The following is a 144,179-nucleotide window of genomic DNA, read 5'->3' as shown; positions in this document are numbered from 1 at the left end:
GCAACAGAACAAAGGCTAACTTTGTGAAATTTCAAAATTGCACTCAACACCCGACACATCATTAGTTCTGGTGTCTGCGAGGCTGGACTGTCTCATTTAGAGAGAGATGCATAAGTTCACAAAATATCCCAAGGATCAGTGTAGCTCTGGAATAGCAACAGCTAGGAGAAACTTCTAAAAGAAATGGGTACAAATGCCAACCTTTAACCTAAGGCAACATTCAAGCACTAAAAGAATCAGAAATAAGTTACAGATATTCCAGACAACTCCCGAATCACCAAAAACAAAGCATTATTAGTCTGTACAACTTTCTATACACAGATGTTTGTTTGTTTTTTTTACTTAAAAATCCTGTCTTTCAAGTTGTTGTAGTGTATCTCTGCCTTGTAACATTTTAAATTGTGACTCTGTGTCTAACATAGATGTATATTGTATTGTATTTTATTCAAAATGTGTGTTTTTAATAACACACTCTTGAGACCATTGAAGTCAGTACAGTACAGTATAATGCTAAAATGTTGCTCTGTAATGGATGGATATCAGTCTAAGTATATCTGTGCATTTAGAAAATAACGGACAAATGTAGGGAGTGTCACTTTACTTTATATGTTTGAAAACACACACACACCAACCCAAACACATACACAAAGACACACACATACCCTGAAAGTGCAAGACAAACAGTCAGAGTCACTCTCCAACCAACACTGACAATAAATCCACTTTCAGCACAGCCCCACATGGAAATTTCAGAAGCGATCAACGTTTTGCTGCCTGGCTGAAATAAATGAGGAAGACCATAAATAGTAATGCAGTTCCATCTGAAAGGGTAATTGTTAAGTAATGGTATGCGTTGTGAGCACCACTGTGCTTCTTCACAGAAAAAGAGGGCTGAAGAGAGAGGGGGGGGTAAAGTACAGATGACAACATTTCTGATAACTATTGAAAAGAAAAGACTTGGGAGACATATTTAGTAGATTCATGGTTACATTAATAAATACTTATATACAGTTTGAAGGTGGAACAGAGGACTGAGATTCTTAACAGATATTTATATTCTATCCTGAGCAAGAGTTACACATGATTTGAGTGCAGGAATACAAAATATACAGTATATCAAGCGGTCTCAAAAGATTTGAGGGTAAACATAATTATTTTATAATTCTTGTATTTCAAGTGTCATAATCATGTCATTAAATCTGACTTTTTTCATTCTCCTGTTTAGCTCATTTTCAAATGGCTGCAGATTACATTTAAAGCCGAGTCACACAAGCAGAAAGTTAACGGCAAAATTGGTCCTCCTGTCTTACCTCTTAGCTGCATGCTTGGTAAACACTACCTACAGGGTTTGTTTGACAACTTTTAGAGAACAAATTGCCATGTTAGAGTTTTTCACAGCTAGGGTTCTTAGGATATTTTTGTAATGGATTTACTTGCTTCTTATACAAATTAAATGATTGCTATAATCCTGTGTTAATTAACTTATTTAGCCACAAAGGCTGCATTTTGTATGACAAAGTCTCCGGCTGGGAATAAAAATTAACTGACACAGAAGGGCAGGAACACGGCGGCCCTTTCCGAAAAGCCACAGTACAGTATGGAGTGCAGACTTTTCAGTAGGGGGTTTCAGTAGACTGAACCCCTCATGGTCATTCAGTGGGCATTTTTTGGGTCCACCTCAGTAGACTGAACATTTCAGCGTGGATGCTAACTTCCACGTTTTGTGCAGTATGGTTTGGTTGCATCTTTTCAGGAAATTAATCGAATTTTAACACCCACAATGCTGAGTGAAATGAAATCAAGCGCCTCCACATCAAAACAAACGACGGATGAATAAAAAATGGATGCGGCCAGTTCAGGTAACACGCCTTCCAAATGTCAAGTTGTCAAATTGTTTTCATGCAATGTGAAGCTTTGTATTATTTCCTGAGCCATCGTGCATATCACATCTGAGTTGGAGTGTCAATAACCACAATGGGAGGAAGTAATACTGGACATGATACACAGGGACAGAACTACAAAATAAAACAGGAAACACTTCAAACTAAACCCAGGAATATCAAGAGGAAAATGCACCCAGGAAACAGAAAGAAAACTGAGGAATAAAAACAAAGAATCACCAAAAACAAAAAAGATCACTGTGCTCCTAGTGGTCTTGGGATGCTTGAAAAGTTCAAATTTAACTTTGGCTAAAGTTTGGGCCACAGTCAATCAGTGTGCTTTTGCTGAAAGATAAAAGAGGCAATGGCGTTTGTATTATATGTAAACATCCACAACTGTTGTACTCAACAGGGACATATTATGAAAATCCACTTTGACAATGTTTTTGAACACATATTTTGGTAAGCTGAGTGGCTACTGACCCACAAAATGTGAAATAAATCCATCCACTCCTTTGTTTGTAGTATGCATACTGTAAGTCTTACGACACAGAGAAAAGTGCTCCGTTTTAAAATTGCTTAGCTTGTGATGTCACAAGTTGGATTCTGGTAAAAAAAAAAAATCCCCTCCCCTCCCCTGGTATCTCCATGGACTCCACCCCCAGCCTAGAACAAAACTTTTGCACAGGTCTGCCATTTTAAGCTACAGAGGAGTGATGTCTACCAGGAAAACTCGGGGGGGGGGGGGGGGGGGGGGGCTCATTGCATTTAAAGAGACACACACACCAAAACGCAAAACGGTTCTGGGAGAGCTGGTTCATACAGGGTCACAAACCTCCTCTGGTGCTTGATTTATGTTATATTTTGCCCAAAGCACAGCACAGATGTTTCATTTAGACCACAGGGGACTGTTTGAAAAGGTAGAAACGTGGGATAATTATGTCCTCTTTAAGCTGGTCTCACAATGAGACGAGAAATAAAATATACTCAATGACAGTTACAGACACTTGATATTATAATGTAACATGACTTTGCCTTAACTCTCTATAAAAATATCTTTCGTAGTCTTTGTTGTGTACGCCGTTATTTCCTGAACTCTTTTTTTTTTGGCTTTCAATTCATCACAAACACAAACATACTCTCAGGCTCACCAACAAGAACTGCTTACCTTTTTTTTTGTAAATATATTGCTGAAAAGGTTTTCATGGCAATATTTCCTCCAGCCTTTTCCCTCCAAATCCTTAGAACCTGGTTAAAAAGTCATCCAATGTTCTTATAGCTGACTTATCTGTCATTTCCTATGGCAGACTAACTCTGGTCCACACAGATGGCAATTGCTTCAGGCCATCCATCTACAGAAAACGAATGGTTGATGCTGGATGATAACGCTTAGCGGCAATCATGTCTGGAAGTTCAGACAGTGAAAATCATACATTTATGACCACTTCTATTACCACATTGTCTGTGTCAAATACCAGTAACAGTGATCTTGCCTGCAGAGGCTTCTTCCTATTTTGGGAATTTAATGCATTTTAAACTGAAACTGATAAGAGATGACATTAATTTGGGAAATTCTAGGATTTCAGTCTTTGAGATCCCTCTGGTTATTCCCACCAGAGTCACCTGATCACCATGTCCCCCCTCTCCCTCCATCCTGAACCCTTCTCTTGTTATATTCTATGTTTCCCTTAATCTCCCTTTCTCTTCTCCCCCCAATCTACTTCCCCCCCTTCACCTTGTTCCATTTCTTGGTTCCTTTTTCCTCTGGCACCTGTCATGTCCTTGCGTGTGACTCATGCAGGGCCACGCTCTTCCTTCCGTCAGCAGTTCTGGAGGTAAATAAAGAAACACACGTAGATACCAGAATGTATATTCCTGAGCAAGCACTGAAACCCACATGACGAGCTGTAACTCTAGCATATCCCATGAGCTTCCAAGCATTTCGCTTACTGTACATTCACACTGTACAATGGATCCAAATTAATGTGGGCGTGTGAGCCTGAAAAATAAGTTCAACCAATTTAAAATTCTTTACATGATACAGTTAATAAACAGAGATATAAAAAAGACTGTCAAGTTTTGCATTGTTAGATGCAGTTCTGCAGTAAGATCCTTTGTGCCATTACTTGCCAATAAGTGTTTTTCAATTTCCTTTTAGCAAAGCGCTCACCTTGCGAGGAAACCTAAAAGTGATCCCACCAACTTGAAATGCCACTAAAGAGGTCATTTGTAATTTGACACAGAGTGTACAACTTCAACTTGAATTAAATTACAACCTGGGGTCAACACTTCTTAAGATATAGTCCTTCTATTGTTCTACCCTAAAGGCTCCTCACTATCAGTGTCAGTCTGTCACGACTAATTATAGCCATCCTTGGAATTGTGGAAAAAAAGGAAAATAAGCTAGCAGCTGCACTCTGCGGAATTTTTTTTTTTTTTTAGCTGCAAATGTAATGATATGGAATCCGGACTGATAAATATGGAAAATTGCAGCGACAATAAATATCTAGACGTGACATAAAAAGCAGAACATCTTGGCAAACCGACAATCAGTTATGTCAGAGACAAAGTAGAACAGAGAGTTCAACTTAAGTCAAGGGAATGGAATAATACTTTGTTATAACTTAAATGACTGTGTGATCAACAGGAGGTAATGCAGAACTCAAGAATGTGTATTTTTTGTGAATAAATGAAGTTGAGCTTATACAGCGCTTTTTTTTACGCTGCAGGTCACACCTACCCATTCACACTACAGTACATTCACACACTGACTGCAGAGTAATGGGACCAACTTGGGGTTATGTGTCTTGCACAAGGACACGTGGCTGAAGGAGGTGGGGATGGAGTCCCCGACCTTTGAGTAAAGAGACAACCAACTCTATCAACTAAGTCACAGGGTTTAGGCTATTCAGAATCCAAAGAAATGTTGTTTTTTTGTTTGGTCTTCATCGTTCTTCATTAGCTACAAATGTGGCATAAATGTATTGAGATTAGCTTTTGCTTCGATGCTTAAAGGGGGAAGCTACAATTTATGTTTTCTGACTATTTGACTATTTTATTATATCATTCTTTTAATGGGGCATACAGAAGCTTTTGTAAATATATATTTTAAAATGTTGCACATAATATGATGATAGGCTTAATATTCTATGAACATGTAAATTGCACATTTTGCCCATTAAATCTCTGTGTTTTGGTTGGATGCTTCAGGCCTTGATCTGGTGATTAGGGTGCTATATCTCTGGTCTTTTGCAGGGCTCATTAATATGGTCATACAAACACAGAATACATATATGTTCATGAATGTAAATATACTGTATATATATATTCATATACAAATGCATGAACTGACCTGAATGCAAACATATTGGAAGTAGCATTCACATTGTTTCTTTTTATGGAATAAGGCTGATCCAGCTTGCAAAAAAAAAAATCACATGGAACGCATCTTATAACATCCTGAAATGTCCTTCAGAGCAGCTGGGGATAAATCACCAAAAAGGGATTACAGCCCATCAGTGACTCAAGCTTAGTGTCCATAGCAACAAGCCTCACATTTTAGCCGCCCAGGGGTTCTTAATGCATCATGAATTATTAAATGGATCAATGTGTTTTTTTAATATTTCTTTGAGAAGGATAATAGTCTGAAAAAGAAAAAAAAGGAAAAAAAGAAACAGTGCCAGAATTGCCAGAGTTTGAGGATAAAATCACGACAAACAAACAAAAGGTCAAAACCACTCAGGGACTGCAATTGTTACAGGGGACGTAGAGTAGCCTAAAAGTAAAGATAATTTTCATAACTTGACCATACAATAAATATTTCCCAGACTACATTGGAGGAACAAACTGTTTTCTCGCCTTCAACCCCACATTGCTTTGCGCAACTTTTGCAAGAGTATCTCACAAATTTGACCTCATATGTTTCATGCTCAATCTCCAGCATACACAATTCCTCAGCTCTGTAAAAATGGTTCTGTATATTGAGGTTTCTGTCATTTAAACATGTGACATCAACGCCAACAAGATTAAGGGATTGTGTTACTGAAGCCATAAAAAGGTGTCCTACATTGACTCTACACCTCTTCTACTCTTTGTGAATCCTTGATGCAAGGATGAATCGGATGATTCATTATTTATTTGGATGCAGTAAACACCTGTAATTTGAGATTTTAGCTAACATGGCTTCCTGTAAAGCATTATGAATATGCCCACACACTGATGTAGCTACGTGTTTTCTCATTGAATCATAAAAATAACTCTGAAGGCTGTAGGAGAGCGGTTAAGACCTTTTTCTTTTGTAATCAAATGTTTCAAAGTATTTGAGACAAACTTGCCTTTTGTAAAAGGAAAAAAAAAAAAACTCTTCCTCTTGTGTAATCATATGAAAAGACCATTAAATCAGTGATGTGTGACTGTAGCCCTTATCTTTGTTTACTTCACCCTGTGAGATTGATCCATATCAATCCCTCCCACACCCAGCAATCCCAGCATCATGTAGCAGATATTGACAAATGGATTGTGCGTGGTAGTTCTATTACAGGCAAATGTTGTTGAGCTTGTGCGGTGCCAAACACACAACTAAATCTGGGATTCTGAAGCGGGATTTACCCTTAAAATCTGATTTTAACCACATTTGACCTCAATTTTCATGGTCTTTTGCCATGTTGAGCTGATAATGTGAAAACCATGTCTGTGTCACAATGGGTGTTGGAATCTGATTTGTCTGGTTGCTCACGTCTAAATCCAGCCTGGAGCTGTTATGGGCTTCCTACTCTGGTCACCCCGGTGTCCAATTATACTCCTACCAGTGCTAATACTGCTACAGAGAAGAGAAGCGAGCAGGCAGAGAGTGGGTTAGTGGGATGAAAGTCAATATGGTCTGTAAACATTGTTTGGATGGGTAGGTGATGGACTGACGCTGTTGTGGTATTCGTGTGTGGAAAGGGTAGTGTCTGCTCCTGTATGTAAGTATTGTTATTATTTTGTTGGTTTCCAAATTCTTAAGGGCGACTGCCTAAAAGTAGTGCATTCTAATAAAAATATCTAGGTGATTTTCACACTAAGGCTCCTCTGTTGTCATGCTCAGGATGGGAGCTCAATTGTTGGTGTAATGTTGTTGAATTCAGCTGGAAAGACAATAGTGACAATCTGGAGAGACAGTCTTCCACATTTTAAAGTAAAACAACACATTTAATAACCCAGTTACTTGCATCAGTTACTTTGCTAATGATGGCATTCGATCTCATCCTAGCTAATATCACAATAGCTAGGAATTTGATTCCTGTTTAACTTAACTAGAGTTGTGCATTTACACGTTTAGTGTAACACAACCAAAAAGCTATTTTAGCATTCAGCTTCTTCTTCTAGCTGTGGTTAAAGAAGCCTACAGCAACTGCTAACGTTAGCTGTTTTCTACCAGTAGCTAATGGGTTATCTACTAAAGGTCATGTTTAAACTTGATGTATGCCAAATTTTCCCTTAGCTTTTCAGTTGCCAACCAATCAGAAATCACTGCAATGATAATGATTGGTCAGATCCTAAATTTGTATAAAATACAATCTGTAACTGCAGAAGGATTGAAACCACATCCAAGCCGCTCACCCTGAGCATGACTCTCTTTGAGTATGGATGAAGTGAGGACAACATTAAGTCACAAGGTATACAGTAAAAGTTTGAACTCGGTATTACACACAAATTGAGTTTTTGTATGTGCCTACTTGTATGTGTTTGCTTGTAGAGTTGCCTTTGCTTGCAGGGCTAAAAAGAGAATTGTTTTAGAACTGAATCTGCTAACATTTAGTGCCCTTCTTGACTGCCGGAGGGAGGCCAGTCTGTGCTGCATGGGAGGACCTCTGGATTTGCTGTGATCAGTCACTGTTAAGTGTTTTTGATGCAACATTGCTGCTAAAACAATCCTAAATCCTTTGGTACTTTATCAACAGTTTTACAACATATTTTGAATAGCTGTTGATTTTTCTATTCTTACCACACTGTAAGCTCAATTAGTTTGTATGGATTTTGCTCTTTTGTTCTACCGTTCTTCAATCTTGCATCCCTTCCTCTCTCTGTGACATTTGCTCAACCAAAGAAATTCTACTGTGTTCGTCAGTCTTCAACTGGACAAAGGCAAATTCTTTTACCAGAACCTTCTCCATCTCTCTCTGTCAAACACAAAGACACCCCTTCTTTAATCCCATCCGTTGGTCGCTGTCACTGCACTCATGCATATTTATTTAAATCCCTGCAGCTGATTAGCACTGTTTATTGCATTGCCAAAACGTCCTTCTTTCTCTGTCCAACTCAAAGTAAAACTTACAGATCTGAAAATCTCTCAAGGGAAAAGTGTTCTCCTTATTGATGAGGCCAAAATATGTCAGAATAGCCTCACTTAAAATTACTCAATGTGGGTCTTTATAACGTGGAAAAATGGGAGATAAGAATTTTTTTTTTTATATGCATACCAAAAAATAAGATCCCTTGAAAAGAAAACACATTAAGTTGTTTTGCCCCTAAATATGAAGAAGTTTCAACATGCACAAAGTACAGATGTTTCTTCACTCAACCAACCTAGATATCAAAATAATCCAATGTAGTGGCACAAAACTCCTTTACAAATTCAACAAATGTCCATTCAGTAGCCCTTTTTTTTATCTCAGTATTTAGAATATAAATGCACATTTTGAACATCTTGTGGTTGATGCTCAAAATATTAGTAGAAGTATTTAGTTTAGGTTTCATTTTGCAGGAAATGCGATGAAGTAGTACCGGTGAAAAACAATGTGTTCTTTAGATGTTCAAAACAGTTCTCCTTCAAATGTTAAAGACAAAAAAAAAAAAAAACCTTGTAGGCAGAGCTAGCAGCATGAGTCAGACTGTGGATTCCTTTGTACAACACCCATTTTTTTTTTTCAAGTCTTCAACAATAGCACCATTTCACAGTGACCCCGATTGTTCACTGATCTTCTCCCTCACCCTTGTCTCTCGCTCTCTCTTGTTCCTGACTGCTCACAGGAGGATCATAATGTAAATGATTCTTGCATTTCTTCCTGAGAGGGGATCACAGGAACAACCTTTATGACATGACTCACCTCTACACCCACTCATGTACAAGTCAGGCCATCCCCCTGTTGTTTGATGTTGAATTTATTCATGATGCTATAGCTAGCTTCCCAGTGGAAGTGCTTTGCTGTTGCATGTGGAAAAGTGCGTCACACATTGGTTTCTTTCTCAGCTAAAAACTGCTTTATCACTAACTTCCTGACTTACACTGGATGTGACCTGTTCGCAGTCTGGGCTACAAAGAATTGTGTTGTTAAATGAGATGTGACTGGTCTCGCTATCGCTTTCTTTGTCTCTCACTCTTTCTCTCATCGGCCTTCTCTGGCCTGGGCGGCTTGTTGTGACTCCATATGCTCAGGTTGGTCTGCCATGAAGACTTAATTTTCAGAAGGTTTGCCACTGTCATATATCTGTGAACACACACACACACACACACACGCACGCACACACGCACACACACACACACACACACACACACACACACACACACACTCCGGCAAACCATTTGTCCTGACAGAGATAATGAGATTGAATTGAAGCGTAAATGGGCACAGACAGTGGGATGTGGTAGGAAGTGAAGAAAAACCGGATAGAATTTTGGTTGATAGATAGTTCAACCTGCAAAAGAGAACTCACTCTTCTTTTACCTCCAATTTTCATCCAATCTCCCCAACACTACACATCCCTCATCTCCTCATTCCCTGTGTCTCTCCTCATTTTTCTGCCTTTCAAGTTAGCAGTTGGCATTTTAATCCAGAGGAATGATTTACATCAGTGTGAGCACAAACCAGGACAACAGGTTAAAGTCCCATCAACAAGAAGCTGACTTACAGCAGAAACACAAGTCTAACTTTATGTTAGTATTAAAGGACTGGGCTTATCTTAGACTCTCTCATTGACAAGACAACCCTTTTTGAACCTTGATTCCGACACAGAGAATGATTTGGTTCGCTCCTATTTGGTACAGTTTGATCTGATGCATATTGAATAAGGAATCCTGGTTTATTTTTTACTTTATGGAACTTAGGAAAAAGGGGAAAACAAATGTATCTTTTCAGAAAAAAAAAACAGGTCATTGTTTTTGCAATTTATACAAAAGACTGAACCTCCAACAAACAAATTTTTTGACATTATTGATTTAAATGAACTGATGTCTTTATTACACATCTGTGCCCAGATCTCTCATTTGACATTTTGTTTGGGGGAGAAATACAAAAATGTTTTATAACTGTTACAGAAATTTTAGCTCTTCTGTATGTCTCACTTCGTGGGCTTTGCAAAATACTGCTAACACTTAAAAACAGAATATTTAAATCTCCCCACATTTACCAATTAAAGCCAATTCAAGGAATTAGGAAATCTGCCATCTCAGATATTTTTATCCCTGCCTTTATACTAATCAGTCTTCCAAAGCATACAAGATTAGTCCCAAAGCATTATTCTCCACAATCAACAAACTCCTCAACCCTCCGGACAATGGTTCCCAATCCTTCACAGCAGACAAAGGCACCTCCTTCCTGTCATTCTTCCAAACAAAAATAGACACCATCTACAACAACCTAGCACCTCTTTTACCTGTCCCGCCTTCTTTCCCTTCCCCCCACATCCGTAACCTTGATGTCATCTTCGACCAAACCCTTTCTTTCGACAAACAAATCACCAAAACAGCCTTTGTCCACCTCAGAAACATCGCCTACCTCCGTCCATCACCCTCATTCTCAGCTGCTGAGACCCTCACCTACGCATTCATCACCTCCAGACTAGACTCCTGCAACAGTCTCCTCTACGGTTCACCATCCAAAACACTCAAGAAACTTCAATACATTCAGAACTCCTCTGCTTATCTTCTCACACACTCCCGCACCCGAGATCACATCACCCCCGTTCTTCATGACCTCCTCTGTCTTCCCATCCCCCAGCGTATCCAGTTCAAACTCCTCATCCTCACCTACAAAGCCCTCCACAACCTGGCTCCCCCCTACTTGTCTGAGCTCCTCCACCAGCACACTCCCACCCTCACTCTCAGGTCTGCGGAAGCGAACCTCCTCCCCCACACTCACTTCCTACAAGAAATCCCTAAAAACTCACCTTTCCATCACTGCCTACAACCACTGACTCTCATCCTCTTCCCTCAACATTACTTCTATGTTGTATTGTTCTCTTAGTTTTTGCTTTGTTTTTTGTTGTTTCCTGTCAAAGCGCCTTTGAATATTTAGAAAAGCGCTATATCAATCTAATTTATTATTATAAGATGGGCAGACATTTAGAAAGTTTATCTTCCTTCACATTAAGTCCACATGACTTGATCTCCGAGGTGGAGAGATTTCCGACACAACTAGCTAACTAGTCACCTACTGCTGATGTTATGTATGAAACGGTAAAGGATCAATGTAAGAGTCTTGTGAGATTGAAGATGAGAACTGAGAACAAAAACTTAGAACAGCTGTTCATAAATGGTTTAAATTGGGCCATCAAACAATTCCCTCTCACATATTTACCACATGATGTGGGCCCTGAAAAGAGGGTAAAAACATAATCATCATAAAAACATAATCATCATTGAATGGATTAAATGTAGTTTATAAGGATGGATAGATAAATGGAATTAATACATATATAAATGTTGCACCAGTATTTCAATGGACTGTTAATTATTAACCAGAATGAACTGTAGGTCTCTTTAAACTATGGAGAGCAACAGTAAGAGTAAAGAGTAGTGTCAAACTTGATCTAATTGTACAATTGTTTTCAACATATAAAATGGCATCCATCCCATTTTCCACAGAGACAATATAGGACATTGATGGATGAAAGGAAAAGAGAGACAGTGGTCAAGCAAGTAGCCGGACTTGAGTAAATATTGGACAGACTTTCACCCGTGGGTGAGAACTTTGCAAAACAGAAGGCGACAAGTCCGACACCATGCTGGCTATGCCAATACACTATGTGTGTTACACAACAGTGCAGTTGCTCTCAGAGACCTTATGTGGGGGCCACAGCAAACAAAGTTCCTCCATAATGTCTCTTTAAGAGTGACAGAGAAACTGGTTGTCTTTCTCAGAGGGAATTCTTCTCATTATATTGATGCAGGGATGATTTAGGAAACAGAAGTGGCAAACGTATTCAATCTTTAAAATGATACCTTGTGAAATGTGCCCAACGAAAAAAGTTAACATCTCAAAATAATAGCTTCAGATAATCAACTATACCAAGGTATAAATGACACTGATAAAAGACTTAACTTCTCCACATGGCACAATCATTTTGAGGACAAAGGCTACCCGACAAGCTGCAAACAGCAATAAATTCAAAGACCACATAATTAGTATGTAATACGTACTGTTTTCTGGTGTCAACACTAAACCTGGATAGTTATGTTCATTAGTGTGCGCCGGCAATTGTGTCTGGGGAGATTATGCTAGCTCTTATTGCTAATAAAAGATGACACCCACGCTCCAAGCATCTCATATTACTGTATGAGTCATATTGTCCTTGCTATTTCAGTCTCGGCAATCTGGCTTTTGCGTGTGTGTGTGTGTATGCAAGTATGTGTGTAAGCATTAAAGGTGGCACTTAAGAATATTAGGCTTTGATTCATTCATGTCTTTCTGGAAAGCATCCCAAATCCTAAAATGCAGAAATCCACAGAGTACATGCCATTAACACATTTAAAAAAAAAAAAAAAACAATATTAAGAGGCCTGGCTGTGTCTGTATGATGTCTTCAGATGCGTGTTTAATGCTGGCACTTAAATTTCAGCTTCACTAATCCATGATACAAACCTATGCAATTATGAACTGACTTGGACTTCTTGAACTCTTCTAGGGTGTACACTACACCACCAACTTTGTAAGAGTTTCATGGAAATTCTTCTGCCCTCAGTCTTCACTCGATTTGACTTGAAGGGGAAAACAAAGTACTGGAGGTATTAAGGAGACAGTATGATGTGCTGCTCTGAAACAAAGAGTAACAAAAGAGAGAAGTGGAGTCCCATTACTCGTGGATATGAGGATAGGAAAAGGGCGTCAAGAGATCAGCCGTGTATTCTCCTAATGTGTTTGCCTAGAGAAGGATAACTATGAGTACGTGAATGGGTAGTTTTATGCAAAGGAAAAAATAGCAGGAAAGGATAGATGAGGACCAGAGAAGTGGTTATGGCAAGGCGATGTATAGTTGGGTGGCTGAAATGGGTTTTAAAGTGTTTATGGGGGAGAAACAAGATTGACTCAATGGGGGCAATTATGCGAAGACAAAGTGCTGCTGTTCTCTGCTTTGCTTCCTAAAATATTCATCCTTAATTGTCATTGTCATCACTGAAAAAACTGTGTGTTTTGAGATATTTATAGGAGTACATACGTTGGTGTGGTAGATGACACTTTGAATTTAGGAGCCTGAAACTGCTAAGCCAATCAGAAGTGGAGACATTTAGATGTAGCATGAGTTGGGTAAGAGAAAACCTTTGCTTTCTGAAGTTGCATCAGGGTCATAAAAAGGTCGTATTGCACTTTACCGCAAACCAACTGCACTGTAGTAACACACAGTTCCATTTCCTCTTTCTCATAGACAACGAGTGACAAACAGAGGGTAATGACGTTTAGAGAAGCCGATGAACCATCTCGATTGACAAGGTACAGTAACACCGTATTTTGTGCAGATAGATGGATATATTTATTTATTGATGCAAGTCTGACATAACTTCAGTTAAATGACTTTCTGCACCCAGTGAAGATGCTAAACATTTGACAACAATGACACTGATAATGATAGAGCATTACAACGGCGGCTGTGACTCAGTTGGTAGAGTCAGTCGTCTCTTAACCGGAAAGTCAGGGGTTCAATCCCCAACTCCTTCAGCCACATGTTCAGTGTGTCCTTGGGCAAGACACATAACTCCAAGTTGCTCCTGCTGCTTCATCGGCGGCATATGCAAGTGTATGAATGGGGTCAGTCAATACTGATGGACACTTTACATAGCAAACTCTACCATCAGTTTTGAGTAGTCAGAAGACTAGAAAAGTGATATACAAGCCCAAGTCCATTTACCATTTACAGAGTTGCATCTAAATCTGTCATGAATAAGATCTACAGTGATTTACACTCTGCCGTTGGACTGTTGCTTTCCCATTAGCCTTTAAACAGATCATAATACCTACTTGCTGGATAGTAGTGCTACCCTTTTGCAACCATGCATTATGTATTATGCTACATTTTAACATTCTGTTTCTGCATTACTAACAGCTGTTTTGTGAAGCTCCCACCAACGTGTAAAAGCCTGTTCAATATTTACTCTACACCGACTGCTTGCTCGTGCTGTGTGAAGCCACGTTAAGCCGTACATACGACGGCCCACTGCTTAAGTTACATAGTGCTAATAACAGGCGACAGTACCACACTATGGACATGAGAGAGACAAGCATCCTGTCTGTTGAAAGTTGTTGTAATATTAGATCGACTTTGAAACTACTGTTTTAATGTGCAAAAGTTACATATTGTCGCTTTAACAGCTCTTGTAGAGTCATAAAAAGGAGGATGTGAAAACACCAAATATCCAGGATTACAATATTTATCACCAATTTGTTAAAGAAATTAACAGTCTTCAACTCTTAAGTAGACTCGTTATATTCTAAATTTAGTTTGATCACCTTTGGATTGAAGGTGGGGCCCCTTTTAACCAGAGGTTAGGTTCTCAATTACATCATGCTCTCTTATTTCTCAGCTTTGTCACTTTTTTCTCCTTGTCTGTCAGATGCTTTGTTACCAACATCAGCCAGATGACAGGCAAAATGACAGTCATTTAAGCTGCTATTGAGTGGAGTAGTCCCCCCCTCTCAATCCAGCAGTATCTCTGAAGTGCACAATCTTTATCTTATCAGTCGGGCTTCGTTGTTCAGCCATTCATTTACTCAACAAGCTAGCCAGAGTAACATCCACATCAATTCCAACCTGCCAGTAAGTCTGTCAGTCTGTCATAGTCTGTCAGTCAATTTGTCCATATTTCTGTCTGTTTGGCTCATAAAGAACTGCAACAAAGCAGAAAGAACACTATAATCCACACAATCTACTGGCAAAGTGCTGGGGCTCAAATTGCCATTTACTTTCGTAGTCCCAGGAGATTGGGTTTTTAGCCTTGTGTTCAAGAGTGCAAGAGCTGGAAGAGTGCTTAGAATGGAAAAGCAATTACTGGCTCTCATGACTGTAGTAAGTATAACACTGACAGGGAACCAAATGCTGCAGCAGATTCCTCTGGCCAAATACAAAATGGGTCCTAAAATATTGATTTATGGCGATGGTCAATGTAACATTGCCTTATAACTTTTGTTTTAATGTTTGAAACAAGTCTCAGGCAAACCTTACCATACTAAGTAAATATTACTGGTGCAGAGGTTCTCCCGCATCAATATCTGGGAAGAGCTTTCATGGAGAAATCTGATTTGATGCATACCCAGAAAGTTATGAAATCTCTCTACCATAAACTACAGGACTCTCAGTATCAGATTTCAGAAGTCATCATGTCTTAAGGTAACAGGGGGACTGACCTGATTACAAAGTGAATTTGGGAACAATCAAGCTTTTCCCAGATCTTCAGCAGCCAAAGTTCTTCTGGGCCAACACATATCATTACTCTTTTCTTATCTTCTACAGAAGGAATCTTGTGGTTTCAAATTGCAAATTGCTTTGAAACTGTACCTGGAAAAAAAATCACATAATAATGGAGGTCGTACCTTCAGTTATTTCACCTACCAATTCCAGGATCCATTATGTGGCACGTGTCCTCAAATCCTTAATTTAAATCGGAAGACTCCATGTTTACCTACTGAAGCAGGAATTACAAACAGGTGTGAAAACCCTATACATTCACTGAGGATTTCTATGTCTAAGGCTACAGAGTTTGACATCAAAAGGGGCTTACTACCCCTTAGTCAACCTCATGGAACTCAGTTCTTGAGCCAAGACAGGGTTTGAAGGCCATTAAACAAGATACACTTACACTTTTCCCACATTTTTACCTGCCAAATAAGTGATTACTACATTAGGTCAATTAAGCATAGATTTTGTTGCAGTTCAGCTAAATTTTTACTTTACAGGTGAAAATGAAGTGTCGCCACATAACAAACTTTTACAAAATTGTATCAAAAAATGCATCCACCATCCATTCATATTTTTGTAGAAATAAAGATTTTATGTGTATCAAAACAATTGAAGTTGTCCATGTCCGTACCAGAAATAAATACAGAGTCTTAACGTTTTAAGTCTTAACGTCAGCCAAAAAAACACAATGTGCTGAATTGGATACATTTATGGTATAAAATATAAGAACAACGTAAGATAGAAGGAGAGAGACGGAGAAAAAGCACACCTTAGTACTGTAAGAGAGAACTTGGCACCAGATAGTGTAAAGTAAGGTAACGTTGGGCATTCCCAGAACACTCTCCGTGTGTGGGAGTGGTAAGTAAGGGGTTAGCCCTAAGGGTGCCCCCAGGTGGGTTGAGGTCAGTACTCTCATATCCAATTGGAGGAGAAAATGCACTTCATGCCAGTACTCAGTGTTGCTCCGGGCAAAAACGTCATTCAGTGTGGGGAGCTACTTACGCTGCATAAGGCAGCAGATTTTATGTGTATGCGAGTGTGTGTGTGTGTTTTATGTGTGTATGCTTAGATAGAGGTAAAAGTAGAACTTAAACTTTGTACATTGTTTTGAATGAATCACAGTCTAATTCTTGACCAAATTATTTGTGTATCTATCTGATAAAGATGATAAAAGATTGGCAACAAGTATGATATAAAAAAGGGGAAGTTCTAAATCTCATTTAACCTTGGTTAAGTAAGACTAAGTAACAGGTAAGGCACCCACATCCTCAATTGATTACAGGTATGTAATGTCTTCTCCATGAGTCTTTCCTGTTTAAGCTATTGTTGTTTTCTGTGATTGTTTCCTCTTCCTTATGGATGCAGCACAGTTGATCGTCACACAGACCTTTGATTTGAAATGTTTAATACTGCTGCAAAGCACTTACTACATAGTCAGGTCTTTAATTAAAGCAATATTTTACAAGTAGGACACAAAACACTCCAGCTACATCAATAGTTCCCATAATGCATGGCTTTCCAACGACTATTGATTACATGGCCAACTTTTGACAAGGGACCTATTTAAAAATCTTTAACACCCCATAGCTCTAATTTGTTGAAAATAAGTATGCATATATTTGTACCAGCTGAATAAAAAATGTAATACATTGATTGAAACCCTGATTAAAGCAATGGATATAGTCCAAGGCGATAAGTTTAATATGTCTTATTCTAAACATAATTGTAATGCCTTTTAGGGTGGGGGTAAATTGTAAATTCTGATTGAAATGAACCAAATCACAGTAAATAATGTTGTTTTAATAATTGGCTTTTTTTTACATAGTAAACTTAAAAGTCACATAATGTGCAAAATACACTTACCATGTTTTTCTAACATAAATATGTGTCCCTAGCCTGTCTACAGAATAGAGGGGTTCTTGGCATGATAAAACCCAGGATTGGAGTGGCTTCTTGTCAAGAAACTCCACAGACATGTTTTAGGGAGCTCTAGGATACATTTGGATTTGTTGTAAATGAGTAGAATATGTGACCTTTAATATATTTAATCTATTTCCAGTGTACCTCTCCAGTTTAAGAACATCTCTATCCACTTTGTTATGTATTGGGTAATGCATACATATTGTATAAAAAACAGTATATGTAAAAAACAAATAATCTTTTTCAAGAACCCGGATAGCTGTTTGTAGATTCCATGGCACAAATATCCTTTTAAATAAAAAATACGTAAGCAGCTCCACACAGACTTACATTCCATTATAGTACAAGCACAGTCATGCCCTTGAATGTCACTTGAAGCGCTTAATCTCTTGAGTGTGTGAAAGCCAAACATCTTTGTAAATCAGTACGCTACAACTGAGTGACAACGCAAGCTGATATATTTAATTCTTCAAGTTGAACCTTATTACAACCAACCTATTGTTATTGCATCCTTCTTCGACCTTAAAGACCCAGTCTGTGACTCAGACACTAACTAATGCATTGACATTCAAAAATGTGACCTGGTTTCACTTTTTGATACAAAAAAAAAAAGTTGACTTTGATTCATTCAGTTTAAAGTAATCAAGCTTTTTATCAAAGTGAATGTGTGTGCTTGGCATTTTATAAGGTCAATAGGTGTTTGTTGCAGCTGGAGAAGATTGACTTAGCCAAGATAAAAACAGTTTTAAAGGAGGGTTGCTTCATGCAGAAATATTTTCATATGATGTTACACTATATCTCAACACTACATGATAGATTGTAAAGTTATTATGTAACACTTTGTTTGGGAGCAGCCTTTTTTTATGTTTATTTTGGGACTTTTTATGCCTTTATTTAGAGAAAGGACAGTGAACAGAGTCAGAAATTGGGTAGCGAGAGAGAGTGTTGAATGACATAGGCCACAGGTTGGATTCTGACCTGGGCTGCTCGCTTGGAGGACTATAGCCTCCGTACATGGGGCATGCACACCAACCACTAGGCTACAGGCACCCTTAAATGACCTTGTTTGTCCTCATGGAGAAGCAGGTGAAAAACTGTAAGGAATACTTGTATGTGTGTTCAACAACTTGCTGTATTCATGCTTAGCATAGAGAACAAATAATGAAAATAAACTTGTCTTGTGTATAATCTATACATTTCCCCACACTGGTCATAACTTTGTCTCCCCTGTCCAAAGACCAAAGGTTGTCCATTGGTTGCCAGCCCAAGGGAGCGAAAACAACCTCTGCCCCATATGGACATGAATCTTTTACTAGAATAAACTCAGCTGTCAGGTTATGAAGTTGCTCTTCGCTCAAACAAATTCTGTCTGAAGAAAACCGAGCAGTATAGAATCCTATTAAAACTGTTTTAGAAAGGTGTTCAAGAAATTAACATTTCTTTAAGTGGGAGAAGTAGTTTGTAAAAAAAATAGACTACGGAGGATGTTTATAAGATTTGATGTCCTGGGTTAAAAGGTTCAGTAACAGCGTTTCCAGTTAGCCAAATTTTCCTGGAAGCATACATAAATGTCCTAGATGAAGGATAGATTGCAGCCTATCACCTTCTCAGGGGAATGAATGATACATTGTGGCACTCCCTTGACCTTGGCAGAGGCAGCAGCGCACCAGATGGTAACAGAGGAGGTGAGGATAAACTCTATGATTGTTGAGAGAGGAGAATCACTATTGACTTCGGTTGGATCAAGAACATCTTGTGTTATGCCTCCTGGGTCCTGATATGCGGGAAGCACTGCCTTTAAAGCTCCATCCACATCTGTTTCTCAGCTTGCGTCACTTCTATTTTTCAGATTGGAAAACGCCCAGGCATGATGAAGAAGAACAGTTTTGATTACTTTTCACTGTCTATTCATTAGATTTCCTCCATACCATGGCTTGTCTTCTCTATTGACTCTGTGTCTTCCTTTGTGATACTAGTACATTCATATGTGAGAATATTCAGGTTTGCAAGAGGCAGGTTATCCTTAAAAGCAAGAAGAATACACAACTTCATTATCTCCTGAATTCAATCAAGAACAAAAGAAAACAAAGAGGCAACCACAATCTCAATGCCACTTCATTAGTTATTGAAGAAAAAAACATCAGGTCCATTGAACTGTGTGTTTAGGAATGATTGCGCAGGGTGTTTGCCCATTGGCTGCTTATGAACAGAATACCAGTGTTTATGGCTTCCTTCCTGTGCTGCTCCTCATTATCTCCGTCAAACAGTTGGCTGTCCTCCACAGCTACAGTTGCCACAGGTCAGAGAGTTGACCCAGATCTTCCTGTTTGTGGGTTCATTCCCAATGTCAAATATTGGGGGTGGAGGGGTCGTTGGGGGGCGGGTCCTCTGATACCAGGGATAAATGTGTCCTCAAAAATGTAACCTATAAATACAGTTAAGCCCACACCTTAAACAAAGAAACTTTGGGTACAGTATTCCACAAGTACTTATACAACATTATTATTATTTGATCAGTGGACATAAAGCTTGTTCTTTGCGATTAAAACATTTTATATATTTATATTTATAAGTTAATTGATTCATTGCATATGCATTATAGAAATGACAGTCGTCTGCATACAGTCGCACGTGTCATCTCTTTGCCTTCCTAGGACCCGATAAGAGCATTCCCAAGGCAAAATCACATAAATAATAATATGGAACATGTTTGAAATGGATTCTTAAGATTTGTTACTCAGATCTTTTACATATTGGTGCACAGATAGCCTAGTGGTTATGTACCGTGCCCCAATGTACAGCAGCTAATAGTCCTCGTTGTAGCAGCTGTTGGTTGGAATCCAACTCGGTGCTTTGCTGCATGTCATCCCTCTACTCTCTCCTCCAAACATTCCCTCTCTCTCTTTAGCTGTCCTATCCAATAAAGGCAAAAAGGCCCAAAAAAATGGTTACATATTATGACTACCTTTATGAAAACATTGGGTTTAATATAACAGATGAGTCACTTTATCACCCTGAAACTTAATAAAGGTGGGAAGACTTTATGCCTGCAGCACACTGACCAAGCAGAAAATTCTGGCAAATATTTGTGGGGTGACACATGCTGCTCTCATCTTCCGCTTCAGAATCAGAATTAATTGGCTTTATTGGCTATGTATGCTTGCACACACAAGGAATTTCAGTAACTTTGCTCTCAATGTAAAAAAGTATGACATGAAATATCAACATAATATAATCAAAAAGACTCAAATATACAAGGCTAAATAAGATAATAGTGCGTGAGTAGTGCAAAAATGCTAAGATGAACAAAAGAGATTAATACAAGAAAAGAGAAAGAAAGAAAAATGTGTGGAAATGTTAATGTATATATCTGCTTTTTGACTACAACACTGCAAGCTGCTGAGTTGTATTGATGTTTATAAAAAGACTTAAAAGACAGGTAACATTTGTTCTGATTAATAAAACCTTTAAAAGGGGGTTTCGTGAGTTTAAACTTGTAGCTGTCACAGATTAGGTTGTGCATCTCTATCTGTAGCCTCTCTCTTTTTCGGTCAGAGAGACAAAAAATGTCCCAAACCCAGAGCTAATCTTGTCACGGAGATGTCAAAGAGATGACCCAGTTCTTGCTTCTGAGTTCATTCCCTCTAAAAACAAAAACTGGGATGCAAGGGAAAATGTGTCCCAGAGGAGAGAGGAAAACAACACTGACACTGACTTATATTTTTCTTCTGATACTAACATCTTTATCATGATTTGTATATATGAAAAAAGGGACTAAAGAGAATTCCCATCTTGCTGTTTGATTTTATGGCACCATGATATGTCTGCTGTCGACCTGATACATCTGGATGTAGGCCGGTTTAATCCATATTTACAGAGAGATTTAGGGTACTTGCAATCCACAGCTTAAAGGTTGTCCCATTACCCATCCTGTCCCCCTTTAGCGTCACATGATGTTACATTTACACAATCTTACTTCATCACAGAGAGGGGAAATAAAATCTTTTCAATTTAATTTTTTGTTTGCCTAGGCAGGTTGAACACTTTTTTTTCCAGGGCTGTTTCATGACACTTTTCTAGAGAATCAAACTGAAGCAGCCAACATGGCCATCCACACAAGATGACTGTGACAATATGATCATGATATAAAAAGACACTTAGTTTGGAATCTTTGTGTCTTCAGCCTGTTAGCGCTTCTTGCTTCTACTTGCCTTCTTTCTACGACGCAGAACTCTGGGGAAAGACATTAAAGTCAAATAAAAATAATGAACAGAGACACAGAAGAGGAAGATAAAGTCAAAATAGAGGCTCTCGTGAATTCCAATGGCAGCTCCCATGAGGCTCCAACAACTTTTCACTCTCTACCCACATTTTCCACCTGATTCTCTCACTTCCCTTTGCTTTCCTTAACAGACGAAAGAACGCTGAGTTGGAATGCAACATTGATGAGGTTTATGGCATTTATCCTTTTAAGACTGCATATGAACATAAGTCTCCTCCTTACTTTTTATATTTTACTCCATCATCACCTCTATCATTTTTTTCTCCTTTGCCATTGTTATTTACACTAAAAAAACTTGTTGAGGCAGCAACTAATACCGCTCTCTCACTCTTTCTCTCACTCTCTCCCCCTCTCACCCTCTCTCTCTCTCTCTCTCTCTCCAGGGAGAGAGCAGTGTGTGAGAATTAGGTCTCTCAGCAGCCGTGTTGTATTTTTACTCCGACAGTTTGGGGCTACGGCGAGCAGAGAGAGAGAGATAGCGGATGGAAAGATACGCTTGTGGACTGTGTTTCTGTGTCTGTTAGAGGGAGAGAGAGAGAGAGAGAGAGAGAGAGAAAGAGAGAGAAATGAAATAAAGAGAGAGTGTGTCATGCCACACAGGCTTCTGGCGAGGACACCATCTGGCCACAGGCTCAAAAACTCATCCAGCATGAGTGCTAGAAGATAAACAAACATGCCTGCATGGAAGGTGCTTATCCAGACACACACACACACACACACACACACACACACACACACACACACACACACACACACACACACACACACACACACACACATACATGCATGCATGCAAACAGTCAAATGCAATAATCATTGGTAACTGTCTCAGGACATAAATTATTAAATTGGCTTACTAAAGGTTTAGGTGTAATGTTTGATGTGAGAGTCATATGAGATCTTCATACTAAAGGAGACTGACGGCATTTCAAAAATGTTGGTATGTAAGATATGTTTTTGGTGAGGTTATTGTGTTTAAGAGACTGCGTAACAAAATGAATATTGTGGAAAAAGTCCATCATCTTTAATTTGGGGCAGAGACCACCAACACAAAACATTCAGCACCTGATTCACTAAGAATGGATTGCTGCTGCTGTTCACATCAACTGTCCTTGCTATCTCAAGGTCCAACTCATAAAGCACATTGAGCTAATGATATTCAAGAGCAAAAAAAAACGTTCCTGAAGTTTTGCATCTGATTGCAGTTGAGCCGTCAGCTTGTCCCCAGAGCGGCCTGTTGTGCTTTCATACTGGCGGAGGTACATCTGTCCACCTGTAGATGATGAGATGGATGGTGAGGGGACAATATTTCCAGTTTATTGTGCAGACTTATCTTTACAGATTGTGATACCACTTTCTCTGTTTACAAAAAGCTTCCTCCCTGTAAATACCGATTGTGTATAAGGAGGGTCTCCACACATGTGGATAAATGTGTGTGTATGTGCTGGGGTGAGCCTCTGGCAGCCCCTGAGTGATTTAGCTCCTGATTCTAAAATTAAAATACTTACAAAGTCATATTTCCAGACCTTATATCCAGATGAATTATTTTTAGGTAATACAGAGGTGGATTTGGTGTCCTGATTACTTGAAGGTGACTATGGCAACTACTATAAATACTTTAGAGAATTTATCACCTTCTCAGCAGTTACTCAAACTAGCACCAGTGACTGTGAATTTGCATAGCTAGACACCAATTTTACCCAAATGAGTGCATAATGGAGCACTAAAATACGCACTAACATCACCAACGCAGAGCGATGCTGATAAATATGCAGCGCAGTCAGGGTGGCATTATTATTATAATTTTTTCTTTTGCGTGTGCTTTGTTATTAAACACTGATAATTTATCTTATTCGCTCTGGTTTCACAGGTGCAAAGGCAACACAACCCTTTTGTGAATAAGGACATCAGTGTAACTACAGGAAGTAGTGATCCCTTCATACCAGAGGAAGAAGTCAAGATGTGGAGATCAAAATGGCAAATACTGTAAATGTAATAACTATTGAAAGATGTAAACTTCAGCACTCTACTGCACAGATGAAATGAGAGAATCTTTTAAAATACACATGATTTTCTCATGCCGCATTAGCAAATAGAGCTCAAGGGCAGACTGTCAAATGACTTAAGGAAATATTTTATCACAGGATTAGTTTGTATCTGCTGTTTCTACCGGTTCATAGTTTATGTCTCCTGTCATTAACATGTTTGAAAGTTGGACAAAGAGGAATCATTTGTTGTCTAAAACAACATCAGATGAAGACAAGATGGCAAATGAATATTTAGAAAACATCCAGCCCTTTTCAAACTAATTGTGCTCTGTGCAGATTAGTCAATTTATTTGGTAACTGGACCAGAAGATATGCTTGGCATTAAATAAAAACCCAAATGCATAGTATAAGTGAAAACTCTGATCTGAAAATGACAGGGGTCTGCTGCCTCATGGCCAGACCAACTCAACAAAAACACAGATTCAACTTTGAATCAACCTGATGGTACTTTGAAAGAATGTAAGGCCAAGTGCAAAAGCAAATCAGAATCTTTAACCTAAAGCATACATGGTGATCAACCAAAAATAGCTTTAAGAGTCAAAGAGTAGGGTTATGGAACGGACCAGTCAAAGCCCAGATTTGACTATTAAAATGTTGTTAGTGTCAGATAATTGCTATAGCCTATTGTAAATCTGAAGGTGACCCAGGTTAGTGTAACAGGATCTAAATATAATTTTCTCTTCTGGCAGCAGGTTAAATGGTAAATGGACTTGAGCTTGTAAAGACATTTTCTAGGCTTTACACCGCATGTCACACCTACCAATTCACACACACACATTTACTCACTGATGGCAGAGGTTGTTATGTAGAGTGTCCATCAGAAGTAACTAATCCCATTCATAAACATTCATACAGTGCTGCAGGAGTTGGGGATCAAACCCCCAAACTTCCGGTTGAGAGACGACCAACTCTGCTAACTGAGCCACAGCCACAGTATGAAAACACTGTGAGAGAAATGCTAGTGTGGAACGTCAAACTGGCAATATACAAGTGCATGAGACAGAAATGGTAGCTATTTGATCATTGTATAAGGTTGTGTGGGTCATGTCCACATGCAGATCTGATCACAGGCACATCCAGTCACAAGACTGCTCTGATGGCTTAATTTCAAGGCTTACTGTAAATAGAAGAACCAGCTCCCACCAGAAGTGACTGTTTAATTTATGATTTACCTGCTGGTTAAAGAGAGCAGAAAGACACTGACAGTGCAGCTGTATGTATTTCAATTGGAGGATTTTGATAACAATGTTACAAGGCCACTTCTCAAGCTGGAGTGAGAGGTGAACATGTATCTTCTTTCACCATCAAAGGATCACCGGCAAGGCTCAACAATACTCACAGATCCTGGTAGAAAAAAACATCCTGGAGACTCTAGGATCCAACTGTTTAGCCAACAAGTGGTAGTGTTAGAGTTGGTTCCAAAAGTTCCACAGAGCCTCTGGTTCCAAATCCCTGAGACATGGCATCGTCCTGTTTATAAAGGGAAATGTGAGGAAGATGTTCTCTCCAAGCACTCTGAAGACAAAGCTGAAATCTTTGAATAGGAGATTCAAAGGTTTAGCTGTAGGCCACATCTGTATGCAGTTTGAGCCTCAGCCTCAAGGAGACATTCCAAATGATGAACATCTTACCATCACAGCCATCCTGAGATTATACTGAGTATAAATCAGGTTATAGCCGGAGCCTTCCGTAAACCCAGTTCCCTGCTCCATCCTCAACTTTATCCCTGCCAGCTGAAGCTACTCACCTTGCCTCTCGGTTTAGGTGTTGTAGTTATGACTGAGGAGCCCAGCAGAGAAACAGACTCTCCTGACATTTCCCCTAAATCTTCTCCTTGGACCCCTGTTGATGAACCTTCCAGCCTCATTGCTGTCCCAGACTTCAGTCCTGCATGACACAAACAACGGCTCCCTCTATTGCCTCAGGGTCAAGAGAAGGACTGAGGAACCCTGTAGTGAACCAGAACTTAGTTGTGAAGGTGAATCTTCCTCAAAAAATGTAATATGATTTGTGAGAAGCATTGCTTTACAGATAGACTTTTACAAGTATGATCCACTGTTATTCTTTACCCTAAGCAGGTGCAACTTTGTAACTACTTCTATTTGCTCACCTTGCTTATCTTTAGCTGTTTTTCACACGCACACACCTACATCTCTGCCTTATTCCGCACAAATACAATTCCACTAGTTCTACTCCAAACTGCAAAGAGGCCATACATTGCGTCAACATACATTTCAGCCCTTTCTTTTGTTCTCCACAGAAACTTCAGTAACAGTAATACTATTTTGTCGATGACGAGCTTTATGATGCTATCTGAGGTCAAAGCAGAGACTCTATGGCCTTACAATGCAATGTTCTCATGAGACACACCGACTTTGTCCCTCTCAATGTCAGACAGTGTGTTTGTGTGTGTTTGAGAGAGAGTGTGAGAGTGAGGGAGAGAGAAAGAGCACTTGTCTGCGTATTATATTTGGATGCTCTTTTGTCCTGAACTTCATTCACACTGTTGGGCCAATCACCCCGACGTGACCACATTAAAGTGCAGCTCAGCAGCCAACACACACACACACACACACACACACACACAAAATGAGTTCATAAACTGGGAAATGTTCACCAAAGCGAATCCCGGTGTGACATTTAACTTGTTCTCTGGCACAGAAGAGTATATTTGCGGTGACTAATCCTGTGAGTATTCACTTTTTTAGAAACTTAAAACAGTCTGGTTGATATTAAAAGGAGCACATGGGGGTTAGCTTAAGTTCCGCTAAGAATTATCTCCCCCATCTGTTGAAAAAAATGGGAACATTGTTCAAATTGATTATTAAACTTCTCAAAGAAACCCCTTCTTTTTTTCTTTTTTTTTTAGCTCTAGGGGTCCATTGCCACATTGTCACTCATTGGAACTTCAAGGCCAAGCTCTGAACTGCAAAGAAAACTTTTAAAACAAACACGGATGCAGATTCTTAATTCTGTGTCCACACAATGACCCAAACTCTCGCTCTTTTGCAGATGTCAGTCGGCACCCCTTTTGCATTCCTCTTAATTATTATTATTATTTTTTTAAGATTCATTTTTGGGTTTTTGTGCCTTTAATTGAGAGATAGGACAGTGGATAGAATCATAAATCAGGGAGAGAGAGTAGGGAATGACATGCGGGAAAGGAACCACAGGCTGAATTTGAACCTGGGCCGCCTGCTTGGAGGACTACAGCCTCCATACATGGGGGGCGCACACTAACAACTGCGCCACCAGCGCCCCATTCCTCTTAATTTAAATGGAATCCACAACCCCCTGAATATAGTCTACAAAAAAAAACAGAAGGTCTCACAGTTGTCTTTGCGATGTTGCAGATTTGCATCATTAAAATAAAGTCCATTTAAAAGATATGTCTTCAGCATTGATACACGGTTGAGTTTGTTATTATGTATGTGGTTTCACTGTCCAGTGGGTTCTGCCAACATTTGTTGGGCCTAAATCCCCTTGATCTTAAACATCGACAAAGTATGTACCCTGAACCAACATTCTGTTAACTATGAAATAAAAATGCATAAGTCATTATTTGCTCTGAAACAGTGGACAGATCTACTCCAAGAAATACAATATTTAGCTGTAACTCAAACGATGAAGAGTACTTGTTTGGGCCTTATCTGCAGCGGCTGAATATATTATTATAGTGACAAATATTCCATTCCATCAAGCAAAGTAAAGAATGATCCTAAGTTACCAACTGTGTTCTTGAGAAGACAAACAATTTATAAACATCCACTTTGGGCGGCTGGGACTCAGTTGGTATAGTCGGTTGTCTCCTATCTGGAAGGTCTGGGGTTCAATCCCCAGCTCCTACAGCTACATGTCCAATGTGTCATTGGGCAAGACACTTAAACCCCAATTTGTTCCCGCTGTTTCTTTGGCGGTGTGAATGTATATGAATGGGATTAGTTACTTCTGATGGTCACTTTACATAAAAACCTCTGCCCTCAGTGTGTGAATGGGTAGGTGTGACATGTGGTGCAAAAGCGCTCTGAGTAGTCAGAAGACTAGAAAAACACTATGGAAGCGCAAGAGTCCATTTAGCGTTACTATTTACTTTTGTTTTTCCAATATCATCATCCTTTAATAAGGTGAGTCCTTGCTGCCACATACAGGAACTTTGTTGGACAGGCAGTCCCATACACAGTCATACAGGCAGGTAGATACGCTTTGTAAGAGACCGACAGACAGACATGAAAGCAGGCAGCCAGTCAGTCGAACAGGCAAGGCCATCAGGTGCAGGGACTGGCAGGCAGGCGGTCCAGATGTCAGGCAGCCAGGTGGGGGTGTAAGTGGACAGCACGGAAGGCAGAGCAGCAATCAGACGAATTGACTCCTGAGCAGTCAGGCAGACTGACAGGAGGAGAGACGGATAGACAGACCGATAGATGGCGAATTATTTGACTGTCCTCCCACAATCCTTTTCATTCAACAAAGGACTTAGGCAGTTGACATGAGGCCTGTCACTGAAACTACTGATGAAAAGCAAAGACGGTTCAATGGAAAGTTTCAAAGGATGAAATCTCAGAAAAAGAGGGAGACCAAACTTATTTTTCCCATTATTTGCGAGAAGACAACAATTGAGAGAAAACAAGATAAATGTCATTCAGAAAATGTAATGTACAGCCTTTAAAGTAAGAGTTCCTCTTATTCGTCATTTCTATTATTGTTGCAACCAGATATTTTTTAACTTGAACCATTGCATGCCACCATATCAATGGATAAACAACATAGTGTTTAGTATTTTAAATGATAAATTGCTGGTAGCTTTACGTATGTGGTCCTTCTGCTGTATGGTTGTCTCTTTTCATTGTTGAGTGTTACTGTGGTTGAACAGCACGCGCAGCCACCTCTTTCTCTATTGCTCACAGTGCTGCTCGCTGTCCACTATGACAGAGTGTCACTGATGTCCCTCCATCATGCAACAATGACTTTCAAAGGTCAGCGATGTCTGAGTTGACTTTAATGCCTGTTACATTGTCTAGACGTATCAGTCAAACATTATGGCTGTGCTTGTATTTTGCTTTATGTTATCCACATGACAGATTATTTTTCTTTTTTGAACTCATTTCAAGCCTACTTGTGGGAAGGATCTTTCTACATCCTTCGCAGCTTTTCCTCAGGTTTAGCCCATTTGTATCCCTCTGAATCCTTTTGTTGGAGGTTTATCTTGTTCCCATTGAAGGTCTCATTAGGCAGGTGTTAAAGTTCTTAAAGCCAAATGACAAAATAGATGGTTTGTAAAGCAACTGGTCACCAAGTCAGCCCAAATGACTGTTCTTAATCTTGCACAAACATCTTTGTTTTTCCACACACAATGACAGACATGCCAGTTCCAAAACTCTCCACACTAAGTGTTTCCAGTAGACCATCACGTAGTCGGGGTTGAGAATAACTTGGTTGAGATAAAAACAAAAGAACCAGTGTTTTACTGGTGAAGAGAGTCCCTCTTTTATTTTTGTCAACAACAATCTTGAAATAAAGTCAGAGGCGCTGCTTGTCAACAGGCAAGGAAGGCACCTAATTGGGGCCCCAAGCCAGTATAGGGGGCCCCCAAGGGCTGATCAATTTTAAACCATGGCATTGGCTAAAAATGTGCAAGGTTTGCAATGACAGTTGGAAACCTGCCTAAGGGGGCCCCATCTCACATTACTCATCTTGTTGCACTGCTGAGCATCATCAGTCGGCAACCTCCGGTCTTGAAAAATGATGCAAATGCGGAAGTGCAGCATTTCCAGCACGGTGACTGTTGCCGATGAGCCTCGCGTGCCATAACAGCTGGCTGACATCACCCAGGCTTCGTCCATTCATATTTACAATATATATATATACAATATAATAATGCATGACATGCATTACTGCTGTGAAAACCAACATCTGTTTATGAAAGTCAGAGGAAAATTAAGATTTGTCATGATATTTATATCTACAGTATATTCTAAAAATAATAGTAACGTCAATTTTGGCAATCTTATGTTGTCATATTTTTTACGACATGATGTTGATAAAAGCTGGATGGAGGGGCCCCCCTGTGAATTTTTTCCCAGGGCCCCAACAGACTCTAGAATCGCAACTGAATATAGTAGCTGCCACTGTTACTTTGTCAGCTATGTAAATAAACTGCTCATGGACTTTAAAACATGTGTTGGTACACCCACATTGTTATTGTCACTCACTGCCAATATTTTCATTTTTAAAGCACAAGCTTTAGTTTTGGCATGACACTTTTCATACCCTGACCCAAACAGATCAATGTCCAATTTTTGCCATGTCACTCAGAGAGAAAAAGCCGAACTGATAATCTCATTAGCCCCGATCTATAATCTTAAGGTTTAGTACTGCTTCATGGTGACAAACTGGCCTGTCCATGTCATGTGAACTAAATGAAGGGCTAGTGGCCTTATGTCATTCTGTCTGACATCAGCTGACAGGCTGAAGGGGTGAATGATGGCTTTTTATGAAGAAGAATGGCAGCTTTACAGACCACCAGCTGCTCCCAAACATTCCTCTCTAATCTCACATCCACCATGTCTATGTATTGGGTTGTATACAATTCAATGTGTATATGCCCACATGTATGGGTCGTGTATTTTTTGACAAGTTTTGTATTAAGGTAGGTAGCAACTGATTCAATTAAGGTGCCACAGCAGCAATTTAGACTCTTTAGCAGACTCTTTGTCCAGAGCGGCATGCATGTGAGAGTAAGAACAACACAAGCAAGGATCCAGAGAGGAGGAAACAATGTCAGTAAGTGAAAATGAACTGCTTTAAGTCTGATCAGACACAGGTGCTGACAGGCAATGCAAAGAGGCAATTCACCATTTTTAGTTTTTTTTTTATACATATTATAATCATCAACAGCATCAACATCTTATCATGAGAATTCTGCTAATCCTACACATCATCTTCATCAATATCATTACAGTAGGTGTGTAGGTGTGCATGAAAGAGCTGGGTCTTTAGCTTTTTCTTAAAGGTGAAAGGGGACTCTGCAAATCATTAGTTCGTCTAGCTAAGTTCTTCTAGGAACTTAGAGCCCTGTTACAAAGATTGGACCAAGCGCCTTTCATTGGCAGAGTTTAGTGTGTGTTTTTATGTGGGAGAGGGGTAGACCTGGATTAGAGAGTTAAAGTACTTCGGGATTTTTCATTAGTTTTGTCTTTTAATTTTTGTTTGACTTTTTGTTGCCATTTTGTTTTTTGTTCTGGTTTGTTTATTCAGTTGCTTTTTTTTATTTTGTGAGAATAATTAGTTTAAGTGTTAGTTTTTATTTTTAGTGTTACTTTTATTTTTTCTGTATCTTTGTCGTTAATGGTTCAGAGAGAGTTAAAAAAATTTTTACACACAACACAGTTTCAATAAGTTAAGGTTTTTTGTGATAAATAAGATAATTTACTCCTTAGAAAGAAGGAGCCGTTTTAGTAGCTGTTTTGTAATCGAGCAGCGGGGTTTTAAATTTGAAGCGAGCAGTAACTGTGAGCTAGTGAAAGGAGATGAACAGCGGAGTGACATGCGTTTTTTGGGGTTGGTTTAAGACCTGTTGCGCTGCTGTGTTTCAAATGATCTGCAGAGGTTTGATCGTGCATGTAGGAAGACCTGCCAGTAAGGAATTGCAATAGTCAATGTGTGATATCACAAGAGCCTGTACCTGGAGCTGTGCTGCACGCTCTGACAGGTAAGGTCTGAGCTTCCTGATGTTGAACAGGGCAATCGAGGCCATGTGAACCTTAAATGTTAGCTGAGGGCAAGAGTTTGGTCAGACCAAGCTGGCTATTGATCTGTGGTTGCATTGAGGGACTGTCTGGGATGACAAGGAGCTCAGTCTTGAGGTTGTGTTGAAGGTGGCGTCCATTGTTAAATTGAAGACACTAAAAAAAAAAGGGCACCAAACCTTTATGAAACAACCTAGTATGAAAAAAGAATCTCCCAAAGGCTCACTCATTTATCATAGAGTATTTAATCCACCCTGACAATGTGATCTCAACAGGGGATTCCAAAGAGATAAAGGTTTACTCATTTCATCCTAATTTTTACTATAATCCGAAAGGTCAGGGGATTATGTGATTTGTTATGGAGCTGAGATTAACCACGTCTGTACCTTGTTTTCAGGTAACTCATTGACTTTAAACACAATAATAATAGTAATATTTAAAAAAAAACGTTTAGTTCTCTATCAACACTAATCATAAATGAAAAAACCATGAATGATGCCGAGCAGTACATACCTGGACATTAATATTGATAGCAAACTGACATGGAATGCTAACAGAAAAGCTACATTTGTAAAGATTCAAAGGCATCTCTACTACCTTTATTAGCAAACGTAGAAGTTTTTGCACAGACAAAACAATGCTGATTTTTAAGACCGTAAATCAAAGTTTACTGACTTTTTTTTCTGTTTTAAGAGCATGTGGGAGAATTGTCTGTATAACAAGAACAACTGGATATGTTTATCTTAGAATAGACTTGACCCCAGTATACCACCCTGGGTCTAAACATGTGCTTTTACTTTCATCATGAAGGTATAGCATGTAAACATTTAGGACTTAAGAGCAAGAGGATTAAGGGCATCACATATCTTCTTCATTGCATATTTCAGCTTCTTAAGATGCTCTGATCACATGGTCTGAATTTGGTTCTTTCTTGACATCGCACTTACATTTCCATTATTTCAAAAAGTATCCCTTTTTTAAGGTATCAATGTTGCTTATGCTTCATTTTATATAATAAACTGGTAGTTTATGTTTGTTATGATCTGTGCACAACTTTAATACTCTTCGGGGTATAAGAGGTTCATTCATTCATTTCATTCCATGTGTTTGTATTTTGGAACACCAGGGGGCTTGAGCTCCTTCATATGGATGATTTATCTTGTCTAAAAGTTTTTTATAACATTTAAGTTTAACTTGTCATCATGTTTAGTTGCCATTTGTAACTTGTCATGGTTCTCCTGAGATGTGCAGCTGTATAATACAGGGTAGAGGCAAACATACAGTATTGTTTACAGAAATGAGGTATACACCGGTGAAGTCAGTGCAGTATTAACAGGACTTTTTTATGACAGTTTCCACGCATTTCTAATGTCATAGTTGAACTGTTAAATACCATAAATGTTTTGCATTTCTACTGAAATCAGCCCCCCCCCCCCCCCCCCCTCCTCGTAGAGCTGCAAGAGCTGTACTTCGTGATGGATGGTCGTGCTTGTGAGCTCTAGCTCTGCTCGCTGCTCACTACACGGGCTTGTGTTGCCCGCTGGAGGCGAGGCGGGGGAAGGCACGCAAACGGTGGGGAAAGATGAAGCACTCCTTATTTCCCTGCCTCTCCCCTCGCTTGCTGTGGAAACCCGTGGCCACCCTATTCGTCTCCACAGTAGACAGAAGAGGCACTGGCAGGTTGAGGGCTGCCAACTCCACGTTTAACCGAGAGAACTCCCCTCAGCAGAAGAATTGGTTATCATTGTGATCATTTTGAGATTTATCTCAATGCTTAATATGATGATCAAGTAGAGAGAGAGAGAGAGAGAGAGAGAGAGAGAGAGAGAGAGAGAGAGAGAGAGAGAAAGAGAGAGAGAGAGAGAGAGAGAGAGAGAGAGAGAGAGAGCAGTCTTGCTGTCATCTACAGGTCTGGCAGTCTCACCCAACCTGCACAACGCGCTCCCTGACTCGTATTTTTTTTTTTTTTTTTTTTTTGCCTTGATGCGCGTCGCCGCCAAGAAAGCCAGAGACCACCTCGCCCTCTCCTCTCTTCACTTCGCTTCCTCTGCTCTTCTCGTCAGCACCCAGAACTATAGTGCAACCGTTACCATCACTATTTCCCCCCGCTTCTTCCTCTAACTCTCACCGCCAGATCTCTCGCTATTGCGTCTCTCACCCCTTTCCTCTCCCTCCGCCACCTCCCCGGCTCAGTCCCTCACTCCTCTCTGACGCACGACAGGGAAAACGGACGCCAGGAAAGAAAGCAAGAAAAAGGTAGCAGCTGAACCTCGCGCCAATATGATCCACACACTCCTGCTATCGCTGCACCGGACAGGGACACGGTCCTGAAACCGAGAGGGGAGCACTCTCACCCGGCAGCACAGTTGTTGATCGCTCGCCCGAGAGGGGGGGGCGGAGGCGACGGCGGCGGAGGAGAAAGAGGAGGAGGAGGAGAGGGGGAGGAAGAGGAAGCGGACTGGCACAAGTTGAGGGCTTGCATTTTAAGCAAACTGCTTTGAAAAAAAAAAAAAAAGAAGAGACAAGAAAGAAGGGAGAGAGTCAGAGTCACCGGAGAGCAAGAGTGGGGGAGATTGCATTCCTATCACGTCTTCATTCCTCCTCTCTCCTCTCTTTTGCCTCAGCCACAGAGTGAGAGAGGGAGGGAGAGAGAGAGAGAGAGAGAGAGAGAGAGAGAGAGAGAGAGAGAGAGAGAGAGAGATAGAGCGACAGAAGGAGCAGGGAGAGAGATCTAACAAGATTCATAGTGGTCCTTTTTCCCGATGCTTTCCAATCGCAGTACCAAACTAAGGTGAGTGCTTAGGCAATGTTTGCCTGTGCTGGAGTGTATCATGGGGAACCTTATGCAGATGTGTATGTGTGTGTTTGTGTGTTTGCATGCTTATGTGTCTGCGAAGCCATGGACTTAAAAGGGAACATCAAGCATCTCCGTAAGCAGGATAACGGATCGCAGGGATCCAGTCGTCTGATCAATAGCCGTTTGTTCTTCATTCGCCGTTTCCCTGCCAATGTCACGACGGAAGGCTACTGCATTATGCTTGGCATTTATTTCAATAAGCTGTCTGCTGTCTGTGCTGTATTGACAGCAACATTGTTCTGTGTTAAATTCCAGTAAATGTGAGCACGACTTCTTGTTTTGACGCAAGGGAGATTGTCAGGTGTCAACGTTTTACAATAACTTAGTTGAATATGAATTCAGCCTTGCAGTCTGTTAATTGTTTTCACTGGATTTTCCACTTTTAATGTATGTAAGTACACAGGGCTCTGGAGAATTTCCCCCAGCTTGGCTTTGAATCCGTGGCTCATTCACATGCGCATCTCTTCCTCTCTCCCTCCTCAATGCCCTGCTCTCTCTCCCCCCCATCTCTCTCCTCTCCTCTCCTCCCCTGTCCTCTCCTTTTCCCCCCGTTCCTTTGACGGCTCCGTCACCCCCCCCCCCCCCCCCCCCACCCACCCAAATCCCCACCCCCCTCCCCGCATTTCTTGTCCTCTCCCTCGCAGCCCGGCATCGGACGGTGAGCGGGACGCACCGGGCGACAACGAAACACACCGCAGGAGGATATGTGAAGTTGGAATCCCACTAAACTAAGTACGTATATCAACTGATTTGAAACATCTCAGGGGAATGCGATATGGAACGCGTTATTTTTTCAACTGTTTGAATCTCGTTTTGACTTTGTGTTTTTTTTTAAACATCGCATTTGCGCTTTTTGATCTCTACCGTGGAGGCGGGATCGATAAATCCTGGAGGATTATGCACGGAGAGGGGAATGAAAACAGTTCGTTTTGCATTGAGGAGCTCGTATTCTAGGATATTTTTTTCATGTTTTACCACCAGCTATTTTTAGGGGGATTACTCGATATTTTCTATTTTTCCCTCTCTACTTTGCTTCTTTTTTTTTTTTTGCTGGGCTTTGGAGAGCGGCTCTACGGCAGACGGTCCCGGCGCTTCATCTCCTTTGGAATTTTTCAGCACCGTCGAATGAACGGACAGCTCCGTGTACGCACGTTTGTATGCATGCGAGTGTGTGTGCGTATGCGCGCGCGTGTGTGTCCGCGCGAGTATGAGAAGTCACAGCCTGCAGAAAAGATATTCAATGCGTTTGTTTTTGTGTCTTTGACTTTTTCCCACTTATCACGGGAACGGGATCTCGGATCATCCCCTCATTTTCATATAAAAAAAAGGACTTTTATGGTCCTTATTATTATTACCAATATTATTATTATTATTATTGTTATTATTAGTTTAAATTTGTTTCAAGGCCGGCCGGATTTACTCAAACACAGCCTCTTATCTGAGCGTCTTGGAGCAACTTCTTCGCCCACTGCGCTTTTCACGTGCCGTTATTCCTTTAACTATTTCCTCAATCATCACCATCAGGGAAGCTAGAAATACACGCTTTGTTTATGTTTTTGTAATAGGAGAGACTCAATTACACTGAAGAAGTTGACAGTTTCTCCTGTTTACTGGATGCATTTGTTGGTTATTTAACTAGATGAAATCGCCAAGGAAAAATAGCTCTGCTGTTTTCTGCACTTGAGAACCATCGGACCATTTGGACCAGCCCCATAACCCCCACCCCCTCATTTTGACATGATTCTGACGTCTTTGCACTGTTGAAAGCGGCCCCTGCAGCGTTGAAGCATTAATGGCACTATTACATTTTTTTTTTTTTCTGATTTCATATACATATGCTGAGATTAATTTAATGTGATGGGATGTTCAGCAAGTCCTCCAACAGTCCTCATCTCATCCCGCTAATGGTCACCAGGCTGACACCATTTCCTTCTCGTCCTCTCCCTGCGTCAGACCTTCGGTGCACCTACTCGATTTCCCCCGCGCTTTTCCTTTACTCTCATTTATCTAAAGAGGGATTGAGGTCCCTCTTATGTAATAAACACAGCACAGGGACGGTGTCTCCTCACCACCAACCTCGCCCACTTGCTTTTTGCCGCCGTTTATTCACAGAGATAAGCATCTCTGAGCTGATTTATTGCAACCTTAGCAGCACATCTGCTGTATAATAAATTCCCCCAATATACTGACGGTAACTGTCTGAATGCAGAGATTTGTTTGTGTAGCAGAGTATCATATCACCCATCCAAGTGTGCTGGCTTATATTTTCTTTAAAATTAGCAAACAATATTGCACATCTAAAGCAGTATCCTACGTCATTATATTATGTAATGATTTCAAAGTTGTCTTCTAATCTGCTCAAACTAATGCCTTCTTTCTATCTCTCTCTTTCCCCCCCTCTGTCTGTCTATCTCTTAACTCACGCTTCACTTTGAGTGTGTGTGTTCTTGTTTGTTTATTACCTTCCCAACCATTCTCACCCTCCTCCCTTTCCATTGTCTTTTCTCTGTTCTCTGTTGTAGTGCTGTGAAGTGGCTCTGTCCCTGGAGCCAAAACTTCATCCCCGTGGTGTCAGCAAGGATGCTGTGGGTTACCTTGCTGAGCACCATAGCCTTAGGATGGACCACGCCGATCCCACTACTCGAAGACTCCGAGGAGATAGACGAGCCCTGCTTCGAGCCCTGCTACTGCGAGGTCAAAGAGGGCATTTTTCACGTCCACTGTGACAGTAAAGGATTTACAAACGTCAGCCAGATCTCCCAGATTTGGAGTCGGCCCTTCAAGCTCAACCTGCAGAGAAATTCGATGAGGAAGCTTTACTTTAACAGCTTCCTCCACCTAAACAACGCGATATCCATTAACCTCGGTAATAATGCCTTACAGGATATCCATGCTGGGGCATTCAATGGCTTAGGAATACTCAAACGGCTCTTCCTACACGAAAACAAACTTGAAGTTTTCCGGAATGACACTTTTCTGGGCTTGGAGAGTTTAGAATATCTCCAGGCAGACTACAATGTTATCAAACGGATTGAAAGTGGTGCATTCAGGCACCTCCACAAACTGAGAGTGCTCATACTAAATGACAATCTCATCCCTGTGCTCCCAAATTATCTTTTCCGGTCTGTGTCACTCACTCATCTGGACCTAAGAGGAAACAGACTAAAGACATTGCCATATAAAGGCACACTGGAGTATGTTGGGAGGAGCTTAATGGAAATCCAGCTGGAAGAGAACCCCTGGAACTGTGTCTGTGAGATTGTCCAGTTGAAAACATGGCTGGAGAGGATCCCTTATACAGCTTTAGTTGGGGAGATCACATGCGAGTACCCGTTCCACTTACATGGGAAAGACTTACGGGAAATCAAGCGCAGCGAGCTCTGCCCGTTACTTTCTGATGCAGAGATTGAGGCCAAGCTGGGAATTCCCCGGGTCCCTTTTAGCAATGAGAACACATGGCCTACTAAACCTTCCTCTATGCTCTCCTCCTTTCACAACACAGCCTCTTCTGTGGAATACAAGGAAAGAGTCGTCAAGCCTACCAAACGACCTCGGCCCACAAAGAACTCACCAACCCCTCGTAGCGTCTACCCAGGTATCAACCAGCCTCCCATCGCTGGCTACCAAACAAGGCCTCCAATCCCGATAATTTGTCCAGCTGGTTGCACTTGCAACCTTCACATCAATGACCTAGGACTTACAGTTAACTGTAAAGAGAAAGGCTTTCACAACATCTCTGAGCTCCTCCCTCGGCCTCTCAATGCCAAGAAATTGTATCTCAGTGGGAACCTAATACAGAAAATCTACCGTTCTGATTTCTGGAACTTCTCAAGTTTGGATTTACTGCATTTAGGGAATAATAGGATATCCTATGTCCAGGAGGGCGCCTTTATCAACCTGCCAAACTTGAAAAGTTTATATCTTAATGGGAATGACATCGAGAGACTCACCCCTGGGATGTTTCGAGGGCTGCAGATGTTGAGCTATCTTTACTTTGAGTATAACGTCATCCGTGAGATACAACCCAACTCTTTTTCCCTAATGCCAAACCTGCAGCTGGTTTTTCTCAATGACAACCTGCTGCGCTCCCTCCCCACCGATGCCTTTGCTGGCACCAACCTTGCACGCCTCAACCTCCGTAACAATTACTTCCTTTCCATGCCTGTGCATGGTGTTCTTGAGCATCTGTCCTCCATTGTCCAGATTGATCTCCACCAGAACCCGTGGGACTGCTCCTGTGACATCATCCCCCTCAAACAGTGGTTAGAAAAACTCTCCTCAGTCATCGTGGTTGGAGATGTCTTCTGCAAGACACCTGAGTATGCTTTTGGGAAGGACCTGCGCTTTCTGGAGGTTGAGGTCATCTGTCCTGAGCTTAAGTATTCTTCTGTACCCTCACCTGCTCTGCCTGGGGGGGACGACTACACCACGGGGAGCTCTAACATGGGGGAGGCAGGCGGGAGAGGGGCTGTCCCACTGTCTGTCCTCATCCTCAGCCTCCTCATCCTCTTCATTTCTGCTGTGTTTGTGGCTGCCGGGTTTTTTGCCTTTGTTCTTCGTCGCAGGAAGAAGCTACCCTACCGGAAACGTTCTGAGGTAGATCTGACGGGTATCCAAATGCAATGCAGGATCTTTGAGGACCCACCAAGGCAGAGTTGTGCTGGCAATGCTGGCACACCAGAGAAACCAACACCCAGTATGCACACACACAATCACACGAGTCACACACACGCCCACGGTCACGTTTATGATTACATCCCCCACCCCGTGACTCAGATGTGTAACAACCCCATATATAAGCCTAGAGAGGGAGAAATAGCTGAGGACGACAGAGCACAGTTTTCAGAGAAGAAAGACAATGGCACCAGTAGCAACAGTAACTACAGAACCTTGCTAGAGAAAGATAGAGAGTGGACCATGGCCGTTTCCAACTCTCAACTCAACACCATTGTCACAGTCAACCACTCAACGGCTGACATGGCAGGATTTCACGAGAACGGAGGGCTCTGCCCTACCGTCATTGACAGTCAGAGGCCCACACCGACGGTGGGCTTTGTAGACTGTTTGTATGGGACGGTACCCAAACTAAAGGACATGCATGTGGCGCATGCACATCCACCAGGCATGCAGTACCCAGATTTGCAGCAGGATGCACGGCTGAAGGAGACATTGCTTTTTACGGCGGGGAAAGGCTGTTACCCCGACCCGTCCCAAAGCGATTACCTCGAGTTAAGGGCCAAACTTCAAACCAAGCCGGATTACCTCGAAGTCTTGGAAAAATCTTACCGGTTTTAACATCTGAAATCCATGCGGGGGGGGGGGGAAGCAAAACACAAAATCAACACATTCACTTTGCCACCCTCAAAGCAAAATCTCCCAAAAACCAATATCAAAAAAACAATAACTTGAAAAAGCAGCATGGTAAAAAAGATATATTATTATACGGTAACAACACAGTTCCCCCCTCCCCTCCACCCCCACCCCCCCCCCAAATCACTTTGGAGGAGAGGCCATTCTCAGATATTTCAATGAAGTGCCTTTTTTTCAGAGTAGCCAGCAATGTCAACAGCCGTTATTTTTATATTATATAAATATCTCTATATGCCCGAGAGAGCAAAAGAGGAATAAGAGGGGCACCGGGGAATAAAAACATACAAAACATCTTAAAGTACATCTCTCACTAAAACCCCCTTTTAATGGAGTTACCATGGTGTGAAAGACACACGGGAGCTGGACGTCTCCCTGACTTGGGGGTTTTCTTTCTGTTCCTTTTACCCCTGACTAGGATGCACAAACACCTGGAGGCCGTGCACATGAAGTTTGTAGGCGATGGAGGGAAGAGAGAGAAAAAAAAACTATATATTCAAATGAACTGCAGTTTGCTGCATGCACTCACTTCATTGCAGGAAGTGAGGGGATTTACTCATACCTATCACACTCATTATGAACAGAAATACTGCAACGCATTTACAGTTCAGTGTTCTATTTAATTTTTATATCTTATTAATATGGTTATTACTATTAATGAGGACTTTTCTCTATATCAGGGTGCTTCTGGTAAAAAGGACGCGCCGATGTACGGATGGTAAAACATTTGTGAATATTATTATAAGACAACGCTCAAGGTTTTCTGGATATTTCCACGCACTTTGTTGACCCCCCTTCCCCTCCCCTTCCATTGCTTCTGGATTCCCCATTGTCACCCACTAATGGCTTTGTAGGAAGCACTTTTAATGTTTTCTCTCTCACAAAGATTTGAAGAAAATTGTGCATATATTTATTCTGTAATTTCAGTGAAGAATTTACTTGTAAAGGTAATGTTAAATCAATGTATAGTGATTATGCGTCTGGTATAGCCTTCTTAATAAAAACAAACTCTTCAATCAAATGATGAAAGGGTTGATGCCACGGGAACCTGTGTCAAGCGCTATTGACAGGCTGTGTATTTGGTGTCTAGTTTCAACGGCATGTTGGAGAAGTGGCCAACGAGCACGAGACAAAGCTGCTGGAAAAAGGAGGAATAGCTACTGAACCAATAGAGTGAGGCAGAAATGTAGTCGAGGGCAATAACATTTAATCTTAGTTCAGCTCATTATTTTTGGATTAGCGCAAAAGTAATTTATGTTTTAGGGGAAAGGTTTATTTTTTTCTTCTGAGAAATAATCTATTTTTGTGTCTATTTGTAGTTTGTCCTATGATCCTGCCCCTGCTGGATATCATAGTGCACAATCTTTATTTGCCACTACATCACTGGTCCTAGTTGTGTTGAGTCTAAACTCAGAGCCAGAACAAGTGAAGTAACCGCTGCTGGTTTTAAAGTGGATTATATCACAGGATATACCAAATCAGTGAGGCATGCTGCAGTTTGAATTATATGAATGGGTATTGCTGATGCAGGCTAACTAATGGTAATAGGGAGGCAATGAAAAAGAGATACGGAGAAGCTCATTTGCACATCTAATTTTTCGGACTCCCTCTGAAGTAGCATTGTGGACTGAGTCCACTGGAGGGCGATATAAAGCGTTCAGGTTCTATAGGTATTAACTAGATTGGATGCAGTTACAGTATAAAGTAATGCACAAAATGCTTATCTTAAGAGGTCATCAAGTCTTGTATTTTAATGAATTGTTTTCAAAATATCTATATTACACCTTAATGTTGCAAAATATATTTTTATTCATTTCAGCGCAATTTCACCTGTTTCATGTTTTCTCCCCTATTTCACATGATTGATTTCAACCTATTGTCTTGAACATGGCAGAATAAAGCAGCTCTATAATAAAATAAAAACTTTATTTTCAAAAAAGAACATTTTGGAGGGGCTTTATAATGCTTTTGCGTATTGGTATATTACGTTTCCGATTGCTGATTGTTGCACATTGACATGTTTGCATTGAGTCCTTACTGTAGTAGCATTGATCTCGAGTAGTCCAGCAGCTCTTAACTGCTAAACTTTTTTGCTGTCACAATTTTAGAAATCGTATGATTTTTGGGACCAAATAAGCTGAAAAAAAAAAAAAAGTTAGGACTATCTTTGGAAAGAACAACACAGTATTTTTTTCCCACTGTCCTGGAGGGAAATTTTTAATTAAGAGCTTTTCATTTGTTTTGTTTCAAAATGAGCATGATGTGCAATTCATTGGTTCATCTTGATTTTCTAGAAGAGGTTATCCTCCGTTTTAGAATTGGGTGTTAAAGTTTCTCATATGTGTCAGCTTATACTAAGTGGAAGACATGTAGCAAACCACATACCTCCCAGTTAAATGGGAAGTCTCTTAGCCAAGTCTGTGTGTCATCTCCAGTATTGATCATCAATGATCCAGTCTATTTATCAATATGGACGTTTACCATGTTTTGTATTAATTGTTCAGTTTTGTGACACAAATGATTGAAGGATACCTTCATATAAAGCCTTTTTAAGCATGATGGCATTACGTCAAGGCTTTTTGTTTACACCTTGCAGAAACGTTCACAACATTGTACCCCATATTCTGCTGCACCACCTAATTTGTCTGCTCCTTGTCTTACCTTATTGGCTTAAACACATACATACACACATAGACAAATGGACACACACATAGAGCCGTACTTTCACTGACCAAGAGATTAGACTATATGGTCAGCATTTTCGGTGTGCACTCAGTTTGATTAAAAACATAATGCATTGCTCTGTTAACCTCGACCCTCCCCGTCTCCCCCACCCCCAAATGAATACATGAATAAACTTTTTGGATCATTGATGATTTTGCTATAGTCCCATATCTTGGTAACCTTGTATCCTCCCCAACCTGGCACCCACCTTCCATAATATTTCATAAATGAGTGTTGGGCTTTTGTCCCATTATACCATGCTGAGTGGTTTTTACCCCAATAAAACCTCCTGTTATCCTGCACTAATACCTCCAAGTAATGTCATACTTTGGTAGAGTATTGGATAGGGGCGACCAATGGAGGTTGGATAAATGTTTCCTTTACGTGTGAAATGTAAACATGCCCTGCTGGTCCAAATTGTCTTCTATTATCTCAGTGATATTTGAATTTCGCAGTGGAGTTAACCTTTTTCTTCAAGAACTCTCTCTCGGGGTTTGTACGTTGGCAAGACTTCAGCACGGTAAATGCAGTGTGTGCCTTTTTCTTCTGTCCTTGGCTTTTCTCTGTCTCTGTCCCTGCAATGTCTTTCTCTCTCCCTCTTTACGTCATCTGCTCTTTCAGTTTTTTTCTGCTCTGATTTTGAGTCGTCTATTCTGTGTTTCCAGTCTTGAATGTTGCTTTGGCTGTTGAATCCTTCCTCAAGCTTTTGTCTTTGTTTGCTTGAATTCTGTTATTTTAACAATCTAAACCAACTTTGAAAGCAAGGAAGATAAAAACCGAATTTTGCTTTTCAAGTTTCCTTTAATTCATCTCAGTTTTATTATTTCGTTAGCCCTAACTTTTGTGGAACATAAATGCCTGTGTTGAATATTCTTCGCATTCTTGGCCTTTACCTGCACCCTAGCTTACCTTTAGGCGCTCCTTTTATTTATATATATTTTGTAGCCAGGCTTAAGTTGGTTGAATTATGTTCTATGACACAGCTACAGGGATCAGGAGACACACATTCAAATAAAACACTGACAATAAGTTGCTGTATGCCATTTTTTTTGAGTTCTTGAGTTGGTTTTGGCTGGTTGTACTTGAAAGTAAAATTGCAAGAATGCTTGGCATGTTCCCCCTCAGGCGTGTATCTAAAAGTTTAATTAAAACATAATGCGGGATATAACGAAGCAAAGCATTCGTATAAACCAACAGGTTAAGTCATGATTGTTTAGAACTTGCTCCTTTAAGAGATCTGGGGGGTATTATAAGCCTTTCAGGGAAAAGCTTCTGTACACTCTCACGCCATTTCGCTGTAGCTATTTGTTGTTGGCAAAAAAAGAAAAAGAAAAAACAAGTGGATATTTTTTTGTGTTGAGTGGAGGCAGAAACCTGGATATGACTGTGTGGATTAGTGGTACACTTTTAAGGTGGTCTCCAGGGATGAGGTTTCATGTGTGGTGTGATGCTATTTTTTCTCCCTCTCATTTCCTCCAGCATTTTTTGCTCTGGTTATTTTTGGGCCTTTACTGTGAGGAAGCAGCAGGGCGATGTCAGTTGTCAGTCCCCTTATGAGTTTTTTTTTTTTTTTTCGTGTGTGCACACATGCTTTCATATGTACAGTACGTACTTTGGCAGATGGATGGATTCTCTGCCCCCATAAGTGTGTTAGTTCAGTACTTGAGAATGTTGGTTAGCCCAGACATGATTTTGGAAGGCAGCACTGAGTGAACAGTGAGAGGAATAAAAAGATGGGAGGAAGGGATCAGTTTGAGAGCACTATTGATGGGAGGGGGAGCACAGACAAGAGGCTTAGGGAAGGGTGAGAGAACATGGAGTTGTCAGGAGAGGATTGTGAAGGATGTGCCACTTAGAGAAAGTAGGGATTCTTCTTTTGCTCTTTTGTCACCGAAATAAGCTGTAATTGTCCAATTAACCAAAAAGAAAGTCCAAAGCAGAGAGAGAGAGAGAGAGAGAGTAAAAGAGAGAGACAGCACTTTATAAAGAGGCTGATGGAGGGTTGCAAGCACTTAAATTTTGCATTATGTGTGTGTGCATGTAGTTTGATATGCTTTCTCCATTTGGGAATAAGGGAATTATCTCCAGTTTGCTGAAAAGCCAATCTGTCTCTGACCATGGTGCTGAAATTGCAGTAAACTGCAGGTGCTGCATACAGAAAGTCACATTCCACTTTCTTTGTGCATGCGTGTTTGTGTTGTTTGGAAATCTGGAGACGGCTCTTTTGCTCTGTGTGTGTGTGTGTATGTGTGTGTGTGTGTGTGTGTGTGTGTGTGTGTGTGTGTGTGTGTGTGTGTGTGTGTGTGTGTGTGTGTGTGTGTGTGTGTGTGTGTGTGTGTCAAGAAAGCGTACTTGACTTTGTGCAACTCTGCTGATGGCAGAACTTTTTGTCTTCTTTTCTTTGTGGTTAACTAAAGTGCTGTACATCTGTTTGTGGCTGTATTTATAGAGACAGAAAGTGCAGCCTTTGATACCATATACATGCACTACATTTACCATTGATACTATGTCGCATACTGCAGCAACTGTATGCCACCTTGAGTCATCCTATAACACTGCCATTTATTTTTTTAAAAGCCACAAAAAGCCTACCTAACTGTCACTAAAATAATGCTTATTCTATCTGTAGCGTAAATATATGTTACAGTATAAAGCCAGAGAGAAGCTGCAGACAGAAAAACAGAGAGGAAAGAGAGCTACTTGGGACAGTTTCCTTAGTCCTGAAATCCTGAGAAAGCCTTAAACATCACTTGACTATGCTGCAGTGCAGGAGCTCGACTGACCCGCTATGTTGAAAAAGAGAGAGGGGGGGCGGGGGGAGGGAGATGAGAAAAAAAAGTGAGAAAAGGGGCTGCAGAAGGAGAACTAGAGTGTGAAAGAGAGGAAGAGGGTAATTCTCAACCCTTGGCTACTTCTGCTACCGTGGGCACCGTAAAAGTCATGAGGTTGTACAGTTTGCCTTGTGAATTTTGGTTCCCTGGAGATTGTGGTCCTCTCTTATGTCCAAAAAATAAAAAAATAAAAAAATAAATAAATTCTGCAAGTTGGGGAAAGTTGCAGTCATTTGTGCTGCTCAGCATTGTGTTACAGTCTTAGCTTCGGCAAGAAATATCAGCAATCTGTGTTATCACTCACTAAGGGAAGAGTGGGGAGGCATAATTTCATAAAGTAAAATATGGAGCATAGTGTCCCTGGCTGGTGTTCTGAATAGCCCGTCTCTGTCTTTGTTCCGCAGTGTGGGTCCTACTTTGTGCTTCATACTTAAAATGACTGCTCTTTTTCTGCACCTTGATTTTAACAACGATGAGCTGGACCACTTTTCTTTCTGTTATCCCCAAAATGCAACGTAAATGCAAAAACATAATCATCTGCATCCTCTGCATATTGCAAGTGTTTTTTGTTTTACATATTTGTCACCTCAGTTTTTTTCCCACCTAAATGCACATTCCTTTTTTTTTTTTCACTTTCCTTCATCTTGACCATCCCAATCTCTTCACTCCATTTTCACACCCATCCATGCTTCCGTTTCTTGTGTCGCACACAGACAAGTAGCAAACAGTTGACCTGCTGTCTCTTTTGATAGCCTGCCGTGTTCTCAGGCTTTATAATATTCCACTGACGCTACTGAGTTTGCAGCTCGCCCCCTGAGGCTAAATCTACAGTGTATGCGTGTGTGGTTTTTGTGGATGCATGTGTGTCCTATCGCCATTGGGATATCCAGGTGCATTTCTTTTAGATAATGCTCCATCAAATCTACAAGTAACCTGAGGAAATGGGCCAAACAGCTTCAAATAAGGGTCTTATTAATGGGTATCAAAACTGTCTACCCTGTTGTCTTTCATTTGACATCCAGTGTAGTTTCTTCTGCTGAAAGGTTACTGTATGATGTGCTGCTTGAAAAGCAAAGTGGTGATTATATAAAGACGGATACATACCCATTAAGACAAATCTGTAGTTGATGCTCTTATTTTCTTTCATAATGTAACATCGAGGCATCATGAATTGAAACTGTTTCATAACCTCTGAAAACTAGCCACAGAATTTGAAACTGTTAACTAAAATGTTCCATTTAGACATGGGATATTCTGACTGAACTCATTGAGGTTTAATTGGGAGAAAGATGTAGTGAGAGATAAATAATTCTGGTGTCGCTTTTTGCCTGCCTGTAATACTTTGACATTCACCTCCTCCTCTTAGGTTGTGAATAGTTTAGCTGGCCAAGGCCACCTGCTGGTGGTTTGTGTAGCTGATGTTTTTGGTTATTGAAAGAAAATACCTGATACATAAAACAAGCCTGTAAGAGGTTACAACATTCTGTTGCAGAGAAAGACAAAGAGAAAGGAAGCAGAGACACTGAGGAGAGAAAGAGAAGAGAAGCAGAGACACTGAAGAAAAGAAGAGAAGCAGAGACACTGAAGAGAGAGAGAGAGAAAGAGAAGGGGAGCAGATCAGCAGGATGAGGACCGGGACTCTCACATGCTGCTCTTTGTCAGAACACACTTGTCAATCCTTTGCTGCAGACACTTGCTGCTTTAGTGAGGTTGTATTTTTTTGTGGATGGAACAACCCTTCACTAGACCTGCACAAATGCAGCAAAAGACTGCAGCAAAGGCCATAAATGATTGGTAATGGGATAAATGTTTGTGTGACATGATTGACTATTTAGCAGGGTCAATGTGATAAAGAGCTGAATTTATAAGGTCAAGTGAAATAAAATAAACAATTAGTGGCTTGCACATCATTTTCTCCTCCTCAGGGAAAAACTGCAGGTTTTCTGCAAAGACTAACGCTGACTTTACAGTTCCATTTTGTGTGGCGTGGAATTGTATTTGCATTACGATGCAATCAGCCCTCTCTCTTTATGTATGTGTGTGTGTGTGTATGTCTGTGTGCTACTGGTTCCAGGTCATTAGCCCCAGGCAACAGTAGAATCACGAACAGAGGGCAAGTAAAGGAAGAAGAAGCAGTCGAGAAGAAGCAGGGAGGGATGATATAGGACATACGGCAAAGGCAGAGAGCACAAAGGTGCACTTATTAGGGCTGCATTAAAATGAATATTTAATGTGTTTCCAAAGAATGAACAGGAAAGTAATGACAATGGATACATCTTGGAGCTTCATTGATGCTCCTTAAGATACTCATTGAAAATTATTGTCCAGCACAACCAAGCAGCAGCCTCCGGTCTTGAAAAGTGAAGCCAATGTGGAAGTGCAAAATCCTGCAGTTGGTCAAGTGTCCACATGAGGCTGGCTCCAGGAACACCGGAAGTCACATACACATGACTGGCAAAAAAGGCAGTTTTTTACAGCAGAAAAAAACATTACAGCCTGGTACAAAAACACGAAATAGGCCGGATTAGTGTCATCACTGGCACACACTGTAAGGAGGGTGATCTTCTTCTTCAAATGACTCTATTTTGATTTTGAAAGCGATACGTGTCATCCATAGTTAGGCGCGTAGCTGACATGATTGACAGGGTGGTGCGATGTAATGGTTCTTCAAGAGGCTTAAAACCCGCCTCAGCTTCGGCTCTTAACCTTTCTTCACGTTGACTGAAAGTTAGGCTGGAAAAGGATTTCCAGCATGGCGTCGGCTGCCGATGAGCCTCTGCTGTAACAGATGGCTGACGTCACTCAGGCGTCGTCCATTCATATCTACAGTGTATGAGCACAACCCAGCCCTTTAAGCTTAAAGGCTCAAATGATGTTTCTGGTGTAAACTGGCCTTTGGTGTATACAATTTCAGAAAACGCAAGCTACTTTCATTGTACATTTGTTGCTTGGTGATCATATGAAGCTACAGCCTACATGCCATATCGTAATGCTAAGAGCCAGTTATGTCTGTGTGTATGTGTCTGTGTGTGTGTGTCTGCTTGTGTGTGTGTGTGTGTCTCATCCGGCCTACTGAGACAGACCCCTGGCATGTCCTTGCCCACTGACCTGATGTTATGATGTTAGCCAAACATTTCTGCTCTGTTAGGGAGCATAATGATGCGTAAAGTCTCCACACTGTATGTGTGTATGGTCGTGACTATCGCGTGCCATTGTGTGTGTGTGTGTGTGTGTGTGTGTGTGTGTGTGTGTGTGTGTAGAGTGTGTGTAATGATGTGGAGCCGTTGTTGTGTTAGTCAGAGCGCTCTGTAACTGCTTCCGCTGCAGAGTGTTGGAGAGATTTGTGGAGATTTTTGCCTAATGAGCAGGGATCACTTGCATTGTTAGCATTAGCTCGACAGGACGGGAGTTAGCTTAATTAGGGCCTGAGCAGTTTTTAGGGGATCACCACTCGCCCACACAAACACACAGAAGCGTATGCATTTCTATAGGTAATGAGGACAGTCCCATATCTGAAACTACTCGAGGATTAAACAGTTTTGCTGAGCATTTATGAGATAAGTACAAACTTAGTAATGACGTTATTAACATTATTTATTTTTTGCACAGGTAGAGTGTCCATCTGTGTAAGACTTTCACTTAGGGGCGGCTGTGGATCAGTGGTAGAGGCAGTTGTCTCTCAACCGGAAGGTTGAGGGTTTGATCCCCAAATCCTGAAGCCAAAGGCCTGATGTGTTCTTGGGCAAGACACTTAACCCCAAGTTGCTCCCGCTGCTTTGTTGGGGGCGTATTAATGTGCATGAATGAGGTAAGTTACTTCAGATGGTCACTACACAGCAACCTCTGCCATCAGTGTGTGAATGTGTAGGTGTGACCTGCGGTGTAAAAAGACCTTTGAGTAGTCATAGGACTAGAATAGCACTATACAAGCTCAAGTTTATTTATCATTTACCATTTAGACCTTTAAGAACTTTAATGCAACAGCCAACTATTCATTAATGTTTTTGGATGAGATGCATTGAAATCTTTTGCACGTTATATCTTTTTCTTTAAAATAGATTGATCCATATCACGTCAGCCTTTCCCTTTCCCTGCCAAAATGGCTCCCCATGTCTATGAATATTCATACACTGTTTTGCTTATGTCTTTACTTTCTTCCAAAGCACAAAAAAAAACAAGAGATAACACTGTGACTGTTGGCACCAACTGTGTTAAACCATTTCATAATACATGCCCCGAAAACACAGGCTGGGAGAAGACCAAAATTGAGAATGGCCAAGTTTTGAATGTAGGAGGGGCGCGTATAATTCTAGTGATGGTGTAAAAACTGTCAAAAAAAACTGACATTATAAGCACTTGTTTTTGTTATTCAAAGGTTTCACTGATGTCTACTTGCTACTGCTGTGAGTGCTTGTGTGCATGTGTTTGTTTCCCTCAACAATGTCTAGAGAGTATGTGGGTTGCGGAGAGAATCCATAATGCAGCCCTATAATTCAGGCAGAATGCTGATTCATGCTCGCAGGCAGGACAAAAGCAGGATCTTTGCTTTTAGCACACTGCATGGCTGTGTATGGGTGCTGGTTTTGCAAATCAGCATGCATGTCTTACATGCCTGCTTTGCTTGCAACTGTGAAGTGTATTTTCTTTTTTTTTTTCTTCTTTTTAGAAGATATTTCCTATCAGTGTGTATTCCCGTGTTTCCCTGCAGGCTTATGTGAGTGTTTGTGTGTAGACAGCTAGGCATGCAAGGTGCATATAGTTGTCAGGCAGGGAGGGCAGCAACCGGCAGATCTCAGCTGTGTGAGTGAAGCTGAGAACCCTTAAGGAAACACAAGCAGACATAGAAGACCAGAGACCCCTGTTATATGTGTGTGTGTGTGTGTGTGTGTACGTTCAAAAGAGAGGCAGAGACAGCACAAGGGAGGGAGAGGGAGAGAGAGAGAGAGAGTGAGAGAGAGAGAGAGAGAGAGAGAGAGAGAGAGAGAGAGAGAGAGAGAGAGAGTGAGTTGGAAAGCAAGATAGAAAAAGTGGAGGGAAAAAGCCCCCCCTCACCCATAAGCTGCTGTCACTCTTCTCTGCACTATCTCCTCTTCCACCCCGCTCTCCCCGCTCTCCCCGCTCTCCCCCCACCCCACACACACACACACACACACACACACACACACACACACACACACACACACACACACACACACACACACACTCCTTCCCTCCATCTTGCCGGGAGAAGAGGGCAGGGTGTGATAAGAAACCAGGGGGGAGAGGGTCTGAGATGGAAAGGTGAGGAGGAGGAGGAGGAGAAGAAGAGAGGATAGGGAGATAAACAATGTAGACACCACAGACATGTGAAATTATGGACACCTTTAGAGAGGACTGAAAGGAATTTCAGTGGAGACGGAAAGGGAAGGAGAAGGTGAAGAAAAGGGTAGGAACTATTTTTTAAACGTCTGAAAAAAGGAGCATGCTTAACAGCTTCGACTGAGTAATTTTCGGAGGCTCTATGGATTATTTGCCCTGGAGAATGATTGAACGTTAAAGGGGGGAAGTCGGAGCAGGTGATGGACAGGCATGGGGGAAGATGATGAACTGTAAAATGTAAAAGCTGCAATACTGTCCCTCTTGTTGAACAGTACTTGGACGTGAGGTACAGCACGGAGAGATTTATCATAATTTTCACTGGTCATTACACCAAATTATTTTGTACTAAAAAAAAATGTCAGAGAGGATTTGTCCAGAGAGACTGATGCTTCATTTAATTGGGAGCGTTTAGCATTTTTGTTAGCATCAGCTCTCTGAGTGTGAAATGAAATGGAGGCAATTAGCTGGTGAGAGGGGAGAAGAAGCAGATGAAAAACCACAACGTTTTTCTCAGCCTGTCCATTGTTTACTTTTAACTTGGAAGCAGCACATAAACCCTGTTCCCTTCTTTCTTACCGGTCTCTCTTTCACTCTATTCTTTCTCTCCTTCACCTCCTTATCCCTCCCTCCTTCCTCTGAAACCGCAGCAGTGGTTGATAGATCGTCCAGGTCAGTGGGGTTGGCAGGCAGGTTGATGTAAGAGACAGGGAGACAGAAAGACATGGGGCGCATGTTTGTGTGTGTGTGCGTGTGTGTGTGTGTGTGTGTGTGTGTGTGTGAAAAAAGGAAAGGAAGAAAGATAGAGAGGTGGCCACCCTTGTCCTCTCCTTCACGGTCTTGTTTTTCTGTCTCTCTTTTCTCCCTGCCCTCATCCTTTGCACTTGTAAAATCATCTGTTGCTACTTTGACCCCATCTATTTTTCCCCATCCCCCCCTCCCCTTTTTCCATATCATGTGTCATGATGTTATAAAAGGTGTTTGGAAGCAGCAGTAGCCTAGAGGCCAGAGACGCTGTGACCCAGTGACTACAGAATAGCTTTGAGACAAATCTCTGGCCTGGCCAGGATTAATAGTGAGGGATGCAAACATTAAACTATGTAATGAGAGATCAGTATTAGAAATTGAAGAGAAAGTTTGACAATTTGTTTGGAGTAAGTTGGGAGAATAGATAATTATCCCACAAAATCTTTGGATGATTCCAAGTTTTTTTCATGGTTTGACTCACCGCAAAAACAAAGAATTTTAAACATTGCTGTAATGGAAACTCAATTTTATGTCCCTAATAAGAAACTGCACCAGGTTTCAGGACCATAGCTTATTCTCACTAGTAAGAATCACCCAGATCATGTTGCCTGTTGTACCCTTTATTTCCTGTCTTTTTGTGTGTATATTTATGCCAACATTCCACATGGTATTTTTTTCATTTCATAGATACACTAAAAAATCCAAATATGTACATAATAACCTATTAAAATGTGACATAAACTGTATTGTCTGCATTAGGTTCCCATTCCAGAAAGATTGAAACAGTCATTATGAACACTCTCTTTACCCTTAGTTGTTTCATGTAACTCATTAATAAATCCAATCATAGAAACAAAGAGGTTTACTGCTTCACTCTCCTCTGCTGCGTTCTCCCTGACTCCTCAAGAAATGATTGAATACCCAACACATAACTTCAGTTGGCGAGTATTTCAACGGCTATTGCTCGGAGTCTCTTACCTTTCTGTCTTTCTCTCACCTGTCTGCCTCAGTGAACTGTATATGCAACCGCACAGAGATTGAATTTTGTTTTACATCTCTTATAGTAAAAATGCATTCATCTATCATTTTGGCTGCAAAGTGGCACGTCTCATGGCAGGTGAATTTTTAAATCACGTTTGCACTCTGAGGTTTTGTTATTTAAGTGTCCCACTGTAACCAAAGAATATGACAGGAATATGAATCAAATCATATTTACAGAGATTTTACTCCCCCAATGTGAGAAAGAGTGAGGGAGAGAGTGATAGAGTGTGTGTGTGTGTGAGAGAGAGAAAGAGAGAGAGAGAGAGAGAGAGAGAGAGAGAGAGAGAGAGCCTACATATAAACAGATGCAAAATAAAATTGGGTTATTTGATCATGAAGCTTGGTGTCTTAGAACTCTCTATGTGTTCAATGAGGCCACTGCAGTCTGCAGTCTCTTTCCACAGTGACACAGTGTGGCAGCTGTCTCATATGAACGAGTCCTTTGCAGGGTTCAGAGTGTTTTGGTAGAGCCGCATGAATGGGCACGTCCACACTGCCCACATGTTAACCGGTGTATGTACTGTACGTGTGGCTGTGCACATAGCATGAAACTTGCAGCTCAAATCTGAGATCAGCAGAGATTGGCTTCTTCTTTGCTAAAGTAAACTAGCCTGCCTCCCCTGCCTGTATCCTGATGCTGAACTCTGCAAATCTACAGAAGCAGATTAACATTTAACAGACAGATATAAAAGTGTGAACCTTCGTATCTAACTCTTGCAAGAAAGTGAATGAGTGTATTTGTGAAAATGTCTCTCTGAAGTGCTTGGTGGTGTACTCTGAGGAAAACATGATATAGAAACTTAGTTCTAGACACTAAATAATCCCTTTTTTTTTCAAAACAGAATAAATGCCATTTTCTATTATAGTCAGTCATGTCAGTCATGTACTGCCCATTTACAGCATGAAAGCATTAGATTCTATCATAACCATGCGATACATCTACATTCCTTTAAATGCTAGTTAGCTAATCAAATTATACGGCCTTATCTTGAGGGAATATGTTCCACCTTTAATTTAATCCTAAAGCTTCTTACTTTACACAATTAACCCTTTGACACATATAATCCTGGGCATGAAATGTAAGTGTGGTGGTCTACGCAATGCACACAAACCTACAGGAAACACTAATGACTTTTTGGTGGAGCATTCATGTTGCAGTGATCTTTGGTGAGTCAAACTGGGAGCAGAAAATCATTGATTACCTTCGGGGATTTTATTTTTTATTTTTTAAGCTCATACAGTATTTGTGCACTGAAAGATAAAACAGATCTTTATCCTCATCCAATATCCCTGAACGTCTGTATCAAAGCTTTCACCTTCCATTTTCCCCGTTGTATCTGAGCCCCCTTGTTATCATGAGTGAAATGGCCCAGAGTGTTTACATTGTGAAACATCGTGGTGGAAATTGAGAGGGAAGAAAGTCGCAGGACCAACAAACACACAACCCCCCCCCCCCCCCCCCCCCCCCCCATTTGTTCTGCATTTTGGACTCTTAACCGGACATATTAGCATTCAAGCATGCATGAGTAAACAAAGCCAGGGTCTTTGAGAGGTTAGAGAGGGCTGACATGGAGGTTATTGCCAAAAGCTGTAGGCTATCTGGAGCAGTCGAGGGAAAAGTACAAATCATGCAACAGTGGCTAAGAGGAGGATGGGATTTTGGAAATATGAAAGAAAAAGAATCCAAAAAAAAAAAAAAAAAAAAAAGAAAGTGTTATATAATAGGGTTCAAAGAGCAGCATATGTTGGTACGAATATATCTTACACAATATCTCATTTAACTAAAGATTATTACACTTTGAGATTAAAGTGTGATACGAAATTGAGAATGCATATCAAAGACTGATATATGTGTGTTTTCATTTTTTTGTGTGACCAGGATCACACTTGAACTCTATTTTCAGACCCTCTGCCACCACGTCAATCACTTGTTTGTGTGGGAATGTGCGGGCGTGGATCATACAGTCCAACATAGGAATAAACACAAGCATTTCATGGTTTGCACTTTTCATTTTCCTTCCCTTGCCCACTTGGACGTCTGATTGCGACGAGCATGTGCATGAATGTGAGCATAAGTCTTTTTCTCAATTCAAGTATGAAACATCTCGGCTGGTATGTTGTGGAGGTTTTAAGTCCAGGGACTTGCCTGTGATTCACTCAGTCATGAAAGGCGCACGCCTCAGTGAGTGGATGTGACTGGTTTTTTTTCTTTTTTTTTCTTTTTCAGCTCTGTGTTCGTGACTTCTGTTTTTACTTGACAGAATGACAGCACACATCCAGTGAGCTCGATTCATGCTTGCATTTTACAGAGTATGAAATTTAAGAAGCTGGGGGTCGCTCTTCTAATTTAGAACTTTTTCATCACCTTAATTGAACGAACATCAAAGTCACAGTCAGCACCTTTCATATTCCAGTTTTTATCATCGTGCAGGTTTCCAATTTATATTCACTTCTGATACTGCTCCAATACTTTTATGACATTACTTTTTTTTTTTTCCTTGCTCCAAAATTCAACTTTCATCTTTGGCTACGTGTGTAACAGTTTGGCAAAGTTGATTGAAATGTAAAAGATGCTGTCTTCTCGTTTTGAGTCATCCGAAGGTACATTACATTACATTTTAATTTGATTTTGATGATTTGTCCAGGTTTGTGTAATGATTTCTTTTGTAAAGGTCGCCTAAGTGAAGAACCAGAGAAGTCTGTATTCGTGTGTGTGTAACATGTTGTGTATCTCATAGTAGATTAGTGTTGTGATGTTGAACCACTCCCCCTGGATTGAACTAGACATCAGAAAAAAAACCTGACATGGCAAAAGGCTACTGCTGAGCTCGCACTGCTTTATTTATCACCCTGAAGAGTGTGTTGGAGGAGTGTACACTGTGTGTTCACATATTTGTGCATTTGAGGGTGTGTTCTGATGTGTGTATATAAGAGAGAGAATCAAAGATGAGCACTCACGCACATGTGTGTTTGGAACGTTGGAGTTGGTCCAAGTTCTGTTGTTGTCACCTTCATTTTTTTTTTTTACATGTTATATTTATAACACAAGGTTGGCAGCTACGCAGTCAGGGACAAAATTGAGATGAGGTGTGTGCATTTATTTCTGTTTGTGTGCGTGTTTGTGTGTGTCAGTGTGTGTGTGTGTCAGTGGGTGTGTCTTAAGTATTTATAACACAAGGACAGTGATGCAGAGATGAGCTGCATACTGATCAAGTGAAGTCAAAGAGAGTGCTTCTGTGTTGGCAGGCCCGAGCCACACAGCAACAACAAGTCATTCACCTAATTTAGGACACACACACACACACACACACACACACACACACACACTAACATACACACAGACATGCAATCATACAAACATGTTTCACCTCCAGATCTTTCTGATAACTCTGCATGCAGTCGCTGCGCCACAAGGTGTTTCATAAAGTTTATTTTCAGTCTCCAGCTGCATTGCCTTCTGCTGTTTGACTCCCAGTTAAGAGGTTTTAATAATTGTCGTCTCAGTCGTGATGAAATAGAGACATTCCATAACTCTTTATGGCGTCTGAATTAGCAGAGGGGTCATTAGCGGTGTATGCAGGTTGCAGAAGAAGGAGCAGGTTGAAGGGAGGGTAATGGATAGAGGGAGCAGAGAAAGACAGAAAGAGTATGAGGGAGGATTGGAAAGATCAATACAGAGTGTTCTTTGAGAGCTAAGACTCAGCATATCATGGCACAAGGCGAGGGAGGAGAGTAGGTGTATGAACACACAGAAGTACACACAATAAGTTATCATGTTTGAGTTCGGGGTGGGAAGAGAGAGAAATAGACATGGGAGCAGATGGAGGAGAAAAGGGGTCTAGAAAGTTAAGGAGTCCCTTTGCGGTATGTTCAGTGGAAGGGAGAAGTGTGCGGCAGTAGCGTTTCTGAAAGGCAGATAATTGAAGATAAAGAGGGAGGGTCTGAGGAAGAAAAGGGAAGAAGAATCACGCAGCCCGAGGAGTGAGAGAGTGACAGACCGGAGGGGGATTTGCAGCCTTCCTCAAAGATAAGCAAACAGTTTTCTTTCTACCCTGCTAACCCTCACACTCACAAGTGGCACTGTGTGTAAGTTCGAACAGACACACACACACACGCGCACGCACACAGACACACATGCACGCACACACACACGCTCTTTCATAAGCACACATGGACACGCATATGCACATACACATGACCCACACAGTCACAAACACACACACAACACATAACCAACTCTTTTCTGTTGCACCAAGCTCTTGGCACCTGACAAAAGTTCACCCAGCTCAGAGTTGCCATGGCAACGGGGAAATTCGTTGTTGCTACCCGTACCGCCTGACTCCAGGGCTGATGAGAGCAAGAGAGAGAGACAGAGAGAGTGAGGGAGGGAGTGAGAGATAAAAAAAAGAAGCAAATTAAACTTTAAATGAGGATGTTAATTTGATTACAAAAAGGAGCAAATTGGAATCTCATGGTACAAACCTTCACATTATTTTTGTTTTGTAGTTTTGAATTAAAGTTTGACCAACATTTTGGTTTACAACATCATACACTGCAGTATTTTGTTTTTCTATGTCAGAAAAATATGAATTATTTATTAGAGTCTATTGTGGTGCTGTGGAGTCATAGAGAAAATCATAGCTAAATAATCCTTGAATTAATCCAGATAAGCTATCAATAACAGTTTACATACGATCAAAATTATTTTTCAAACTTGTTTAACCATACAACTGTTTAAATCACTGATATTAACTGGACAAAAAATACTCCAATTTTGTCTCTTTTGTTAAGTTTGCATGTAAAATTCTACTTAAACATCAATTAAGTCATTCCAATTGAAATACCTTTTATAATGTAGTTTGAGGTTTTTTTATTTTATTATTGTGCCCAGCTCGCGATAGCTTACATGACACCATGAATTAAAACCTTCCAGGATCAGGGTGCGTAGTAGGTCTATTCATTGTCACGGAACAGGAAAAAAATGCAAAAGAACAATAACTAAACAGACTATCTTGTCTTCTTTTTCAAGATTTTGAGACAAAATTTGCAATATTTCAAGGGGACATATTGTGAAAAATCCACTTTTACAGTGTTTTTGAACACATATTTGGGTAACCTGAGTGTCTACTGACCCACACAATATGAAATAAATCCATCCAGTCCTTTGTTTGTGGTCTGCAAGTCTTACAACACAGAGAAAAGTTTCACATTTTCTCAGTAAAAAAATATAAATAAAAGAAATCCTCCCATGGATCTCAACCCATGGACTCCACCCCCAGCCTAGAACAAAACTTTTGTGCAGGTCTGCCATTTTTAGTTACAGAGGAGTGATGTCTACCGGGGGGGGCTCATTGCATTTAAAGAGACACACAAACCAAAACTGAGCGTTCTGAGAGAGCTGGTTTATACAGGGTCACAAACCTCCTCTGGTGCTTGATTCATGTTATATTTTGACCAAATCACAGCACAGATGTTTCATTTAGACCACAGGGGACTGTTTTAAAAGGTAGAAAAGGGGTATAATATGTCCTCTTTAACCGCCATTCAAGTGTTGCTGTCCATCTGTTCACACCAATATTTCATTTTTCATTGCATGAAACAACACTTCTCTCAAGTCATTATAATTTGTATAATTTCGCCCAAACAAAGTCCTCTCTCTCAAAGTCTATTTTCTTCTACAATATATTGGATCTATGTTCTGATCACTAAAGGAAGATTCAGCATGCTAAGCAATTTTAATAACATTCAAATTATGCATTATGGCCTGCAGTAGCTTGATTCATAGGACTAATGATAAGCATTAACATGGATACAGTATCAAATTCAATTTAGCCATTACATTTCAAATGAAATCTGAAATGTGCTTGTATTGCATTTTTCCAAGAGGTGGAAAGGATAGTAAAGATGTCTTTAATGAAGTCAAGATAATAAATGCCAGAAAAGGGTCATGGCATCGCTTCATATAAATAATAAACGTATAAATGACTACTCATAAATGTACAGGGCTGAGCACACGTCTGTCAATCCGTTAAACGTTAATTATCTGTGTTAATTTTTAATTATTTTTTAGCCTCTACAATCATTTGACTCGCGGTACATTTGGATTCTGTTAACATAATTCTTATGACTTGAATTCACTTTCGCCAACTCGATTCAGCTGACTTAATTTTCTCCCGACTCTCCGAAGAGACGAGACTGCTGAAAGAATGCTGCATTCATGTGCTCCTCGGATGGTCTCAGTTTCCGAGTTTGGAGGTCGTTCTTCCTACTTCAGCATTTTCACGTTTTCAGTTTATTAAGTCTGAATCTTGGGTCTGAATGTTGAAACTACAACAACAAACGTGGATGCTACGAAGAAGATTTGGAATATCTCTGTTACAAGTTTTAATTGAGAAAATAGTTGATGTGCAATACGTGAATGAATAAAAAATATCTTTACATTAGCAAAACGTATGTTGCCCCTCATGCGATGACGAATCAGGCGTCAAGTCGGTAAGTCGGGCACCTAATTATTTTCCGAGTTGTTGTTCCAACTTGAGAAGGTGTTAATGTGCATTTTACAACTTGGAAATCCTTTTTTCTGATGTGTCTGACACAACATGAATGCACCATGAGTCCTGTTTCTACTCAGGCTCTCATTGGCTAAAGTAGCCTAGTAGTGAAATGGACAATCCTGACTGGTCAAATGAGGTGTCACACAAAAGGTCAGAGTGCATGAATTAGTATACAAAAAAAAAAAAAAACAGCTGAACAGCAGCAAAAATTTTGAAGCAATCAGTGGACATTTATGGATGTAATGTGTTTAGATTAAATCTTCGAAACATCTAACGGAATCACCTTTTTTTTTATCAACAGTGCCCACCTCTGAAAACCTTCAATCATAAAAAAACTGTCAGAGGCATTTGTAGATAGTAGTCTGTGAATAAACACAATCGATGGAACTCCTATAAAACACATTGAACCAGAAAGATCGTGTCTCAGTAAAGCGTCAAAGAGATTCTTGAAGATTTTCTTTGATCTTTTCTTCTTTGAATTTGCTTGACAGGCAGAGACACGATTAGGGTGTCAAGATGTTGCAAACGTTCCAAAGGGTTTAGCTGCACAGTTAAACAATGAAACAAAAAATGTCAAATAGAGAAATAAAGATTTGAAATGTGTGTTCTTGGATGCATAAATGTGGACTACATGCAAAAAAAAGGCACATTTAGTGTTTTACACATTCAGAGTCACTGAGTCATAACACGTTTTATTGATCACCTGGGGAAGATTTTTTTTCCCCAAGCAGATTGAAGGACAGGATCAGCTGCTCAACAGAGACTCAGGAGGGAGCCCTTCAGCAGGGTAGCAGTTTGTGAATGATGTAGTTAAAACCTGGTAATCCAGTGATCCCCTTCCTGTTTAATCCATTCACATCAACCATTATGCATAAAACGAGCCGTGTCCACTAGTGGATACATCGACTTCTGCTAATGCTATATCCAGTATCATCACCAATATAGATCTGTCTACCTTTACTGGTGCTTAAAGTCCATATAATGAAGATTGTTGTGAGGAGAAGTGCCTTCTTATATGAATCATTTTGAAGACTTTTAATTGGAAGTATAAGGGGACTGAAAAACCATAGCAGATACTTCAAATGAAATGATTATTTATGGTTGACTGCGCATTGGTGTATTGTTTTCCCCTTTAATGGAGAGACATTTTGCTACCATCAGCACATTTAAGTTTGGATAATTAGCTGTCAGACAATATTAGCCATTAAATTTGAAATGAAATCTGAAAGAACTGTGGGGAAAAAAAGAAGAGACTAGTCCAAGAACTGAATAGTTGTTTGCGTGCATATGCACTGAGAAACACACACACACATACACACACACACACACACACACATTTCCCCATCGCTAAGCAGAAAAATCTGAAATAATTAAAATCATTCTGATATCCTTAAAAACATAAGCAGAAGTAGTAGAGAGAAAAGTAGTAGAGAGAAAAGTTGTTGCTATGTTTTGTCCGTTACTGCTTCCTGTGTTAATATTCCATACCACAACTGAACTCCTGTCCTTCAGGAGTTCACGCGGTCACAGTTCACAACATGGCTCATATAAAGACGGTGACAAGAAGGATTTTATGTCATTTTCACACTTTGACCTTCTTTCGACAGATAGTAGCATATAGTGAGCTTTGTACTGAATGTGAATAACAACACGGATCCATAACACACAGGCAATAAAACCAGTAGTTAATGGTTAAACTGGACCAGCACAGTGTTAGGGCTTGATTGCTGCATTAAAACAGTTGAAAGCTACGTATCTTTTTTTAATAGAGTGTGTGTGTGTGTGTGTGTGTGTGTGTGTGTGGCCATGTGTGTGTGGCCATGTGAGTGTGTTGGGGTTTGGGAGGGGGAGTCTATTGCTGTCAAACATGCAGACAGTAACAGCAGGGAAGGAACACATTTTCCTTCGAAATGACGCAGCAGAAGCCTTGTGTGTGTGTGCGTGTGCGAGTGCCTGTGTGTGTGTGTGTGTGTGTGTGTGTGTGTGTGTGTGTGTGTGTGTGTGTCAAAGTAATACATTTGCATTCTCTTCTTCATTCACCATGGTGTTTGTGCCCCATAGGGGTCTAACATCTGTGCCATGCTTATGGGGAAAGCTGCATAATGGGAACACTTAGATGGGCCACCTGCATATTATGCCTTGCGCAGCCATTGGTGATATAACAGAAACATGGAGAGTGAGTAAGAGAGAACAACTGCAACACCACAGTGTAATTGCTTGATGACTTTGTCTCCTAGGAGGTTGAATGACTGTATCAACATAGACGGTTCATTGTTACGTTGCCAACTCCTTGACGGAATTTCTCTGTGGTGGAAGCAAAAAAAAAAAAATCAATTTCCCACCTTTAAACCTTACCCTGTGGCAGCAGTTGAACTGTGCCAAGAAGAAGAGGTATTCCTTTTCCATCACAAGAACAATTACAACACAGTGTGGGTAAATGCGGGTGCTGTTGGAGATCAATCACACTTTGATGCAAATCAAATGCCAATAAAAGCACAAAAAGCTCCCCTATTCACATTTGTTTGATTTGACAGTGCTTGCTATATTGTCCTGCCAGCCTAATGTAAAGTTTACCAACAGCTAGTCAAATGCAAAAGCTCTGAACATCAAGTAAAACATAATGTGTGCTATATATGTTGTTGAGTATTGTGTGTGCATGGAGTGTAATCACATCTCTATATTGCCATCCTAACAGAGATTATTTTTAAGGAATCAAAACATATTTAAGGATGGAACTGGGGCCCTGAAAGGCTTAATGAATGGGTCCTCATCAAATGTGATTTAATAGCATGTTGGATCAATAGGATAAGGGCTGGCCTGGTGAACATTTGCCTGCTCCAAGTTATTATTGGGGTTGAATGTTCGAGTCAGCTCCCTCCTTTTCTTCACCTTTCTTTCCAGGCATCTGGACTTTTCTGCACTTCTTGGTGTGGATATATTCCCTCCAACATTACTGGCCAAGTTCAATGGGCCCACCAACAACATTAACATTACAAAAAAAAAAAAAAAAAAGAATATTGGCACATACCAATCCAGGGGAGGGGGATTACAGTTTAACATTTTGCTCGTGCAACAATAAATAAATGTGTTTTTATTGCTTTAATGAGTACTATTGATTAGTTAGGTTAAGATACAATGTGGTTATCATTGCCTAAATGTATGATCCATGGGCCCCTCCATGCAGCTTGCCCCAGATTGAACACTTACTTATCATTCAAAAAAACAATACTGAGCACAAAAAAAAGAGGGTTGCTGTAGAGGTAATGAAAATTAGCTCATAATGTCCTCTATTCTTCGGAATAAAATAATACTCTTCTACACTTAAACGTATACAGCCCCTCTGTGTTCAAACAAAAGGTGACTTTACTGCAAATAACTTGAGGTCGACAGATGAGGTGGTTCATGCACTCTTTCTCCCTTGGTTAAGAATTACTTCATTGCGCAAACAAATTACGAAGTCTGTTGTTTCACAAAACAGAGCAGCGGGGAAGTCTTCCATTCCTTCAACAGCATGGTGATTATTTTGTCACAATAAGTAGAGAGGTTTGTTTGGGTAAATGTAGAAGCATTTGAAATCACACTCGTGTGAATAAAACCAAAGTATTTAATCTCAATCTTTATATGTAGAGTATGTATTATAACACAGTCTTCAGGAGTGTCATCTCCATATGGTCAATGAGGGAAACACCTGACATTGATTAAAGAAGTGAACATTTTTATTTTATTTTTAAAGGACAGTAAAGTAAAGCAAGCTAACAAAATGTGCTCTAACTCTAAATAATCTTCGTACGCATTTTGGAAAAAAAATAGATAAAAGTGGCTTCATTTTTACATTTTTGGCTCATGTAAATCTGGTATCAAAACAACCCGATCGTAATCCTCTACAAACACACACACACACATGAACACACATATATAAAATTGGGTGGTTGGCAGCTCTCAATGTCGAGTGCCAGGTTTTAAAGTGACTGGATCGATACAGGGGAGTGAATTGCCAATTTCAGTTTGTTCTATTGAAATAGGCTGGCACTGCATTCTAGAGGGAGAGCACCTGAAATTGGCAGTGGCAGAGTGGAATTGGATTGTAAGGAAAGAAAAGAGTGAGCAGAATGATCAGGGAACAACTTGGATGTCAAAACACATACACATAGGACTTCTTTGGTCACTGATTCACACATGGTATCCAAGCCAAATTATGGAGACACCTATGAAACCCTATCCTTACACTGAAGTCTCACCTATCTGGACCCACTCACACACTCTCACCCACAGCTCAGCTCGGCTCCTTCGATTGTATCACCCATTGGCAATCAAACTCTGAGCTGGAAGAGTGGATGATTGTGTCTCCAGATAGTGAAAAGCTCATTCAGCTGATCTTCTCCATTCTGTTTACTGGGATGACATGGACTGAAGCCATCACTGAACTACAGCATGTATTGGCATTGATGGATGTCTGGCCAGAGAAACTGTACACAATTTAAGCCATAGATTTGCAGTCCTTTCTAACCCGACAAACTCAATCAACAGGGTGGAGTTCAGCTGCTTTTGAGGCTGCCCAAGGGCCCAAGTTGCTGAACTGCAGAGGATTGTTGCTCTTTCTGGGCAGCTCGAATAAGGAGCCCAGGGGTCTTCATGTGCATGACATCGTGTTTACATGTGAATTTAAATATGACATCCCGTCATATTTAATTTCAAGGCAAACAGGGGAACTATTCGCATGTAGGCTGAAAGAACACTGCCTGCTTTGGTTTTCTGCAAGCCCCAGCAAGTCCAACATGTGTGAGGACCAGAGAGGAGGTAGTGTCCTCTGCTGCTGACCTGTTTCGTGATGATGGTGGTGGCATTGTGTAGGTGTCACTGCAGAGGGTGCAGTCATCTGTCTTCACCCAACAAAGCCTGCTGAGCATTGTTACAAGACAAAGACGAAGTAAAAAAAAATTAAAAGCTCATAAAACGGCTTATTCTCTCTTAGACTTTTGCAAAAGAACAAAATATCTTTTACAATATATTGAAGGTATTAACACAAAGCTTTACAGTAACAGTTGCCAGTGACAACAGTTTTGCAAATATCGGATACTAAACTTAATCGGCCATCAGTGGCACTAGCAAACAGATCATATCATTTAAAGGAAAAGGAACTATATACAGCAATACTTACATCCCAAGAACAACAGGTAAGTATTACTATGAACAATTAATGGTTAATAGCAATTAATTAAAAAAAATAATTATATATATAGTTGTGTCTGCAATGAAACAATATAGCACATGCAATGATGTGTCACTCATTAAGTGTTGGCCGTGATGTATTCCAGCAGAAACTGCTAAGTACAACATGAAGCTTGAAAAGCTATCCATTAGTTTCCACATCGTTTTATTTAACATCATTTGCAATCTGATGTATAACTGCAGAGTATCTCAACTAATCCAAACGTAAGGTGATTACACATGGCAACCAAAACCTCTTAGAGGAAGAATGTATAACATTGTACACATAAATAAAGCAGAAATCAAGTATATCCTCTGTAAATGTCTCAGTGTCACGACTGTCTACAGAGTGAGAAGCATGAGTCCCACCAGCTGTGCTTGGACTATGAAACTGTTTTGGCAAAGGACTAAAGAAAAGAAGAATAACATAGCCTTCTCAATGCTCTCACTGTTTAGATCACAGTCATTCCGTGTCAATGTATGTGCAATATGAAGCTATGAGTTAACCAAAGTGTGCTAACATTAGCCTGCTAACACAACAATGCAGGCCACAGGCAATTGTGGTTGGAGATGTGCCACTGGAGGAGAGCGGAGGCTTCAGAATAGCCGAGGTGTCGCCAAACAGCAGTTTGTTTTGGTTTAATGCTGGTGTACATTCTTCCTTTAAACTGTAGGGCTGTTAACACTGCTGACTGCTTGGTGAACCAGGACATCATAGACTAAATCCAGACGAATTTGATTTGTTTTTACACACCCTGCAAAATAAACAGTTTTTGTTTTTGTTGAATGGCCAAGTCTTGGTTTCCCAAAGTGACATGCAAATCAGGGTCAGGCCTGAGGCATGTGGTGATGCATCTGAAGCTGTTTAGCAAAATGCCAACAAATGCCAAAATAAGTATAACCCTTTGCTCTTTAGCATTTTAGTTACACTAACAACAGCTCAGCTAAAATTAGCTAATAACTAACAGTCCAAATGCATGAATGAATCATAACTACCAACCAGACACTTGTTGTATTGTCTTCAATGAGTAACACACGCTGCTCCCTCACTCACCCGAAACAGATCAATGCTCTTTCACCCACACAGGCGAGTCTCCCCGTTTGAACTGTGATAAACGCTCCTGCAGTTCAGTATGGTTTGTATACGTGTAAAACTGACTGGAAACATGCCTTATGTTGTTTGAATGGCATAAAAATGGCTCTTGTACAGACAGTTAATTCTCCATAAAAGACACATACTCAGCTCTGCTGCTCATCCCACAAATGCATGTTCCTCACAAATGTGGCACAAAGGGAAATAAACATGCTTTCCAACGGTATAAACTTAATTGCAAAGAAGCATTGTTACATCAAATAAATAATCTACCAAACACAAATGTCCTTACTTTTTGTGCGATGTTTAAATGTGTATGCACAGGTGTTTCCATAACTGGGAGGCGGTGGGGTAAAGATTACTTGTGCTGACTCACAACATTCATAAACTAATAATAAATACACATTTATCTCTGGGTAAATAATAAAAAATACTGGCCAACACACACACACACACACATGCACAAACACCCACACACACACACACACACACACGCACACACACACAAACAGAGTGAAATCAACGTGATTGCAGGTCTGATTGGACCAACCTGATATGTGGATTTAGGCCGCAGTTGTTTCCTCACACTGTAGATGGTTATCCGACATTTTATAGCTTTGGGGGTGTGCATGCTGAGACTGTCAAACATGCACACACACATATCGTGTTCATACACACATACACACTCTGAGCAGTAAAGGAGTGCTGAGCCCCTGTGACCACAATACATCCCGTGGATTATAAAACACAATCTCACTTGAACTCAGGAGCACTTTGCCCTGCCCGTCGGAGAGAGCCAAGGTAAGACTGCAGTTGCAGGATGTTTGTTCGACTCAAAAATGACTTAAACTGTGGTTTATTTTATGAATATTATCCCCTACATAAATAAAAATCCTTTACAAATAGATTATTCATCTGTTGATACAGCATGATTGTCCATAATGATGCAGGATTATCTTTACTGTGATGCTGTAGGGATTAATGTTTGATAACACTTTCATCAATGTCTGAAAATCAAAACATTTACCTTGAGATATCTGAAAGCACTGCAGTAAAACTTTATCTTTAAGACGCTGCTGTAGCTTGCAGGTGTTTGTATATGCAGGTCACTCCACATTTGAGTGGACACCCCGAGTTTGTTAATGATAACGCAGGTTATGTGCAGCTCTTTGCCAGAGGAGTAAATAATTCACTGTAACTTGCTACACAGCCTTGAAGAACAGATGTCTGTGTAGGGCTCTGAATACTAATGTGAAGCCAGATTTCTGTTTTTTTTTTTCTACACTGATACATATTTTTTATTCCAGTCTTGAACGTAATTACAGATTACAAACCTTCTCTTGGGCTGATTTTCATTTTTAAAGACATGTCTCAAAGTAACCACTGAACTTAAGGTATCAAGTACAAGTTCAAATGGAATATCGGATACTATTCTAAACCTCCTGTGCTGATGGGAGGCTCAGCAGTAAAGCCACAAAGTACCCATGTGTGTTGCTAATTGTGGGCATATCACATTTATCACAATGACTGTCTAATATAGGATAAATCAAATGATGGGTTGTTATTGTTGGAGGCTATTTTCAGGTACATGTCTAAATGATTTATAGATAGCGTCAGCGTGTATTTTTCTGTGTGTGTGTTTCTTAGTGTTACATTTCAAGTTTGCAGGCACTTTTTAGTGACTCTGTATGATACAGAGGGGGTAATGCTCATGTTCAGCGCTCTGTCTCTCTCTCTCTTTGCCCTCGCCTGCTCTTCACAGCACATTACACCTGGTGGCTATAAGCTTCTCATTCAGCCAAATAGACACATACCCACACATACACATACAGACATTCACCTTGTTTTTGTCTCTGAGAGTACACTGGAGTGAAGCCTAATTGCTTGAGTGATATGATGGGTGCCTTTGAAAAGACTAGACCTGGCCTGTCTGGAAGATTTGTCAACTCCCTGATCCTATTTTCCTGTTTTTCTTCCCATAACTGTTATATTATTTATTTTAATGTGAGTGCCTTTTTCTCAACTTCTCAACGCTTTCCAAGAGTCCAAGGTTAATGCAAGGAAAATATGTGTGCGTCAGATCTGTTTACCATATTTTGGTTGTTTTGTGTGTGTGTGTGTGTGTGTGTGTGTGTGAGAGAGAGAATGTGTACGTCCTGCCATTGGGCCTCATTAAGCAAGGGAAGTTTGTTAGACCTTTGAGACCTTGCCTTAAGAAAACTTGGTGTCATTATTGGGTGTTAATGATGTTGGCCTCGGTAATCACTCACTGTGAATGTTTGTGTGATTGTGTTTGTTAGATGGGGAAAAGGCGCTTCTCCGGTTTGGAGGTGATCTTCATGGTCATGTTCACGTTGATGTTGGTGGTAGCCGTCACTCTCATTGGTCTGTATGTCACCGGAGAGCCTGGGACCCTCAAAGATGGTAGGTGAATATTAATGCAATTAATGCAAAGATGCATAGGTTAACTGTAACACACCTTCGCCCTGAACCCTCACCATATCCCTTCTGCTTTAGTGAAACTGCTCAAGCTTGGTATTCTCCACCATCAAAGAAGGAGAAAAAGCCTTCTGGAAACTTCCAAATTGTCTTATGCAAGCTAGCTAGCCACTGATATGTCCTGGAGACAATTGTGTGTTGTTAAGAGTAGTGAATGCGAAGACTCATAAGCTGGTAACCTTTAAAAAAGGTAATAAAGCCCATTTTCCAAGGTGGATAAGACCATATTTGCCGGCAAAAAAGGTCTACCTTAACTTTTTCTGTCTGGAGTTTGAGGCCAAATGTTAAAGTCTAGCCTTTACTGACACCAAAGTTAGAGCTACCAATACCACACATTATTAAAGGTAATCATCCACCCACACGGAATATATTTTCAGCTATAGTTAAAAGAAACATGCACTTAGTAATTATGTCTCCCTTAACAGTGACAAAGAATGCCATGCCTGAAGCATGGCATTCTTTGTCTTGTCAGGGACGTCCAAATCTGTGTTGAATACTACATTGTGAAGAAGAACTGAACTGCTAAAGCTCGCAGAAAATTCCTGTGGTAATTTAGGGAACCTTTCTAATCACTGTGGCATTGCTAACTGTCTGGTTAACAACATACACGCTTTTCAACAAAGCCTCCTAGTGGTCATTGTAATTGTGAATGGAACAACATGTATGAAATATTGGACCTAAAATTGTGATGCAACCTTTTTCTTTAATATCATTGTTAACATGTTTTTTTTTTTTTTTTTAACCGCTTACAGTATTAGACTTTCTGCTAATTCAATATGACAAGATCACTGGGTTCTGGCTTTTGATTTTTTTTTTTTTGTAAATTTTTAATCTTTTGCAGAAACCACTGAAGAATTTGTTCCTCAGTGTCCCAACATTCCTCAAGCTGAAAGAATAGACTGTTACCCTGATGCCGGAGCTTCTAAGGTATGAGTCACTTTCAGTGATTTAAAGTTATATTTGTGCTGAAGGTTTTCTCAAAACCTTGAACAAAAATGGGTATTAAGAAGGAGTTGACACCTGCCTTCCTACTTGAACAGCAACTGTGTGAGAAGCGAGGATGTTGCTGGAGCCCACTGGATGAAAGAAATGTTCCCTGGTGTTTCTTCTCCACCAACCATGGATACACCGTGGAATCAGTAGAGCGTCCCAGTGCTCATGGTAAATCCTTGTTTCCTCTTACTCTACCCTGCTCATGCACTCGTCAGCAGCTGATGAAAGCATTTGGCTTCTATTCAGTTAATTTGTGTTGCTCCACATTCCTTCAATCTGTCAGTCTGTCTTCCTCCCATCATTTCCCCTCTTTCACTTACTTTGCCTACGGCATGTTTTTTTTATGTGAAATATGACATGGATGGCATATCAGAAAACATGATTGACTTTTGCAGCATGCAGGTTTTTCCATTTTCTGCTTGATTTCACTGTCGCATGGAACTCAGTTATTGTGTACAAGCAAGAAGAACTGTTGGAAATTTTAAATCTCAGCTACATCACTGTCGAGCCCGTCTTAATAAATGAATGTAAAAGAACAATATTCAAACATATCTGGGAAATTGTTTTCTATTTTTAAGTGGTGACATTGGAAAAGGGGTAAATGCTTATAATTAAAGGAACAACCCAATTGATCTTTTGTTCTTCTTCATAAAGGCTAGATGTTATTTAACAAGGAGTTGAACAGAGAGAGCAGAGTTGAATAATAGTTGCTTAGTCTGTAGGGACTTGGGCTGGGGACTGGAGGGATGCCGGTTCAACTTGGAACCTCCAACTCTTTCGGGGCGCAAATCCCTTTGCGGCCCCCTCACTCTGACATCTCTCCGCTAATGCATGTCTGTAGGTCCTGCTTGTGCTTTCTGGCCTATGCGTGCATGTGTTTAGCATGTTTCACAATAAAATAATTTCCCTCTGGATCAATAAAGTAAATTAAATTAATACTTTTTTTTTTTTTTTTTTTAAATGAGCTCACTTCTTCTCAAAGTCTAACTCTTTCAAATGGTTTACACTTCTTCTGCCATGGAACTGCTCATAGCTGCAATGCAAATCACCCACATTTACCTCAGAGGCACCTGAGGACTGTGTAGGCTCTGTAAGCATGCTGTACCCTTTGATCTTACTGGTAAATGAATAACCTGGAACTACATCTGTGTTTGAGTGAATTCCCTTCCCAGCTAACCTGGTGCATGTTCAGTAAGGTACTCCAGGGAGGACTCTAGTGTTGAGTAGTGTGAGTCACTGATCATTGAAAGGAAAATATTTTTTTGAGTAATGTTTTATTTATTTTGAATAAAATTATTTTGCCTTAATTACTTAAACTGTTGGTGCACAGTTTATCCAACAATTATTCTTTGAAGTTTAGGATTAAGGCTGGATTTGTTGTGATCATTAGAAGCAACGCTCAGCTATAAAACCACTAAAAAAGGTATTTAAAAATAGTTGTAATGAGTGCGTAAGAGATGTGCGCATATATTTAAGGGGACATCTGCAAGTCTTGGCCTTATATTTGCTTGGCAACTAGAAGATATTTCAAGAATTGTCTGCACTCACCCAAGAAACAGTTTAAGAATGCATTTCTGTGTTTCTCCAAAACGTGTTGTTCTGTGCACAGTATGTAGCAAGTATGGTATTATAGGTAGATTTGTGAGCACTGGAGTGATTGTAAGCACATTCAGTTGCCTTCTGATTGAGTCCAGATGGCAGTTTTCTTTGTGCTTGGCTAAGCTAGCTCACTCCTAGCATTAGCTTCAGATTTATCGCACTGCGTCAATCTTCTCGTCGTCCTCTTGGCAAGAATGACGCTTTTGTTGAAGCTTTCTTCTAAACCTTTTAAGCAAAGTTTAAGCAAGATATAACAATGCCAAACAAATACAATGCATTTTCTTTCATTTGACGTTTTTTGTGAAACAAACAATAGGCAACATGTAAAACTCATATGATCTGGTTATTTTCTGAATGATATTGTGTAAGAGTAGTTCTATGTATGTGTCTTTCTGTCTTTATTTTGGGGTGTTAAGTAACAAATGAAATATATTTACTGATGTTGATATTGTAACACTGAACTGCTGTTTTTATTTTTTATTAATAAATGCTGCAGTTCTTAAAGCCCAGCTGAAGAGGATGGCCTCCCCGTCGTTATTTGGGGCTGATGTGCAGGAACTGGCATTCCATGCAGAAATGCAGACAGACAAAAGACTACGATTTAAGGTACATACTTTTTCTCCCTTCCCGCTCTGCAAACACATTTTGAGGGCAACAGAGGACTTGTTAGATAAATCACCAGTCAGATTTATTTCAAAAGCATGTCCTTTTTTTAGGGCATGTTTAACCCCAACGCTGTACAGAGCAAAAAATAAATAAATAAATAACAAAGTACGACCATGACCACGAGATATAAGGCCATGCTCACATTGCCCGAACATTTGTTTCCTCTCGTCAGATCTACGATGCCCACAGGCACCGGTTCGAGGTCCCCCACGAGCACATCAGCAGTCTCACCAGTGACCCTTCCAGCGCCATCACAGACACCCTGGAGCTGACAAACAAGCCCTTTGGCCTCACTGTGCGCAGGAAGGAGAACAAAAAAGTCCTGTGAGTGCACACTATATGTTAGTCCTTGTATATAAGAACAACAGGAGCACATTTCATGTCATCTGACGGTATTAGAATAAACACTGGACAATTCATATTGTGGATATTGAACAAAATGTCATTATTCACATTGAGGCTTGCGCTGCATTGCAACACATAATATACTATAAACATAGGGTATACACTAATGCATAGCTGCACCTGTTTAGAGGGATGCTTGTATTTCTTAGTTGATTTATTGTTGCAGCTTATTGTTATGGTGAATATCATCAAGTGCATACTAAAAGCTGTGTTCCGAGTTGTTTACATAGATGTTTTTCTAAAGGCTGCCATAGTGCCACAAACAATATTATAAGATGAGCTGAGCTGTTGAATATTTAATCCCGTGTTTGACCTTTTGCTACTCTCATACAGTTGTTATCCACAGTACTCTCACAGTTTGTTGCAGAACTGAGGACTGGCAGTTGTCAATAGATTTGCATAGATTTTTTTTTCCGGCATGCCATTTGATGAAATCATGTCAGAGATACTCAAAGAAAAATCACATTGTCATGCATTACTCCTCATGGTGACATGTAGCACCTTCCCATGTTAGTTTTCCAAAGCAATAAGTGATTATGCTCACGTCAATCCAGGCAAGTTTGTGAGCCCTGCAGGGATACTGCAGTGATCAATTACCCAAATATGTGTGTCTATGTATGTGTGGGCACACAGCTCACAAGTAGGAATGGGAACAATCCGATCTTATATTGGTATCGGGGCCGATATTGAAGTAATTAACGTATGGGATATTGGACTGAGGGAGCCAATCCACGTCCCCAATCAATTAATATGGTTGGGAACTTTAAACATTCTCAATCTCACACAGACTCACTTTGAAGACATTCAGACTCAACTGTGCCCACATATTGTCTCCATGACAACATTCACAACAGATTGAACAGCTCCTTCTTTATGATAAAAAATACAACTCTTACACTTCAGTTTAAAAGATTACATTTTAAAAACCTGACAGCTGTTGCTCCTTCCTGTTTGTATGTGAAGCCAGCACAATGCAATGCCATATACTTGCCTGGTATCTTTTTTGGTAGCAGTACTTGGTTTACTACAGCTTTCTGTAGCCTTACACATACTCCCGACAACAACAACATTATTCGCTTGATATAAAAACTTCAGAATCAGCATTGGTATCAGTACATACAGTATGTATTGGAATTGGATCAGAACTGAAAAAAAGTGGATCTGTGTATCTCTACTCACAAGCTTCATATTGAACCCTTGGCATTACAATTATCATTATTATCATTGATTCTATGGATAGGGCACCTTTTGATAAATAGTTGCTTTGAGGACACAACACAACTCCATGTTTTTTTATTTTACTTTTAAGATGCATGTACCATAATCTTGACATCAACACTAATAGTGTATTGCACATCGCTGCGGTTAGTTTGTTGTGAATCAGAGCTGACTGCCAATTACAGGGCATGACGAATTTCCTCACGAGGCAAACATTTATCTCATATCTAGATGACTCAGAGGTTCCTTTTCTGGAAAGGCGAAAGCCACAGTTTCTCTTTTGACATTTGAGCGGCGATTGTGCAGCTATGATCAAACATTTAGTAACTAGCTCTTTGTATTGGTGTCAATCGTTTGAAGTGTTTATCTGCCCTGAGTATTTTATCTAATTGTCCACACTACAAAAAAAAGACAACCTCATTTTACTTGTGATATGTGGTTTCATCACATGATGGCCTTTGGCTTCTCACATAATCTTACATCACTTATACATTGTCTTGTTTTGCATATACATGACCTTCAAACAGACTAAGAGGCTGTTGAGAAGATTATCAGATCAGTAATCAAATCGCTCTCACTTTACTTTGCTCTCATAACCCTGTCTTTATGAGGCCAGTTGTTATGTGAATCTCCATAATTCCTCCTGGCTCTATGTCCTTTTTTAAGTTACAGGTCAGATTTAGCTTCTCATATTTAACCTATAGGACAAGAAAAAGATTCACAACCGTGATTGACGGTCAACACCTTCACCATCGGACAGGAGGCCGATATTGAGTCCATCACTGGGGAGAGGATCAAGGCGCGTGTAATGCGTGACCGCAAAAAGCTGAAGGTCTTCTAAAGGGAATCGAGTCAGTCACAGAACTGGTGGATGGGAGCACAATTGTCAATACATTTTGCTTAAAGTCAAAGTAACTTAGTTGTTTTAGCAGTGCCGCATCCAGACTCATTGATGCCTCAAAGTATGAGTCAGACAACAGCTTGAACAGACTAAATTAAACACACACGAGGCCTTAAAGTGCTTTTTCCTGCTCTTGAGGTCAATATTGCTTTCAAGAGCAACATTTATTTCACTTGTTTTATGTTTCTACAACTGTTTGATATTTCAGAATCACCTAGGCAGCATTTGATGACTTTAATAAGTCAGTAAAGTTGGGTGATAACAAGGTTAATGGACATATGATTGCTTTTTATACCTTATCTTATCTCAAATGTTATCATAAATTGTTTTGGTCAAGCATCATTTCCTCCAACTATTCAAAGTTTTATCAACAAGTACATGGACTATGGGTTACCATAAACACCCAGCTCTTTGACCTGCCAGGCGAGTGTGTGGATGCTTCCTTTTGTAACAAAAGAAGCTACTCAAATGTAACTAGTCATTCTTCATTCAATTTGAATTATTTACTTAATTTAGTTTATTTCTGGTAATGTGTTTCTCTGATGTGTTTGTGTGCATAACTTTTAATTTAATTAACCGCAGAATTAAACTGTACTTGTCCATTATGTCACTATATCTTTGTTTGTCTGCTGTATATGGTTGGAGTTTAGGCTTAGTATTTCAACCACCGGTGTATGTCTTGTTTTGAAGGCTGGAGAAAAGCTACCCAGAGGGCTTATTAGAGCTTGATGGGATGGTCTGTCTTCTCTTTGTTTTTTTTCTTTCTACAACTCAACTCCTTCACACGTCCTTGTCTTGTTCCCACTCCCACTCTCCTCTCACTGCATCTCACTCTCACTTTATTTCTCCCTCCTTTTGTCTCACATTTCTTTCTCTCTCTCTCTCTCTCTCCCCTGGTCTTTCTTTCCCACATACCCTTGCTCTTTCTCACATCAGTCTGTCTTCTCGCCTCCCAGTACTGACTTGTGCTTTCTTTTTTTATATATATTTAGGTTTGACACTACAATGGGCCCACTGGTGTTCGCTGATCAGTATCTGCAGCTGTCTGCTAAGCTCCCATCCCATAATATTTATGGCCTTGGAGAGCATGTGCATAGACATTATCTTCATGACACATACTGGAAAACCTGGCCAATCTTCACCAGAGATGCTTTCCCAAATGGGGTGAGGAGTGCACACATGTACATATTCACTTTTTTTTAAAGACAAACCTATGCACACACATCTACACATGCATCTGCATCAATACACGTCAATCCTAATAATACTCTGCTGTGTGTCAGACACCATGTGTGTTCAAAGGCTTAGACTTGACAGATCTCAACATGCTGTGTGTGTGCATGTGCGAGATGCATGTTAACATGTGCCTGCAACATGTGTAATTCTCCTTCCCAAAGGGTTTATAATTGAAGGCCTTGTAAGCTGATTAGGTGGTGAAGTCAACCCCTCAGTCTCAATACGTCTCCTGCATCCCTCGTATGCGTCACAAGCTCTCCCATTTGTTCCTTCATCCATCTGTCTCTGCTTCTACCCTGCAGGGATCCCACAACCTCTATGGACACTATCCTTTCTTCCTCTGTCTGGAAGATGAGAGTGGAAAGTCGTTTGGGGTCTTCCTCATGAACAGCAACGCAATGGGTAAAGATGAACACATAATGCAAGCACACGTGACAGAAACAAACAAATACACCCGTTTTATGGAACAGAGCCGATTACCTCAGAAGTAAACAGGAGCAAAACCACCTGTTTTTTTAAAAACAGGCAGCACATGTAGAAAAAGAAGAGAATAGACGCACAGTCGAAATGTGGACATTCAAACACAGACTCAGTTACAGAGCTCACAGTGCACCTTCGATACATCAGGAACTCAAACAGAAGATTAAAGTAAACCATTTCATCGCTCTGTGTAAAATGAACCAATCTAAGAAAACATTGTGTTTCAATATTGCAAAATATTTGTGTTTCATTCTTTAGAAGGAGATGAATGGAAGCATTCACAGTCCTAAAAGAATAATAAAAAAAACAATATTCTCAGAAAAGAGGTGCTGCAGGAGCAAAAATATTTGAGAGGGATTTAAGGAGTTATGATTTATAGTTCAGAATGGTATTGGGACATGAGTTGGCAGAGTTTCCATGTCTGGTGTCTTTTTTTTAATTTTTTTTTTTTTTTTAGAGGTGACTCTGCAGCCCGCTCCTGCTGTGACCTACAGAACTATTGGAGGAGTCCTTGACTTCTACATTCTCTTTGGTGACACACCGGAACAAGTGGTGCAGGAATTCCTGGTGGTGAGAAGAAAAAAAAAAAAATTTTTACCTTATACTTTGTACAACTCCATTAAGGCCAGGTTTTCTAGCTCTCTGTTATGTCAAAATATTTTGAGAGTCAGAGTTTCCTCTGCAGAGTAATTCAGTTTAAAAATATGTCTCATTGTGTTGTCCAGCTCATTGGCAGACCCGTCATTCCTCCCTACTGGTCACTGGGTTTCCAGCTTTCTCGGTGGGACTACGGAAGCCTGGATGAGGTCAAGAAAACTGTTGAGAGGAACCGTGCTGTGGGCATCCCATATGTAAGTCTTTCAGCCTGCTTAGAAATTGTGTTTGTCTTCGAGCCTAGGTGATAAAAGAAAATGTGGGTTGTAAAAATTTTAATCCCCAGATCAAATCTTTGCGATACCATAAATCCCATGTGTCCTTTTGTTTGTCACGTTCACGTTCAATATCTAAAGTGTTAGTGGTAAATGTCCGGCATATCAATTCTTGTCAGATTTGTTTAATGCTTGTGTTGATACTCACAATAAAAAGGCCCAATAAACTCATATCAGACTTGCTGTAAGGTGGTGGCGCAAGTTCACATGTGCACCATGACAGTGTGAAACCTAAAATCGGTTTCAAGATACTATAGTCAAGGAAATGAAGCCACGAGACTGCTTTTATTGATGTTCTTTGCTAAGTCAGAAAAAAAGAATCTGGGGACAAAATCTGGTCAAATCTTTGAATGCGAGATATCTATGTTTTTTTTTTTAAACTCTTTTTATTTACATTTTTCAATAAAGTGACAAAGATTTGTAAATGACAATGATACAGTTCTGAAGTAGTTTGTCAACAAACCCATAGTGCGGTGTATTTCTTTGGCAGCTGTATGGCATTTTGTGGGTAAGGTAAAAAAGGAATCCAGCTCACCTAGTGCACACCTTGTTAAATTGTGAACCACTCATGCACTGCTGTGTGTTTCCAGAGGCGAGAGCCTTAACCGCTACACTATCTGCACAGACGTGATGTGGAGGTTGAAGCAGGAGTCGGACAGACAGTCAGAGTGATAGGGATGGCCTTTAGCTTAGACGGGGTAATCCAGCTTTCTGTCAAATAATGAAGAGTCTGCCGGGCTCTACAGGTTCAATCCTGGGACAACTATTTTTCAAGCATCGCTGAATGTTAGCGCTGATCAAAGATCAATCGACCGAAATTCTTTCATTATCTCATTCGTCCTGATCGGAATGTTAAAACTACTCTAACTGCTCTTCCATTCTGAGACACTTGATAAATAGCAGTTCTGGTTGACATTTTGTCAGGGATGAGCCTCACATCTTATCTCCGTCTAAGCCGGCAACTAGTAACTATGAAAAGTCCATTCCACGCATGGCACTGATGTTTGATGTACCTTCTTTACTGTAATTACAGTAATTAGTAATTATAAATAATAATAATATAATAAAATTAGTAAACTCTGAGCTTTAATCTTTATATGCCCCCAATAAAACACTTCAACTCTATCATAACTCAGCAAAGGACTGCTCGAATCAAGGACACGGTTTGAACTCTGCCTTATTTAAAGATCAAACAAAAACAGATTTCAAACCATATCAATATTTTACTCTGGTAATCTTCAATCTTACTTTCATAGAAAAAGACATTAGGATGCAGCTGCTTCCTCTCCTGCCGTACTCAGGGACATATTTGATAACCATTAGATAGACCACAAAGGGCATTATCACATTCTCCCTAATACGTCTGGAGCTGATTACCATTAGAGGAAGGATCTGGCAGAGCCGTCCAAACCATCTGCTCTAGTGATATGAAGTAGGACTTTGCCAGACAACAGACAGACAGGGAACGAGCATAAAAATCACACCCTGACCAAGAAAAAGAAAGACAGAATGAAAGATTGTGTTAGAATTCCCTTCGTCCTCCAAAGGTTTAGCAGCACATTAACCTGTTGTTTGCACTCACACCAGGTCTCCAAAAGCCCAGCAAAGGACGGTCAAAAGACAAGCTAGCAGTTTAACACATTTGTTCACAGTGCAAATGCTTAGCAGTGATTTTATTAGCCATGCTGAGACTGGAATTTACTGTGTTAGGATGATGCATTACAGTGTTATTGAAGGTGCTGAATTTTTGAGTGGATATGTCCAAGTCATGCACAGAAGAGGGAGCATGACTGGATACATTTAAGAGGTATTACCAAGCTCAAAATTAGCTTGTTTTATTCATGCAAAATGCAAATGAGAAAGCCATTTTAGAATTTCCAATTAAGCTTTGAATATCAAAAGGCATGTATTTGGAAGTAAACTCGTCAATTTATGCATACAACATTCTGTTTTTCCAAAAGATCATCTAATTGCAAGACTAGGACACTGATTTCTTGTTGAAAATGAAATATGAGGAAAATTCCAAATTTACAATAAGTTTTTTTTTTCTCCATTCAGGACATTCAGTACACTGATATTGACTACATGGAGGATAAGAAAGATTTCACGTATGACAAAGCCAAGTTCAGTGAGCTGCCTCAGTTTTTTGAGTACCTTCATGAGAAGGGTCAGAAATACATCCTCATTCTGGTAAGAACTACTTCACTGTCGATATGCAATATATAGCCCACAGTTTACATTTAAACAAAAAAGTTACCCTTAAAAGTACCTACCCTTTCACTTCTGTTCCTTTTCTAAGTAGTATACTTAGTAGAAAGCTAATTCCATTAGGCAAGATATTCTTGTATGTTCTTGTATTTTTGTCTTGGATGAGTAACACCAATCAGTAAGGATTTTGTACATTCCAATTTTTAAATGTGGATAACACAGGCAGCCATTCCATAAAGTTTGTAATGAAGGTTCCATACTGTTTTTCACTGGCAGCTCATTTGAAACAAACAACTGTTTTTCTTTCTCATGTTTTTTTTTTTCCTTTTGTCCCCAGGACCCTGCAGTAGCTACCAGTAAGAGAGTAGGGAACACACCATATGAGTCCTATGACCGTGGCACTAAGAAGAATGCCTGGGTGACTGAATCTGATGGGAAAACTCCTTTGTTAGGAGAGGTGAGCTTCCTCTTGGTTCAAGGCACAAATAGTGTATACATATACTCCCTGGTTTTCCTCCTCTGGCCTTTTCAACACCAACCCTCCATCCAGTGTACTTGTCTTTATCTGCATTTTTTGTAAGTGGCTTGTCATATAGTTGTAAAGTCCAATCAAGATGTCTATATGGGTCAACCCTAATGCTGCACACTGCAGGTCAAATGCAAATGACCCTGTATGTTGAAGGCCTAGTGAAATATGTGACCATTTTGCCAAAAGGGGTAAATGCACCTTTTATACCCTTCAGCCATGACAGTGACATAGCAGTAGTGTCTACAGAAATGGGCTTACCAATAAGTTGGGATCTAGTTTATGTCTGATCACCATGATATATTCATATCATGGAGGGGCGGCTTTGGCTCGTTGAGTCAGTCGTCAAGCGGAAGGTTGGGGGTTCAATCCCCAGCTCCCGCAGCAACATCGGTGGCGTATGCATGTGTATGATTGGGATTAGTTACTTCTGATGATCACTTTACATAGCAGCCTCTACAGTCAATGGGTGTGAGTGGGTAGGTGTGACATGCGGTGTAGAAGCTCAAGTGCACTGATTGCTTATAATAGGACATTCTCCAGAACCAGCTATATTAGCATGTAACTGATCTACTCCTTAATATTTAAGTGAATGGTAAATAATTTAGGGTCAAATGTAATTTGATCAAGGTTGGTTAGGGTGATGGCAAAGTACGACTGTTCCCTGGCTTATGAGTAAATGGGGGGTAGACTCGGTTGTCTCTCAAACGGAGGGATCGGGAGTTCGATCCCCAGCTCCTGCAGCAACATGTCTGATGTGTCCTTGGGCAAGACACTTAACCCAAATTTCCCCCGCCAGCGGATTATGAATGTGTAAGAATGAGATAGTTAATGCTGATGGTCTCACTACATAGCAACCACTGCCATCAGTGTGTGTGTGAAGGTGTAGGTGTGACATGCGGTGTAAAAAATGCTTTGAGTAGTCAGAAGACTAGAAAAGCACTATACAAGCTCAAGTCCAATTACCATTTAAATGTTGTATAACGGCTGTATGCAGACACCCTATATTACAGACAGCACATTATGGATTCAAGCCCTCATGTCTATCAATTGTTGAGTGCATTTCCAGCACAAGCGTGGCTATATTTACAATAAAATATTTAGTTTTTTACAAGGCTGTTGGGAGGTACAAGGTCAAAGTCTAGCTGTTGTGACATTTGTTGCGCATGATGATTCAGGAGGTTTGAGCCTGATAAAACATTCATGGTTGTAGGTACATAGAAGCATCGAGGGCATGAATAAGTTATACATGTTTACATTATTCTTTTGGCAATATATCTGCTATATCTGTTTGGCATTTTGTTTATTCCATGACTCGTTAAAAGATAAACCACACCAAATGTCAGGTCAGAGCTTTTCCACCAAGTCTTTGAGCCTTGTCATTGAAAAACACATCAAGCAACATAAACATGAATACCTGCATTCCCTGTGAGTATCCATGTGTGACTGGTTCACCACAGTCTCAAACTGTAATAGTCCCCAATGGAAGTTCAAGCTCGCAGTATGTTATTTCTGATCGTTTTTTTCCCCATGGAGCACATGTTAAAAAAAGCTCTTTGGCAGAGAGGGCTGGAGGTGGGGGGTCAAAGTCTGTTGCTCTGATGCTTTTATAGTGTTGCTTTTGATTACCCACACGATTAGGCCCAGTCCCTTTGCTAATCACTTTTTCATGCTGTTTATAACAGGTCAAACATATGCATTGATTCCGCGTTAGTGTTTAATCTTAAAATGTTCTGCATCATCGCACCAGGGATTAAGTGTGCGCACAAGTGTGTGTATGTAGGAGCGAGAGTAGGTAATAGAAGTCAGTCTGCTTGTGCATCTGCGTGTATACATTTCTCTAAATGAGAAGCTATTCTTGGTTGTTTGTGCTTTATGTCTGTGCATGCATGTGTGTAATAATAATTGATTCGAGTTTATTTCCATATGAATGTATGTGTTCTGGTTATGAAAACAGTGGGGTCTTCGCAGAACGACCTTTACGGTAGCTGTTTCAGTGATAAAGCGGATACAGAGGCAGACGGCAGCCTGGCTTTTATTTTGCTTCTAAGATGGCTAATTGCTTGCAAAGATAAGGATGAAAGCTTTTCCTGGTGGCCCCCATATGTATCAGTGCGTGAGTGAAAACACTGCACGACCTCATGCATTTCTACATGGAGCTCTTGGGCAAAAAAAAGGGAAAAAAGGATGGCGGTAAACAAAGCAGCCGGCGAGAAAGGAGTCTGTGTTGCTTTTCAAGGTAGAATTGACAGACAGTACCACAGGCAGGTGCAGGTAGACTGACAGTCACAAATAATAGATCAGAGAGTAATGTACAGGGAGACAGACTGGCTGTCTTTCTGAGGGGGAGAGTGACAAGGTGGTACACAGTGAGAGACAAGAGACAAAAGGCAGATTATCAGGTGAACACCAAAAAGGACAAACAGGATGGCCAGTAGAAAGTTGTGCCTCTGTTTCTGAGCAGAGACAGAGATAGAGATAGAGGGGAATCATAGAGAGAGTTGCTGACATAGACAGGCAAGACTGACAGACAGACAGGAAAGCATAAAAAACAGACAAACAGGCATAAAGATAGAGTGAGATACGCTGCTACAAATGCCAGCAGATTTGTTGAAAGTGTTTACTGCCGTGTCAGTCTTACTAGGCAGCTGGAAACAACAGACAGACAAAATCGAGAGATAAAGACGGAAAGAAATGACTGTAAAAAAAAAAAAAAAAAAAAGGAAAAAGATGGAGACTACGAGGGACTGTCAATAAGCTCTGACCTTGGAGTTTCTGACCACCTGCCAAAAACATCTGCCTGTAAATCTATTTGGTGTGTGCGTGAGCATGTGTGCGGGCATGTGAGCGAACAGGAGCGTGATTCATGTCTTTGCTACACACTGGGTTGTAAAGTTATTGGCAGTGGAAGTAAAAGGTAAAAGATAGCTAGCAAGAGCAACCTTGAGATTTAATATCTACTGTGTTCTATCTACAGAAGAGTTCACACAAATGGGCACTCACACACAGACACACTCACAAATGAAATCTCTGCCTTTCTGGGTGGATTAATCATTTTTTCTCAATACATGTCATTAAGGACGACTTCTGACACACAGTCACGTCTAGAGATTTCTATTGCATTATCGATTTCTCCTCTCCTGTTCTGCTCCTCAACATCTCTCTCTCCCTCTCTCTCTCTCTTGCTCTCTGTCTCTCCCTCCTTTCTCCCATTGCTCATCGCTCTCTCATCAATCCCGCCCCCCTCCCTTACTTCATCTCTCGTCGTCTGTTCTCGCTCCTTCGTCATTTCCACATCTCCTAAGCTGTTACCCCGACATAGGAACACTTTTAGCTTTTTGTGAAGCTCAGTACACCCACGCACCCTTAACTGTTGATGCACCTTTATGTTGCTTACATGTAGAGCATCATGTAGTTGAAAACATGCTTCAGGTGCTTTTTAAACTGAGACTGACTTTCCAATGAAGTTTTGCTAAAAATATTCCACATAAGGGGAATACAATCAACAGAGAAGCTGAGTGCGTAGCCAACACTTTGCAGGGTTTTAGTAAAAAATGATTTAGTACTTTTAAACACATTCATCTCACACACTCTCCCTTCTCAGGTGTGGCCAGGAGAGACTGTATTTCCAGACTACACCAGCCAAAATTGCATCGACTGGTGGGTTGATGAGTATGAGCGCTTCTCCAGGGAGATCAAACACGATGCCCTCTGGATTGTAAGTCAATTTTCAAAAGAACTTAAAATGAGGAGTTTGTATTCACTTATAGTTCTTACTTACTGAGAATTCTGAAACTGACATTACATTGCAGCCAATTATTGCACACCAGGGCAGTGAGCTTACTTTTTGGTTTTTATTACACCACAGTGAGTTAAAAAAGCAGGGCCTGGGAAGAGCACCAAACACAGGCTGACACAAAAACAGGCTGGAATCATATCAAACCGTTAATGATTCCTCGGCTACACTTTTTTTTAGATTCGCCTCAGTCATTACTGGAGCCGTTTGCTGCAGTACACACCATTTCACTTTTTTACTTTACTTACTAACTTACTGACCTTTGCACAAGTCACTTCACTAATTTTGATCTAGAGTAAAATAGATCTAAATAAATATTTATTTCAGTGTGTTATGTCTTAAGAAAAGAAGGTGTTTATTGCCTTTAAACAATGTACAACAAAACAGGGCTGAGCAGGAATCCTGGTTTCAAATGCTGTTATCTCATGTTAGAAATACTTACAATCATTGGAGATAATGATCTGTTTCAATTCATAAGAATGTTACAATTTGAGAATGACAATCATGTTTTATTAAACTATGTTTTCTGGTTCACTTGCAGGACATGAATGAGGTTGCTAATTTCAAGAAAGGGTCAACTAAAGGCTGTGCAGATAACAATCTCAACTACCCTCCCTACACGCCAAGTAAGTTTCTTATTATTCTAAGTATGGAGCGAAAGTCCCACTTATTATATACAATCAAGTCAATTTACCATCTAATATCATCATATCTATGTTCATTTAAGAGCCATGATTGAGATTGATTATTGTTGGATTGTCCCTGCTTTCAGTCATAACATGATGCTCTAAAGCCACTGTAGAAAAAAGTAGAGGGTGTCATAGGCTTGAAGCTTATAGCACCAATACTGTGTACAAGTTGATAAATTCAACACAAAAACTCATAAAGTAAGTTCATGTCCAGAGGAAAGCTCATCTTAAATAGTGGGTCCCTGGGGAGGAATTTTGGAAATGACTCGTTTGCCATTTCTTTTACTTGAGCTGTGTCGCAGACGAGATGATCATAACTGGAAAAGGCATGCTCCCCTGATGCCACCTTTTTATTGGACTTCTCCTTAGTCATCCTATTCCTCCATTCCCCCCCCCCCCTCTGTACCTCACTTCCTCATTCTCGCCACCTCCTATTGCTCTATATATCAATGTCCTTATTTTCCTTTCCTGCGCCCTCTCATTCCTATTCCTCTTCTTCCCTCACCGCATCCAATATTTTGTATTCATCACATACCACATCTCAACTTACCCCATCTCTTCACCTTCTTCATTGTTCCTCTCCCCCAGAGATCCTGGATGAGGTGATGTACAGTAAGACTCTGTGTATGGACGCCAAGCAGGCCTGGGGGAGCCACTATGATGTCCACAGTCTATACGGCTACTCCATGGTGCTGGCTACTGAAAAGTGAGTGCATTTACAACAAGTTATGGCAGTTAAGCCAGCTTCTTCTTGGGAGACCAGCTTGCAACAACCCACTTCAGAGCAATGAGACATTGGCCGATCTGAAATTCATTGTGTATTCAGAAACGTTCAACATACAAAATCTTTAAATTAAGTGTTTTAGAATAAGAGTTTACTGAAAGTTGGCCCCAGAACAGAATAGTGTAACTAATGTGCAAAATTGCAGCAGATAAATATGTCCCTTTAGTGCAGCTGTGACTTCTGCCCTGTGGTAAATTGTTGCATGTGAGACTCTCTAGTTGGATTCCGTGTGATAAGCGCAGAATGGGATTTAATGAGTCCAGCTCCAAAAGTAAGTGGATGGAGTTCTACCCTAAGTCTGGAATTGGGTCAGTTTGAAGGCCCATTAGCTAAGCAAATGTAAAGGGGGGAAATCAATAGGAAAGTGTGGGATCAATATCCTGGCAGAAAAACTATCGCTACTTGAGTGAACCATTGCAAACCTACATAGAAATATTAGGCCTGTTATACATTTAAACCTCTTCAATTGTTGCATAATTCCGTGTGCATTGTGCAAACAGATGGCACACCACAACTTGTGGATATACCATACAAATAACACCAGTGATGATATCGTGTTGTGTGACTCGGCTCCAGAATGAATGTAGCAAAAGTTTGCAAGAGCATGTCTGATTTATCCCAGAAAAGTTAAGCCATTATAGTCAGATGAGTACATTTGTGGAAGCCTGGCACATTAGCGAGCGTTGCACTTAAACATCACAGAGGTACACTGCATTTTACATCTAGCTTAGTGCAGACATCTATAATCTCAAAGCCCTTAGCTACTCATTTCACACAAGGCTAAAAGTTGGCATCAGTTGCTGGAGTTGTAATTTGTTCTAATGGTGATGGTATGGGAAATTGCATCAATTAGAAAGGAAGCACACACCTGCACTAATAGGTTTTCAGCTGATGGGAAATAACTTCCCATGAAACTGAACTAAAGAATTGAATAAACATACTTATGGTAAATGGTAAAAGGTAAAAGATGGCGCCTTAGCCAAGACAACTGGAATGTTTCATTTTCAACAATGGGTTTTATAAATCAGTATTGCAAGTATTACATCACCTTTTGTTCACTTATGGGGCAAAATCTGCAGCTATTTTATGATGATTCATCCCTGCCATGCGTTGTCAAATGTACCTTTAGATTCCAATAGAAATCATTACATTTGAATATAATGCCAATGTGACCTTTCAGGTATTTCTTTATTTCCCCTGAATGAGGCCGCATAGTGTCTGCAGAGGCATATAACATTATTTCTTAGTGGTACTTTAAGCCCTGTGTTCCCGCATTATTTTTAAAAATTCATACACTATGTACGGTTATATACAATTGTCAGAGCCCAGTTATTTATTGTAGACGCCTATACTGATAAATGCAAGCACTTACAGGTACCTTATTTCCTGCCACAACCACAGAAAGAAACATAACACTTACATACACGGATATACACACAGATTCAAGGGACACCCTGAAAACAAGTCTGCAATTTACTGACTCATTCCTTTAAGGATAGCTCATCGTTCTATTGCCTCCTTCTTCACTCCCTCCTTCTCCTCCTCCCTTTGTCCACTAATTAAAATGTATTATTGGCAGGAGACACATTTTGTAAACATCATCAGGGCTTTCTATTGTCATGGAAATCAATGATGCTTTGATTTCCCTCATCAAACAAAATAATAATGAACAATGGGGAGGGAAAAGTAGTTCTAGTTCTGGCTTTGTCCCCATCCAATATCTCTCTATCTTGCCCTCACTGTATGTTCTTGTGTATGTGTTTTAAAAGTCTTACTCCCTTGTGTTCTTTGAGTCATCCTCTCCCTCTGAGTCCCCTTGTCCTTTTTATCTGATTGACCCCTCTCTCTCTCCACCCTCTTGTTCTGCGTCTCTCCTTGATGCTTCTACTTCGTCCCACAGAGCTCTGCAGCGTGTCTTCGGAGGAAACCGTACCCTCATGTTGACCCGCTCCTCCTTCCCAGGTGTGGGAAAGTATTCGGGTCACTGGCTGGGGGATAATGCTGCCAACTGGAACGACATCAAATGGGCCATCCCAGGCATGCTAGAGTTCGGGCTCTTTGGGATTCCGTATGTGAGTAAAATTTCACACAAAGGAGTATATGCTATTCCAGAAAAAAAAGGACATACATTACTAGCCATTTCGATGATAGTCCTAACAGAGCTGTGAAAACAATTATTTTATGTATTTTATTCCTATTGGAGTTTCAAATATTACATCAAGAATTTCAATATTAAAATTACAATTTGGGCCTAGTTGCAAGTCGTTTTATATTTGATATTTTCCTAGCATTTATTCTAAAAAAAAAAGTTTTCAATTGATTTTTAATTGCCATAAATTTTGGTAGAAAGAAAACACCAGCCAACCGAGAGCCTCATGCCGTCTGGTTATGGAGCTTTTTTATTAAAATAGTTGGATGTGCTATTAGCTGAAAGCTGTAGTGCTCTTCTGTAAAAAAAACAAAAAAAAAACAGGACCATCTAACTCTGAGATTCTCAGCCAGAGCCAGAATGAGCTCTTTTGTGTTTTAGTTTAGTTAACATCTTGTGCTGGCACTCTCAGGCATCTCTCAGCCTTTTAAAATGAATTCAGCTGTTAATTGAGATCTATGTTCCAACACAAGCGTAGAGACAGAGGGGCAGGCAAGATTGTTTGGAATAAGATCCTTCAAGAAGTATGGAAGCACACTGATCCTCTTTGTTGGAAGAGCAGCTAGTTAAAAGTCTTGGACTAGAAACACACACTGCTAGTCAGTACCCAAGTGCACTCTGGACTGTGTACTTGGGTATGTGTGCATCTGTGGAGCATGGAGTTCAATTTGCGGCAAGAAAACAACAGGGAGTCGAATGCACACAAACATAAACACACACATTTGTCCAGCTGTGAACAGCAGGTGGTCTTACGGATGCCAACTACATCCTGGCGGGACTTTGTCAAGCGGATTTTAGGTTTTTTAGCACACACAGACAAACACAGGAACCAAAAAAGAGACAGAAAGAGAGACAGCAGGAGAAATGGGATTTGGATCGATTCCCCCCCATTGAGTCTATTGTAAATGTGGCCAATAGTAAACAATGGAAACAAGCAGTCTCAGTGGACTGGCCTTTGACTCGAGTCTCTTTCTTGGACTCTGTGGTGCAATTAATGTAAATAAAGATCACTGCCGGCATATGCCTTCTGCCAATAATTCCTGACTTAATTGAACAGACGTCAAGTAAGACATTTCAAAAGACCAATGTGTGACTAGCTATCAAATCGCTGCCTCTTTTTGTATTACTGCAGGAGACTGTTGAAACTCAAGCTCGGTTGTCTTTTTTCCTACTGGGGATGCCTGGTTTGACATTAATAGGGTACACAGAGCTACTTGATTGTATTTGCACTCCCCTCATAAGTTGTTTATGTCAAATGGCAAGCCATGTGAAAAATTCCCGTACATTTATTTTAACATTTAAGACCTTAATAGAAATGTACTGTAAGTTCAACCTAAATGTCAAACTGTCTTCCTCTCGTGTTTCAGATTGGAGCTGACATCTGTGGATTCTTTGACGACTCCAGTGAAGAGTTATGTCGCCGCTGGATGCAGGTGGGCGCTTTCTATCCCTTCAGCCGGAATCACAACGCTCAAGGCTACATGGTACTGTAAACATACTTTCTTTTTTTGCTTTTTTTTACATTAGACTGTTATTCCTATATATATATATATATATATATATATGTGTGTGTTACATCGTCCTAGTCTGCTGTAAAGTGCTACAGGGTATATTCTTCTTATAACATTGTATAGGTATGACAACCTCAGTTTGTTAATGGGTATCTCACTTATTCTCATCACAACCATTTACACTCCAGATGTGTTTCCAGTTGTATAGTAGATTACAATATCTGTCCATAGGTCTTGATTTGCCTGAGAATTGAGGTGACAATTTGTGTGATGACAAATATATTGGAGAAAAGAGATTCCAAACGAGTAGGATAATGTTACAAATCTGAATTGCCATTCATGGCGAGGCCTTATTTTAAACACTACCTTAAAGTGCACAAAGTAATAGTAACGTTAGGCTGAAGATAACAAAATTGTTAACTGTACATGATAAGTTAACATTAGCTAACATCACCAAGAGCAACCTGGTACACTGTTTAATAAAGTTAAGAGTGAAATAAAGATTAATATCATTTATCTTCTTACAGCGTTGCTCTCACATAATTTTGGATCTGAGAGAGTAAAACACTCTGTATACCTGGCTTGTTGTACATCCAAATGCATACCACTTCAGCTGTTTACTGTTTAGCAGAGAGGGTGAAAAAAATCAACACAGATGGTATTTCAAAACCTTTTTAAGGCCTAACATGAAGAAAGTCACAATGACAGCAACTATCAACAGGTAGGCTATAATGATTACTTAGACTATCATTAAATCAGAGCCATAGTTATGTTTCTTCAAAAAGCGCATAAAAAATGCAATTAGAGAAAATGTTATGGAGAGGCACAGGAAAACCACCCGCCGAGCCTGCCAAAGTGTTTATATTGATGTTACATACTGTGCTATTATTGTGGATGAACACAAATTACTCGGGAGAATAAGTCAGAGTCCAGTATTGAAAAGCGTTGAAATTGTTGCTCTCTCGACATTCTCCATGTGACATTTCCACGCTCATCACTGCTTCAAAAATAGAACAGCATCTAGGTAGGGAATCAGAGAGATAAGGGGGAGGGGGTGGTGGGTAAGAAATGGTGTGTGTTGAAAGAAAAAGGCGGGGGGGGGGGGGGGGGGTGTATTTGCTTGTGGACAGGGACATGATGATGATGAATTTGAAGTACTATTTTCCCTAAACTAGACAGCTAATGTTTGACCTTTGCCTTGCCCTAATCATGGCTCTCATCACACGTCCATGCAGGCCAGTCAAAACACACACACACACACATACACACCCCATCCCATACATACACCACACACACAGATCTCATCGCACTCTCAGAGGTGCCGAGGGCATAAATGATTAGCCAGATGAGAGGAGCACGGCCTGTTAGCAGCTAATCACCCTCTCACTCTCCACTATCATAGAAATTAAATCATACTTCTGTTTCATTCTCACACACTTTCCACCCTCTTTTTTTCCCTCTTTCTCTCAAGTTCTCTTTTGCTCATTTTCTTGGCAAACTTCGCTGTTAGATTAGTGCTATGTAAAGTTAATTTCCATTTTAATCATTATAAATAAGGTTAATGTGCACTTATTCCTCATGAATAAATTGGTGTTGTTTAAAAAAAAAGAGGAAATTAACAGTTCCTGGTTTTTCTTCTTCCCCCTTCCCCTTAAGCTCCTCACCTCTGCCACCACTCCTCTTCACACTTTTCTTTCCTCTCACTTCAAGTCTCCACTTTTCTCATTTTCCCTTTTTAACAACCTTCTTCTTTCAGCACACAATCTCCTTTTCTTTTACCCCATATGAATAAAAATCACATTTGACTTATTTCTTTAATTCCTTATTCTGCTTTGGCATTCATCATCACAAGCCATTTAATGTATCTTTCTGTCTCCAGCCCCAGGATCCAGCTTCCTATGACTCTGACTCAATGCTGGTGAAAACATCGAAACACTACCTGCTGATCCGTTACACACTCCTGCCTTACCTCTACACACTCTTCTACAAAGCCCACACCACAGGAGAGACTGTTGTGCGTCCTGTCATGCACGAGTAAGTCATGGGTTTTATTGTAAGCATACTTTAACATTCTGATAATACTAATTCTTATAACAATTTAGCCAGAGCTGCTGGTCAAGGACTTGACCATTTCTAGAATACGTTCATACAGTTGGATTTAGGGCTGCTGTTGGAATAGAATAGAATAGAATAGAATAGAATTACTTTATTGATCCCAAACTGGGAAATTTGAAAATTTGGAAATTTCCCAGTTGGAGGTAGGTCTCACAGAATTTAAAGAAGGGAAACGTATCTGTGAGAGAGCTAATCCTCAAAACTAAAATTTTACTCTCTGCTAAAATGTATTAGCAAGAAGCACAGAGCTTCTGTAACACAGGATCATGTGTAAGACCTGGATAACCAAACATTAATTAAACACTAATTTTCAGTTAAATAAGAATTGTGACATGTTGGACATGGAAAGACATATTCCTAGCTTTCCGTTTACCTCCGGGTTAGATGGCCTTCAGAAAATTACTTTTTGTGACCTCAAGCTTTAGATTTTATGAATTACAAAAAAAACTTTTCCTTGGCTAGTAGAAAGTGTTATAAATTAAACATCACTTTATGAAAAAAAATCATAAAAAGGTAAGTAGCAGTTTCAGATGTCCTGTCAACATTTGTGGCTTTGGGGTCATTTGGGATTTTTTCAATTACTAATAAAGATACCTGGCATTTGTATAGATATACATTAGGCATAGATACTGAAAACAGGCCTCCCATTCTCCACACAAAACAAAAGTTTCTTATTTATTATTATTCCTGTTTTCCTCATTGTTGTTAATTAATGAAAAATCTTGAAATAATTAAACATAAATAAAGGACCTGGCTGTTTCGCACAATGAATCTTTGCCAGAACATAATTGCATTCGATACTTTGCTTTATCATGCTTTAGGTTCTACTCTGACAGAGCTACATGGACAGTGGACCGCCAGTTTCTATGGGGAAAACATCTGCTCATCACACCTGTACTAGACTCGGTCAGCCAATACACACACACACACACACACACACACACACACACACACACAAAATATAAACAAACTTGAATCCTTATAGTGCATGCCCCGTTTCCACACATACTAAGTACAATGTATGTATTGTAGAAATTCAAACTATCTTATTCCTTTAAGTTATTTCTATTTACTGTAGTATATAGAAAACTGTGTCTTGCAGAGGATGCAGATCAGTTACTCACACAGCCATACATACTCACGCACAGACACACACACACACACACACACACACACTGTGACCTCCACTGGGAAAACATGACATGGGATTTTCTTTGTTGCCCTCCCCTCCTCTCATCCCTCTTTCTTCTCTCTTTCATACCCTCCCTCTTTTCTCTCTTCTCTAATGAGAGCACTGACCTCATTACTAACAGATTAGAAGTGTAGATAGAAGTGTGTATATGTGTGCTTGTGCATGTTTGTCTCATTGTGCATGTCTTGTGTGTACATTTAAATGTGCGTTCCTGCACTTGCATGTGTATGTGCGCTTATACACAGCGATTGCGGTCATGTCAAAGTGGCCTGATTAATAAGCAATTTAGCGTGGCCTCTTGCGAATTACAGAACCGTGGAAAGCGATTTGGATTCATAGTGGGGCCAGGGATAAAGTAACTTCATCAGTGTGAGTGTGGAAAAGTTATGAAAAAATAAATGGTGGTGGTGGTGGTGGGGGGGGGGGGGGTATGCTTGTACTGCTCTAGGGTATGAGCTGACTGTAAAGGGCTGTAAGGTGACTATAACGTTTGTGCATCCATAGAATATCAGCAAAATTGACAAACAAAAGGTCATCATGCAAGGGGCATGGATCACCTAATTGCTGTTGTCAGGACAACAGAAACTCATTTTTAGTGGGTGTGTTATGGGTTGGCATCAATTATGACCAAGCACTCATTTTCTTGACTCTTTAAAAGCAATGTGCTCTGCATCAAAGTGCCCTGATAATTGAATAGGGGGGAAATGGCTGCAGGAGAAACCAACCTGCAAAGAGACTATTATAACCTTGATTGTTATGCTGCAAAAAAAAAAAATCCATGAATAAATGTAAAGTTTGTTGGATAAACTTAGTGACACATTTCTAATTGAACTTTGTGTATGCATAATGCTCATCTGCCATCTCTTTGCATGACACTGTAAGGAACTATTGGACACAAGCACATGCACACGTTACTGAGTTGGAAAGAAAACGATTTTTTTTCCTCTCTGCTTGAGTGAGTTAAAATCAATTGCACCAACTTGATATTGAATGTTATACAACCTGGGTTTGTAAGTTCACACCAACAAAACCAAGGATCAACATGCTGCTTGATCAATATTGAGAAGGCTTCCTACTGAACATCTCTCTCTGACTCATAAACTGGAGTTCATGGCAGGTAGAGAAATACCAAACAGGTACACTTTGGCCATGAACAACTACAGATCTGATAGAACATACCCACAAAATTGTAGTGATGTAGCCAATACAGTCACTATTCATACAGCAAGTCTGAGGTTGTTCAGTACATTGATTTAAATGTCTAAATCAATCACTTGTACTTAAGGCTTAAACTTCATAAAAGGGAAAACATCAATATTTCCATTTGGTAAGGGGTGTCATTGTGGCCAGATGGGTCTTTTTGCATGCACAACTGAAGTGAAAATAGACATACAGAAGCAGACATTGGCTTTAAAGGCTCCGAAGACGTCCGCTATTCTACTTAACAGGGGACCATCTAAAATGAAAGATCAGAGGTGTTTGAATTTCCATCTTCAGTGGTGACAGGTTACTGCTGAGCTGTGTTGTTGTGGTGTAAACCAGGGTAAGTGCAGGCATTAAGAACTGAGTGCCCACTATCGTTTCCAGATGCATCAGGCTGTGAAGGGCCACATGAAGAGATAGTGTCAGCTACTCCAGTGAGGTCACTGGCTGGTCTTTAACAACCCTTCACATCCTTCCTTCAAATTCCTCTTTCATTATTCTTATCCCTCTCTCTCGCTCTCCGTCTCTTTCTATTTATTGGTCCGTCCACCTGCCTCTCCCTTGCTCTAATGATGCTCCCGCTCTCTCACTCAGATCAGTCAGCGCTTTAACCTTGATCTCTGCGATAAACCGGGGTAGATCTCCTTCACTCTCTCTTTCTGTCATCCCCTCTAGTCTTCATCCATGTTTCCATTCTACCGCCTCTTGCCCATTACTCCCTTTTCTTTTTAGCTCATCCTTTCATCAAACGTTGGCTCCCTTATCTCATCTGCATTCTCTTAATCAGCTGCTGTCAACTCACCCTTGTGATCCCGTTTCATTTCATCCCATATCTCTTCCCTCCTCCCTCTCTTTTTCACTCTCTCTTTACCCCTGTATCTCTCTCTGGCCCTCTCATCTACCTCAACTACCATCTGATCATTCTGCCAGCATGAATCTTTGGCCCACCTGATCAAAACTTACCTCATGGCTAACTGTGCTTCAGTACTCTAAATGAGGATACAGGCCTCGCGCCTTGTCCCTCTCAATCACAGTTAGCAGCCGTGCTAAGTCCCGCAGTCCCCTCGCATTTGTCAGCGGAGTGAGTGATTGGCGCCGGGAGCAAATCAGACACCAGAAAACGAGGTATAGGGGGAGCATCTATTTCCCCAGGCCATAACAGGTGATCTGCCTCAAACTGCAAATTTGCCCTCCTAAGGAGACATTATATCATTTGACTTAGCAGGCCAATGCAGACATATTTCCCTATCAAATGTTGCTGAACTTGAGTACTTTTGGGATGTTTTTGCATTTAGACTGTTCATATCTGCAGCTGTTTGACTGTTCCCCTTTTCTTTTATCTTACCTGTTTGTTTTCCTTGCCTTCCACCCTCTTTCTTGTTCCTAATACCAGGACCCAGAGGAATACAAAATAGGACATTCTGTTGTAGATAGAGAACACGAGAGTAAGGGAGCTTGATTTTGGTGCCATCAGTGTCTTTGACAGACAGCCATGGCCTGCTCAGCGACAACGTAGTGTATTTCACAATTTGGTCAGGTTTTGAGAAGGACCTGTGGTTTGCTCTTTTCTTTGGCTGCGCCCTCTGTGTTTATCTTCCTCTCTCGCGCTCTGTTCGGCCTTGTCAGGAAGAGCGGGGAAGTGACAAGGCTATCAAAGGCATGGCGCTCATCTATTGATTGCTCCTGTCTGTCCCCCACCTTAAGCCATCAAAGGCTGTCACATATCAGTTGCTGCTTGATGCTGAAATGTCACAAGGGCTTTGTGGGAACTTTGTATCAGATGATAGGCATTTTTTTTTTTTTTTTTTTTTTAAATAACCCTGCTTGATGGAAACTTTTTATCTTATTCTTCTTTATTATGGAGGTTACTCTGATTTATAGCAGCATGATATTTTCATGCATCCTCTGTGGTGTATTACAACTTCTGTCACAGTGTTTATTTTTTTATATACTATTAAAGCATCCGGAGTTGTGAATTGAACAAAAACAGGTCTGACACAGACATGCTTTCACATTATAAACACAAAGCTGGTACATTTTGATCTCTAAACAACAGATCAGAGCCTTAGATTTGTAGATGTAATGCCAAAAAACCCAAACATTCAAAATTGAGTGAATTAAATTTGACAATCATCTCATAATAATGTTTTTGTTCTGTGCAGGGTGTGGACAGGGTGCGAGCATACATCCCAGATGCTGCGTGGTACGACTATGAAACGGTAAGACTGTTAGGCTCCCTTTAAAAGAGTGAAAAGGAACATCAACTTCCTTTTACATTATGCCACACAAATGTAGAATATCAATATATAATATAAAGTTGAAATGAGAACATTTGCATCTGGTAAAATTGTGTTTCACATGAAGGTTAATTGCAGACACAATACATTCTTCAATATTTTAGATTAACCTCCAAATGCTTATTGTTCTCCCAATTAAGTAAACATCATACAAGTATAATCTTTTATACTGTATGGAGGCCATACAATATATTCTAGTTGACAATCTAAGAATGCTTGCTTTATCTTTTTATTAGACAGAACAGTGTGGGTGTTTCTTTTCCTCAGCCTATTAACATTTGTGAGGGAGCCAGATTATGTATAAACAACAGCATGTCTTAATGTTATGTAATCTAATTCGCAAACACAAGGCATGAAACAAAATGTACAGTTGATTCAACATCTCTGACACAGTCTTCAGAAACTATATACGTCCAAAGCCAAATGCATTGAAATCAAGAAAATGGGGCGATAAATAAGCAAAACAGGATTAATTGCGGCGTTACTGCATTTGAATACATTGATTGTACAGGTATACATAATTGATTTGCAGCATCAATGCCCACTGTTCAACCAGAAATGTCGCAAACAGGCTTAAAAGTGTTATGTTACATCAGGGGAATTAACAAACACACACACACACATACACACACAAGCACACGCGTACAAAGGATCACATGTATCACATGAAAGTCTTTGCCTGGAGTTCTTTGTTTGAGACTCAGAGACGGGAGAGATAAGAAAGAGCGAGAGTGAGGACAAAGATAGAGTGGAAGAGGAGCCAGAGAAGAGAGGAGAGAGACTATCTCCCTGACAGAGAGATAAAAGAGGTGTTGAGCTCCTTTGGGACCTTATTTGGGCGTCACAGTGGTGATGTAAAGTGCCCACTGATCAGATGAACGATTAGATTGGCTGTCTTGCTGCCGGCCCCTTGTCCTGGTTGGTCCCCAGTGACTTTCTGGGTAGGAGGATTGGAAGGATGGTGGGGTGTATTGATGTTGTGAAAACGACCATGAAAAACAGGTTACAGAGGGAGGAAGTTATGGAGAACGGTGGGATGAAAGAGCAAAAAAAAAAAAAGGGAAATGAAGGAGGAGAAAGTGGGGAAGGACAGTCCATGACATATAGAGAGAAGATGAGAAAAAAAAAAAAAGGGGGTGGCATGTACTGTATGTGGAGGAGTGGGTAGATGAGAGGATTGGCCAACTGGAATCATGAGAAGAAGAGAAGACAAGGCTGTAGAAGATGTCCTTAAGGCAGACAATGAGGGCGTGATAAGATCTGAAATTGCTTGTAGACGCTCCATTAACTCTAGCCCACACACTCGCCCATACTCTGCTGTACTATATAAAAATGGTATATGCACACCCAGTCTAACATACATACATACACACACACATCACCTACATGGGTGGGGATAAAGATGGGATAAAAAATAATAATTAGAGCACCACAAGAGAGAAAAAACAGGACGGAGAGAAGGAAGTAGGTAGAAGGAGAATGAGAGAAGATGAAGGGAGAGACTGTGAAATTGTTTCAGGCTGGTCTGAGGAGTCTGTCCTCAGGGGGTCTGAAATTAACTGTGCTCTATCAGGGCCCTAAGAGAAATGAGTGATGGAGCGGGGACAGAGAGAGAAAGAGAGAAAGAGAGGGATGTGTGTGTTTGGCTTTCTCATCTTGAATAAGTGCTGCTTTGCAAAACAGCACAGTCAGAGGTCTTATTGTAAACTTGTCAAAAACAACACTTTTGTCATTCTCCTCGAGTGAATGAGTCACTGCATTCTCAACACTTTAGTCAAAGCATTTCAATGAATTTGTAAAAATGTGTTACGCTACATCAATCCACATGACAGATATAAAAAATAGAAAAAACGATTTCAATCATCTCTTTACCCAAATCACAAAACATGACTTCTCCCTCATCTCTTGTAACTTTGCTTTGGTCATATTTGAATTATCTAATAAACCTTTGTAACATTTCTGCTGCAAACCTCAATACAGTATAGGTAAATTGTGTTTCATTAGGGAGTGTACAGCTTAAAAATGACAGTCAAAAAAATCCAAGCTCATAGTGTGTCTAACTTACTCTATCCACAAACTTTGTATAATCGGGTTTTTTTCCCTAAAGTACTTCCAACCTAAAGGTATAATATGAAGACATTTTACACCAACATATCTTATTTAATTAAAAGTTGACTTAACCTATTCTTTGTTGTTGTTGAGTACTTACATTAGCTCAAATATTTCTAACAGTTATCAAAACCAGAATAGTCCGTCATTTTATAGTTGTAATGGTCTTTTCGTGGCGCCCGCCATGACAGAGCCTCCGTGAGAGACACGGTATGTTTATTGTTGCCAAGGAAACACCGGATGTTATGTCAAAGACTGCTATATCAGGAAACAGGAACTGCTAATAATAGCTGCCAATCAGTTGCTGTATGTGCGGCTGTTATAAAAAAAAAAAAATTCATGGATATAATACTTTGACACATCGTCGGTAAACATATTCTCCTCCACAGGTCTGTTTCACCCGGTCGTCTTGACTACGGTCAACTCAAGTTAGTTTTTGGAAAAAAGGTAGAAGTGAGTGCTGCACTGGGTCAAACAAATGTAGAGGAATCAGGTGCTCTTCAAGAACAGGGGACACAAGTCAAATAGCTAATAAAGAAGTTGAACCCATTATGATTATGTCCTGACGAAGACTCAGTAGAGTCGAAACACGTAGACACTTCCCTGTTTAATAAAGGATTTTTACATGACATCAGAGTGCCTCGGACTTTCAGTTTAGACCTTTTCCACTCTTCTAACTTTGTCATCAGGACAGTCAACTGTTTTATTAGCTGCTCAAGTTCGTCTTCATTGGGAGTAGCAGGAATCACTCCCATGATTCCCCCCTAGCCTTCGACATTATCTTTTGTTACTGTTTTGATTGACAGCCCCCTGGCGGTAAAATGTACATACTGTTTAATATAAGAAAAGTGCTGGAGTACCATAGATGCCACTTGTAAATGTAAAGTCAACCAAAAATCATAGTTCTAGTCCCCTTGTTCTTGTGTTAGATTGTAAAGCAGCTTTGAAAAGACATGATGTACTAGTTTGAATAAAGACCCTGACTTATATCTGAGTCGTTAACAACAACAACAGTGAACACACTGTCTTCTTAAACTGAGGGGGCCTCAAAAAAGTCCTCCTTCTTTTAAAAACTGCAATTTCATGCAAGCACATGCAACTACTAATATTTTCCACTCAAGGCATGTGCAAAGTTATCCACTCTGTCCTTATATTGGATTAGGTGACAAGGGGATTGTGTTGTGTTAAAAATAATAGATTCTGTTGTCCTACCAATCAGATGGAACGGGTGGAACACCGCAAAACACAAGTTGATATGTATCTGCCCGCTGACAAGCTAGGCCTGCACATCAGAGGAGGTGCAATCCTCCCAACACAAACACCTGATGTCACCACCACCTACAGGTACACACACACACACAAACAAGTCAATATAGGCTTAAATAATGAGAGTAATGCAGTAATTAAATGTGATCTACATTCATACACTCACAGAGGTAGATCTAAGGATCAGCGCATTTTCACTTTTCTAAGCATAAATATATCCTTTTATGTTGGACTCTTCTTCACACATGTATTTATTACCTTCTTGATGCATTGAATAGTGATTACATGTGCATATGGTGTTTATGCTTTTGCTTGTTTTTATGTGTATGTCTGTATAGTCGCCTTAAACCCATGGGTTTGATCGTTGCTCTTGATGACAAAAACCAGGCGGCTGGGGAGCTATTCTGGGATGATGGAGATTCCAGAGGTAATGTGTGTGCGAACATATCGGGGTGTGTGTGTGTGTGTGTGTGTGTGTGTGTGTGTGTGTGTGTGTGTGTGTGTGTGTGTGTGTGTGTGTGTGTGAGAGAGAGAAAGAAGCTTCTTTATGTTGTTATTACTGTCATCACAGGCTTTTTAATGAGTATTGCATTGCAGAACTGTTGTTCACACTGTCTAACTAATGACGGTCACATTTTGCTCTTTTTTTCTTTTCACAGACACAGTTAAAACCGGCAACCACATCCACTACCAGTTCTCTGTTGTTTATGTAAGTTTCCCTGCACGAATGCACGCCATCTTTTTAAACAAAGCCAACATATTTCTTCAGATCCAAACTCAAGTTTACAGTTCAAAACCACCAGAGGCTTTAGACTTCCCCCAGTTCAGAACACCGAGCATGATTGATCCATGGTGCACTGTGGAAGCTTTGTTAAGATCAAGTACTGCATGTTCCACAGCACTCAGGATTGCCTTGCATGTAAGAATGCTGATGATGTTTATTTTTTCTGTATGCTAGCATTGCAGTGGAGTGACAGGAAATCAATTGGAACAGCTGTTTGACTCATGGACTAGAGCTTTGGGAGTTGATAAGCTAGTTGCTTTAGCAGTATATCTGATAGAAGCAAGTGATTGAAGCTGTGACTGTTGTGCATTGCTATGGACTTCATCGCTCTGATGTTTTAACATGTCAATATGTCGCTCCTTATAAGAATGAAGGTTCAATTAAGCATATTAATTCTGTGTTCTCTACAGGGGGTACTGACAATGCAGGTGACACACGCTGGCTACAGAGACCCAGCCAACATTATGTTCACCAACATCACCATCCTCGGTGTGTCTGATCCACCCACATCCGTCTCTGTGACTCATGTTGGCACTGGATCGCATGAAGACTCTACCACTGCAGTGCCAAAGAACAACACCCAGTATGATGTAACCAAGAAGGTAGTCACACATATTTATAACTATTTGCATTCAAAAGAAAAAAGTACAGCAATCATTCATTACTTAATGTGAAGGGAAGTAATATAGGAAAAGAAAGAGTTGCTTCACTCACAAAATAGGTAGACCAACTTCTTAAACTTAATAAGATTTTCTTGGGCGAACAACTTTAATGAGGATGATTTGTGACACTAGCACTGGATTAGAACACAGGGGAAAGTAAAACTGTGCTTGTCCCGATAAAACTACAATCATGTGGTCCTGCTGTTCCCCTCAGCCGTGGACAACTTTAACAGGTCATAACTCTGGTGTTACGATTCAATCTCAGTTTTTCATAATCAAGTGTCCGGCAGCAGCAGACATTAAAAAAAAAAAAAAAAAAAAAGATTCTGATTAACCCCCTCCACCCAGCATGGAAAAGCAAGGAGACAAAGTTAGTTACATGCCAATGAAGTTAAAGCATTTAGCATCTGGGCACTCAAATATTTCCCACTGAACATATAAAGAACCAGAACATAGCTTGAAAATTGATCTCACATTCATCACATGGCATGAAGCACAGTTGGGGAAAAATGTTGCTCTGCTTTATTTGTATAAAGGAACTATATGCCAACCCAAGTTAAAACTGTCTATAATCGCTTTTGTTTTTTTGTAATTTGGATTTTAATCTGCATTTGTGGAATTTAAATGGTAAGAATGCTGAATAGCAAAATAGAAATGAGCAATTGTTAAAGGGTTGGTAGTTCACTAATACAAGATAAACACAGCAAAGTCGTCATTTGTGTAGAACACGTTGACTTCAGGCAATGCCACTCTGTCAGGACAACCTTCCTGCACAGACGCTGCACAGACGCAGGACAGATGCAGGACAGATGCAGGACAGATGCAGGCTGGGTGACAACACTCCTGCTTAGTCACGTAGGCGTCTGCCATTTGTTTCAATAAGACCAAAACGTGAAACCATTACTGTACATTTCAAGGTTAGCTTCTAAGTGTAAGAAATGATAACAATGTACATTAGCCGAGAACGGTGAGAGCTCTGTGTGAGTGTGTAGGTGTGTGCGTGTGGACAGACAAAAAAAAAAGAATGAGAAAGGATGGCTTAGAGAAACTATTCCACACAAGGTGCCCAGGGTTATGAGCAAAGAGGCAAGAGTCTATAAAGTGTCAAGAGGTTTAGTTAAGTAGTACTTGAAAGATTTGCTTTGGGTGCACATGTGTTCCAGTGTGTGTGTGTGTGTGGTTATATGCCTGTGTGGATTCTCAAGGTCTCACTGGTCACACACACACACACACACACACAACAGCATGCATCTATCAAATCAGTCTCAGAGGTAATCATTTCCTGGGGGTGAAGGGTAAATGTGCTGTTAAACCTAAACACTGGCTTGTCATGTCCATCAGTCTTTGTAAGCCTTGTCGGCCCGGGCCTTGAATGTAGTTCACAGACGCCAAACATCATTAGTTCTGTATAGAACACGATCGGCTACCCGTATATTATTCAATTTATTTTGCCTTGATTTCGTTGTGCTTTTTATTCTGACCTCATTTTCCTCCTCCTCTTCCCTTCAAAGTCTGTTAATATACCGTTGCCCATTCCATTTACAGCATTTCCTTCTTTTATCTGAATATCCAAAACTGTGTGTTGTGTAAGATGTTTTGTTTTTTTCCCACAACAGAATTACTGAAGTAAAAAAGAAAAAAAAAAAAGATAAGACAAGGAAAAAAAAAAAAAACACTGACAAAAATCTCAGGAGCCTCCTTGGCAGCAGCTGAGGATGGTTCAGATGGTGACTGTAGTGTCTAGAGTGAAAGGGGCTCCCCGAGATTTGTTGTGAGAATGAGTCATAATTCCCAACAGAGCTCGGCTGTTGAAACAGCGAGGGAAATTAACAGCTGTGTCTTAATTGATAGCACACGCAACGCCAAGCACAAGCCCCTTTTCAAGGAAGTGTGTCTGGGCTTGGTTGCATAAAAAGGCTGCTCACTCAGAGGTAACTTGGGGGAGAAATGTTCTCACATTGGCATCTTTGGATTTACTTATTTTTACTTTCCCCCATCTTTCCACACACACACACACGCGCGCGCACGCACAGGTGTTATCCCTGCGTGGCCTCAATCTAATACTGGGGGAGTCCTATCTGGTGCGATGGGAACTGGTGGCGGAGGAGTATCAGCGCTTCGATTGCCATCCAGAGGAGAATGCTGATGAGGCTAAGTGCAAGGCCAGAGGGTGCACCTGGAAGGTGAGTTTCATATGCACATGCATGCAGTATCTCTACATTCTATCATTCAACGACATTGGTAAAATGTAGCTTTTCCCTCGCTCCCCACTCAGCAAAGTGCCCTTCAAAATGTTCCATGGTGCTTCTATCCAAATGACCATGGATACAGCATTACAACGTCCAAAGAAACTGACTCGGGAATTACGGTCGATATCGCCCAGAACAACAAGTACAGAAGCAGTTACCCGGACTCCCCAGACATCGACACACTCCGAGTTGACATCCGTTACCACAGCGGTCACATGTTGCAGTTCAAGGTGTGTTGTTGTTGGTTTGTGCACATTAGTGTCTTTCTTCAGACTGTTTTTTTTTTTTTTTCCTGTAAACATATGAAGAAAGTCACACACTTACATCTCCTCCCTTTCCAGATTTGGGACCCAGCCACGGATCGCTATGAGGTTCCAGTGCCGCTTTCAGTTCCTCCAGAACCTGAGACCGACGAGACCAAGAGGCTGTATGAGGTCCGTGTTATCAACAACCCATTCGGCATCGAAGTCATTAGGAAAAGCACAGGAACTAAAATGTGAGTACTTGTATGAGTGGTTTTGGTTGACTTGTCGTGTTTATGCATTCTTTTTATTCAGTTTAATGAGTTTGGGGGTCATTAATGCTGTTTTCAGTTAGTTCAGACAGTTTTCATCTGTCTTTTAGTAAACTTTCCTTCCTCTAGGACGCATTGACTTTCAACAGGACAATACTTTAGCTATTGGAAACGTGGATCATTCTGATTTTAACAAAGAAAAAACAATGAATTTATCAGATTCTTTATAAGAATGATAGCTCTCAAAATATATCACATCTATTGAGCACAAGTCATACGTAATCATACAAAGCCGATTTTTTCAAATGAGGTTAAAGGACTGTTGGAACACATTCTAGAAATTAATTGAATTTTTGAATGAGACTATTTATAGTCTTATGGACCATTTGATTCAAAATTCCCTTCAGGTTCTGGAAAAATAAAATAACTGGAGCCAATCATTCTGAACCCTTTAATGGGAAGTTTCAGCTTCTGCACTCTGGCTGTTGGTTTGTTGCTCCTAAGGGGAGAACAAAACTCTACAGGAACACTTTCGTACCTGCAGCTGTAGCACTACTTAATAAAGATAGCACAGGATGATGCACTTTAACTGTGCCAGATTATTTTAGACCTTTGAGTTGGTTGTCTCTAAGGACTGTGCCATGACCTGATGTAATCTACGATGCTTGTTTTAATGTATTGTGTCTGGTCTTTTTCACCTTGAATTTGTATTGTTATGCCTTTTACAGTATGTATGAATTGGAAAACTGAATCTCCTGTCTGCACAACCAATTTACCTTTCTAGATCCCAATACAGAAACCTTGAACCCTTTAACCTTGAATTGCAGATAACTAAAACTAATATATTAATTTAAACAAAATGAATATTAAGGCTTTTCAAAAGTCCAAAATGAGGCACGAGAAATCACTGGGAGGTAAGACACGTATCACAGCAGCAGTTTGAAGAAATGAACTGACAACAAGAGGTAAAGGGAGACTGGAACTAAATAGACACAGGTGAGCCTAACGACACAGGTGAGACTAACGACACAGGTGAAGACAATCAGGGCATTCAAAAGGGAGGGAAACCAGACAAAGAGAGGAAGTAAGACCAGAAAGGAAAAACTAGGGACATGAACTACAAAATAAAACAGGAAACACTAAAGACACACAAAGAACTCAAGAATGTGACAGTACCAATACACAAATGGACAGGAAGATAAGAAATGACAAAATAAAACAGGAAACACTAAAGACTAAACCTGGAAACAAAGCAATGCAAAATATTCACATGGGTAAACAAGCGACAGGAAGGGAGAAAGATACAAAATCAAACAGGAAATTAAAACTAAACATTGAAATAAACAAAATAGATTAGAACAAATCATGACAATTCCTTAAGGTAATCATATTAAAACACAGAATTTAATTAAATTTTGATGTGGACATCTTTGTATTAGTTTATTGTTTGTACTGTTGCCTTCATTTGCCTGATAAAGTACATTTAAACAACACATCGATTCTTCTGGTTAAATAAAGGTTGAAAAAATCACATGATAAAGTTTCCTAATTATTAAGAAAAATTAATGTCTATTCCATGCGAAAAAATGTTTTCCCATAAGCACAACGCTAACCTGTCTTATTGTCCCTTTAATTGTCCCCTGAAGGGCAGAGACTTAAAGTGTATTTTGGGCAATATACTGTAGATGCTCCCATTATCAAGCAATAACATTAGACCTGGGGTAAACATTCTATTTAACTATTACCATGCAAGATAGTGTTTTCATCTTCATGTGAGATTAAATAAACAATGCTGAGTCAACTCCTCTGGCACTGTTACCCATTCAGATATGCTCAGAAAAGTCGGCCCATGTATCAGCGCCTAAAGTAGCTTCCTCTTGTTCAGCAGTCACGATGATGTCACACGAAGCAGCCGAGCATCTGAGTCCTTTCAAAGCATATCTTCAAGCCAGGCTGACATTATTTTGTCGTTAAGCTTTCCGTGTTTTTTTATTTATTTATTTTTTAGAAGTGTCAGTTGAAATGTTGCTAATTAAAATGTATGAAGTATATTGAAGGGATGCCTGCAGTTCCTACTGGTTATTATGCTTATTTGTGTCAAACGTGTTGTGAATAACCTTCTCTGACAATAATTCCCTTCACCCCCACCGTTCTCTCCTCATCTCTCACTGATTTAATCCTCCGTCGCTTTCCACAGTTGGGACTCGTCTGTGCCAGGTTTCACATTCTCAGACATGTTCATCCAAGTGTCAACTCGACTGTCATCTGAGTTTATCTATGGCTTTGGAGAGACAGAGCATCCCACCTACAAACACGACCTGAACTATCACACCTGGGGCATGTTCTCCAAGGACCAGCCTCCTGGTGTAAGTATCGCACTTAAGCACACACTGAGACTTCACACACAGTCATCATACACACACACAAACATGAGCACGGCACATCTAAATTACCTGTTACTTCACACTGTTGACGCAAAGATTACCGGCATCTCAATCTGTTTGAAAAGATGTTTGACTGGTAAGGATTTCAATAGATGAAACTTGACTTTGAGCTAAATTATTGTTTACAGCATAGCTTCCTTTGAAAGCATTGGCATGTTCCATCAAACCCAATTTTGAGCTTGTTACGGCATATGAAGCAGAGCACCCTGCAGTGGATGAATGTCAGACCCTCCAGAGACTGCAGAGGTGACTTGTAAACAACCTCGCTTGCTCAGTATGGAAACTTGTCTTTCTCACATCGGTGTCACTTTGATGTGTTGCTCTTGATGTGAGCAGCGGTTATGGAGTGTCATCATGTTTTCCCTGCTGGTGTCAAGGCCAGACAGGATGATGTTTCCACCTGCATCAGCATTATTGAGCCTAATTGCTGAGCTGTCAAGACGGCTCCACAGGGTTCAGACAAGTGTTATGGGGCCCCCTCGGAGAGCAAAGGAATTAGAGCGAGGGTGAAATATAGGGAAAAGTGGAGGAAAATTAGTAAAAAAAAAAAATACAGAGCAGGTGGCTCATAGGGGAGGATGACATAGACACCGCTTTTTACAAAGTTTTTCATATAGTTCAGGACGTAAAATCATTTTGTAATTGGCTTTTTCTAAACTTCAACAAAGAAGAGCAGAAACTTGAAGTGACATTGTTCAAAGAGTAACGTCATCATATATATTTTAAGGTTTTGCATTTCTTGTAAAGTAACTTAAATCAAGTTTTAATCAATACCATTATATTAGTGTGAACCACATCAACCTGCGCTCTGAGGCAGCTGAATGGTGTTGTATGTTCCACAAATTTAGGGATAATCAGCGTGTGCTAATGAGACTATTGGTAAAATAAATACTTGTTTTTTTTCCAGCTAGGCTAAGGTCATAGTTCAAACACCTCTGAACAGCTGTCCTCACTGAAGGCAGAGACTTGATTAATGAAGGCGCTGTCAGTTCTATCAATGACACCTCAAACTCAAGCCAAGACATGAATGGATGCCATCCATTGGAATGAAGGTCGATGGACTGCAGATGTAAACTAGCTATAAGCTAACTCTACAGTGCATCGAATGGCAACATGTATGTTTAATATTCTACATGGCCCCTTTACAATTAAAATTAAATAAATAAAAATAGCTGGAATGGCTTAAATGTTTCAGTGGAAGGAGACTGACTTTGAGAGAGTTTTTTGGAAATGTGAATTTGACTAGTTGAAGTATGAATTGGGATTACATGTGTACACACAACTGCAGCGACATAAAAGAAAGCTATGGTTGGCTTTCAAAACCTTCATAGTTGAGGAAAATGTGACTTTGTTGTACGCAATGTAGGGGATATTTTTTGTCATGACATGTAAGTTTGCATAAATGGGCTGCTATAGTCCATGTGCGTTTTCATCATGATTGTCTAAACAGAGCCTTAGAGAGAGACCTAGAGACCTGTCACTCTGTGTTTGTGGACGAGCCAGTGACCTTTCTTCTTCTCAAGTCAGGCCATAGCACCATGCATCCGGGCCACAAGGACATACGCACTCAGAAAGAAAGGCACGCATTCCAACATCCCAAGCGAGTCCTCAGAGCTATTGTATTATGGTTTAACCACTTCTCATGAACCAGAAGAGCAAGAGGCTGATGGAGTGTGACGTGCCCGTGAGTTTTCTTTACAGGACCTCGACATCTGAAAGTGGCAGGTCTCCTGTCCCCCGCCACCTTTCTATCTGTTCCTCGTAGCCCAGTCTGTCGGGTTCCATACTCGTCTAAACACTGAAGGACACGATGGGACCCTCACACTGCAGAAGAGCAATCATAAAGTGCACATGCTCAAGCTCCTCACAACAGGGCAATATATTGTTACAAAGGCAGAAGTGCTGATCCGTTCCGATCACCCCTCACAGCAGTGTCTGTGTTTATCATTCAGGTATCAGCTGGTGGCTGTGTGTGAAAACAATCAGTGGAGTAGCTTCATGTTTATCATGCAGCAGCCTGTTGAAGTCTGTAGCTGTAAATTAAGCCAAACAAAATCTGTTACAGAGTGCTGTGTTTGTCCAAAAACTGAAGATGTAGTTCCTAAAATGCACGGTCCCCTGAGTGTCTGACTTGCAGACCATGCTCTGCACAGGCACACATCTAAATGAACTATGTGAGTGTGTGTGTGTGTGTGTGTGTGTGTGTGTGTGTCTTTACATGTTTAAATATGTCTTCTTCTTCTTCTTCTTCTTCTTCTTGTAATTTTTCCAGCAATTTAGACGCTTTTCTAGGCGTATTACTGCACTTCACAGGTAGACGGGAACTAAGTCATTCTACAAAGTATAACTTTAGATTCTTAAAAACAATTTTGTGGCATGTAGAAAATTAATGACTGCTTTTGCAATCAAATGGTGGTTCTCATATTGGCCAAGCAATGTTTTACCTGAAAAAGAAGTTATCCCCACGTCAGACACGTGTCATTTTTACATTGTAATAATATGTGTATAACTGTTTCAGGACTTCCACATTATTTAAATATGTCAAGGCTCATGCGACAAAAATATATTTAAAGGTTTCTGTCGATTACAGCAAACCTATTATTTACAGAAAGATTTCTGTTTTGTTTGTTGAGTCATTGTCCATGATGTGGTGTATCAAACACTGTTATGGACATGGTGCAGTTTAATATTACAGATTGTTGTTCTTTGATAAAAAGGGAGTTTGGGTTTATCTAACTGCTTGTATAACTTTTATTGAAATTGAAGCAATGCATGGAATACAAGGGGGAAAAAATGAGGGTGCACTCTATCATTAAGACAAAAAGAGATACATTTTGCATTGTAGTGCTGTTAAAATGCATTTTGAGTAGAAAAGTTATATTATAAATATATTACATTTTTCTGTCAGATACAATCCAAAAATCTGTGACAAAAATCTGAACCGTAAACTGATCTGTTTCACCAATAACAGAAAGTGTTACCGAACTACAAATCTATGTGTGCGTGCAAAACACAAATCCAAGCAGTTAAAAACTTGCATCTCTATCAGACAGGTGTTTATTAACTTTGATAAATTGTCAAAAAAAATAGGATTCCGAAATTCGAGGGAATTTATATTATATATATATAATTCAGTTTATATTTCTACAATTCTACAATTCACTTAGCAGACGCTTTTATCCAAAGCGACGTACATCAGAGAGTAAGTACAACACTAATCCATTCATACACCGCCACCGAAGCAGCAGGAGCAATGCGGTGCAGAGCACAACAAAGCAGAGCTGCCGTTTATTTTAATGCTCTGCTGCAACATTCAGAACATTCTGATTATATTTTAGTATCCAGAAGCAACTTATATCCCAAAATAACGTCCCACTTTTGAGGTCTTCAAACCAAAGCTGGGACATTTTTTTGTTATTTGTAAGGATGCTTTGTAACTAAAATATGAAGTAGATTTTTTTTTTTTTTTAGTCAGTGCACATCCATTTGCATAGAGGATGGTTGCAGGAAAAACTTTTCCTGTTTTTGGAGAACTTTTGTGTTATGTTGAGAGCGTTGGGAGCAAGCGCAGTGTAGCTGTGTTGTTGTCATACTCGAAAACCCCAATGAGAAATGCCTTTTCAGGTGTAAAGAAAATCCTCATGAATTAACAAATTGGCGCATAAACAAACACAACAAATCTCAGAACAAACCTGTCATTTAACCAACAGTCACTGCTCCTCTTTCATTGCTGCTCCCTGTCTCTCTGCTACAGTACAAGATGAATTGCTATGGAGTGCATCCCTTCTATATGGGCCTTGAGAACAGTACTGATGCTCACGGTGTGCTGCTCCTCAACAGCAATGCAATGGGTAAGAGAGACACACGCTCAGCCAACCAAAGCATGAAGGCACCCACATCATGCTGAGACATAAACATGGATTGCCAGTTGATGCACATACCCCATATTATGCAAATGAAACCAACAATCCTCACACACAAACAAACACACACATAAACAGAATGCTCTTATTTATTAATGAACAGGGCCATTTTTGCATGTTTCCAGCACATGTCCTTTGATAGGGAGTCTTATATAAGGTCAACACATTGCAACAAGAACACTCTGCTCATCTTCATGTTGTTGTGTTTGCATAATGAACATCAATAGAAACTGTGTACACATCTATAAACATACTGGTATATTCTCTTTTTTCATGAGCAGAAATACTAATGCTGTGCCAGTATCCCTCAAAAAGCTATTTCACTACCAGATGAACAATAAAGTGTCAGAAGTGCTTTGGTCATATTTTTCTGGGGGTTTTTTTATAAAAAAAATGTTTTTGTATTGACTGCCACCAGATAAATAGAGCTCGTATTAAATATGTGATGTTTGAGCCCATGTTTCCCTCCCTCCCAGTACACATACACACACCACCTACATATAAACCACTGAGTGACATAAACATCATATTTTCTGTGTGTCCAGATGTGACTTTCCAGCCTACTCCAGCCTTAACATACAGGACTCTGGGAGGCATCCTGGATTTCTACATGGTCCTCGGACCCACGCCTGAGGTTGTGGTGCAACAGTACACTGCGGTAAGTTTCCTCGGACTTTTGATCTGTTTGTGTGTGCAACTGCATGCATTCGTGTGTGTTTTGTGTCTGGCCCTGGGCCGCTGTTGATGGACTGCAGCAGCTGGGAGTTCCTCGCTTCATTGCGCTCTCTCATTTAGCCTATCTAAACACACACACACACACACACACACACACAATCAAACAAACACTTTATGGACGCTGTCCCTTTTTCTGGCAGAACAACTTTTTTCTGTGCTGAACTGTTTTGACTTCCTTGTTTGTTTTTCTTCTTAACAGCTGATTGGACGACCTGTTTTGCCTGCCTATTGGTCCCTTGGGTTCCAGCTTTGTCGCTATGGTTACGCCAATGACGAAGAGATTAAAAATCTATACACCGATATGGTGTCAGCGGGTATACCCTATGTAAGTTCCCAGACTTTTTTTTAAATGTCAGGACTTAAGATGAATAATTTTTTACTTTTTATTTACTGTTACACCTTAAGTTTTCCCATTTCAATTAAAGATCTATGACACATTTCATGACATCACATATTCAAATCTCAACTGTCAAATAACTCTCTGGAACAAATAGATCCATTTGTAATTTCCGTTGAAATTATCATTTTGTGAAAACAGTTTGTCAAAATTCACAGATGTGACAACATAACACACATTACTGGAATCAATGTTGGTACTGCTTACACATCCAATGTTTTCTTCATGTATTTATTGCTATTTTGCTTTAATTAGTTTGAACAAATATCTGAAAGCTCTTCGTCAATGGCGGGGAAAGAGTTAATGTTCTTTTGATGCACTCAGTGGAATGGACTTTTCTTTTTCCAGTATCTGCCCATATTCATAATAATGTGATTTGTTGTATGCGGACAGTAACTGCATGAATCAAAATCAAATAAAGGAAGTTACTGGGATGAAGCAAAACGGAGACATGACTTCAAGGATTACACTGGATACATCCACTTAAACCAGATGCAATGTGACCTATAATTCCATTTTAGATCCATTCCATTGTTTTGCAGCCTCTAGACATTTCCAGTTGTACAAAACAATACAGCTCTCTGACAGGGAAATCTGAGCTTCATGTTGAGTCAAAGCTCGAGACAAAGTTAAATATCTGACCATGGCACTATGCTTCATGTGGAAACAGAGTCTCCACAAAGCATCATGCAGCAAAGAACATAAGAATTTCAAACAATAATCAAATGAATGGCGTTTACAAAACCCATAACTGCAAGGAGCTGATGCCAGCCAAAAGGTTTCCTGTATTACTGACACAAATGAAATCGACTTACCAAGGCTACATATCAGCTAGCTTCACAAGCTAACACATAGGAGGGATAGCACAAATAGAGGACCTATACAAGTATATATTTCTGTTTCATTAAGCCTACTTAAACATGTGGGTTAAATTATGTTTGCTTCTGGTCTTGTAATTTAAAAAAAAGTCTTAATTAAGGATTTAACATCTCTGCTGTAGGATGTGCAGTATGCAGACATTGACTACTTGGACCGCCAGCTTGACTTTGTCCTGGACCCAGAGTTTGAAGGACTTCCTGACCTGGTTAAGAGCATGAGGAATGAAGGCATGAAGTTCATCTTCATTCTGGTAATGCTACTTTAACATAAACTATTCATACTGACGTGATTTGGTACTCCATGGCCAAAAACCAACGCAAGCAAAATATGACACAGACAGAATGTTATATCACGGCCACATTTTACTACTATACATGTAGTAGACGATAATAGCAGAGGATGTTGTTGAATATTCCAGGATCCAGCCATCTCGGGCAATGAGACATATTACCCTGCCTTTGAGAGAGGTCAAGCTGCGGATGTCTTCATCAAATGGCCCAAAGAGCTCAGTGATGACATTGTGTGGGGGAAGGTAAGAGGGCATAAATATCGGGGAATGGTGTAAAAATACATTTAAAGAAATTGACGAAATTGAATTGACTCAAAATAAGAAGGCAAAATATCACTTTTGCTGGTATGATCCTTTCTATGTTTTTGCAGGTCTGGCCAGATTTTCCCAATATCACAGTGGATGAATCTCTGGACTGGGATAGCCAAGTAGAGGTAAAATCATTTCCGTAATAACCATATACCATTACATATCAGAAAGTATTCCCAATTACAACTGTGCACAGACAGAATCTGCATTGACTAACATGTCATCATTAAAGAAGAGAAGAGACGAGAATACATTTATTTGTGGCATCTTTTGGTCTTGTTAAGGTTGTTGACTTTTCTTTTCTTTTTTTTTTTTTACCTTCCCATCCCTAGAAATACAGGGCATACACCGCATTCCCCGACTTCTTCCGCAATACAACAGCAGAGTGGTGGCTCAGAGAGATCAAGGATTTCTATGATAATGTCACAAAATTTGATGGCCTCTGGATTGTGAGTGAACCAAATGCAAATGATTCCATAAAGGTGAACTTTTTTTCCTCGTTGCCAGGCTTACATCACCTATTCTTTGTCTTTGTCTGTAGGACATGAATGAGCCTGCCAGTTTTGTCCATGGCACAGTGGGAGAGAAGTGCCTTGGCAATCAACTCCTGGAGTACCCTCCGTATATGCCACGTAAGACACAATCACACCATTCCTCTTGTTTGTCCTCCTCATTGTATTATAAAGCAACAGTAGGAGTGTGCTTTAAAATGATTCATTGTGACTGTTTATTGTGCTTTTGTCCAAAAGCCCTGGAGTCTAAACATCTTGGCTTAAAGCATAAGACTCTGTGCATGAACAGCGAGCAGATTCTCAGTGATGGAAAGCGAGTCAGACACTATGATGTCCACAACCTCTACGGCTGGTCACACGCCAAGCCCACATATGAGTAAGTGATTATGTATGTTGTTTATGCTGTCCTGCTTTACATTTTTGAAAAAGTCTAGACTTTAGATACTGGAATTTTATACTCAAAGAAATAATTATATCACCATCAAAAGGGCAGGTATTCTCTTTATTTTAACATGCACAAATAGAAACAAAATTCATACCAACACAGATGTAGAGGTTTTTGGTGTAAAAAAAAAAAAAAAAAGACATTGAGTAAGAGCTGTAATCAGGCAGATGTGCATGATCCTAAAGAAATGAGTTTGTCCAAATTTAGTCTGGTTCAGGAGGCAATACAAAAACTAATTAGCATGATAATCGCAGCCCTACATTTTCAGAACACAGTCAAATTAGATGTTGGTGAAGAGGAAAGAGAACAGGAAGTGCAGGAACTATTATTGCAAATGCATTTGGGGAGTAAAATACAGCTACAGGGAATACAGAACAGATACATTTCAGCTATCCACAGAAATACAGCCTCATCAAAACTATAAATAAATAATCACCAATGTTGGAGTACATTGGTCCTTGCGGGGGAATTTTCCACTCACCGCAGGGAGGACAGACTGCAGAGTTGAGCTAACAGAAAAACCTGTGAACGCTTAGCACCTTTGGGCCTTGTGCCTAGGTGCTTTGTCTTAGGAATTGTTTCATTTTAGCACCGGGCTGAATTTAACAATCCCAATTGATCAGCTTGTCCACTTCTATATTGAATGCACTTAATTTAAGGGAGGGGATATACTTTTTACATTCTACTTGTTGCTAGTTTGGGTAAGCCTTTGTGTTGTTTCTGTATGCATCATAAATCCCTGATTCACTCTTGTGTGTGCAGCGCCGTGCTGGATGTGACGGGTAAAAGAGGCATTGTGGTGACCAGGTCTACTTACCCCTCCAGCGGCAAATGGGCCGGACATTGGCTTGGAGACAACTATGCCGGCTGGGACCAGCTTTACAAATCCATTATAGGTAGATATACACACTTACTGCACAGATAAATATGAAATACAACTGGATTCTGATGTTTCATGATGGCAGTCTACACTGAGACCAGTAATCTCACACGATAAGGGTCATGCCAACCAAATGTCATTTAGAAAGGAATCTTTAATCTGGCATGACACCCAATCTCCCTTTTGTTCTGCAGGCATGATGGAGTTCAGTCTGTTTGGCATCCCTTACGTAAGTAACATCATCTGATCTCGGTTTTGACGACGCATAATCTTATTGATGTGACCTTGTCCTCGCTAAGTAGATTACAGCAGTCTGAGTGATGTTATTTTGTTTGTAAGACCCTTTGATCAAAGGACATCTTGAGATACAATGTGAGGCATGTCATTACAAGCCCCGACCCAACCGAGAGGCCCAGCAGAAGTGTATCGTGATCGAAAAGAGAATCTTATTAATTGAGTAGTTATTAATGTAACTTCCGAAGTGTCTTGGCTTGTTTGCCTCGATGTCTTTTTTATGTCATCTCATCCTCATTCACATACTGCCATGTTTCTTCTCCTCAGCCTGCTAATAAAACACCGTATTGATCCTTGTATTTTAAACCATTTCAATGCCCTGAGTGCAGCCACAGGGTCAGATAAGCATCCCTCACTCTTGCAGTGTCATGCTCAAGGACACTTCCGAAACTTGATCCTTGCTACAAAAGTAGTGTGACAGTATCCTAATTCCCAGCAAGATGTAATGAAGCCACCATTTTTCTATTCTGTTGGCTCTGTGTCTCACACACACTTTTTGCATATACCTTTTTTTTTTTTCCAGACTGGGGCAGACATCTGTGGCTTCTTTAACCCAGCTGAGTATGAGATGTGTCTGCGCTGGATGCAGCTGGGTGCCTTCTATCCATATGCACGCAACCACAATGGCAAGGGTTTCCCGGTGAGTGGACTCAAAACTGAGAAAAAATAAAACACACACGGCTATGGACTGGTGGGTAAATCAACTTAAATTCCTTTTTTGCTCGTCGTTGTAGATATTTTTGTTTAATGCAGAGGGCAAACTCTGCTTCATGAAAAAAAATCCACAGTGTCTTTTGTTCATTCATGCGTACTGGATATTTCCAGGAAATCGCTTCAGGTGCACCCACAGGTCAAAGAACATTCTTACTTCTGTCATTCCTCAGAACACAGAAGCGACATACAAAATTGGCTGCAAGCATCAGATTTCTGACTTCCTCAGAAGGTTCCAGTATAACCTCAGATCAAAAAAAAAGATAGAAATTATCTCCCCTTTTACTACCATACCATTTTAAAACTGGAATTGGTTAAAGAATAATAAACAAGAAAACAGAGGATCAAAGGAATTCACTTTATATAGGTGACATTGTGTTTTATTCTCCCTAAAAGATCAGACATCTAACCCTATAATCAAATATACCAAAGAATAGAATACATGATATTTAGAATAAAGAAAGTAAATGTTATTCAATATGAATGAACCATTTGATCCCATGAAGAGGAAATATACGGTAAATTCTAAGAAATCTGTTGCATTTAAGCAAGAGAATGACTTCATTTAAAATCTGTACAATTGTTGCATCCAGAAATACATATTTGTATTTACATACAGAAATGGAGGAGACAATACTTTGACTTTTGTGGTTTGAGTATTGTTTCCTTGGGTCTTAAACACACATTATGTCAATTCTGCCGCCAGGGGTCTTTCAATAAAAGAATCACAAAAGATGACGTCGAGGCTGGCGAGGAATCATGGGAGTGATTCTCTCTGCTACTCCAAACCCAAGTGGCAACCTCCAGTGTTTAAAAATGAAGCCACAGCGGTAATGCAAAATCCTGCAGTTTGTCGAGGGTCCGCTTGAGGCTGGCTCCAAGAGGCCCAGAAGTCACATACACACCCGTTTAAAAATGCCAGTTTTCACAGCAGAAATTAACACGTTTACAGCCTGGTGCAAAAACGATATTGGAATGATTAGTCCATGTCTCGACCAACACACTGTACAGGGGGTGATTTTTTTTTTTATAACGCATCTGTTTAGATTTTATGAACGATACATGTTTGACATAGTTAGGGGTGTGACTGACCTGATTGATAGGTAGGCGTGATGTAATGTTTACTGACTATTTAATGTATCCAGGTTTTATTTACACATCTTTATCACAGCAGCACATACAGCAACAGTACGGCAACGTTCAGTAGCAGTTCGTACTTGCTTATGTAGGGGTCTTTGACGTAACATCAAGCGTTTCCACAGCAACATTAAACATTTTGTGTCTGTCATGGCGGCCGTCACAACAAGACACGCCCCATTATGTAGATAAAATAATGGATTGCGTTTGATAACCTTTTAAATATTTAGTAATTGTAGTAATGTAATTACTCAACAAAAAAAAATATAGCATAGGTTTCGTCCATTTTTTATTAATCTAAATATCCTAGTGTAAAATTCTCATATAATTCTACATATTGTACTTTCAATTGACATCAAGCTTGGCCTGATTGAAGCTAAATAGATGCCCTATATTCCTTAATGTAGCATGTTCTGTGGCTACAAAGGAAACACATTTACTTAGTCCTAGTGTTTGAAGAAAAAAAAAATTCAGTAAGCTACCTTCTCTACCTGCCTCTCTCCGATCTGTGTCTGATATACACAAACACAAAAAGATAGACCTGTTAGCTGCTGTAGTGTTGGTGGCATTCATTCCAGCGGTGACCTTTTCCAGCATTGGAACACATCTGAGAAATCCAATAATGCCAGTCCGGAGATCGATCCCACCGGGCGAACCTTCGCTGCACTAGAGTCTGCAATACTAGACACGACACAAGTGTGTGTGTGTGTGTGTGTGTGTGTGTGTGTGTGTGTGTGTGTGTGTGTGTGTGTGTGTGTGTGTGTGTGTGTGTGTGTGTGTTTAAACGCATGGAGTGGGGATATAATTGAATTCTCAAGGTGATCTGGGCAGCAATGCACAGCACCTAACAACCGCCAACACACACACACACACACACACACACAGACACACCATGATTCCAATAATTTAATAATGGCTTTCAAATGGGTGGTTAAACATTGGGGGGAATTGACAGAAAAAACACACACAGGGCGGGTGAGGGTGGTTCAGAATGACAGTTTGAGATGCAAAGGAAAAGTCTGGGATCTGAAAAGTCACCAGGATGGAAGGGGGAACTCGCAAGAGAAATGTGAAGATATTCATACAAAATAGAAGAGAAAGACGAGAGAAAGACCGACAAGAGAAATATTGAAAAGAAAATACAGTTCAAGGAGAGGAGTTCATTGGGGCGATTAAATGAAATAAAAAGGAAAGAATTATGATGCAGAAAATTGGTGGAGAATTAAACAAGATGCCCATTTAGCAAATCAAACACAAGTGACACAGTGATCATAAGTAAGTAAGAGCTGGGACAAGGCTAAATAACCAATTTACCAATGTTTGAAACACCTGTGTGCAAGTCAGGAAAGTAATGTGAGAGAGTTATGGAATACACAAGAGGTCTGAAGGATGGGAGAGAGGGGAATCAAGGTCAGCTATTTGTGTAGTCTACTGTAAAAACTGTGTTATTTTTCCAGTCGGCCATATGAAATTCCCCAATCATCTGACAGTTAGTGACTGTAAACTCCAGTCTGCTTAACAAGGCGTTTGACACTAAAGTATTAACACCCCGAACTAGAATGGAAGGTGCACAAGGTCAGAGACAGTGGAGAGAGAGAGAGAGAGAGAGAGAGAGAGAGAGAAAGAAAAGGGGAGAGTTTTTGCAGAGTCATTCCCAGAGTGCCGTCACGCCTAGTGTCTCTTTGCCCTCAGACAACTCTCTGTGTTGACCTTGAGACAATTTCACTGCCACAGCAATATACTGCAGTGTCTACATTAAAATCTGAACAGTGCAAAATTAATTAAACAAAAATATATTTCCTCCACCAAAAGCTGGTTCAGCAGAGTAGTCTTATTCACTTATATTGTTCCTCACTCAAAGGAGCATATTTTTCATCCAAACATATTTCCTGTTTTATGATATTAGCCCTGCAATGCAAAACAGAAGCTCAAAGGTTTATGAGATCGGGCGAGGGAGTAGATTTCAGAAGGATAAATGAAGAGAAAACCCGAGTAGAAGATGGAAAAGATGAGAAGGGCTGACACTGGCAGATAACCTCGTTTTTCCTGCAAGCCTGCGCGTGCGAGTGTGCATGCACATACATATCTGACTGCAATCAGTGAGTGTCACAAGGCCTTTTTTCGCCACCGTAAATGTGCCAATAAATTAGGCGGATTCACAAGATAGATTCTGTGTCTGCTTCTCAGTCTTCAGCGCTCCCCATTCGCACATCTTCATCAATCCCTCCTCCGGTTTTTCCGCTGATGAAAAGTCTACCTGGAGGGCCTGACAGACAGTGGTAGAACTGTCAAGTCATGCAAGATTTGTTGGAAGGAATGTTTAAAAGTATAGAGTTGGTTTTGGGGACATTATTCTGTTGGGAGTTTTACATTTTACAAGATGCTACAAAATGCTTTAGTCAAAAGTTCCCATGATATAGCCAAGCTAAAAGATGTAAACCCTCCAGAATAAAAAAAAAAAAAAAGTGATAATGAGAGATTACATTGTTTTAAATTTCCAAGATGAAACAATTAGGGGAGAAGGCAGAATGGAAAATGGTAAATGGACTTGAGCTTGTATAGCGCTTTTCTAGTCTTCTGACCACTCAAAGCACTTTTACACTACAGGTCACACCTACCCATTCACATCCATTCACACACTGATGGTAGAGGTTTCTATTTGTGGCCATCAGAAGTAACTAATCCCATGCATACACATTTATACACAGCTGACGAGCAGCGGGAGCCACTTAGGGTTAAGTGTCTTGCCCAAAGGAACATGGGACTTGTGGCTGAAGGAGCTGGAAATTGAACCCCCCACCTTCCAGCTGAAGAGACAACTGACTCTACCAACTGAGCCACAGCTGCCTAAAAGAAGAATGCTGATTATTTGAGTAGTTTTTAGATGTATGAAAAATGGCATTAACCATTTATGGCAGACAGGAAAAATTACATTTTCAGTTGTCGTCCAATGAAGGGGCAGTTGTGGCTCAGATGCTAGAGACATTGTCTCTCAACTGGAAGGTTGGGGGTTTGATCCCCAGCTCCTGTTTCATTACAAAGAAGCCTCTACCATCAGTGTGAGGGTAGGTGTGACATGCAGTGTAAAAAGTGCTTTGTGCAGCATACGGCACACATTGACACAAATGATTGATGACATACCTTTTCCAAACATGTTTCAAATGAATCAGACTAGAAGTCAAGATAAATCTTGCTCAATGACTTAGCAGCAACACTTCACAAAACCAACACAAAATTGTGTCTGGACCTTTCTGATACTGGGTCCTTAACTGTGTGCCATCACCATTAAGTGTTTGTTCTTTAAATTAACTGTCCTTACTCTCAATGTGAGCGTAAAGCAGGCTCTTACTCACTCATTGAGATTCATTCGTTCACTCCCACTCTCTTTATATATCATACACTCCGATCAACTTTCACAACTTACCATGGTAATTACTTCACGGTGAACACATCTGATTGTGAGCCGTGAAGGTGCGAAAGAAGTGGTAACTAAAAAAAAAAAAGGGAGGACGACAGAAGAACTCCTTGGTTTTCAGATAATTACAACTTGTACATTTCCTCAGAAAATTAAATGATAATCTGGTAAACTCCTGAGGTCATAAGATAATGGAAATGTTCGGTATTCAATCATGTGCTGTTAGGCCTGCACTTAGTAACCACTGGGCTACAGTTAATAACTATGATCAATTCTGACCCAGTTAAACTGAAGTGCAGCTGCAGCTGTGAAGAACATTTCTTTCATTGGTTTTTGTGACTGTTTCCATTAATTATATCTCGTGGTCTCTTTTAAAAAATTAACACAAAAAAAAGGAGGTTCATTGACTTGCAGTACTGCAGAAGTTTACCCAAAACACAACCACATAAACACACAATCATATGCAAATGCACTACACCCCGAAATACACACACACACACACACACACATACTCAGCATCATAGGGAGGGGTATATGGTGATGACACGCTTCAAATGAAAATATTCATGATCCGCAGTGCCTATGTGGATGTTTGTGTGCGTGCACACGACCAGACTGATCGCTGTTTTCTCCACAGTTTCACAAAATGAGCTCATTCATTTAGATTGGCCCATATCTAGATAATGACAGGACACCATGTCCTCTTTTTCTGCCCCTGTCCCTCAAAGGGATGTAACACTTTTTGCTAATTAAAATTAATGTCAGAACAGTGTGTGAAAGAGGAGTTTATGGCATCATCCATCAGTATAAATACAGCACACGGGCCATTTGAATACCTCTGGCATGCTACAATCTAGCTAGTGTTGCTGTCACTTTTTGTCTTCATGCCTGTCCTCAGTTTCAAAGTTATTCATTTTCAGCATGTTGTTGAAATCCAGATAGGAAAGAGTCAACAGCGCAGACACGCTGCCAAGATAAGAAAAATGCAGCTGTGTGCAAATGTACATTTATTCACAGACAGGTCTAAACGTAATGCATTCATACTCGACTGACTTCTTCCTCGCATGTCTGAAATTCTCTGAACTTGTAGAGGAGGGAAATGAACCATAGACAGGGCTTTTGAAATGTATATCTTCTGAAACAGTGAATCTGTTCACTCAAACACTACACACTTGTCTCTTCCTACGTGTAAGCCATCCCAGCCCGTGGATACAGTTCATGAATTTGGGCTTTTTAGTTCCGCATCCCCTCAAACAATTCCAAGCAACCTATCTACTAGGATAGAGGATAACCTGTTCAGATGAATAATTCAGGGAATATTGCTCAAAACCCTTACTGATATGAAGAAAAAAATAAATACATGAAACATTTGTAATTTAAAATTTGTAACAAGTGCACTTAACCTTTCCATGGCAAATTGATATTTTGCTTATAGCAAAGACCAGATTCTTAGCCTTTCAAAAATAAATGACCTAATAGGTAAAGTGCATCTGTAGCTGTAAGCACAGTTCACAGAGAGTTAAGGATAACTTTAGTGTGCTCTAAATTGTATTTGGAGAAGTTTACACGACCAACTCAGGCCACTCATATCAATCATTTTACCAATTTTAAAAAGTCATCTATCTATGTATGATGAATTAGGTTCTGTTAGAACTCAATTACAGAGTGATATGTTTTTTTTTGTGACACATGAAGCAATTACAACTCAGCCCTACGTTACATGGTAAATCGTGCTTTTGGCTTCTCACTACTCAAAGCGCTTTTACACCACACACTGAAGGCAGAGGCTGCTATGTAAAGTGACTATCTGAAGTAAGCTATCCCATTGATACACATTCACACTTAACCAATGAAGCAGTGGGAGCATTTGGGGGTTAAGTGTCTTGCCCAAGTACAGATTGGACATGTGGCTGCAGGAGCTGGGGATTGAACACCCGACCTTCTGGTTGAGAGACGACTGACTCCACCAACTGAGCCTCAGCCGCCACATTACAGTTCAAGAATGATACTGTCACTTTGTCTTACATTTAACTTCTGAGGATGCTTATTTTTTTCAGACAAGCAGCTTGAGCCTCTGTCTTTTAGCACACTATTGTTATATGAACTTTATGGTGTAATTTAGTGCAAATGTAAACCCTGGACTAACCTGGAGCCATTAGAAACCCACAAGAGACAGTCCTTTAACCAACTAGTTTGAGCCAAAATGAAACGTAACTTAATGACTAAAATATGTGGACAACAGTTGCTATTCAAGCCTTTAAATAAAACAAATGTTTTTGGCATTAACATTATAATTTCTCCCATATTCTTTCCCATCAGAGACAAGATCCTGTTGCTTGGGGTACCACCTTCGCAATGGCGTCCAAGAAAGTGCTGGAAATCCGTTACAACCTGCTGCCTTACCTCTACACACTGATGTTTGAGGCTCACACCAAGGGAAACACAGTAGTCAGACCACTCCTGCACGAGTAAAGACACACACGGAACACACACATGGCTTATCTTTTATCCTAACATCATGTTCCAAGCTTTATATATAATCATTTAATCAAATAATTTATCTATTACCAGACTATTTTTTTTTCCTTTTGATTTCCTGGAGGGATACACTGATTTTATACTACATTAATTCTCATTAGTATGCAGAAAATCTCATGTGGAGGCTTCTAGACTTAAAAAAACAAAACAAATAGGTATCGCTTTCATTTAATTGCATCAGCACATTTGCAGCATCTCTCTTTAAATACCCAACTCATTTCCAGCAAGTTGTCAAAATGTTACCATTAAAGCAGCCCTTTTTAGCAACAGCTGTTAGCGGTTTAATGTGAGAAAACATTTATTTGCTCATTTTGAATTATTTCACAAGCAATGGAAAATTAGAAATGTCTACCCTGGCATAGCTGCTGCATTACAAAGAAAAAAAAAAAGCCCTTGGGCAAGGCACTTGTCTCCCGAGACTGGAGGCCAACCACAGATTACTTTGGCTAAACTTGGCAGCTCCAAGGTATAAATATGTGCCACTGAATGCAAAAGAAGACATATTTATTCATTGAGAGTCTTATAAAGTCACAGATGGTATTTAAGTAGCTGGCAGGGTGAGTGTGGCTGCATCTTCAAACCACTGAATTCTCAATGACTACTTGAATTGTCGTCTATGCTGAGGACACAGGAGAGGGTGTCAGTGTCAGTAACACATTTTCAATTAGACTTAACGGTGTCTGTCCTGATGTGTTGTAGGTTTGTGAAGGATAAAACCACATGGGATATCTACAAGCAGTTCCTGTGGGGACCTGCCCTGCTTATCTCTCCTGCCCTCGACCAGGTAAACACACGCACACACACATTTCATTTTACCTCTTAACGCTATCATTCTAAACATGTCACAGATGCAACTGGCAGTAAGTTCAAGGATAGTTATGAATCCATTTCATCGTCCCTTTTTTTCTTCATGTCATTAATTTGACTTTTTCATTTTTGATGACTGACTTTGTAATCAACAGGGAGCCAGACATGTGGATGGCTATGTTCCTGATGCACGCTGGTATGACTACTACACGGTGAGTCCATGTCCATAACCATCAAAGAACACCTGGAAACAAAAGTGCCTCACAAATGCTCCTATGTTCTTAGTTATTTGTTTCAGCAACAAAATTCATGACATACGTTAACAGGTTGGATATAAAAAACAAATTAAGGGATTGTAAAATAACTTGTTTTGATATTGTTAAAATCTCTTAAAGAATAATAGTTAATAAAAAAAATCAATCTTTTTTTTTAATGCAGTATAACTTATCTTAAGTGAATATTATTGTTTTCTCTCAGGATAACTTGTTTCAGTCAGATATGTATCAAACAAAATGGCATTGTTCCTACACATTCAACCCAAAAGCAATAAGAGTCATACAGTTTCATATTATTGAAAGAGTAACATAATTAGACTTGCTGATAGAAACATATATCGTATAAAACATGGATGTATGTCAGTGACAGTAGTTTTAAAGCACAACAATGGCGGTGGCCATATTGGAAATAAAACAAAAATCCAACTGGTCATTTTTTTTTTACCAATCAAGTAAATATCTATTGAGACTTTTAAAGTTCTGTGTATCAGGCTGTATACATGGTTATTTTTACCATGAAAATTGGCATTCTAACATGGGGTTAAATAGGGAATCCATGGCCTTTGGAGCCAGCCTCAAGTGGACACTTGAGGAAATGCAGTTTTTTTACTTTCAAATTGACTTTATTTTTCAATGCCGGGGGGTGACTCTTGTTTCAAACATTCATAGACATTGTTTGTAGTCAATAAAAAGCTTCATTAAGTGCATTATTTTTGATGATTCAAAGCACTGAATTAGATTAGCTAAGATATGCTTTATGTTGGGGATTTATTCTAATAAAAATAATTGCAGGCAGGCTTTAGATGATAAAACCAAAACTACAACAAGGACTGAAATAAAAATATTAACAACATTTTTTAACAACGTTTTTGGCATCAGTAATAATGACCTAAAGCTCCACAACTGCAGAAGGTGTCCCGCTAACAAAAACAACCATCCAACTGCTTTATCTCTTTCTAGCTAAGGGACTCCCCATCTGTCTGACAGCATCATAAAGCCAAACAAAACACAAGACACAACAGTATAAATGTTGGCAAGGGAAGGTTGAGAGGAGTGGTTACCTCCATTTAACTTGTCTCTTCAGCACACAAAAAGGTGCAAGCTGTTCGAGGAAGGTCCAAGAGCAGAGCGGAAAATACTGGATTTAAAAAAAAGAAGTTTGCAAAGAACTCTTTGGGTGTGTAATAAATCACTGAAATGACTCAGACGCAGCCTTTATGTCACATTTTTTTACTGCGTGCTTTGTGATTTACCACCTTAGAATGCCAATATCTCACAAAGGAATTGTTGAATGAAAAGAGTCAAAGTCAAATGACCCAGTATTATTGCTATCCTGTCTTAATTATCTTTGCTTTCATCAGGGCAAATATGTGGGAGTGCGGGGTCAAGTGGTCAGGATGCCCACACCTTTGGATCATATTAACCTTCATATCAGAGGGGGATACATTATACCCTGCCAGAAAGGAATAAAAAATACACTTCACAGGTAAGTGTACACACATTTGACTGACAAATCCTAACAGCCACAGGACTTAATCCTGTGTTTTTAAGTTTGTGTTGTCTGCCTTTTGTGCCTCAAAGCTTCAGCAGAGGTAGGTTGCCATGTGTCACCAACTCCAATCCAAACGAACGTCACCTATGGTTGTAAGTGTGTGGGTGTTAAAGAAAGACAAAGTGAGAATGAGAGAGAAAGACAGTTAGAGGGTGATGAGTGTTCCTGTAGCAGTGAGATCAGGTGGATGCTCCCAGCAGGAATGTTAATGTATTTGTCCTCAGCAGCGGGTATAAATAGATGTTGTCCTTTAGCAATCTGCTATAACCCTCTTTACCCCTCCTGTTTCAGTCGGAGGAATCCTCTAGGACTGATCGTCGCCCTGAGCGACAGTGGAACTGCTCAAGGATCGCTCTTCTGGGACGATGGGGAAGGAATAGGTAAGTGTAGGGTCATATGAACATCCAAAACACACACACACACACACACACACACACACACACACACACACACACACACACACCAAAATGAAGGTTCTTCATGGAATGTTAAGAAAATTCATGTTTTAACATGTGTTCTTAGGCACTGATTATTACATGAAATTCACAATTTGTTGGAAGAGCTATAGTCTAGGAAATATCTGTTAGCTGGTATAGGTTTATTTCTCCATGAAAACCATTGATGGTAGATAGCATAGTTAGCCTTGCTAGCCTTGCAATGTTAAACTGTCTGGTCTGTTGGTGAACCACTTTCTAATCTCAGCAATCAAAACCAATATTTGAATGATGGCAATTATGTTTCCACATACAATTATTTAAGATAAACCCCAAGCTTTACATCGAGTGCATCGTTAGGTCTTTTTTAAAGGAAGAATGTGGGACATTTGATCCAGTAGATGTTTGCCATAAGCCTCCACCCTCCTCCAGTCACACACCTCCACAACCCTCCTCCCCTTGCTTTCATATGAAGTATTCAAGCGCAAGCGGTGGACAACATTGTCCTTGGCTCAAGCTGTAATTGCCCGTGGACCAAGTTGTTTTGTTAGCGGGCTAATGACAGCACACTTTAATTAGCATGTAGCTTTGCACTGCATGTAAATTTACACAGAATGATCTAAAAATGATTACGTGACATTCAAATAAGTGAGTATGTCATTCTTTTTTTCTGTAGCCCTAGACTCAAACAGCTTTTATACGCAAGGGGAGGAGCTAGTCGTCCCCTCCATGTAAACACGGCTCCGACAACAACACAGCCAGCGGGACTCACACTTCTTACTCATTGTCGACAGTCTTGACTTAGAGTCAGAGCAAATTCTTTCTTTAAAAATGTGTTCAGCATTTGGGTTTATGAAAATCCCTCCTAAAACCAATGTCACTTTCACTAATAACAGATGTGATTTGCTTATCGCAAATAATAGCATACAAAATTCATAAGAGCATGCTAGCGCGCTACACATACACCTCAATGCATCTTTGAGGTTTAGAAGAGAAAGGTGCCTGAAGATCTGTGACAGTACAGCCTAACAAAGCTGCTAGCTTAGCTGTAGATTTTTTTTGTTCATTTGAAAATCAAAAAAGAAGAACCTCCCTAAAAAATCTCAGAATGGAAAACAAAGAAGCTAAGACGCTAACAAACTTGAAACCAGTGGTTCTCAACTGGTGGGTCGGGACCCAAAAGTGGGTCACAGTCATTTTCAGCGGGTCACGATTCTGTGCCGGGAGGAAAATGCTGTCAAAAAGTCTATGAAACACTTTTTTAAACAAGTTTGTTTCATTGAGGTTCTTTGTTCTGTCACGCTTACGTCTGAGGTCCTAACTGCACAATTTTTATTAAAATAAATCTGATTGATTGAAAAATACAATAAATTTAGGTCGCAATTTAAAAGGAGTAGTTGGTGGGTACTGAGGCTCAATTGGTTGAGAACCACTGCTTTAAATAAACCACAGATCATGGAGTAGTTCTTTAATTTCCATGAACAACTTGATTTGAACCTAAACAGCATCTAAGAGTATAAAAGACACCCACACATATGTATGACGCCCCTGCAATAGTCCATTGATAAATTATTTTTAACTCTTTAAGGTCACACATTTTGCCAACTTTTGGTGCATATATTGGCATGCAGATGAAAATGATTAAACATAGAGTCTTAATTTTGTTATTTACAGAAGACACCATCATACTTGGTGTTTCTATCAACCATCCATCAGAATCTGCATTTATTTACCGTAGAGATATTTTAATTTAGGAAATTAAGATCCATATGAATTATTAGTATCCCAGTATGTCCTAAACGTATGTACATTCAGAGAAAGCACATAGTTATTTCCACTGAATATGAAATTCTTCATTGATTTTATCAGACAGACACAGAAAACTACATCAAAGCTCCTTCTCCACTGTCTCACTCGCTCGCCCTCCCTCTCCCTCCCTCTGCCTCTCTCACGCACTGAGATATGAACAGAATCGGCCTCTGAAGTGCCTCTGAGAGAGATGCAATCCTCTATGAAAGGCGTGTTTGTGTTGGGACAAAGAGAGGAAAGGAGAGATAGAGAGAGAACGAGGGATGACAGAGAAGGGGAGTGACAGAAAGTATTACAGTAATTCTCCGTGTCGCTGCCTGGAGATACGCTCTCCATCACTCCTCTTTTATCTGCTCGCTCGCTTCTCCCGTCTGCGTCTCCCTGCCTGTCTGCAGCCGAGCCTCGCTGTGTCTTTCTTGTTTGCTTTGCCTCTCCTGCTCACCTGCATTATCTGCTGTTCCTGCATGTTTGAGTTTCACTTCAGAGGGTTTCACTTTGCTGTCAGTCAGACTGTGCATTAGTCACTCATTCATCAGTTATCCTCTCATTCATTCAACTTCATTCGTTTTAACCAGTCCTGTGCCCAAACTCCCCTGATTTTATTATTCGCTCATTTACGAGACAGCTGATAAGGCAAGGTTATGCTGTGTGATCAGTCAAAGTATGGGGGGAGTCTAGCAGTTACTCATGAGACAGTTTTTGTTGTTTATTCATGCAAATATCCAGTGTTTCTTTCACTCAATAATGCAAGCTTCCTAACTCACTTCCGCTCACCCTGTATGTAATTTACTGTTATTTTCTCTCCTCAGGCACAATTGAGCATAAACACTACCTGCTGACCACCTTTACAGCAGCACATGTAAGTTCAAGGGCTAACTGCATGTCTTGTCTCATTCTGTCTTTCCCACCATTATTGTTATTAATGCAGTACAACTGGAGAATGAGGCCATTTCATTATCATGGATTGTACTTAGCAGGATTGAAAAGCTAACCGTTTCAAACTATTAGCACAACGATTATGTCTGACTGTGAGTTAGTTAGAAAAAATAAGAACTTCAACGGTTTCTCCTTCTGACAAAATTTTCAGTTTAAAAACTGCATTCATGATGTTGTTAGCAAAGTAATATTAGTTGGGGTTTTTTCCCAACAATAAAGGAACATCACTGTTACAAGTAGCTCTAGTTTCAGAAAGTTCTAACTACCATATACAAAGACTTTAAAGGTCACATACTATCCTCCTTTTCAACCAGTTTAAATAAGTCTCAGAGCTCCTCAAAACATGTCTTGGAAGTATTTTAGCACACCTTTAAACCCCTCTATTTCAGCCCTGCTCAGAACAGGCTGTTTCTGTGTCTGTAGCTTTAAATGCAAATGAGCTGTTTCCGACCACGCCCCTCTCTGGAGGTGCATGTGCCTTAGGCTTTCTTTCTCCATGCCCTATTGTTAATAGTGAGAAGGCAGACTCAGAGGGTAGAACAAACACCTAGCTGTGGGAGTGTCCTCCACCTGGGGGAGGGGTTACTGCCCTTTGTTATGTCATGAAGGGAAAATCTCCAAACGGCGAGTTTGAGAACACATTTTCTGAAAAGTGAAACAGGCAAAAGATGGAGAAGATGGACTTTTCTTATAATTGGGGGGTTTATAGACAAACTAGGGACAAATAGTAAGCCGTTTTCACATATGCACTTTGGATAATATCTAGATAATTACAGGAGAACCGCTCCGGAGATTCTCCCGACCTAGCCGTTTGCGTTCACATATAGCCTAAAGCCCCTCCGAGTAGCCTAATCTCCTGAGTTTTTCAGGAGATGTCCATATGTGTGTAAAGGGTTTTAGTGTTAGAAAAACATGATAATGTGAATTTTGCATAATATGTGACCTTTAACAGTTACACTTCTGCAGCTCTAAAGGCAACAAAAAAGGTGATGTGGAGAGGATTTTGAACATTATCGTCCTGTATTCTCCATTTCTTTTGATGTACAATTCAGCAGTCATGTGCATATCGTGATGACACAAGTATTTAAGCAGCTATGTAACAAAGCAGATACATTATGTTACATGTTGCCAAGTCCTTATGTAGAATTTTATACTGACAATCAAATTATCCAGTTGTAAAAGTAGAAATCCTTTTGTTTAATACCATCGCCAAGCAAAGATCCCTAATGAAGTCACAATGTCATAACCGCCAGGTGTGGCGCTTTTGTTGTGCACACACCTGTTTAGTGTTTCTCTCGTTCCAAAAGAACACTCTCGCATCGAGGTGACTGGAGTGGAGCAGCTGTGGTTGTGTTTATGCAGATCAGAGTGCATTTCTGGTGCTTGTTTTGGCACACAATTGCACTTAATTTGCTGTCTACACTGACAAGCTCTTGTCTCAAACACAAGCACAAAATAAGCGATTGTGTAGCTTTCATTCTGAGAGCACAAACACAGATTGCAAAATAACACACAAAACAACATTATCTTTGGTTTTAAAAGTAAATTAAAGTACAACTTTTATTAAGATGAATGCAAACACTTAAGGATGACTAAGAGACCCCTCTGTAGATTTAATGTCACCGTTAATAATTCCCTATTATTCAGTATTGAATGTGTTCTGAACAGCAGATATTAGGTTTGAATTTAGACAATTTGGACAACAAGTCACTCAATATGAAGGGCTGTATTGATATTAGATTCAAATTAAAATATATAAAACCCTATATAAAATGCTCCCTTATTCCGCTGCTGACATTGTTTAAATAAAAAAGGAACCCTTAATGTAATGTGCCTGAATCTTCTGGCTAATTTCCAAGTGAGTTTGTAGCACACCATAGTTTGATCACATTTTGAGTCGGACATGACAGGCACTCTAATCACTGGCACTAATGGGACTAAGCCCAGCCCTATATGCTTTTTAGGCGAGTAAAAGCCCACAATAAAACACAAAGTCACACATTATTGAGCATCCTTTCAAACAAACACACATACACATATGTACATGCACACATCCAAAGAACACACAAACCCACTAAATGCTAGCATGGCCAAACATCTGTGGCTGTCCTCTGCCTACCATCAGGCTCATTCCAAAGCAATTTCACACAGCTATAAAACAGGCACACTATCTGACAGCCAAAGGGGGAGAGAGTGAGAACGAGAGTCTAAGTGTGTCGCTGTGTGTGTGTGTGTCTTTGTGCACACACGTTTGAGTGGGTGTATGTTTGAACAGACAGATGTGAGAAGATGAGGATAAGTTGGGCAATGAGGCTAGTGCTGCCTGGCAGATTAGCAGATCGTATGCCATTTTGGATAGCTATCTGAATTGTGTGTGTGTGTGTGTGTGTGTGTGTGTGTGTGTGTGTGTGTGTGTGTGTGTGTGTGTGTGTGTGTGTGCGCGTGCATGTGTGTGTGTGTGTGTGTGTGTGTGTATGTCTATAAGAGTTGGACGTTTAGGGAAAGGCCAGTCCCACATAGTGTGAACATTTTTGTCTTCCTCAGTTTAACTTAAATAAATTGATGATCAAGGAACTCAAATGTGTACATGATTGTGTGAGCGTGTTATACACACACACACACACAATCAGTATGTGTGTTTCTCTGCAGATGACTGTCTTTTGATTTTACACAGTAAGAAATTGAGAAAATGAACCATAAATTGTTCTTTATTTCATACATCCCGCTCCATCTGTTTGCGTCACCCTCCCCTCTGCATTGCTTTTTCTCTCCCAGAACAAACTAAGCAATAAGATTGAAAACAGTGGCCTGGCTGTTGGTGACCAGCTGACCCTGGGCGTGGTGAAGGTGTGGGGAGCAGGCACTGCTAACATCACAAAGGTGGAACTCACAGATGGGGACGGAGCTGTGCATTTGCTGACCCCAACACAAAACCTCGACACTCAGGTGAGATGAGTTTTTGATGTCACCATTCAGTCATGCATAGTCCATTTGTGTCATGGATTTGAAGATATCTTCTTTTTATTTTGTCAATGTTTAATGACATGCCGTGTAGTAAACATTTGATCCATGATAGCATAAAATAGTCCTGTCCGTCTTATCTTACATTACAGTTTCTAACAGGGATAGAATCATGTTTTTAATGGTCTCTGCAGGAAATGGTCCATGAAAGCAAAAGTTCTTAACGTAAATGAAATGCCACACTCTGACTGATGGTGTTTAGTATACTGAAGGAATGTGCGTATTCATGTATTATATTTTACTTAAAATTAAACCAACTACATCATGCTTTATCTTCAAAGCAGCTGACACAAATACAAGAAAACTTTAGATTCATAGACATTAGTATCCACAACAACTTTTCTGTAATGTATTACATTTTTTTAAATTTTTTTGGGGGGGTCTTTTTGTGCCTTCATTGTATAGATAGGTACAGATAGACATATAATGTATTTATTATACAGATAGGACGGTGGATAGAGTCAGAAATCAGGGAGAGAGAGAGTGGGGAACAACATGCGGGAAAGGAGCCACAGGTTGGATTTGAAACCTGGGCAAGTGGACAACTTCCTCTGTACATGGGGCACACGCACTAACCCTTATGCTACCGGCATCCCACTCACCGATCATTTATACTATAAATTAATAGGCTAAGGCATGTCCTGGTAAAAAAAAACTGGACAGTCTTATCTGATGTGTATACATGCTGCATCCCATCATACACTACATTTTTGTTTTGGTAACATGAAAAACAGATTAATCAGTGTCTCACATGCATACGATCACTGTCATTGCATATAACAGTTCACTTCACACATTCATAACATAGCTCAGTGAGCCTCATTCATCGCTGCATGCACATATTTCATTAGCACAACACAGCATTCAGGTTGATGGAGCACTTCCCTGCCAGTCAAAAACTGTCACTTTGATATGAAGAAGAAAAAAAAGTACCATCAGGTTCACAACCGAACCCCTGCTGTGCCACACTCTAATAGCTGTAATCAACTCTGCATCCCCCTGACAGGGTTGTTTTGTAATAAAGACTCCACTCAGGACAGCGGTTTGAAAGCTGCTCGTGTAAAATGATCGTCACTTTCCTGTTGCTCGCTCTCAATCATCTCCTCCAATGGTTAAACGGGGGGGGGGTTGGGATTGTGTACACAAGGCTACACCATGTGGCCTTTTATAGCACTTGATCCATGATGATACATTAGTCTAAAATGCCTCCCAAGTTCCCAAGCACCAGGAAATGCCGTTTGCATTTATGTACAAATCTCCTCCCTAGTGTCCTCAAGAGAGTCAAGGTCAACCACATACATTTTGCTACAACAGAGAAGTCATTGCAATGCACAAGGACATTTCAGTCTTCAGTCGGGTGGATGCCAAGCAAAACAGGACTTCAGCTGAGGTCAGACAGCTGAAAGACATTTTTTGTGAGGTCACAGAGAGAGATAGCTTTAAAAATCTTAACAAGGTTAAAAGTAATCAGGAAGTATTCAAGTTTAGGTCACACCAGGATTGGGGTGGGTGGGGGGGGGGGGGGGGGGGGGGGGGGCTGGAGTGAGCTATCTTACAGTTTTGGACTTTCTATTTGTTTGATACGGTGGATGGGTGCTACACACGTTTGCTACAACAAGTGTAAACTAGAATAAAGGGCCAAGTTTAAGAAGATAGCATGTGTTCTCTTTTCTCATTTGGTCTGTGATAAAATATTCCTGTCTAGGTTGTGTACTGTACTCAGCGCACTTATCGGGAGCATGAAAATGATTGCGGCAGCAGCTCCATAAATAATCGTAGGTGGGGAAAAAAAAGCCCAGAAGCTTTTGATTTATACTGCTCTTGGAGAAGACAGACAGAGAGAAGCTAGCAGAGACGGTAAGAATTGCAGATGAAGAATGTCAGAATAAAGGGGGGTTGGGGGGTATTTTGAGAGTATCTGTGTTGGGCATTGGCCAGAGAATAATGAAAAGACAGAGAAAGACATGCAGTCCATCTTTAGAAAGGAGGGAAGGAAGGACACAGAAAACAGATGGAGAGAGGAAAAGAGAGGTGAAAGAGATAAACAGGGAGAATGAAAGATGGGCGGGAGGGAGGGAAGAAGGGCATAGAGAAGGAGAACGAGGGGATGACACAGTGCGGGCATGGTAATAAGTGGTGTTTCAGTGTGAGACAATCCATTCATCTCCTTAAGTATTGTCTGATAGGGTAACAACTTGAAAGGAGCAGTGAGCAGCTGGTGCTGTGTCATTTAAATACAGTGAGGTAGGAGAGCTATTTCTGTTCGAGTACAGCACAAGATGTTTTATTCTGAACCTATATAGGCCTCTTCATGCTGTCATGTACAATATCTCATCACATGGATAAGCGCAGACTTGTTTAACTTTACCAGGGACCCATACTGTTTATATGGCAGGAGAGAAATGGGATTAGTCCCTTTTAAATTGGATTCAAGGAACATAAAATAGCCGAGGGGAAGGTTCGGTACGTTTTCACGTCTCTCATATTTAGAAGACATGACTTTTGAAGGAAGTTACAAAACACAGGGCAATATCTGTACATCCTTACCATCCTTTAGGTTTATACAAGGGGAGAAGTTAGGTACAAGCATTGCAAGAATTATAACATGTGGACACTAGGAGGAATAGCTGAGCTCCAGGGTACGGCTCCTAACAAATAAACAAATAGCAGACCTGCATATGCAGAAAATAGGCTGTTATCCACACTCACACCCACATCCATTGATCATTTGGACTTGGCATTTTGCAATTACTTGCAACTATCGTGCCCTTCAAAGGAGAACCAACAGATACAGGGACTCTTTTTAAACATCCGCTATCAGGCTGTTGAATGCTGAACAACTTTAACTCTAATTGGTTATGGTCAGATCATTAAGCAACCTGTAAGGTTTTTTTTTTTATTGATGATTCAATTTACTGAATACATTTCTGCCATTGTATTTATGCATTATTTATTTAAAAAACGTAAAATCTGGTCTCTCAGTTTGTCATTGATCTGTGGTTACTGGCATGTGAATGTCATTTTCAGAATGCTGCTGTGACTGTGTTCGTTTCCTTTTAAAGCAAGAATGTGCGACTTTTTGATCCATTAGGTGTCACCCTTGAGCACCAGCATGAAACCAAAACAAACTGCTGCTTGGTGACAACTCCACCGCACTGAATCCTTTCAATCAGAGGTTGGAGGTGTGTCGCTGCTCTCCTACAGCGACACACCTTAAACCTCTTTCCCCTTGCGTTTGCACAAAGGTGGTATCAAATTGGAACCCTCGTAATTAAGCGCTAAGTGCAAGCAACGGACAAAATTGTCCTCGTCTCGAGCTGCATTTTCGTGTTAGCAGGCTTATGGTAGCGCTCTTAAGTTTGCTAGTAGCTTCACATTGCATGTAAATTTATGCGGAATGACCATGATCTAAAAAACGCTTACTGGACATTCAAATAAGCAGTGAGCACAGTATGTTATTCTTTTGTTCTCTTGTCCCTCACTTAAATGGCTTTGTGGTAAACACGATGTAAATCCACTCAGACTACAGCGGGACCCGCGTGTCTCACTCATGGTCACAGTCATGACTTAGAGAGATATTTACAGATGATATACTTCCTGTCTGCTATATTTATGTGTCAAATGTTGCACATTCTTCTTTTATTGCCTCGGTAGGCTATGAAACTAAATTGTCCTTCTGGGATTAATAAAGTCCGAATCTGAATCTTGTATTTGAGGCCCGTATAGACAGCTCAAATCAGTGTCAGTCTCCATGTATAAATGTTAAACCTATATGTGTGGAACTTTGTGGACTATGACGGAAACACTGTCGACATGTATTCTTCTTGTGTCCGTAGGAGCTGATTGTGGATGCTACTACAAAGTATGTCCGTGTGCATGAACCCTTTTCCATGGTGTGGAGCACCAGTGACTGATCAAATGAGTAGTTTTCCTGGTGAATAATTATCATACCTGTACATAGTAATCTGTTTAAAAAAAAATGATGATGTAAAAATAATGAACTGATTTATTTGTAACTTCAAAAGATGAGCCTATAGCTGCATGTTGTTGTTTCTTTTATTTTTGGTTGTATATCACAGCCTAATACAAGCAGTTTATCTTTACACATCACTTTGCAAATTAACCTGATGTAACATTTCATTCAGATGAGTACTCAATTATATTTTCTGTTTTGGATAACTAATTGGACTGTTTTATGTTTGTTGGAATAACAACAGTATAAAATTATGAATTATTAAAGAGCTTGATTTTTTTCTTAAATCTTTTTTTGGTCTCTTTATTTCAAATAACTTTATTCCCATTCACACACTGATGGCAGGGGCTGCTATGTAAAGTGACCTTCAGAATGATCTCATCTCATTCATACACATTCAAACACATTTATACTGTACACTGTCGAAGCAGCGGGAAGTAACTTGGGGTTAAGTGTCTTGCCCAATGACACATTGGACAAGTGGCTGCAAACGCTGGAGTTGGATCCCCTAACTTCGGGTTGCGAGACGACCAACTGAGCGCCACACTCACCAGCAAGGGCAGAGGAGAAGAGATTGCTACCAAGTTAAGCTTCATCTTGAACCAGGCTTTTCAAGACCCTCCCTTCGTCGACCCATTCTGACTTTCCTCATCTGACACCTTAAAGTTACACAAAATGACTTTCGATGAAGACCAGTGAATGTAAACGTTGGTTTAAAACATCTGTTGGACATTTTACAGCGTAGAATCACACAGGCTTTGGAAGTAAGTAACAAACAGATGTTAGTTTCATCAGCAAGAAATAAACTAATGTCCATGTTTTAATTCACCTTTAAATTTACATTTTTTTTGAGAGAATTTTATAATTGTGGCTTTCATATTGCACTTTATTTTGTAGCGCACATTTAAATACATGCTAGTTGACTTTACTATTTCAGATTTCAAGTCATTGCTCCACAATCCATTTAATAGGAGAGGGAAGAATTGTTAACCTAATTTGTGTCTGCAACACATTACCTGCAGAGTGAGACATTTTATGAGATTGTTCTGGCCTTTTTATTCCATCGCACAGAGGCATCAGTGGGAAACCAACTGCTGTGCACAGAGTGAACAGGTGTCCTGAATAAAATAACAAACAGCCAAAACTAATGACCAGTGGAAGGAACCGCATGCAGCATCTCCGGAAATGTACTTTTGATCATTGGGAATGCTTTGATTTAAGAGACACATGATGCTTTGATAGATTCCCTTCAGTCACACAAGTCCCCAGCACAGTGACAAAGACCTAAGTGGAATTATTAAGTGCAGTTTAAAAGCACAGTTAGTGCCACTGCTCTCAGTGATCCTAAAGCTGCACATATGCATGCATGTTTGAGTGCATGTATTTGCGAGTGTGTAGCCGAGCCAGAGACTAGACACTAATAATAGCTCTCACCTGCGGCAGGTCGTTTACCTGTGCTTTGTCTCATCCCATTACCGCCCCATTATGATACAGTCATCCATAATTCAGCCTGCAGTGAATGTAATGATATCAATCCAGCCAGGGGCCCCTCAAATTGATTCCCACGCTAATCGCCACTCCACTTTTTGAATGTACAGGGCTGTTACTGTTGAATGCCGTAACACCAACAAATGTTGGTGTGTGTTGAAAAAAAAAAAAAAAAGATTTATTCCGGCTCCATTTTTCAGGTGATATTTTATTTTGAAGGGAGAAGCTTTCTGTTTTGACTTTTAAAAAAAACAAAGCCAGCCACCCACGAGCGGCAGCAGGACTAATTGAGCTGGTGATCTGACACAGCGTTGTTCCTGGAATCATGCGGAAGTCATAACACTGCCGCTTGAAGATATTAAAACAGTAGAGAAAACAGTGAAACAATCAAGGCCTTTTTCTCTTCTTTTTTTTTTTTTTTCATCTACACTTGTGATTTCTGGATTTGTCATTTGGTATAAAAATATTACATCTCTGATCTTGTTGGAGAAATAAACTTGATGCAGAATGCCCCCTGACTTTACTGTCTACAGCCGGTTGTTGTTGAAAATAAGTTCTATTGCCTGTTTTTTTTTCTTTCTGTCAAAAAATGTGTTTGAACCACCTCGACAGACAACACCACGGGTAAACTCAAATCTAGCTTTCTTGTTAGACAACAAGAGGACAACAAATCTGTTCATGATAGTATGTGTTGCCTCAAACTTTTAAAGTGCAAACTGACTTAATGCATGAGTTATTCAATGGCACTACGGTTTGGATATAATGAGTGTAATCTGTCACATATAACACAATGTAAGGGATCCATATCTATATTTTGGTTGATGTGGAAAAAAGAAACACAAACTGTTATGGAGATAGTAACCTTGTAAACACAGATATTAAAGTCTGACTCAAAGAAACAGCATCACTCAGACATAATGGCATCCAGTGTCCTGAAGTCCAGGTAACACTCTTCACACTCCAGAACACAAACTTTTATGATTTTAAAGATCCTCAAAATGTTCTGTACTCTTTTTGTGACTGCTGTTGCGCGACACTTTTCAAAGACATTCCTCGTTGCTATTTTATTGTCAATACGTCAATATGTTTCTCTCTGACTTCCTTAAAGAGAACACGCCTGTTCTAATGAGCTGACGTAACAATGTCTTTGTTGCTCAGTTGACTCACAGATACAAGTCTGTCACAGATAAAGGGGGGGGGGATAAAACAAAGTGAGAGAGAGATAGAAGCTTTGACAACTTCAGATGGGATTGCTTTGCATGTGTGTGTGTGTGTGTGTGTGTGTGTTGTACTACCTTGCATTGAGCCCTTCATGAAATGCTACACATGCTAATATAAATAGCAATATAATTATAATAATTGTAGAAGTCTATCTTTTTTTATTTATTTAGTGAAATAAGTGAAAACACATTGTATTTTAATGTGCTTATAATGGAATTAAAATAATGGGCTTCACAGTGGTGCAGTGGTTCGCGCTGTTGACAGAAGCCTTTCCTAGCCTATTTGGATATTAGGCAGCTTCATTGTGCAACACTAAAAGGTGTCTCATAATATCCTGAGTCATGGTCACATGGATTGTTTTGTTCTTACAAAAAACAAGAAGACATTTTTCAATTCCTTAAATTGACCACCTTTGTTTAGCTTTTTTTGCTCGTTAAGTCCAGGAAGTACTGGTATAGCTACATCTTAGACCATACGCAAAAGAACTACAGAGGAAGGCTCTATTAAGAAAATGACATATAACACCAGACATGCCCATTTAGACTCCCAATAGGATGTATCATTTGTACCTATGTGCAGCACTTTTCTATTGATGGAGGTCAATATGCTTGATGTATTTCTTAGGGCAAGTAAGAAATACATCAAGCATATTGCAAATATAAATGTGTCCTTGTCTCACTTTTCTTCTTCTCATGCTCCTAATTCCCTCTGAAGAACACACTAACACACACCCTTATCATCCATGCACACAGACAAATTACATTATATTCAGCCTTTTCATGTGTTTGACACCATACCTCAACAATACAACTTTCCTTTCCCCTCCCCTAATCTGACGCCCATTTAGGGCAGTCATGCACATTGGCCCACTGAGAGTCCACACCAATTAGTGTTTCTGCATTGCATCAAAGGGACATCAGTTTTACGGACCTAGACCAAGAAAAAAATGACAATCTTTAAAAAATCCGACGATGATGAGGAATAAATACTACATAAGAGACCTCAGTGGAGGTAATTGAAAGAGAGATGAGAGACTCCCCTTCTGGCAGCTTGGGGGAAAAAGTGCCATGGGAAGAACTTGTTTTCTTCTTTCTGTATTGTTCATCTCCTTGGTGGATTAAAATTATGTGGTTGTTGTCATCTCATTTATTCTATTTCTTGGTGCTACAGTGCCATTAAAGTAAATAGTAGGTTTCTTGATGTCTCTCTTTTGCTAACTACTTTAATTTCACACAACATTTCTGCTTGGAAAATACATCTCTAACCCTTCGTTATAAGATTGCAAATAAAGGTCTTGAATATAAACTGACAAAATGACAATACCAGCATCATATTGTACTTGAGGTAATATCGTTCCACTAGTTGATTTGAGTCAAATCACATTGAGATTATTAGAATTATACATGGTTACAACTACCAGGAGTTCCATCCTGGCTGTGTAACAGTGGATCTGCTCTTTACCCTCCCAGGGCTTCTTGGGGGGGAATGGGTGTTTGCTCATCCAAGTCTACATGTGTTTAGTGGACTTGGAGGAGGCCTACGACCATGCCTCTCGGGGGGGAATGCCGGGGGTACTGCAGGAATATGGGGTCCTGGGGCCATTGCTTTGAGCCATCTGGTCCCATTATGACCAAAATGAGAGCTGTGTCTACATCCTTGGAAAATAGTCAGACCCGTTTGGGGGCCTCAAGATATAATCTCAGCTTTTTGCAGATAATGTAGTTTTGTTAACGTCCTCATACTGGGACCACCAGCAGACATTTGGGCAGTTTGCAGATGACTGCAAAGCAGATGGGATGTGGGTCAGCACCTTCAAGACTGCTGTGAAAAGGTGGATTTCTCCCTCCAAGTGGAGAGTGATCATTAGTATTTCAGGGTCTTGTTCATGAGTGAGGGCAAGATGGACCATGAGATTGACAGGCGGATTGGGTCTGTTTCGACATTAACACAGGCGTTTTGTTGGACCATCTTGGTGAAGAGGGAGCAGAGCCTGAAGGCAAAGCTCTCGATTTACCTGTCGAGCTTTTTTCTATACCTCACCTATGGTCATTAGCTGTGGGTACAGACTGAGAGAATATGATTGTAGATACAAGCGGCCAAGCTCAGCCTTAGAGATAGGTTTAACAGCTCAAACATTCAGGGGGAGCTTGGATTAGAGCTGCTACTCCTTCGCATCGAAAGGAGCCATTTGGATGGATTCTTACTACCAGGTTGTAGTTGTGTTTCAAATCAATCAGTCATATGATGCAACCATCTGGAAACAAAGGACTTTTACCTATGACATTAGGTGGAATAGAAATTAAATTAGCATGGATGTTGAGAACTTGGACATTTTTCGTCTCTCATAAATGATTTAAATCAATTGACTTGGTTACTTTCCCCCATAGCTAAACTGATACATAATTGGCTGTATAAACTGAGAATAACAATGCAATGAGCATCAAACACAGTTTATTAAGACATGAAAGTAATCGAAGGTTGGAAGCGGAATATAAAAGTGTGCTTGTGGTACAATTATTTTTTTCCTACTTTGAACAGCATCAAAAGGTTAGGGCTAAAGAATCAAATCTGCAGGCAGCCTGACAGCTTTTTTTATTAAGGAAGGGATAATTTAAAAAAATACCATTAACACACATCTGTCGACACTCGAGCTTCCCCTTCAGGTGGCATGAAAATCGTAACTGCAACATAACCATCATCATCATCATCATAATGATCATCACTGCCATCACTCTTTAAATGTCTCAGGAGAGATAAAACACATTACCTCCCAGAGAAGAGTCACCAAGTAACACAAGCAGATCCATGCATCTATTATATATACCACTATTCAGGTTCAGGGTTGTGGGGGGCTGGAGCTGATCCCAGTCAATCACAGGGCCTGACATATAGACAGGCAACCAGGCACACTCACATTCACACCTAAGGGCGATTTTGGAGTCTCTAGTTAACCTAGCGAGCATGTCTTTTGACTTATGGAGGAAGCCGGAGTACCTGGAGAGAACCCACACATTCCGAGAGGGACCATGCAAACTCCTCACAGAAAGGCTCCTGTCTGAAGGGGATTTGAACCAAGTGAGGCAACAGCGCTAACCACTGCACCACGATGAAATACAGTTTTTTGTCAAAGCATTACAAGATTTTGATTAACACTTACATTACCAAACATAAAACTGGCAGTTTTAGTACTGCATTACCAAAATTGTGTCATTTTCTTCTGTGATTTGACATTGTGCTACTGAATTTTCTCAAAAACACTTTAATTGAGTGGCTCTCTTCAAGTCAATTATTTTGGCTAAATATAAAAGGGGTTACAGGCAGACCAATAACATTAACAGTAAAATGTTTTACTTCTAACCTGCTATTAAGTGAACAAGATGAGCTTCTTCTTTTGCTTTTTAAATGATTTACCACCCCATTACCCAAAGTTAACAACAAGGTGGAATCAAATAGACGAAATGTTGTATCAGATGTCTTTACTGGGTGACGTTTTAAGGCTACTTACGAATTAGGGCAACTTGAGAGCGAAAGCTCCGTTTCTTGAAAGAACGTGGAAGGGGGAAAAAAAGGAATTTCTTTCTGGCAGACAGCAGATTGTGGATTAAGCACCAAAGGATGGCCACACGCACACATCTACACAAATCACATGAAATGGCACAACGGCACACCCACGCACTCACACACTCACAGAAAACATTTCTTACAAATCAAATCAAAACAAGGGCACGCACGGAGGAAGAGAGATTTGCCAATTGGCTAGACCATCCACGCAGAAAAGGATTTAAATATCACTGGAAATGGGGCCAGTGTGATTGCATCATTTCCGGTTCAGCAGAGCCAGTCAAATGCCTCTGGTGGCCAAGTAATTCAATACTCCAGATAGTATGCATAATGTCACAAATCACACTGCACGTGGCATCACCAGGAAATTGAAGATTCAAATCAAGCTCTCCCAGTAGTGTCCTTGTGAGTGTATGCTGTTATACTAAATGCATTCTAAGCCTGACTGTCTAGACTATACCAAAACTTCTGGCTCATTATACATGAATTATATAAAGAGTGTAACTTACTGCCCCTGACTCCTGAATTACAATTTTTGCGACTGAGCTTGCCTCATCTGACGATGAGAGAGGACATGTGACAGCTGCACTCTGTTACCGTCAGCTGATAAAATGGGGACAGGACAAAAAGCAAGAACACAAACGAATGAATAATCCCTGCCAATTATGTACACACAGAAAGCAGTGAAGTCTGTTTGTTTCAGGTTTGTCCCCATTTTTGTCCTCTTTATATATTTACAGCACAACTACAGAAACAAGAGGGCTGGAGCAGCCACCTGGCTTCACTTAAGATTATAATCAACCCCGGAAAATGACAAATACATGATTCATTCACACACTTCACACACTCCTATCGGCTTGAGCTAATGTTTGTGTAAAAATACATGTAACCTTTTACACAGGCAAAACTATGCTGCAAAGGTAGACAGTCATGATGCTTGGTAAATACAGCTAAAATAAGAAAATGTGGTTTGTTTATTTTGTGGATAAATGTTGCTATGGCAGCACACATTGCGACATGCTGACACTTCTAAAGGACACAATGGAGTTGTTCCTCCTTATTTTGAAACTCCATACAACATAGACACACACATATATTCTGATTAATACCAATTCTATATTTAAAGTGCAATTACAGGCTAAACAGTAAAGGTCAAATATTATGCAAACACATTTTATCATGATGAAGTACACTAATATGTTTCCCTAGTCTGTCTACAAATCCCACAATTATGAGCAAAATCCATCCTCTCCATCTTTTGCCTGCTCCACTTTTTAGAAAATGTGTGCTCAAACAGGCTGTTTGGAGATTTTCCTTTTGTGACATCACAAAGGGCAGTATCCCTCCTCTTGGTCAGTTGATTGTTCTGCCCTCTGAGTCTGCCTTTTCACTGTTAACAACAGGGCATGGTGCAAGAGCCCACCAAAGCCCTTCCAGAGACACAAAAACAGCGTGTTTTGAGTGATGCTGAAATAGAGGGGTTATAGGCTTGCTAAAATACAGGACCAGAGTGGATTTTTGGCAAGAAACTTCGCAGACATTTTTGGACTTATTTAAACTTGTTGAAAAGGAGTTTAATATGTGACCTTTAAAGTGTGAACACACTGGCTCAACTGTTTATGTTAACAGAGATATAAATGCAACAGGGGATCTGATCATATCAACAACGTTTGGAAACCATTTGATATTTAGGATAACATTAGTTTGTGCTGCAGGAAAATAGATAAAAAAATCAACCTTATAACTCCAATGTATATATATATATATATATATATATATATATATATATATATATAAAGGAAACCAAAAACACTATTTGATACATGCATGCCTGGTACGAATGCATGTCTGCCATCCATAACTTCTTGCACTTCGAGTAGATATGAAATATATATTTGCTTGAACATAACAACATACCAACTTGTTTTGGTGGACTTAGGAGATCCCCCAGGTAGCTGACCCAATAACCCCAAAGTGCAACACACAATAGGAACATACAACCTTGTGGTGCTGCAGCAAACAAGCTCCATGGTTGCACAGCTTCTCTTATGTCAGCACAGTCGGTTATATCACATAAAAAACAAATGATTTTTGTTGTCCTCCATCTATATATGCTGACTGGCTTGTAGGAGGACAGAGGAGAGCCCTCAGGAAGCTGACCTTATAACCCTTCACTACAACCACCACAAAATACTCATACATACTTGTGGCAATCAGCAAAAAAACATGTATAACATCAAAACATAAGCTAGAACTGCAAAAGCTAGAACTGTGCGGACCCTGGTTCTTTGTTTTTTCTAGTGGACCTTAATGAACAAGTGGCCAACATGTTCATCTGTTCCCATTCTAACCTGCATGCTCATTCTCTGTGTGTTGAAGTACATGGTTCACAGACTCAGTGGAACAAATGTTTGAAGCGAAGCACATCCATTATAATTATCAAATCTACTAACTCGTCCAACACATAAGAACACAGATTTTGGGTTGATCTTCTTTATATCTTCTTCAGGAATAGATTTACCTCAAGATCAGATAATATCACCTATCAGTGTTAATGTAAGCCTTTAGAATAGAAAAGAATAGATGTTTATTGCTGTGGCTCAGTTGGTAGAATTGTCGTCTTTTAACCGGAAGGTCAGCGTTTGATCCCCAGCTCCTGCAGCAACATGTCCAATGTGTCCTTGGGCAAGACACTTAACCTCAAATTGCTGCTTCGTCGGCGGCATATGAATGTATATGAATGGGATTAGTTTCTTCTGATGGTCTCACTAGATAGCAACCTCTGCCATCAGTGTGTGAATGTGTAGGTGTGACATGCGGTGTTAAATCACTTTGAGTAATCAGAAGACTAGAAAAGCGCTATATAAGCTCAAGTCCATTTACCATTTACAGCTACAGAACCATACAGGTACTAGAGTTGTGCAGATACTGTATGTCGTTATCTGTATCTGTTCAACCAAAAAAGGATCTGTAATCGAATAGAAAACCAGAAGTGGGTGTGGCTTATACCAGAAGTGTTTTTTAAGCTTATTGCAACGATGAGATGAAAGATGAGAACAGACGTAATCAAATAACAAATGAGCATTAGATTAAAGGAAGTCCTGTTAGTTCTGGCAATGCAGCTGTTGTCCCTTCAGAGCATCAAGTTGATTTACTATTGGCATATAAATAATTATGAAACATATTACCAACACTCTCATACTGTCATTGAATCTGAATCTCTTGCTCACTCATTATTTTTATTTTTAACTAAACTTTCAAAGAACTGTCTGGACGCTGAGTAAAGTTTAAGCTCAACACATGTCCTTTCTTGTTTTCTGATCCATTGTTATTCACCAATTTGTGCGTTTTCTGGACAAATTTATGATACAGAAGTTGTCTTTTTGTCCTTTTTTGTGTCTTCTTCAAATCTCCTTAGTGGTTGTCATACACATGTTCACTTAATGAAGACTGCATTCATCTGAATACTCTTATAAACATGGACTGGAATGTTGAAATGTTTCTGCACTATTCTAGCCCTGCAGAGGGTCTAAAGATGTAGTTTTATACAAGTAGCCTTTGTGTGAATGATATACTGTAATTATGCAGACTTTTGCCATTTCATGAGCTTTCTTTCATATACTTTATGATGTAAAAATTTGAGAGTTCCTCTGAAGGATACATTACCATCATAGAACAATACTGCAGATGGTGACAAATTGAGAGTGATCAGTGGGAGCGGATGGGAGAAGATGAGAAATGTGAGTAGAAAGCTAAAGATTGGAGATGAGAGATGGGGAGCACTGACATGGTGAGGGAGCAGGTCAGGGAGAATAAAGGATAGAGGATGAGAGTCAGGAATATACTGAGTAGGAGGGATGGAGGGAAACAAGAGAGGAGGGTAGCATCCTCTTGGTAGAATAGAGCTGATTGAGG

The 144,179-nt window shown here is 40.1% G+C and overlaps 2 protein-coding genes across 2 annotated transcripts; both read left to right on the top strand.

Moving 5' to 3' along the window:
• Positions 1–33,483: 33,483 nt before the first annotated feature.
• On the top strand, positions 33,484–58,080 carry slitrk3a (SLIT and NTRK-like family, member 3a). Its single transcript, XM_020643368.2, has 3 exons — positions 33,484–34,313; positions 35,024–35,111; positions 36,902–58,080. The coding sequence occupies exon 3, from the start codon at positions 36,960–36,962 to the stop codon at positions 39,672–39,674; it is 2,715 nt and encodes a 904-aa protein (XP_020499024.1). The 5' UTR covers positions 33,484–34,313; positions 35,024–35,111; positions 36,902–36,959; the 3' UTR covers positions 39,675–58,080.
• A 7,870-nt stretch (positions 58,081–65,950) lies between these two features.
• si (sucrase-isomaltase) lies at positions 65,951–134,281 on the top strand. The gene is made up of 48 exons (XM_020643369.3): positions 65,951–66,100; positions 67,600–67,723; positions 68,640–68,725; positions 68,839–68,959; positions 70,887–70,996; positions 71,229–71,380; positions 74,573–74,744; positions 75,119–75,218; positions 75,754–75,866; positions 76,022–76,147; positions 78,284–78,415; positions 78,771–78,890; positions 82,564–82,677; positions 83,297–83,381; positions 84,033–84,150; positions 86,129–86,300; positions 87,745–87,861; positions 89,768–89,922; positions 90,825–90,909; positions 94,561–94,617; positions 98,024–98,148; positions 98,409–98,497; positions 98,730–98,779; positions 99,265–99,456; positions 101,550–101,699; positions 101,792–101,995; positions 102,107–102,261; positions 104,477–104,645; positions 108,478–108,574; positions 109,192–109,304; positions 109,581–109,706; positions 110,779–110,907; positions 111,076–111,189; positions 111,318–111,380; positions 111,588–111,704; positions 111,797–111,887; positions 112,005–112,143; positions 112,975–113,108; positions 113,287–113,321; positions 113,910–114,026; positions 120,969–121,117; positions 121,887–121,971; positions 122,150–122,206; positions 123,631–123,755; positions 124,113–124,201; positions 126,874–126,923; positions 129,776–129,946; positions 133,858–134,281. Exons 2-48 carry the CDS (start codon positions 67,600–67,602, stop codon positions 133,933–133,935), a joined length of 5,472 nt encoding a protein of 1,823 aa, XP_020499025.2. The 5' UTR covers positions 65,951–66,100; the 3' UTR covers positions 133,936–134,281.
• The last annotated feature ends 9,898 nt before the right edge of the window (positions 134,282–144,179 follow it).

This window comes from Labrus bergylta, chromosome 11 (assembly GCF_963930695.1).
Source record: "Labrus bergylta chromosome 11, fLabBer1.1, whole genome shotgun sequence".
NCBI lineage: Eukaryota > Metazoa > Chordata > Actinopteri > Labriformes > Labridae > Labrus > Labrus bergylta.
The sequence above is the reverse complement of the archived record's forward strand: the minus strand, read 5'-3'. Positions and strand labels throughout refer to the sequence as shown.

What these genes read in the sequence shown, in the direction of transcription:
- si (XM_020643369.3), top strand. Translation starts at nt 67,600, where the DNA reads ATGGGGAAAAGGCGCTTCTCCGGTTTGGAGGTGATCTTCATGGTCATG. An exon ending in CTGATGCCGGAGCTTCTAAG is followed by an intron (nt 68,726 to 68,838) that starts GTATGAGTCACT and finishes CTACTTGAACAG; the next exon opens with CAACTGTGTGAGAAGCGAGG. An exon ending in ACCAGTTCTCTGTTGTTTAT is followed by an intron (nt 98,780 to 99,264) that starts GTAAGTTTCCCT and finishes TGTTCTCTACAG; the next exon opens with GGGGTACTGACAATGCAGGT.
- slitrk3a (XM_020643368.2), top strand. Translation starts at nt 36,960, where the DNA reads ATGCTGTGGGTTACCTTGCTGAGCACCATAGCCTTAGGATGGACCACG.